Source organism: Aythya fuligula, chromosome 19 (genome assembly GCF_009819795.1).
Source record: "Aythya fuligula isolate bAytFul2 chromosome 19, bAytFul2.pri, whole genome shotgun sequence".
In the NCBI taxonomy this organism is placed as follows: domain Eukaryota; kingdom Metazoa; phylum Chordata; class Aves; order Anseriformes; family Anatidae; genus Aythya; species Aythya fuligula.
The window spans coordinates 6,836,407-6,980,585 of NC_045577.1; the positions used below are offsets into that span (position 1 = coordinate 6,836,407).

At 40.7% G+C, this 144,179-nt stretch overlaps 1 protein-coding gene and 1 long non-coding RNA gene across 2 annotated transcripts; one reads left to right on the plus strand and one right to left on the minus strand.

Moving 5' to 3' along the window:
• Positions 1-4,182: 4,182 nt before the first annotated feature.
• CDK5RAP2 (CDK5 regulatory subunit associated protein 2) lies at positions 4,183-82,682 on the plus strand. Its single transcript, XM_032200525.1, has 39 exons — positions 4,183-4,341; positions 4,506-4,567; positions 6,255-6,322; positions 10,760-10,870; positions 11,590-11,666; positions 12,744-12,867; positions 15,287-15,438; positions 17,336-17,498; positions 18,652-18,705; positions 19,139-19,258; positions 19,871-19,963; positions 21,619-21,837; positions 27,184-27,351; positions 28,205-28,375; positions 34,878-34,975; positions 37,622-37,752; positions 39,335-39,450; positions 40,949-41,077; positions 46,179-46,274; positions 46,989-47,036; positions 47,656-47,846; positions 49,908-50,373; positions 53,516-53,783; positions 55,193-55,309; positions 57,532-58,132; positions 60,079-60,311; positions 61,860-61,908; positions 62,725-62,912; positions 64,058-64,183; positions 68,493-68,609; positions 70,027-70,216; positions 70,432-70,553; positions 71,941-72,189; positions 73,451-73,534; positions 73,671-73,912; positions 76,118-76,264; positions 78,190-78,328; positions 81,626-81,672; positions 82,584-82,682. Exons 1-39 carry the CDS (start codon positions 4,289-4,291, stop codon positions 82,641-82,643), a joined length of 5,889 nt encoding a protein of 1,962 aa, XP_032056416.1. The 5' UTR covers positions 4,183-4,288; the 3' UTR covers positions 82,644-82,682.
• A 575-nt stretch (positions 82,683-83,257) lies between these two features.
• On the minus strand, positions 83,258-85,925 carry LOC116496785. Its single transcript, XR_004254044.1, has 3 exons — positions 85,849-85,925; positions 84,763-84,910; positions 83,258-83,542 (listed from the first exon to the last, which is right to left on the minus strand). It is a non-coding gene; the product is annotated as an uncharacterized LOC116496785 (long non-coding RNA).
• Positions 85,926-144,179: the final 58,254 nt, after the last annotated feature.

The following is a 144,179-nucleotide window of genomic DNA, read 5'->3' on the forward strand; positions in this document are numbered from 1 at the left end:
AAGCTGTAGGCTGCTTTAGGATGTGGCACTGGGACACTGCTCGTCAGATGGCAGGATGAGTGAGCAGGAAAAAAGCTGCCGTCTCCAGCCAGCCAGACCTCCAGCTTAGGGGAACGACATTTGTAAGGGGAGATCGATGCCTCAGCAGGGAAGAACAAACAGCTTCGTGTCGACTTTGATCTGAGATCAGATCCTTGCTGCCTCGCAGTCGTGCAGCCAGCCCCTGGGCACGGCAGGGGCTGAGACATCTGGTGAATGGTGCTGGGGTGAAGCCGAGCTGGTTACATCTCCCGGCAGCTTGGGTTGGACTTCTAGGGCTGGCGTGGCGATACAGACACCCTGAGCTTTCATCTTTTACCTGGCTGTGGTGCTGTCTGGCTGCAGTGGCGTGGTGTTGTGGAAAAAGGCCCTTGAAGGGATGGTACAGGAGCTGTAGAGTGTAGAGAAGGTACGATGAGGTGGGTATGGGTGGGAAGCCAGCTCTCCACACATGATCCTCGGGGCTGTGTGGTCCCTGTGGACCTGGTCTGGATGGGGTGAGTTCAGCTCCACAGTCAAATAACTAAAGGCAAGAGGATATAATGGAGTGGTTAAAGGGCAAAAAGCAATGATGTGTCAAAGGCATGAGGCAGCCTGGCTGGCTCACAACTTAGGAGAGCATTTGGTAAGCACAGAGTGCAACAGACATCTGAAAGTATGATTGGGTTAACGCGAGCAGATGATCTTAAATCTTCCAAACCACTGTAGCTAGAAATAACTGCATGGAGCACTAGCCCTGGGGAGCTGTCAGGAGCTGTCATCCCTTGGAATGATAATTCCCTTGGACCAGGCTGAGCAAACTTAGCCCGTTGGAAGCCATTTGTGAAAGTGGAGGGGATGTATTCAGCATCCTCCAGATATCCTGGGCCAGTTAACCGCTGCTGTTCAGCGCCTCTTTCTGAAATGTTACACTCTATGTAAATGTGGCAGAAAGTTCGCACAGTCTCCTTTAAATAAAAGATAAAAGATTGGATCCTAAAAATATGTTTCTCTTTAAAGTGAAGTTTGAAAATGAGCTCCCCCAGGATTCTGCTCTTTGTGTGTCAGAGGGATGGAATAAAATAAGAAAAATATGGGCCTTAAAGTTGTACTTGCTCCCAACTGAAACCCATCAGTCTTACTATACATCCAAATAAGGCGTCTCCTAAGCATATGCTATGCTTACAAATGCATTTCTAAAATGAAAAAAGTGTATGATTTGAATATATGTCAGAATTTATACAGAAGAATGTTATTTAAAATGAATAAAAATAAATGTATATAATTTGTATCTATGCCACTTGGATTTCTGCATTTGTTTTTTGTTCATTAGAGTTCAGCAGGAGTCCTTCCATGGATAGCAGTCAGAGCTGGATTGAAACCTACGGGATTGAATCTGATCTCATCCCAGTAATGACATTCGTTCCGAGAGAATTATTCCTTCATTATACCTCTGTATGTGAGATGAGAACCGTGGCCTAAAAATGTTTTTTAACATCAGATATTCATTAGTACAGCTAACGCTGTGTCAGATAATCCCTCTAAAAAATGAACCCTATGATCTCTTGTGTCTGTTTGTTAACAATTCCAGCTTTCAGCTTTCATTAAAATGTTTGGTAGCCGGGCAGTCAACACGTATTTCCCCATTATTGTGTGTAATATTCACATAGACATATTTTGTCAGAGATCTATGCAGTCATTAAAAATGAAACTGATAGAGCAAAGCTAGAAGTTGGAAGAGGATATTATATCATATATTTCTTCATGACCACAATGGATCTTCCAAAGACAATTGATGTTCTTCAGATGCTCTGAAATCCACAGCCGTGGATTTAGTTTTGAACATGGTTTTGGTAATGTCTGCAAAAGGAGCTATGAAAAACTTGCATTTCTTCCTCACTTTTCAATGTTAAGAAATTTTCTTATTAGATGCAGATATGAATGCTAAAGGCTAGCTTTGCCTGCTGAATGTTATATCTAACTCTGACTCCTATTAGGCAAAGAACTTGGAGGTAAGTGAGTGTTAATTAAGTGAGCACTTAAGAACTATGCATTCATTCGAATGCTTAACCGAGCCAGAGCTATAAAAGCAAGGGCCACACTGGTGAAATTTCACGGAGTTTATTGAAACCTGAATTGCATTAGCAGAACATTTTGATTCTGCGTGACTTAGCTGAGGAGGAATTTTGTTCTGAACTGTAACAGGACTGAATATAACTGAATGCTGAGCTAAGTTCCCGGTGTTGGGACTTGAGAACAGGCCCCAGGCTCAGCTGATGGTGACATCTGTCCTCCTAGCGCCACTGTCAGGCTTCAGCCACAGTGCTCGGAGCAGCTGGCTGTCATAGTGCCCCCTTGGACTTTGTTGTCGACAAGATCCATACCCATACCATTGCACACTCCCTAAGTATTTTTTTCCTAGACTCCCTTTAGCACTTTGTTTCTGAAGCATTAAGGATCTCAGGCTGCTTTGTAAACTAAGAAAGCGCCATTCCAGCATGATTTGTTGATACAAGGATTTTCCATAATCTCTCCAAATGTATTGCTAACTATGATAGGGTTAAATAACATTAAGCAGATTACCAGGAGGCAAGTTGTTAACTGCTTCTAAACAATACATTTACCCTGCACGCCCCTTACAGCACCTTAATGTTGCTGATTTTTAAACATTGGGCGGTGACCCAGGGAAGCTGGATATCTGTATGACTTTGTCCAACAGACAACCATTGCAGGAGGTGGTAACAAGGAGGTAGTAAAAGGAATCTGATTTCCTTTCAAAAGGTATGCTGGGACACGCACCACGGCTCTGCAGGCACAGAGGTGCTGCACCAGCACACAAGCACGGAATGGTTATTACTGTATTTGTGGCTGATGGATGCTGATCTCATTGCATGCATCAAATATGTGATACCTTACAGTAACCAACAGCATACCGGTATTCTCCCAGTGATCAGCCTTCACTCGTTTTATGGAGGTCTGCTTTGTAAGCACGAGGCGCCACACTGCGGATGGGCTGCCTGGATCCCGCTGCCATATGGCAGAGCTGATTTTGCAAACGACTTCAGCTGGGCAGGAGGTGAGGGCGCTGCAAAGGGGAGCCAGTCACCTAAGGTGACAAATGACAAATGTCTCTCGTGCTGTGGGGGCGTTGAAGGGACCGAGCATCTCTTAGGGCCCTCAGAGCCCAAAATGCGAAGCATCAGGCACGTCCAACTGGAAAGGAGACGAGATTAAGAGCTTAGTGTGCTAAGCAGAGCCTGGCACCTCCTTGCTGTCTGGGGCACCGACAGCTGCTCCACCACACACTTGTACACATCAGATTGAGACAGGAGCAGGGCCGGGAAGGCCACCGTGACCACACGCATCCAAGGGGTGAAACCCACAGCGCCATGCCGGCTCCCACAGCCCCAGGGCATTTTCCAGGCTTACAACTTCTCTTTGTACTGAGGAGCCGTGGGCAGGTACACCAAGAAAATGAAGGTAACGGGGCACCGCGACAATTTGCAATTAACAAATCTGTAAAATGGCCATGGCCCATGGCCACGTGTCTGCCTGTTTCATGGCCAGTGTAATAAATGAGTCCCAAATAGAATCGCAATCAAAGTTTTACAATTTATTAAACGAATAGAGGCAAGCAAACAGCGCTGGGTGCGCCAGGAGCCTCCGCTCCACCAAGACGCACACATGTTACATCAGGCGGCTGATTTTTATGCTTCTAGGCTAATACATATTAATTGCTACTTCTAGAAAAGGCAGGGTTATTATAATTGTTCCCGCGATCCAAAGGGTTCGGAGGGAGCTGCGTGAGGCACAGCCCCGTGAGGGGAGCCCGGGCTGCCCTCAGCAAAGATGGCGGCGGCTGCAGCCTCCATTCCCCTAGGAACGCTCCGCTGTGCCCTGAGTAAAGATGGCAGCCGAGCAGCTCTCGGCCTTGCTTTAAAAAAGATGGCGGCTCGCTGTCCCGGCTGCTTCCCTCACTCAAGATGGCGCTTGGCCTCTGCGGCCCGGCTGGCAGCCTCCACAGCCCCCGCCCCGCTCTGCCCTCACCCAACATGGCGCCCTGCCCGCCCACCTCCAGCCGGCGCCCTCACCAAACATGGCGGCTCCCCTTTAGTTTCTACCGTGCCCTCCCTTGGCTCTCCTCCGCGGCGCCTTCAGCGGCTTCACCCCCTGCCGACGCAAAGATGGCGGAAGCGGTTGCGGCCGTTTGAATTCCAGCGAAGCCGCCAAAGCGGCGCACAAAGGAGCCGCGGCTGCGGCCGGCGGCGCCATGGACTCGCTGCCGGGGACAGACCCGACGCTGCCGGTGGCGTTTGAGGACAGGTAGGCGGCTGGGACCCCCGGCGGGCTCCGGGCTGAGGCGCCGGGCCTGCTGCCCCCCCCCCCCCCCCCATTGCCCCCCACTCTCCCCCTTCTCCTCCCTATGGCGGGGGTCTGGGGGTCCCCCTTTTCTCGCCTCCCCTCAGCGATGTCCTCTCCCCTCGCAGCGCCTCCCAGCTGCCCGATATCTCCCGCGGGGACCCGCAGCTCGGCCCGGCCGGCAGCCGAGGTAAGGACGGGGGAAAAGCCCGGGGGGCGGCTTGGGACCGAGGAGGGGTCCCGGGGCACGGCGGGCACCGAGCCCCTGAGGCAGCCCCGGGGGGTTGGGGGGGGGGTCCCCGCGGTGCCTCCCGCAGCCCCCGGTGTCGCCGTCGGGGGTTTAAGGAGAAAATCGGTGCCTGAGGAGCGGCTTTGGGTGCTGTCTGCCGGGTGTCCTGCATCTTAACGAGAGCCCCGGGGTCAGCACCGCGCAGCTCGAGTCTGCGCCGCCCCTAATAAACCCCTTCCTGAGGGTAAAAAGGCAGAAAAGGGGTTTAAGTTGTGTGGCTTCTTGTTGGGGGGTCTCTTTAGTGTAAAAAGCCGCTGGCTGCTGCTGCCCAGCGAACTGTCTGTGGCCAGGTTACGGCCGTGAGCCTTGTGGGATGCTCGGCATCCCGTATTGAGAAGGCTTGGGCTGCCTCGCAAAGCTTTAATATTCCCATTTCATATCCTCAGGGAAACTGCCTGCTGTCTGTCATTAAGTTTTCCAGTTTTACTTCAACTCTGTTTCATTAATTTGCTGTCCGAATGCCTGGGATAGATTCAACCCTTATGTTTTATCTCTTGTGTTAAAGAGCCCTTCCTATCCAGGTGGCTTCTGCTGAACAGAAGCTGTAATTCAATATATTTTTCTATTTGATGAGTATGTAATTATGTTCATTGTCCTTCAGGCTGGCAGACAATAGCTTGAAGCGCTTACTTTGAAGTAAAATGGCTGAATGGTATTATTTTGAAACCTACTCTTTGTCAAGTTAGCCGTTCTTTGTTCTCTTCTGTAAATTTGAAGCATATGGTTTTGATTTCTCTGTATTCGTGCATGCATCCAGTGATGTAACTTGGCTGACTTCATCGTATAGAACAAGTAGTTAATAGAAACTGAGACAAACTTACCAGGAAGACCCACTCGCTAACAAAAGCAAGCAAATATCAGGGGCATAGTAGTGACGCAAGACAACATGACTGTGTTCTGCATGTGCTCTGGGAATGCTGTTTTGTGATATTAGTTGCAATGTCAAGATTTAAAAACAATTTCCTGATATTCTTTGGGATTTTCTAAAGACAGATCTACATGGTTGCATAAGAATTTTGGAGGTGCTTTAATGAAATATTTTAATTCTTATGAGAGTCAGTCTGGGGCATCAACTTCTTGATATTTGAGGTGCTGTAAGTGCTATGTGTTGTATATAATCTCGTTCACAGGGGCCTTAAATGGAAACAGTTATATAGCACTGTTAAATGCAGTTGTTGCAGAACACGTGTGCAGCAGAAGTTCAAGTACATATGCATTCAGAAGGCTTTACGTTTTAGAAATGGAGATGCTGCACACATCTCCTGTCCATTGTTTCCCTGAGTCTAAGGTGGAGGTCTCTTCTGTGACCTGCAAGATACTGTGAGATTTGAATTGTTTTCTGGTAGCTTAACAGGACTTCATTTCTAATATCAGTCCCTTGCAGTTGCTCCCAGGACTTGTCTTTAAAAGTCCCTTTTGGATGCTTAACTTCAGTGTAGTTCATGATTTAACTGGGGGATGTTGGGACTTCCTTCAGAAAGAAGCGTAGATATTAACAATGTGGTAATACTAACACTTTGCCGTTTCCAAATTGAAACCTAGCTTAGATTCCTCTGCCTGAGCTTATTCTGTTTTCTCAAACGTCTAGGGTTACCGGATGTGGCAGAAGATACGATCTCACCAACTAGAGCTCGGACCATGAAGGACTATGAAAACGTAAGCAGACTTTTAATATAAGGCTCAGTGCCGGAGTTACGGATCGAGTTCTTTGTTCATGTCGTTCAAGGCAGATCTGTTACAGGTCTGATCATAACTACCTGTGCTTTGAAATTTCCTCTCTCTGCTTTTAAAAACAGGGGCAAAATTTTGTCATTGAGACTAGCCAGCTGCTGCTCTTAGGTTGTGAAACAAAAGCTGGCAACATCTGCTCAAAACTACGCGTAATCACCGGAAACATAAGAATGTGGTTTGCGAACCTGCGGTTGATTTCTTGTATTTCAAGAAAGCATCGACCTTGTCTTTGTTTATACCAGTATAGGACTTAGTATTTTAATTCACTGACAGCTGTGCAATACCTTTTACTTTTTGTGCTTATGTATAAGTGTGTTTGAAATGCTTTTGTTGTGAAGATCTGGTGTCACGGTGACAATTCTGTAGGCAGAACTGACTTTGGTGCTTACTGGAATACAAAGCATGATGTTAGATATTTTTTTAAAGTATTAACTGCATTGGTTGTTTCCACTGAATAAGCCATTTGAGTAATAAGTGAATTGTTTACAACTGCTGAATGATGGCTGGTTATAGCAGTGTTGCAGGACAATGCTTCTGTTAAAAGAAAAAAAATTGTTTAACTCAAGTTCTTATGATTGGTTTATGATTTGCGGCTTGCTATCTTCAGGAAGTGTTTGAGTGCAGTTTTCAATGTGGTTCTATAACTTCTGTTACCTTATATAGCATTGCTAAGTTTTAAATGAGCTTTTCTTCTAAACTCTTTCTATTTTTGTTGCCTTCTTCTATCCCTTTGAAAGAAGAGCAATGTTCTTTGTTTAGAACTTAAAGCTTGTTTTGGGAAGCCTCAGTGAGGGATGTTTCTTACTGTCTCTATTTCACTTTCCCTTTTATTTTCATTTGTTGTTTGGGGTAGAAATGCTGCTTTGGCATAGGTATGTGCTTAAAATCTTTTGTGAAAGACCTCAGTTTAGAATGCATTCTGCAAGCTGTTTACTCTCTGCAATGTCCATTTTCACAGGGAGAAAAAGTTGTAGAAGTGAGGAAAACCTGTTGTTGGTTCTGTGTGATGGAGTTCTGTTTTCCTTTAGGAACTGGCAGAAAACCTTTGATCTCTGGTCCATGTTCTATGTTGTTGAGGTATGCTAGAGATGAGCTATTTCAGTCTGAGCTTCTATGCTGATGTGGAAAAGAAGGGGTCTCTCCACAGATCTGACTTCCTGGTACATACGGACCCCAGCTGTAGAACTCAGAGGCTTTGTGGTTGCCAACAGTACAATGAAGCTCAAAAATCCATTAAAGTAATAGCAGAAGAATCCATTAAAGGCAATTAAACACAACCGGAATTTCTGGAACTTCTGTTTTTGAGGTTGCTGGTAGCTGGAAGGCTAAGCTTGAGAAAGGCATTGCTTACTTCTGTGGTCCTCTTAATTTTTACCAAGCATCTAGAAGCTGTTAGATGTGCTTTTGGACTGACATTATAATCCTGTTCTTATCCTGCTTTAAAAGAAATCTTAATTGGCGCTTTAAAGGTGCACACACACATGAAGTTACTGGTATCCGGTGCTATGTTATCTGCACAGGAAACAGAAAAGAAATAATGAAAAGATTGGGCTCCTTGCCTTGCAACTCAGAGAGTCTGGGATGGATGTCATGGCCCTTGAATGGGTTAAGGATGGATCCATGTAGGAGAGGTTCCTTTTACATTTAGACCTGGATAACATACTGAGGTAGATTATCCTAAAGGTGTAGGTTTATTGGTATTTGTAACGTGTTCTGCTTTCTTGCAATATGGAAAAGGAGGAAACACTTGAAATTGGAAATATGATTATATGGGCAAAATGAAAGATATTAATTGAGGACCTTGTTATTAGGTGTTCATGAGTAGAAAGGATGATTGGTATCACGTTAGGGAACTTAGCAGTATGTGGTTGCTTTTTTTTGTCTTGTCCAAGCCACTTCGAGTTTGCTGTCTTGCAAAATGGTTTCTGTTGGCTGTGTGCTGTGAAACCACAGCTTCTGCTGACAGATGCTGCTCTGCATACAAGTGGTTCTGTGTAGATTTGGAAAGGATCTAAACTGAGCTAGGGAAGTGGTATTTGCTGCCATGGTGTCTGTGGCGTGTAATTTTCTGTGTAGACTGTATTGCGTTGTCCTATGTTTTCACGAAGTCTCTCCTGCTTCTCTTTTATTCTTTAAACACAGAAATCAAAATGCATAAAAGAATTAAGCCCGGGTCCTTAAATGCAGAAGTTGAGAGCATTGCCATTAAAATTCCTTTGGTGTGTAAAATATGAGCAAGCTGTCTTTTATTAAGCTATAACTTTTTAATTGTAGTCTGCCTGAATTAACTTTGCTCTAAGAAACTGAATGTCAGAGATAACATTTATTTATTGCTCTTACTGGCTTATGTTTGCATCGTGTTCTGCTTGCCTTTTGGAAACTGTGCACTTAAGCTCTTTGGTTTATTTCTGTTGCCTCTGAAATAGATGGAATTAAAATTAAGGAAGGCCAAGTTCTGAAATTATTTTTCTTTTAAACTCAGAACCCTATTGAATGTGTGAAGACTAGCAGAAGTTCAAGTGATACAGTTTCAAAGCCTTTGGGCTTTTCTGAATGAACAGACACAGACCAACTGTTAGGACTGATCCCCTGAGGGCTGAAAAAAAAAAAAGGGTGTGAGGTCTGCTCTCACTTGTTGCACACAATGCTGAGCCTGTTGGGGCAAAGCTCAGACACACACAACTCTTGCTGCACTTAATAAATCGTTAAATTCCTTTGTTCAAAATAAAGATTTTGATTTTGAGCAGCACTGAGAGCATCGTGCTCTGTGACTTGAAGCAAAGCACAAAGTTCTGTTGTCGCAGTGCTTACATCCATCTGAAGGCTCCAGAACAGTTGCTGCAGTTACTCGAGGAGCCTCGTGATCCTCATGAGGTGTGCCGTGCTGGAAGCGGTTACAGCTTGTGCACTTCGAGTTCATGCTCGCTGCTGTCTGTGGTCATCCAGTTGGAACTGCAATGAGTTAAATATGAGCACTGCGTTCAGCTCTGGGCCCCCAGCACACAAAGGATGTGGGAGTATTAGAGTGAGCCCAGAGGAGGGCATGGAGGTGATCAGAGGCTGGAGCACCTCTCCTGAGCTGAGAGAGCTGGGGTTGTTCAGCCTGGAGAAGAGAGGGCTCTGGAGAAACCTTACAGCAGCCTTCTGGTGCCTAAAGGGGGTTGCAGGACAGCTGGGGGGACTCCTCAGGGGTGCGGTGGTAGGATGGGAGGGCAATGGCTTTAAACTAAAAGGTCCCTTCCAACCCAAATCATTCTAGGCTATCTTTGAACGCTGCTGTTGCTTTTGAAGACAGCCTTCTTCAGGATGTGCGCATGGGCCCCAATAGTTTGTGTGCTCCTCTGTATGTTAGTTGTTTGGGTGATATTTACTTGTGTGAATAATGAAGAGGCATCTTGCTGGGCAGAGATTATTAAGCTGAGGAATTGTTTGTGAGCGTGAGTTCAGAGTGCAGCTACAGAAAATAATCTTTCTAGGCTTTCACGAGCCAAGTATTTTAAAAATTGTATTGCTAGTAATTTTTACAAGTGGTACTCCACTCTTCTGGAAAAGCTTACATAAATATTTTATTAGTAGCTCTGTAGCATATTAGATTTCCTTTTGCTGAGAGCATCTGACGGGGGCACAAGTCTTATTTGACTTAATGTTTTATGCTTGGTCTCTTAAAAACTTTCAGAGGGAGACTCTTTTTAATGAAACCATCAGCTATGTTACTGCTTCTGCTGGTTCAAAAATCCTAAGTCCTGGAGGACTTATGTATGAAGCAGTTTTTTTTCCAAAGAATTGTGCTATGAAATATGCGATTGGATAAAGATTTTATCGGTGGTTGATTTGGCTCTCCTGCCTTGTGTGCCTGTGGCTTTTCCTCCCATGAATAACACTGCCATCCTAAGCTTTAGCTGAGGAAATACTCCTGTTTCAACGTATCTTCTATAAAATAGAACTTGAAGAAAAAATAATTATTTTTTTTTTTATTTTAAGACGATTAAAAAAAATCTCTTGGTTTCTTTTTGTGTGAAGATGGAGATGTTTTATTACTTAGAGAAGGAATATTCTAAAAAGCACTGTGCAGCAGCATGCTGACATGGTATTACGTGTGTGTTTTAAACAATGCTGGTTTATAGTTGTTGTTTCAGTGCTAGTCTCAGACTGTTGCAGGGCTAAAAATAAGCATATGTATGCACACATGCACATCTAACTGTCCAGTCGGTCAAATTCTGATCTGTGGCATTGTCTAGCACATCAGAGAGTAAAAAAACAAAACAAAACAAAAAAACAACAAACAAATGGTAGTAGCTTTCACTGTTTGCTTTCCTTGGTTTGAAATGCATGATATAATTTGCCAATTTTCCTATTTCACAGCAAATCACTGATCTGAAAAAAGAGAACTTCAACCTGAAACTTCGTATCTACTTCCTGGAAATGCGAATGCAGCAGAAGTTTGATGGTCCCACTGAAGAAATATACAAAATTGTATGTGTTTGAAGTATAGAATTACATGTCTTTTTGAAGAGATTGTTTAATGGGAAAGTTACCTGCTTTATGTGAGCTTCTAGAAAAAAGTCCTTTTTTTTTTTTTTTTTTTTTTTTTTTTTTTTTTTAAGTTTGAAGAAGAATTTGAGTCTAGTGTTACATCTGGCATCATTATTTCAGGTTTACAAGTGCAAAGCACTTTACTTCCAGTCTACAAGGGAAAAGAAGTAATTTTGGTAATGCAATAGCATTAGGTTTCTTTCCTGTAATAGGATGGAGACTGAAGTCTCTCTTGATGGTTGTCATAGTAGTTAAATGCATAGGTGTTTATCTAGGTCGTGGTTTCAACTGAATACTGCTAGTTGGTCTTCTGTCCTGCTCTTCTACACCAGTGTCCTTCTTGTAAATACTCATGTATTGAAAAGTATGTCGGCTTGTGAGCCAGGTAGTTATTTATACAATGTTTTCCTGGGCTGAAATTAAATAATTTTAAGATTATTAAAAACCTCAAAAATTGGAAAAGAAAATCACAAGGGAAATATAGCTCACAGATAAGGGGAGAAAAACAAAACAAAGCAGGCTTGTAAGTCTTAGAAACTCCCAGGTTGGTCTGCACCACTCCCCATTATAACAAAGATACCTATACAGTGCCACTAATTTTTGTGTATGGTGACCTCTGAACTGTCTGCAGATACTTTACTTTCATTCTTATGTTCTAGAACATTGAGCTGAAAGTTGAGATAGAAAGTCTGAAGCGAGATCTGCAGGAGAGAGAAAAACTGCTCATCAAGGCCTCGTAAGTACCAGTGTATTTCCTAGTGCCTGTTAATTAAGACTTCCAAGATCTGGTTCCTATTTGCATGCTTTTTGCTGATACTTTAAGAATAAGATGATCCCAAAGGAGCGCTTTAGGGGAATTTATGTGGAAATTGCTTCACACATTATTGGAGCTATACATGTGAATTCTTATACATACAATGATGTTGCTGTAGTTATCCCTAAAGATATAGATTAAATACAGTTGAACAAAGCATCTTATTATTCAGATAAATAAATGCAACTCCCTAGTTGAGAATGGGTTAGCATTCCTATTGTAGAAGTTAAGCTAAGGCTGACGATTGCCAGTAAAACTATTTCCTTCTAGATACCTGGTTCAAAACTAATCCAAGTGGGCAGTGAAATACAGCTGTTGACTGCCTTGGTTTCAATGGAATTTTTTTTTGTGCTCTACCTCACATGGCATTGAATTGTTCCTAACTAGCCTTTTTCAGTGGTTCAGAGAAGCCTAGTTTCAGGTTGATCCAGAGGACAGGTTTAATTTGTGCTTGGTCTCTCCAGTAGTTGTCAAAGGGTTTTGCTGGGCTTTAAATGGAACCTTGCAAAAATTCATAATAGGAAGCAAGATTTAGAGGGAAGTCATAAACAAGTGGTCATTCTTCCTTTAATAAGGAAACACTAGCTGTTCTTCTCTAACAAGGGATTAACAATTACTAAAAATGCAATTGGAGAGGTCTCAGCAGCTAAGTATCTTCAGTTTATTCCAGTGCTGCTTTTTGTAGCAAACACAGCTCCATTGAAGGCTTGATACTGTATTTGGAAGCTTTAAATATGGAGGAAATAGTAACACTTTCATTGCATGCTTATTCATTGTGACAAGGCTTGTGTGGAACTCTCATTGCTTTACATCAAGCAGAGACTATACCACCAGAATTGCTATATAGCATGTAGACGTTTGTATTTAATCTTAAAGTGACAAGCAGGTACAGATAAAGTGGAAGGAACTTGCTTCTGCATAATCCATCAGCTGCTTGCACTTTAAATGTTTTCTACTGTGATAGGCAGTGGGATTTCAATCTATATTATGGTCTTTCAGTAAGGCAGTTGAAAGCCTGGCCCAGGGTGGTGATGCTGAAATACAACATGTGAAAGAGGAGGCACAAAAGAAGTTACAAGAAATGGAGGAAATCCTGACTGGCAGAATAAACCTTCTGGAAGAGGTGAGTGCCTGAAACTGAATGCATAGTTAAAAATCTGTACTTTCTTTGTACTGTTGTCTGAAGTTTGACAGTGTGATCTGCCTGTATTTTCAAAGTTGTTTCAGCTTTCCTGGAAAAGCAGCCAGTACTAATCTAGGGGAACGGGGAGGAAAAAATATGAAGGGGGAGAGCAACGAAAGGGAAGGTGGTGTTAGCTGCTCTTGAAACACTAAATAGGAGAAAAGCAGTTCTTCAGGAAATTCCTACCTGTTGGTGCTGTTCAGATATGTTCAACACACCTTTAAATCTTGAATTCCAGTGGGGCAGCTTCATTTTCAGAACTGCACTCTTCTTTAGAAGAAGATGGGCTGCATTTTGAACGCATCTTCTGATAAGGTGTCAGCTTCATAAATAGCTGCAACTACTCTTTAAGGGCTCCTGTCATTGTCATATCATCTTTCATATGGGAACTTAGTTTACCACTATAAATTCGAGATTCTGTTGCTTTTCTTTATCTCCACTCATGTGTTCATTATAGACTGAGAGATGCTACCTACTTATGGCAGTTCCTGTGTAAATGGGCTAGTGAAAACTTCCTCGCCTTGTTCCTGCTTGTCTTGTGATCCTTTGTTGGTGATCAGCCGAAAGTTACTGGCTTTTGCTGTCACCAGATCACCGTTTTGCATAACCTTTTCTTGTGGCAGAGGATATTTTTTTTTTTTAACAATGCATTTTGGAATTCCTTGCTGTCTGTGGTTGCTTATTCCTGTATTTATTGCTGAGCTATCTTAACAGGGGAATTGTTTTCACATTTTCCTGTTTTTTGTAGTGTACAGGCACCATAAAAGGGAAAAAAAAGTCCTGTATAGATAACGTGCTTCCTGAAAACAAGGGGAGCACTGTGTTTTTTTGTTTGTAAAAGAACAAATTTGGTATTGAATGGCCTGTACTGGAAATATTTCTGTAAGTTATATAGATACAAAATCCCTTACCAAGTGCATACAGTGAATGATGCAAAACAATTGTGGGTATGTACCCATGCTTGTGAGGAACAGAAGTTTGGTCCTCTTTTGTAAGTAAATAGAAATAGCAGAAAGATGGGGTTTATATTCCAATTTTTGCATTCCAGTCCCTAAAGAATGAATTGGTCCTGGAAGCTACTGGTAGCATGTCATGATGGCATTTTCTATCAGGGTGACTTCACAGTGTATATAAAACAAGCAGCTCCTTCAGAGCTGATGCAGGGAGAATCTCCATGGCCTGTTCTTTAGTGGAATTGGGGTTTCTCAAAGCATTCTTTGTCCTATTGGATAGGTAGAAAAGACCCCAGATTACGTATTCAGTAGCAAAACCAGCCTGTCAGACTGGTGTTTCCCACATCTGACAGGTAGAGTGGCAAATACTCTTATCTCATGATGCTGTAGTACTTTCTGCAGTCTGAAGGTACTGTTGACCTCTGATGTTAATTTTATTTTGTTGGTAAATGTAAGCACTGCAGAGCAGGATTAGTCACTTGCTTATGTAGTGCTGTATGATTACACAGATCCAGGTAACACTAACAAAGATGAATTTCCTTTGGAGTTTTTAATTGAAAGATGAATACTGGCAGAACAGCTCTTCAGGAGAGGGAGGGAGCAGTGAATTCTAGCAGTGAAGGGCTTGTTCTTCATCCCCTTTCGCCAAGAGAAATGCTTTTTAGTATAGGCTTGAGGGGGAATTACTCATTAGACTATATGGAGGCTTTTAGATTATAGAAAGCAAAATTCAGTGAGCACAGCAGGGAAGCTTGCAACAGAAAAATGAAGATCTGAAACACATTTTATGAAGTTTATGTCAGCTTGGCTTTGTTTTTTTTGTTTGTTCCCCATCTCAATGGGTCACTAGAGGAAGTTGGGTGGAATATCTAGGTGTTACCTCTGTTTCCGTTGCTGTTCAAGAGAAGAAAATCTGGCTCATACGTACCAGTTCTTGTAAGATATTATAAATTATCTTTAAAAGTTCCAATTAGCTACAGTGAGCCTATGAATATTAATTTCATATCTGAAAGGAAAAAAACCCACAACTTTCTTAACCTCTTAAATTTAAGTCTAACTATTAGTTCTGATAGCAGGAGGGAAGTGGGATAAAGCCAAATTATATTAAAGCAAATTCTAAGAGCTAAATCTGAAGTCATAATGCAGAGGTACTTTTGTTCCCTGTTCTGCTGTTGGCTAGGAAATTTGATTTACTACTTCCCTTTATGCACCGCAGAAAATGGATTATTATTGGAAATGCAATCATGAAAAGTTCAGAAATGTTTGCAAAGTACTTGAAATAATTAGTAAAAATTGTTAATTTAAACATTCCAACATGTTTGGTAGAAGAAACTTCAATATATGAAAAATGTTGTGAGCATTTTTTTCTTGTAGACAACAGGATTGTTTTTTTGTTTTAATTACAGAATCTTAAAGCTGCCCAAGAAGAGGCAGAAAAAGCCATTATGATGACAGAGAAGGAGAAAGCTCTAAGAATGGCTGCTGAGCAGAAACTTTCTTCAATTCCAAATGTCCATGCAAAGGATCTTCATATGATTGCAGAAGCTGACAAAGACAGGTCAGAATTCTTGCTGGTGGTATTTCTAACCAGCGGAAATTTTTTACTGTTGAAATGTGAAGAGTCAACATGGATAAAGATTTTAATGATTTGTTTCTGCCCTCAGATGTATGATTGAGTGTTACGGGATATCTAATCAGCTAGTAAATGAACACAGTGACCAGTTCACATGCTTCATGATATCAAAATCATCTTTAAAAGCTGTCTGAAAGTGTAAAAGAATTGGCATGCATGTGACATGCTCATGCTTTAAAGCTTCTTTGCAACTTTGCTGACTTACCTTCTGCTTCTTGCCTGAGCCATTGCTGAATAGAGATTGACGCTTCCTGCTTTCATGGCGTTTACATGCTCTTCAGTCCCAGTGGTGTGTTTGTTGAGGTTGGGAAATCAAATGGGAAAAGAGAAATCATGTATGAGCTTCTTGGTTTTGATTGTGCTTTGCAAAACGCTGGTTTTGCGTTGTTTGGCAGGTAGCTGAAAGGGTGCTTGAGTTGTTCAATAACCTTAGTTGGGGAGAATGTGTACAGTTAGATCTCAATGCTTTGGAGAATTGACTTTTTTTCTAATATTCAAATACATGTAGGGTGAAATACACATCTGGTTAACCTTCTAGTAAACATTGGTTAACTTGGGTGCGCGAGTCTGGGGTGGAGAAGAGAAGATTGTTATGACTCATAATACTTCAGAGTATCCTCTTCTATCCTTGTGTGACTGAACCCTGCAGTTAACTGCGCTGAGTCACTGCGTAATGGGACTATCCTGGTAATGGAAAGTTATGTTGGCCTGAGGCTTTCATTTCATCGGTTTTATATTACAGTAGGACCAAAGCAAGGTTTGCTGTATTTTCCAGACAGCTTTTGTAAAAGCATACAGATTGAAAACTGCACATCTGAACTCTATAGTATCATAAAATTATGAAGTTGTTCTAATAGGTTCTGCTACTGCACCCTGAGTGACACCACAGTAATTATAACCTGGCTGCCAGGCCATCTCCCTCCCTTCCCCTTTATCTTTCCTGTCTTCCTCTTTCAATCTGTTAGACCTCTGCGTGAACGCGGTTGCTCCCCTGAGTGACTTGAGTTGGGAAGGAGTGCATTATGAAAGCAGTCCCTTTCAGATGTACCTTAGTTGTCAGCTCTGGAGCTTGTGAGAAAACAGCGCTTGAAGTGTGGAAAGAAATTTTCAGTCCTGAATCACTAAAGTGAAGACTGTGGAGTAAGGAACATTTTTTTCGGTGATTCAGTGTTGGCAGGATCTTCTATAATGACATGCCAATAGATCAGTGTAAGTATTCGCAGGACCAGATAAACAGTGCTGATGGAGGAAGATATTTGACTCCTTGAAGTGAACCACACGTTAATGTGCAGCTCTTTAAACTTGTCTGGCAGTAGCATATCCGTAATGCCTGTTGTATTAAAAGATGCTTTTGCCATCTAGATTACAAAATACTACGAGAATCACAGCTGTGAAACTAGAAGCAGCTTTAGCCACAAATACACTTGAAAGTAGGTACTTGAGGGATGCTTCATGATAGCATGTAAGGATACAGAGCTCTGTGCACTAGGAAGTGGAATGTATTGGTAAGCTTTTTGTGTATCATAAAGGACAATGGAACTAAAATACTGAAGCTTAAGTGTTTACATTTAAAATGGTACTGGAGGAAAATAAAATAGAGTGCTTTGCAGATAGCTCAATCCTGTTTGTTGCTTGCTTTAAAGTGATTTAATCCTTTTCTGGCTTCTCTGGAGGATGAAGAGGTTCTGAAAGTGCTCCCTTAAATTTTACAAGTGTTGTCTGGAGTCTTCACCTAGGAAAGCTGTCTGTGAGATTTACTGCATTGACTGGAGAGTTGATGGTAGATGATGCAAGATTAATATTAAAAATTTTATAATTTTAGACTTATAGAGCAACTGAATCTGTCTTTGAAAAGTAAAGAAGCTATAATTCAACACCTCGAAGAGGAAAAGTCTCAGAGTGGATCTTGTGATGGGAACTTATCAGCAGAAAAAATCAGAGAACTTACCATTGCTTTGAGGCATGAAAAAGATAGTGAGATAGAGGTGAGGAAACTGATGGAACAGTTATACCTTGTAAATCTCATGTGGTCTAGGATTTTAAAGGTCTAAAAGGTCTTGTGCATGATGGTGTATGAGTAACAAGTCATTAAAAAAAATCCTTCTCCACAGTTATTCCACCCTGCTCTTCTCCATCCCCTAAACATTCACTGTTTATATTGTGGTTTGGCAGTCAATATTCATCCTTATTATCCATGCTTACTGTTCTTTCAATGAGAGATCATTTCTTGCAGACTTTATACCTGTGTTTTATTACAAATACTGTGCAATTGCTTTATAGAAATAAGTGTATACATGTATGGGGTGGGTGTATGTAAAAGCTATCTGTCGATACATGACATAGTACATATAGCTGTATTATAACTTAAAATTATAGAAGTTAAGAATGTGACTAGAGAATTTGTTTTTAGAGTTTTTCCACTGTTTTTTGAGTCTTGAGAATGATCCATTCTCAAGTACCAAAACACCTTTTTGTTGTTTCTGTCAAGAACAGACAAAAGGACAAATAGTTCAGTCATGAACTGATTGTCCTTGTCTGATTAGTTGAATTAAAAGTTTGAGGTTTGGGTCTTACTACATCTAAATCAACTTGTCAGGAAAACCTACCCTAGTTTCACAAAAATACTTTTGTCAAGGTGAAAAAAGGGTCATCTTTAATCATTTCAGAGGTGGACAGACTATATCATCCTTTTGGGGTACTGTACTGAAGAGAGAAATTAGAATACATCTGCACAACTCCATTTCTATATATGATTACTCCTTAGAAAAAAACCACAACCAAACCAAACAAAAAAACTTCCCCAAAGAAAAGTCCTAACAAACATATCCCGTAATAAAAGCGTCCTGCTGATATAAGTCTTATATAAATAATGCATAAAAATGTGTTTTTGTTAACTTGTACAGCTGAGTTATCCTGTCCCATTGAAGGGTGCTTCATACTGTGCCCCAGCAGACTTTCAGGAAGCACCTCATACAATATATTCATGCCAAAATGTTGAATGTTGTACAATTCTGAGGTGTATATGAAGTTTGTTCCTTAAAGCTTTGAAGCTTGTTTTATTTCGTTTTAATGCTTAATGGGTTGCATTTGTGTTTAGCGTCAATTTACTTGACCATAGCAACTGTTTTGTTCTTATAGGCTATTAGAATGGAGCTTAAAAATGAGAGAAATTCCTTTGAAAAAAAGATCCAGGTAAGTCCTAGTCTTGTTTCTGTATTTTTGACCACTTAAAATGCATGTTGGGATTTCTTCTGTTATGTCTTCATAGATACAGAGAGGCCTTGACTTGAAAAGAAGCAAAGCAGGTACTTTGGTAACTTTATTTTTTAAAGGGAGGTTCCAGGAAGGATCCCCTGTTTTTTGAAGCAATTTTCAGTAAGTTAATAGGCATGTTCATCAAATACTGAAGCTGTATGGTTGGTACTTGTGGCCAGCACATGAGATTTAGCTTCTTTTACTGTATTCCAGGCATATCTTTAAGACGATGACTTGCATTTGGGACTATATTTAATACAAGTAATTTGAGTAATAAGATATAAGAACTCCGAGAGAATGTACTTCTTAATGTGCAGTTACAATATGTCTTAGTAGAAAGTTAATCCAACTTTGACATAATCTAATTTAGTCTCTTCAAGAAGAGCTGCAAGAGAGAGAAAACGAGCTTGCTGTTGAAAAGAAGAATGGTTTGAAAAGGGATAAAACCATTCAAGGGCTAACTGTTGCCTTAAAAGCAAAGGAAAAAGAGGTATGACGTCTGCGATCTTGCTGGTTTTGTAGAACTATCACTGGCACGGGGTGTGCATGTTGTGTGTGTCACAGGGATTGTTTGATCTCACTTGTAACTGTTTAGGAAGCTTCTAGTAGGTCCTAAATTGCTGCTGTCACGTCTGTAAGTACTTCTGTTTGTTACCTAGAGTTTTGTGTCTTTGACTGGAGGGAGTGGGGAAAATACTTAACTGATTCTTTGTCCCTTAAGAATTTAGAGGAAAAATGTTTTCAGTTGCACACTGCTTTTTATCAGCTCTGAGCACCACTTAAAAGGTATGAGAAGTATTTTTTTTGTTGTTGAGTAAGTGGAGCTGTCAAAGAAAGGTAAAATAGTGGGTCAATGTCAGATGAAATTTGGATTTTATGGAAGAGTGGGAAATGTTTAACTTGAGTGATAGGTAGTGTAGTGAGTGTTGTATAAGCCAAGTTGCTTTATGTGAGATTTATTATGATATATTTGATGTTTTTGTTCTTAAAAGTATTTGTTTTGTGTAGTTGGATGGATGGGTAATGAGATGGTGGGATAGCTATTACTGAATCACCATCCCTTGGAAATAACTTTCTAGTGTTCATTTTACTTTACTTAAAGAATGAGGAACTTGGTTCTGAAATTGAAGATCTAAATGCTTCACTGACTAAGGCAAGAGAGGCAACTCACAAAGCACACATGCAAAAATTCAAGGTAAGAAGCAAGCAGTTAATGTTTTTTTCTTCCCTGCAGCTCCCTTTTCCATAATACCATATAGCGGGTACAGCTTTGTACATTTGAAGGTAAAGGAACGGAAAGTAATTTAAAGTACTTTTTTGAATGCTTAACTTTCTTATGAAACAAATTTCCCCAAAACATTTCTGCTTAAATGATCGAGTCTTAAAATGTCCGATTTCTTATCTTGTTTTTTCTTCTGTAACAACTGAGAAGGGAGGGAGAAAAGTGTAAAAGCAAATGAGGGGAAAAAATGAAGACACTTGTGGAATTGAGATAATACTGAGTTCTTTATTGACTTAAGAGTGTTTTGGTGGTTCTTCAAAAGTATGCTAACAGCACACTCTTCCACATAAGCAGAATTGAACCTAGGTACGAGAGACTTGTATTTCTTCACATAACAAATACAAAACCACTATCTATAAAATAGTGGAGTGTTGTGAAAATGTGATTTAGTAATGCTTTTGTGTGTGCAGAGGAGAGAACTTTATCATAATCTATGCATTATAAAGGTCTTAATATGTCAGATGAGAGAAAGAAGTTTGATTTTAAAATAGACTGCAGAATATTTACCAACTCACTTCAAAATGAAGTCTATTAAAAGGTGGACTTGGAACTTTCAGTAATCATTACTGATTAATGGCAATAATGACTTTCATTATGATGATTGTTCATCCACTTGGTCTCTTACCTCAGCAGGAATGGAAGAGGTTCCATATGCGTGCTTCCAGGCTACACTCTGCTGCAGTTTTGTGACTGTATAGTTTTTTTGATTTGGAATAGTGTTTAGTATCCAGAGCACCTCCATTTCTTCAAAAGCTACATAATTTGACTTAAGCCCAAATTTGTGAACTCTACGGAAAAAAGTACATCCCGTGTCATCTTAAAGTCATTTTGGCCTGTCTGTGAACCTGTAGCTTATGTTTGCTACTTAACACCACAGAAGCCCAGTGTTTTTGAATTACCCTTTTATTTTTGAGCTTGATTATTTTTGAGAAGTTCTAGGTTTAAAAAGTATGCAAGTAATTCTTCCTGTCTACAGGATCCATATTGCTCTTTCACAAACTATGCAAGCCTTTCTCCTCATGACTCTGCTAGTTAGCTACAAACTCGAGTTGAAGGTAGCTTTCAGTGAGTAGATTGTGCTGCATAGACTTCTACCCCTGTCACCTGTGTTGTGAACTTCAAGGAGACCAGTTATAACAATATTTGATAGGGAAGAACAGAAATCACGCTTGCTATTTCATATACTAAATATGCTTATGACTTGGTAACTACTTGACCTAGTCTGGATTCACATTGACCCCAAAGTAGTCATCTTCATCTAATGAGAGCTTTGGGAATCGGTAACAATATGGTCTCATTTGCCTTATGGCCTCCTTTGCAGATGAACCTTTATCTAACTCTCAGTTATCTCTAAGACTGTCTTATGTTGGGTTGTCACTTCTGACATCAGATACTCAAGAAAATTTTCAATGTAATGTTTGCCTTGTTCAGGTAACTGTAATTTCACTTTGTTACCTTAAGTTTGGTGTGCTAGAAGGATCATGTGTGTGGTGGAAGCAACAGAAGTAGAGACTCCTAGGTTCTACAGATTACCCTTATAGGCTTTGAATGCTGCTTTTATGTTTCAGGGTGCTGAGGATTATCAAGCTCTCTTGATAGAAAAAGAGACCCTCTTAGCAGAGCTGCGTTCAGAAAACCTTACAAAGGATGCTGAGAACCGTAAACTACAGAGGAGGATTAAAAGGACCGATCAAGAGCTAAATGATTTGAATGTAGAAAGAGAGAAAATGGAGAAAGAGCTGGATGAAGCACAACTACAGAAGAGCAGAAGTGACAAAACTATTAATGTTATTATCACTTTTCCTTTATTTCATAAAGTTTTAAAATATTGTTTTTATATGTTACTAGCATGTCCTTTTCTAGCAAATTTATATTTTTAACTTGAAAGCTTTCTTGAAAAGCAAATGCATTTGTCTGAAGTCAGCGTTCAAAAGAATGTGGCCAAGCAGATTGAGGAAAATTCTGGCGCTTAGTCTGCAGAGAAAAATATCTTTTTATAACAAATTTCATTTTGGTAGCCTTAGCCAAGTCCTAGATAAAATAATCAACTTTTGTAAGTGGTAAATGTTAACTATTGGTTTCTAATTCTTGATGGTAGTCAGAACTTGCACGACAATGTCTTATTTCTGCTGTATTTGCTTTGTTATGTCGGTATATTGTCTTAGAAGAGTTAAAGTAGTGCACTTTAAGTTCTAAGACAGTGCAGGAGTAAGTCACTTGTTGTGATCTTAAGCCAAACTTCAGCTTGCTTTTTGCTAACATAGCTTGGTCACTGTAAAGGCTGTATACTAATATCAGTTTTTGCTTGTAAAATCCCCAAAGCACAGGATTAGTCAATCACAGTTTGCTGTAAAAAAAAAAGAAAAAAAAAAAAGTGCTATTTATGTTTGTTAATTTTCCTTCATATTCTTTTTATTTTTTTTTAACCTTAGTGTAAATGTCTGCTTGAGCTCTTCTGCTTCTAACATGCACAGCTCGTTCAACAAAGTGAAGGATCAGGTTTCTTGTTCTCATCCTTTCTTCAAAGGATGCACTTGCTGCTGAGTGCTTGACATAATGTACTTCTCACCTGTATGTCATGTCATGTGGATTTTTCTGAAGTCTTACAGTTGCTTTTCTTAGGGCAGCATCTGCATAATGAGTGGACTCCTGCCCAGGTTGCACAGGCTGGTACACTTCACTTAAGGACTAGCCTCTTGCTGTATTTAGTAACATAAAAGATGAAATGAGGTTGCATTTCTTCACTTAATATTTTGCTCTATTTATTAAATAAGCACCTCACGAAATAAAGCATGTAGACGTGGAAATTGCTGCACTGCAATATTACATAAAACCAGTAGAGGGATCTCTTTACCTACAAACAAATAAGGTCCCTTCCTCCCCTACCTTCCCCCTGCAGTTATTTAACTTACCGTTTTCGTTGATTGTCAACTGCGGTTAGGCTGCCGTCACACAGTCTCTATCTTTGCTGTGCTTTGAAATTTCTTCTGGGTGTTGAGGTTAAGGGGAGAAAGAACAGATAGCTCCTGTCAGTAAAACAGCCACAAAGAACATATTTTATTGATTTAAAGTATTTTATCTTTAACTGTCTTCTCCATTCAGAGCCTTTTTTCATCTTTCAGGGGAGCTAGAATATAAATCTTTATAGGAAAGGCAGGAAAAATAGGACTGAGTAGGGATTTGCCAGGGGATTCGAAGTTGCTTGTATTACAGAAGCCTATTTGACTCCATTATGTCCAAGTTTTTCATGTAAATGACTAGTTCCTTGGGGGAAAGCATTCCTGCCAAAAGATGAGCAGTCTTTTAAAAATTATATCCCTAACCTGTTTCCTATTCCTTGCAGAACGGCTGTTTCAATTTCAGAGTTGCTAGTACATTTAGATATAGCAGACCTGCCTGTGAAATGTTGCCCATTAAGTAGTAGATATGTGGGAGTAAAAAAATATGCTGTGATATTTTGCTCTTTGACAAATAGAAAACCACTTCAGTCATCTGATGCAAAATTCTTATGAGACAGCCCTAAAAATCCTATTCTATTTATTCTCTGAGAAACCTACATATCAGTGTTTCTGCTCTGTTAGGATGAAGCTAGCACAGGTGTGTCTAAACTGTAGAAATTGCCATTGACATCTGTAATAAACTGCTGTCTTAACTCTTCCCTCACTCCCAGGGAAGGTTTTAGACTTTTCCTATTGTGTTGTTGGGGTAATCTCAATTTTTTTGCATATATCTGTCTGGGCAAACGAGCACATGCAGAACCTTAGAGAGCCAGAAGAGGTACTTCTGCCTTGTTGAAAGCCAGTTTGTCTGGAGGTGATTAGTCATTACTGTCCTTGGATGGAAGAAGGTTAAACTAAGTTAATTAAAATTGCTAAATGTGACCTGATCATCCACATCAGACCAAACTACTGCTCAGTAGCAGGAGGCTTTTGCAGCAACACATGTTCTTGAGTGCTCTCCATGCCTAAGGGGGGGTAAGTGCCCTGCCTTTTTACTGAGTCAACTTCAAAAGCAAAAACTTTCAGGTCAGTGCTTTCCAGAAGCTGCTGTTAGGCAGTAGTTCAGTGTCATTTTAAGCTCTCTGAAATAACCTTTGGGCATATGTTCTCACAACTGATGAGCAATAACCATCAACACACCCTTAATGCTGCATCCCTTGGCCACATTGCTGTGTCTGTAACAGCTCAGTATTTCTTCGTCAAAGAGTTTGTTCAAGCTCAGATCATTTAAACATGAAACCGTTCTTTCTCCAGATCTAAATGCAGACAATTAGAGCATGTTTACTTGTTTTTCATAGTTGATCACTTGATTAGGGGAAATGCAGAGTAACTCATTAGGTAGACTTTATTACCTAGTCTTCCTACTTGCCGTTCAGCCTTAGAGGGAGGTTTTGGAGCCTCATGACTTAATTATTCACCAACCTGTTTCCCATCTGACAAGGAGGGGGAGGCATCTGCTCCAGTCTTTGACATTACACTGCTTCGTGTTCATTTTTCTTAGCTCAACTCTCATTAATCATAGAAAAGTCTCTTGGGGAAAAAGGTTGGCAGAAGGAATAGCGAGGTTTATGCTCTGAGAACCATAGGTACTCTATTATCCTTGCAGCTCAATGTATAGAAACCAATAGATTTTCTCCCAGACAATTTGAGTGGTCAATGAGTTCAAGCAACCTGCTATGGTGATGGATAGTTTTGTGCATTACAGAATTCTGCGTTATGCAAAGAAACTAACTCTCAGTCTCAACTCTGACTTGTTTGGGAAGGATTTAAGGGAACTTTGTGGGCAGAATTAGTGGAGATGAACTCAAACTACAAGTCTCTCGCAGGCTTTTCTTTTTTCTGTTTTCTGCAATAACACGTGTTGTCAGTCCAGCTCTTTCCCTAATTCTTGCCATAATGTTTGTGCTGTTTTAAAGGCAGAAGCTTGGTCTCTGTACCTGACAAGTGTTGCACACTGAAAAGTCTGAGACTAGGTCATCAACGGTGTAGTACTGTTATTGCAACAGCATGCTTACTATCTGGGCATGCCTGCGTCTTCTCTTAAATCTGTTTAGGGTTTTCATAAAGAGAAATCATGGAGTATTGGTCATTGAAGTTACAGTACAGATCATGAGTGTTTCTTCGAAGTTGGGTTACACAACAGCACAGCGGTACAACAGCACAAAAAATGATGCAAAAATAAAAAAGAGTGACCTTTGCAGTGCATCATGAAACTCATAATGCTGCAGTTAGTCCTTTACTTTCACTTCAAGTGTTGTATGTGATGTGACCCACTTGAAGAGTTGCATAGCTTGAAGCCAAAAGGCTCAGTGGTTATGAGATGTTACACAACTTCCAAAATAACTGCTCTGTGCTGCAGTCTATGGTTTTAGTTAGTAGTTAATAGAAATAGAAGCATATTTGAGACTTTGAACATATACACAAAATTTGGACTTGGTTTTGCAGTTCTTCATTTTTCTTTGGCAAACAAGCAGTCCTTTTGGTCATGAAAAAAATACCTTCATTGATTTGCAGAACCGAGGGTATAAGCATACAATAACATTTGATGAGTTTTTGGGGGGAGCTATTAGCGATGTCTTAGCTGATTCCTGGTAATGAAGCTAAGATTAAGCAAGTAAACCAAAAGGCATCGCAAATGACAATTTGTGTTTAATGTGCAAAATAAACAGAAATAAAACACTGCAGTAGTAAAGCGATGTTAAAGATTTGATGTGAACCTGCATGAAGCAAGGTAATTAAGTCAAGAAAAGGACATAAAACAGTTTGTAAAGAGAATGCAATTAAAGTGTCACTAGTACTATTTCCCTGTACTTAGAATAAGAAACAACTATTGAATTTTAAATCCCAGCGGAGGCAAATGGAAAGTTTATAGGTGACTACCATATGTGCAAACTATTTAAAGGGCTTATGGTACCTCACAAATGGGCCCTTTTGTGAAATAAAAGGAGCACATTTATTTGAAGATGTAGGCTGTGCTACCCAATTCGTTGGGTCTGAGGAGTTTAGATAATACAAAGGCTTCTGTAAGTTTTAGTTGTTTAATTTTAAGCAACAGTGCCTTTGTAAAAGGCTTCTACTTCCCCTTTTCCACAGTCTTTGCAGTAAATGTCCTAGGTCATCTTGCAAAATAAAAACTTAGAAAATGAAGCTTTGTGTATATACAAGCTATGTATTTTTCAGTTTGAAACTTCTAACAGATCAGCAAAAAAGTTGCATTGACACAAAGGGTGGTAGTGGGAGAAAAGCTGAAATGGTAGAACATTATCGGAGCCTTATTTAGCTTTTCCAGTGCTCTGTGTGCCTGCACTTTTCCACTCTATAACTGGAAACTGGCTATTAATAACGTGCTAATAATTTCATCCATATTTTCATTGATTCAGTGGTTTTCCCAGTTAGTAGTAAAATGTAAAGAATAAGAACTATTTGATGTTATTGAAGGGAACCAAAGGTTTTACCTGGTGGGTAGATTTTCAGATGGCAATTTTTTGATTGAAATAGGACAGTGTCAGTAGGAACATAGATGAGAAAACTGTAATTATGGTCACCGTCAAGTGTGTGACTTGTGAATTAGGAGATATTGCTTTTTACATCACAGTAGGCTGTGTTGATCCCAACAGATACCAGGGTCCTTTGGATTTGCTACTGAATCAGGTTATTGAAAGAGATTTCTCTCTTTTCAAAGTAAAATGGACAATAAGTGGGTGTTTACTGATAGTTGTGTTGTTTCCTTGTCTTAGTTACCTAATCTTGAAGCTGCAGGAAAGGAAGAAGAGCAAATGACAAACCATTTTTTTCCTGTTTCTAGTAATGGATGAAACTGACTCAGAAGTTAGTGTTTGTTTTGACAGTGGCAGCATGATATTTCTCAGCGTTGGAGTCCAGTCATTCTTCATGAAAAGCATGTGAACAATAACAGTTTAGATTTTTAGAAAGCAATACTGACACCTTATCTACAAGTTTTCTTTTATTATAATCACTGATACTAAGAGAAAGATACTGGCTTAAATACATTCTCCAGACTATTTGGTGATATGCATAATCTAAAGTAATGGAAAGTTAAGCTATTAATGTGGCTTGTCAATCTTAAACATTTTTAAAGTTGATTTGCTAATTATTCAGTTTCATTTTTTGTAGGACCTTAGAAATCAACTAGAGAAATTACACGGTGAAATGACTGAGAAAGAAAAAGCAGTTGAACGTTACAATATTCTTTTGAGTGAAAGCAATCAGAAGTTGCAGAGCCAAGAACTAGTTATCAAGCGGCTAACAGACAGTGTCAATCAAAAGGATCTATTGCTTCAGGTAGGTAGACTTGAGTTGAAATTAAAAAAAATGAAAAATTATAATTTGATTTTGCATGTGGAATGATTACAAAATCCCATTTGTATTTGGAATTACTGCTGATTTTGATGGTAATCCTTCTCTTATAATACTGTATTTGCAGAACAGACCTAATTTTAGAGATCTGTGGTGTTAAAAAGATTTTTTGTTAAGGTTTTATTAAGCACTTGTACAAAGGGGAGAAAAAAGCTTTACTAATACTTATGTAGATTTTTCACTGATGTGTTAGGGTACTTTAAAAGCTCTGAAGTGCCTATGATTTACAGTTTGTTGTGCAGAAACTAGAAGTTGAGGAATAGACATAGACAGTGAAATATTTTCTCCTTTTTTTTTTTTTTTTTTTTTTTTTTTTTTTTTAATGAAAATGAGCACTTTCAAAACAAGGCATGTGAGAAGGGAGCTGTCTGAATCTTGAAAGAACCTCTGCTTCAAACATTTTGCAGCTGGAGGAATAATCCTGAAAAGTACTGGTGGTATTCAACCAGCAAAGCAAAGACAAATAGTTGACGTTATTCTGTACATGGAGACCAAAGTATATTCCTTGACTTAATGCATAAACACTGCTAAGTTTTCAGATGTAATCAGATTTTTATTTTATTTTATTTTATTTTTATTATTTAAATGATTGGATAGCTGCCCAAAGCTTTTGTTTGTTTGTTTGTTTGTTTGTTTTTCTGTTTTGGTATGCTGAGCTCCTCTTTTGTAAGATTTGTATAGAACGTTTGTATGTTTCCCGAATTTTGTTTGTGTACTATTTTGCAGTATAACAGCAGGGTAAATTTTGCAAAACCTTATTATTGTTTTCTTTTGTTAGAACTTTGATGAAACAATTAAAGAAAAGGATGGAGAATTGCAGGAGCTGCTGAATAAGAACAAGAGCCTTCTAAGAGCCAATGAAGAACTTGAACTGAAAAATGAGGGTTTAGTAAAGGAAAAATGTGCTGTACAGTCACAGTCAATCATCAGGATAGTCAGAGAGGTAGAGGTGAGTTTCACAGAACTGTGATCATTTTCAGATAAATACTTTGACGTTAAATTAATAAGAATTTTCCCTTTGACTTCAAACTTTGACTTCAATATGCTTTGTAAATCATCCATGTAGCAAGGGGCAGTTTTCCTTAAGATCAGTACCATCTTAAAATGTTCTGTAATATTAAAACTATAACAATGACTTTATTAATAATAGAGTTACATTTTTAGGTCACTTGAAATGTTTTAAAAGCATATGATTGTGGTGGTGTTGATCTGGCATCAAAAGTGTATGTAGTATTGTACGCTGATGAATTTATATGGCATCACTAAAAACTTTACTTCCTGAAAGTGCATCAAATACTTTGCCTGCCTACCATAAAGATGTAGAGTTTTGTGGCTATTAGGGCAGATGTACTTCCCTGAATGAGAGGGTATCTGCACCTGAAAAGCATTGTAGGGGAAGGTTTGTGAGCTTCTAATAGATAAGGGGAAAGGCTGAACTGAGCTAGTGACCACAAGAGATACGGGTAGGAGCAAAGATATGTTTAGAACAAGAAAAAAAATAGCTTAAAGCAAGAGGAGAAAGGAAATAGTGTAGAAATATATATATGTATATTTATATTAAAAAGATGAATAATATGTGCCCATTATTTTATTTGGTGCCATAAATTGAGAAGAATTTTAGATGCCTGAAATCTGAGGTCAGAATTCGAAGACTCAAAATGTAGAGTTATTTTTTTTTCTCTTCTACTTTTGTACTAGCCAAAAAAAAGAAAAAAAAAAAAAGAGATCAGGAGCCGGTGGGAAGGTTTGATCACTTGCTGATCCATCAGTGCATTTATTATTACTGTGTACAGATTACTGGACAAATAAGCTGCTTTTAGAGATATGCTACATTTTTTGTCTTTTTTTTTTTCTGTTGTTTGCAGTACGGTCTGTTAAGATTTCTAAAAGCATCAGGCAAAATAACAAGAATTAGACTAGTACCTCCTAGTGGAGGAGAAAGCTATTTAGTTTCTTTAATTATGTATCAGTCATTAAAGAGGTTTTCTCAAGGATATTTCAAATAAAGAAAGCCAATGACAAAGGAAACACAAGTACTGTATCTACTGTCACAATCTGAACACACTGGTGATGAGATGTTTAATATGTTATGAACACTATTATTAAACAAGGTAGGTGTAAGCACAGTTTGAGACACAGGTGTTACTTGGCAAACTAAGAGCAAAGGAGCCTCATCACTGCTTGCCAGGGTACCAGTGCAGAGCACGTTGAAGTACAGATGGATATACAGACTGAGAAAATGAAGTCTGGGAAAGGCTAGGTAGAAATTTTACCTCTGTAAAACAAACCGCAGTGCATGCACATAACTTCTGTCATGAAGGGACCCAAGGCTGATGGAAAATCATACAGAATTAATGAAAATCCAACACTAACTTTCCTCTGTACACCGCACTTCTGAAACAGGTGCATAACCAGGAGAGAGAACAGTGGCAAGTGAAGCCATGCATGGTAATGACCCAGTACCCACCTTCTAATCACAATCTATTCTCTGTTGCTGGTTCACTTAGTGATTGTGAACAATACCTAATCACAACCCATTGTCCTCTCAGCTCAACCTCTATGTAAGATATCACCTCTGTGAACCCATTTCAGCATATTAATCATAAGTTTTTGGACACAGATTATCCAGAGCTATGCTCTTATTGGCTGCCTTGGACTCTTTGATGACTTTGCAGTGCTGCACCAACTCTCAACAAACGCACAGCTGGATCCTGCCCACCAGAGAGAACAGAAACCAAGCTCTTCTGGCCTCACTGATCTCTAAAGTTGAAGAAACTGAATTGAGAGATGCAGAACTTTCTCTCTTTCATCATACCTTTTAACTCTATTTTAATGTAATGATAAATTTTAAAGCAACCAACATCCAAAGCTCTGCTGGGTGCCTCGACCAGGCCAGGGAAGATAAATGACAGTTTCTAATTAAAGTTTGGATTCTTGAGCCACTGTCATGGGCTAGAGAGAAAGAAAGGGAGTGTGCAAAAGCACTGATGATTAGGTTAGTCATGCAACTGCTGACTCTGGTATCTGTGAAGCCTTGGAATTAAATATTTTTTTTCCAGCCAAGGAATTTAGAAGCGCAGTGGACTCGATATAATTTTGAAGACTTTATCTGGTTTTGTGCTTAATGCTCTTCTTTCACCACCAACACTCCTTTACTTACAAAGCTCTTCTTGTTGGAACATTTGTTAGGCAAATATATTTCTAGCAGTGGTTTAGACCTTCGCAGTTCATTTTAATACTGAGAAAAGCAGATAAATTGAGAAAGGTGCCTCTTGCTCAGTCCTTTAGCTATGCTTCTGGGTTCTGTTATGTTGCACATATAACCTTGCATACAGCAGTAAGGGGCCACAGTGATGTGAGTTTTAATTCTAAATTGACTTCTCTAAGTGCACAAAAAGTCCTTGGATTTGCTGTAATATCTTTCCTTAACGTCTGTTTCTGAGAAGGGGAGCTTATATACCACTTGAGGGTGGAGTAGGAAATGAGGTTGGCTGCTGCATTGCAAGGCAAATCTGATGTTTGTGCAAACACACCGCACTTGGTAATTCCTGCACGATCAGCATGTTGCTTGGCTCTAGTTTTAATTACTCCAGTATTTGGGGAGTTAATACTGTGCAGTCAGGGAATTGAAAAATACTGTGTGCATACAGTTGCGATGTCTTGTTTGCTGCAGTTGGAGAAATTTAGCCAAAGCATGGAAGTCATCGATGTAGCCAGAGCATTGCAGATGTTGGGTGTCCTGACAGCTGGAATTGGTGCAATTGTTGGGATACTGCAGCCGTGTCTTAGCTGCTGGAACCGATGCAATGTGCATATTGTTGCCGAATCACTGTGATTTTGGAAAGTGAGGTAGTTGATTTTTTTTTATATATACAAGTGTCCTGACTATTAATTGGCCATCCGTGCACTGTAGTTGTTGCTTGCAGTCTCTTTAAATTGATGTTGTGAACAGGGAGGTAGTTCAGCTTCTGATCTGATGAGATTAGCTTATGAAAACAGAGAACATTTTTGTCAATATCCATGTCTTCACACCCCTCAACCATGTCGCTTCTTACCCGTTACGCTGAAAGTGGCCTGGTGAGGGGAATGGATGGGGTTGGTGTATCTCACCATTTCCTTACCAGCAGAAATTTCATCTTACAAGAATTACCCTGATGAAGTGACATTTGAAGATCTGTTTATAGTCCAGCAGGTTTGCCTTACAGAGCGGCGAGAAGGGCCGTACGTTCCTCAGAGCCATCAGCTTTTTGACATTTTCCGTGTTGAGATGACAACGTCCAAAAGTCACCAACAGTCTTTAGCTGCAGCCATTTCCCTCTTTAGATATCTGACTCACTGGCCTGTAGCAATTTTGATCTTATTAGCGATCGTTTCATTTATGGTGGACCATCCACACAGTTCACTGCAAGGTTAGAAGAAATTACCAAAGTGTGACACTAATGGATGGAGGGATGAATCAGCGGCGGGGTGTAGGTTACAACCTTCTCGCAGCCATCCATCCCCTAACCTTCAGAGGTTTTGAAATGATCCCAATGCCTGTTGCAAGGAAAGGAGGGTTCAGTGAGGCAACCAGATATTTTTGTGACTTTGCCAGGAAGTTACTTATTGTGGAGACATAAACCTTCTACTTTCATTGCTTACAATTTGAGAAACCTTTTAATGAAAATAAGTTATGTTTTCTACCACTACTGCTTAGCAATAGTATTTCAGATTTAAATATAGACTTTAATGTATTAGATTGCCTGCTTTCACGGGAATATAAATCTTTCACTGCAATATGGTCCTGGATGTCTTGCAGCTATCTCTTCTAACACATTTTCCCTCACACCATGTGTCAAGAGGTTTAATGTTTCATTAACTCCCACAGCATTATGGTCTATGTAAGTTACAGAGCTGCCTTATGTTTTGTGTACCTTTGGGGAGTTGATTGGAATAATTCACTCCTACGCTTTATTTAGAAGTGACAGTAATAACGTACCAAAAAACCTTCATGCTGTATCTTTTCATCCTTATTATTCATGAAAAATTTTGAAAAATCACGAACAATGCTTCATGGTTTTGCTCACCTCTACCTTGCTAGTTGAATTTAGGGTTTGTGAGAATTTACCTATAGCCTCTGACATTTGGAATTGGGAAACATCTCACGTCTCCCATAACAGAGAAAAATAGAGTTGGGAGGGTTTCGTGAGGTTACGCGGAGTTTGGTGTAAATGTAGAACTAAATTAACATGTGAATTTTGAAGGAAATGTAAGAGAAGGAGCACGGTGCTGCGTAACACCACTTTGCTAATACAGCACTCGTAGCCCCTGAACAATTGGTGACAACCGTTATCTAATTTGTGTACCGTAAACTCTTCAGAGTGACATTACTTTGCCAGTGCTTCAGAAGGAGCTTTTAATTAGGATACAGTTCTGTAGTGTCTTCAGTAATAATTGCAAGGCTTATATCAGACATATGGAAGGGTTCACCAGAACTTTTAACAGACTGTTAACCAACTAAATTAAGTCAAAAGAGTTATTTCTTTCTGTTGCTTTCTGTGTCATTGATCAGTGTTGTTGTCAGTGATCAAACTTTTTCCAAATTAAATTGCAATCTGTGTATTTTATGTCTAGTGACTGTTCTTAAACGGCTGAGATTCCAACATGGTGATGAGTCTTTAGCTCAGGCTGTAAGATTTGCTTTTTGATATATTTTTTGATATATTTTTTTCTTAAGAGATTTTTTTATTAATGGACTCTGGATCGCCTATCTCAGACAGTTTGCCCTTGTGTTGCAGTCAACAGAAATCATTGCTTCGTGCTTTGTCTCTGCTCATCTTGATAACCGACTTGATATTATTCACATATAAAATAGTATTTAATGTATAAACTGCACCAGAACCTGGAAGCATTTGTTAGAGTACAGCTACCACTGGGGATAATGGCAGCAGAACATGATGAGCACATGCAGAGGCAAGGTCTCTTCTTCAAGGAATCTGCAGGGTTAAGTGGTAGGAGCTGCTCTGTCGGCAGTAAGATCTGGTATGCAGATTATCTCAACGGAAGTAATTTGATCAAAACTTGATTACATTTGCAAAATATTATTTAACATGTTTGCTAGCACACTGAAGTACGAGCGTAAATAATTAAAAGTAAACAACAGTTGTCCTTGCTTTTGTGCTGTTTACTTTGCAGAATACTGAATTTTTCAAATTAACAGTGTTTGCATCGTTAGTGTGAATTAACGAGATTCTACTATAGCTGATTTTTTGTTGCAATTCCTGGCTTAGCAACTGCAATTGGAGTAATAACAGCTGCTTAAAACTCCTGGGTGTAGATTTCTTCCCTGTTAATGATCTGTTCACTAATGATTTAGTATCTCTTGAGAGTTTAGTTTCCAGTCTTGAGGTTGTAATATGGAGAAGACAGAATTACCTCTCATTCTTGTTCTCTGGAGTTATCGTGTCATACTAGAGCCATACACATCCCCACTAGCTGGGGTGCTTCTTTGTTCATTCTTTCAGTTTTCAGTCCAATAGGAAAACAGAGAAGCAACGAGGCCCATTCTTCTTAGAGACAGAAGATACTGTGCCTGACATGAATACATCTAAATTAGATATAAATATCCCAGATATTTTCTCTTCTGAGCCAGCTGATATCTTAGATGTTTTTATGCAATAAGTGCAAGCTCCTTTAAATAGCTGCATTTTTTGCCTCCTGCTGAAAAAGTGGCTGAGTGGTTGTTTTGGATTGAAAAAATCTTGGGAACTTATAGCGGGTATTTCCTGAGCACGGAGCAGAAGAGCCTGGATTTGTTCTAATAGTGATATACCTTCTGTGAGTAAGGCTGCAGGTAAACAATTTTCTTTGCACAAGCAGAGAAAGCAGCTTGTAGTGACCCAGGTGAGTGCTCAGAAAGCGGACTCAGTGAGCACGTATCTGACATGTCCATCCTTGGGCAGCTCAGTGCAATCCTTTTTGTTCAGAAATGGAACAGAATTAGCAGATCCCCACCCAATAAATAAATAAATTATCCAGAATATGGAGAGGTTGTTAGGCTGATGCTTTAAAATGTGTGCTTGCAGCTTGGGCTTCTCCACTTGCCTTTCCCTTCCCCAATGGTAGCCAGCAGCCAGCATGTTCCTGGCTTGCTGAGCTGTAAATTTAGGAAGTGAGGATGCTGGGGGGAGAAAGGATTTTAGGCTGTCAGAAAAATGATGCACCGGTATTTCAATATGTAACTCACTTATGGTAGGTAAATAGCAAAATGCTATTAGCTTCCTGCAATAACAGCTGATTTAAGTATCCTGAATAGTTTCCAGATTCATGTGAGGCTATTGAGGTGGGCAGTCCTCTTTAGTGACTTTTGAATTTCTCCTTCCAGCTTTTCTCCTTTGCGTGTCTGCACATAATTGTACACAGGCAATCTTAAAATTACGTTGCATGTTTACTATTTTCTTTTTTCCATTTAGGAAAAGAAAGAATCTGAATATGAAAAGCTGATACTTGCTTTGAAAAAGGAACAAAATATTTATTCTACACTAGTGAAGACCTTTAAAGAATCTGATAGGTAAGTGCTATTTCTGTTTTGGTGGAAAATCTAAACTCAAAGGACCAAAGTTAGATGTTGTGAAAAAAGGTGAGTGGTCATTATATTGTACAGGCCAATCGTTAATGAAGCGTAAACTAGCTGTTAAAAACTAGATATATTTTTTCCCTTTCTCCTTAAAATAGAGCTATTTTTTGTAATTAAGGTTGAGTTATCTCAATTACCTAAATGCTTCTGAAAATATTTCTATTTGGATTGGATTCTCAGCTCAGCCAGATGTCCATTTATGTACCAAAGAAAACAGCCAGATTTTTAGAGAAGGTACTTGTCCTGTCTTGGACTAGAGGGGAAAAATCAAAGCACAGGGAAATGTTCAGCATGGGACTGATTTACCACAGTTTACTACTTCTAAAATACAGATAATGATTATTTTCAAAGTGGCACCTTGAAGATTGTGATATAAACATAATCAAGAATATAATCAAGTAAGCTTTTGGAGAAGTTTAAACAAAACAGAATAATTGAAATTTTCATAGGATATTTTCAATGCAAAGCATTCAAAAGCATATTAAATTTTCAGCCTTTAAAAATTAAACCCCAACATTGTAGAAAGAAACCTCAGGCCTACTTTGTGTCCTACTATTGCGTGGCAGTCAAGGAGATGTATGAAATAAAGAAAATTCTTAGCCTTTGGGTAACAATCTTATTGGTTTTAGTAAAATGTGGTTTTACTGTTATAATTACAAATATCTTAATTAGGTATTTGGAGAATTTGGGAGACGGCTCCTAGCTCTTCTTGCCTGAAGGCTCATACCTGCCAGCTTTGTGGGAACACGTTGGTATTTGCAGTCAGGGTGTAGACCCCTATAGTTTGAATGCCAGCAAGTGAATACTGCTAAAGTAGATGAGATCTTGTATTTGAATTAAGCGCATTAATAGTAATGCCATCCTGTGCTTGGCCACAGCTCAGCAGCTGATAATAGAATCTTTTTCATTAGAAATAGTGATAGAAGTCAGATTAGGGAGATTATTTCTTATCTCGAGGAAAAGAGCGCTGTCTTTTGTGACTGGTTTCTGTTGAACAATCGCCAATGAAGGAAGAAGCCAGTTTGTCTGAGTATTTCATACAGAGGGTGCCCTGCCATTGAAACACAGTCTGTGGGTAAGGGGATTGTGGCTACACTGTGTAGTAATGACAACACCAAGTAACAGCTCTGCTACCAGCTTTTCTTAGGATATCCTTGAAATGTGGAAAATTATAACTAGTTGACTGCAACTTAAATGGGTATTTTTCAAAATAAGCTACCTGATGTCAGCACCAAGACATTTTTTTGTCTCTCCAAGCAGAGAATTGATGCTTTTTCTCATAAAACCTTTAACGCAGGAAAAGGAGAAAAAGCTTACTTAGCTTTTAGTAATGTGGAGGTTTGTTTTTCTTCTTAATTTTTGCTGAGTGTTTAAGAGAGCTCTCTCTTCAAAGATATTCCTTAGCCAGGGAGAACTGGTTAAAGCAATGGTTTCTTGTACAAAAAAGCCCGACAACAGCACACTTGTCAGAAGACAGACTGAGAGTCTTTTCATATATGCTGCCTTTTAATTAATGCATTTCTTCAATATGCTCTTCTTCTCATGCAAGTATGATATACTGTCTGCTTCTGTGTAGTCTCCTGTAAGACAGATTTGAATTTTGTTTGAAAGATTCCTGGATTGTCAGACATTTCCCTGTAGTGGATTGGAAATTCTATAGCAGCTTAATTTAAAGTACTGAGCTTTGGAGTGAATTAAATGTCAAAATAAATAATACAATGAGTTCAGTAACACCTTGTTATTTTTTATTAAATCCAGTTTATTTCATACTATTACAGTTTCAGTTTTTAGTGTACTTAAGTCTTTTTATGGACTGATCATAACTGTGTTGTCGATGCTGTTGAAGGGTAATGGGGAAGATCTAGCAGGGGACAGCTGGATGTGCTGACGCTGTGAGAACTAGGAGGCAGTGACTGGTGGTAAAGTAAGCACTTCGGTGGCTACGTTGAAAAAAAAGCTGCTTAAAGAATTAATTCATATTGACAAATTGTCATTTTTAAGTTTTGGAATTTATACTCAATTGTGATAATTGACACAATTTCAACTTGAAAGGTCGTTTTACAGATTGTTGGCTACCTGAAGAATTAAAATAGTTGGATCGTGCCTGGGTCATATTTTCAATGAAACATGATTTTTTTATTTTTATTTTTTTTTAGTGGAGCATTATATTGTACAGCATAGTTCTGTAGCAAGGGAACAAAGTTTCCATGGTCACCATATAATGGAATACACAGAAGTTATTCATTTTAGTTTTCCTTAAAAAAAAAAAAAGTACAAAGAAATTGGCCCTTAGAATATATCTGTCATGTTTAAGCTGAAACAATCAGCACAGTTTAAAGCAGAAAGAAAAGGGAGTGGATGTAAAGGTTTAGTCTCGTCTTTCTGTGCAGGGATTTGTTTGTTCCTATGCATCAAAATGATGTAACTGTGATGAAATTAGTGTTGGCTACTGTGAAATGGTATCTTTGTGGAAGCCTGCGCATATAAAAGAAACTGCAATGCCCAACAAAATTTATTCAATTGAAATCTTAAAGTTTTTTTTTTTATATATATATTTCTGGTTTTCTCCTTTTTCCATAGTTTAAATAGCTTGCAAACGGAGCTAAACAACATCTTCATGTTACGAAAACAACTAGAAGATGACATTCTGGCTAATCGGAATCTACAGAAGATCTTAGAAGATCAGATTAAGAACGTCAAAAACCGACAAGGTCTGTATACATGTGCAGACCATCCCTTTTCTTGGTCTTTTTGTACAAAAGAAAACTGGTTTTATTATAGTCAGTTTGCTGTGATGGAGAAGAAATGTTTGAAAGTAGATAAAGGTGTGAAAAGGCGTCTTCTCGGCCTTCTGTACTGAAAATTATTTGAGGGATTTGTAACAGAATGTCTTTGAGCAATCAGGGCATATACAGAGGCACAGTTTTTTGCTTTCCCTGCAGCAAATGTTAGTAATTCTATGGCAATTCTACTGCAGGGATCGTTTCAAGCTGCCTACAATTTTGTACCGGTAGAATTTACTGTTTTTCTGCAGAAATCAAATTTCTGACTTTGAATAAATCTCTGGCCATGGGATCACTTTCTGTCCGTGGAATTTAATTATTTCACAATGCTTCGATAAAGAACTTTTGTCTCAGGAAATTGCTAGACTCCTCGTAACACAAGAAGTATTTACAGAGAAGAAAAAAGTAGTTGGTAGTTTTGTTATTTTGTAGTTTATTCAGAAATAGTAGAACTTTTTTGTTCGTTATACTTCTTTGAAGGTGTTTTTAATATATACTTAAGTAGAGCAATGAATGATGTAAGTGGACATTGTTAAAGATAGTTCACTGCACATGTACAGACACATCTGTTTTATTCTGTAGGGGATATATGAAAAACAATAAAGCCTGTCCACTTACCTTTCACTTAAAGTTTCAGTTTTGGCATCATTCCCTTCACAGCTTTGATAAGTGACAAAAGGTAAGCTTCTGCCATTTCAGAGTTTCCGACCTCAAAAGTAAAGATGAACAACGAGGGGAAGTCAAAGGGACCCGTGGGCTCTCCTGGGTCCAGTTGTCAAAAGCAGTTGAGCTGTAGTTGAGGCTGTTAGGGAGGAAGGCTCTGAAAATTAGTAATTATTTGTGAAGCTTTGAGTCCTTGCAGCTGCCATGGGATCGGTGTCAGAGTGGGGAGTAGAATTTGGATGTCTCTGTTGTAATTTAGATATGCTTTCTCACTATTTAATGAAAGAATACATATATATAGGATAATACAGAATTGTCTATGTCGAAAATGAACAGGTGTTTATTGAAATGTAACAAACCATTCATATGGCTATAGAGGAAATGAATAAGTATTTTCAATTCCATTAATTCTCAATTATTTTGAGCCAAAAGCAAAATAAATTCCATAACTTTGTCTAACCTGGCTTTTTGCATTGAGGCTTTGAGTTTGTTTTCATAAAAATATGGTTAGAATAACTATTGTTGCCTCACTTATCCTTCCTAAAAATTATTTCTAATTGCAATGCTAAATATGCAAATTATAATGCAGAATTACATTCACGACTCATGCTGATAACTACAGAAAATACAGCATGTCCAAGCGTCAGAAGCACAAACAAATGTAAGGATAGAATTTGTTCAGTTGAACAAAAAGCTAATTTTGGGGAATGAAACATTTTAACTGGCCTCCCTGAGATTTACTTGTAGGCAGTTATTTGGGAAGTTCTCTCTTTTCATTTTATGTTTTGTTTTCCTACAAACAAATAAGATTTTCTGAAATAATTTCTGTCATTGGTTATTTTGACAGATGAAACACTATCCTTCTGTGGAGATCAAACATCCTATATGAGTATTTGCTTAGGAGAGCAAGATCATTTAAACCTACAGATAGACCAGCTGTCTCTTGAAGAACTTAAGAAAAAGGTATTGATCTGTTTTATTATTTACTGGTTTTAATGGCTTAATTCTGCCTCATTTATAGTTTGTGCATCTCTCATGGAAAGAAGCATTGTCTTTATTTAGGTATGGCTTGGTAGTTCTGAAAGGATGTGATATTCTTATCTGTGTGGTTTGTGATCCACCTTTTATGAACTGTTTGTTCTTGTTATACAACATGAGCTTCAGAGTTAGATGAAACGTAGGTGGGTTGCTGCAAAGCTTTTATCCTAGTTAGCTGCATTCAAGTTTCAGGCTCAATACCATATTTTAGTCATCATGAAGTATACCAACTCCAAATAAAAGTTTTTGTATTAAGTATTCAACAACATGTACCTCATCTGCCTTTATTAATCATGAAGATGGTAGTGGTGTCTGTAATTTATTCTTCTGTATAGCACACTCCATCCCAGGCTTTACAAATCTTTTGATAAATAGGGCATGTTATAAAATAACCCTGAGGTAGGTTAATATTATCTCCATTCTACATAAGGAGAACTGAAATTCACAGAAATTAAACGTGCAGGCTATTGTCAAACAATAAGTCTGTATTGGAGTACAAAAACCGGTTCTCTTGACGCTCCCTGTGCACTGATTTCCGATCAGTGCACCAATTTATGATAAGGACCTGTGCTGAATGTGATTGTTTGGGTGTGAACGTAAGTGAAGTTTTACCTTTCTCATGGCCAGCTGAACTGTAGGCAGGTGTTCAAAGTCTGGAGGTGGGTAATCTGACGGAAAGAAGTTTGCCTTACACTGAGCAGGTGTCAATAAAAAAAAAACAGTCCCATCCTGGGGTTATACCACTTTTATCACTGAAAGTATTCCCTTTGGCATGTTCTGTGACACCCATCAGTAAAAGAAGTTTACAAACCATTTCTTACCTGAAAAAGGGTTTGTATGCCTGAATGCTGATCTGCCTTTTCCAAATATATTAATTGGTCTCATAAAAAGATTTCACTTTTTTCTGCAAACATTGCTTTCTTGATATACTGCAAGTCCGTGACACTAATATCTGTTTGAGAGTCTTGAACTTGATTGTCCTCTCTGGTATAGATTATATATTTGTGAAACTATTCAGAGTGGTAGTGTTTTACAAAGGGTGTCTGAGATACAAGAACAGGTTGTTTCTGAATGTTACTATCGCCCTGTAATGGTGATTTCTGCTGCACCAAAGTGTTTCTTCTCAAATCAGCCTGTTGTGAGATGCCCTTAGGTTTCTTTTTGCTACTGAACTATGAAAAATGGTATTTTAACTTAATAACATGGCTGGGAACTAGTCTCCCAAGCTTAGATTTTTTGAACACTAACTTACAAATACGTGATCATGTTTTCATACATAGGGAGGTTGCCTCATGAGCAGATACAGAAGCCCAGGCTTTCCAGATCTGCTGTGTAGATTTGCCTGGAGATTTGTATATCATAATTTGTTTTTGTACTAGTACGGATGTTACCAGTTTTGCTTGTTCTTCCTTGGGCTGTTCAGGTTACTGATCTTCTCTTGATGGTTAAGGATCTGCAGTCAATTAATCAAGAACTTAAGAAAAAACAGCTCGGACTCAGTACAACAGATACTCAAGGGAAGGAAGCACTAAAAATATTAAACCAGAGTAAGGTAGGTTTTCTGTGTTAAAATAGTGGATCTGACTCTCACATCTAATATACCTTGTGGAATCATTTACATTAGTGCAAAATGACTGTAAAACCCTAGGAGCTTAGATTGCTAATTCCTTATAATAACTTTTTAAATTAATGATGTAAACGACTTTAAGAGGTTAGCACAACAGAGAATCAGCTTAATTCAGCAAGTGTTCAGTGATGTGTTTAGTTGATTTTAAGGAAACAACATACACGTTAAAATATTTATGGCATCTGTGGTCTGTTGGTTTTGTCTATTGAAAGGGGAAGAGTTAATTTTGCTTTACAAAGAAAGCAATACCTTATATAACGTTTTAGCTATTACTGAATGCCTGCTTGTCTACTGTTTAAGAGTTATCCTCATGCTGTGCCTAATTCTGTGATGGCTTAGTTCATGTCTCCTCTGCATGGGCAAAGGGTTCACAATGGCTAAAAAAGTAGGACTAGCACTTTGGGCTGCTTAAAAACATGTTTGTTCATTCATGTAGAATGGAGAAGTGGACCGCTTTGTGGCAGAGTGCTAAGAGATGCAAGGAAGTACCCGTTGCTGGGTGTTTGATGCTATTGCCAAAAGTTACAACCACTTTAGCTCTGGGGAAGAGGAGTTCTGGGTAAAATAGCTCCAAGGATTTTGGGTGCTGGATCTCCATGTATCTTATTATACGTGAATATTGAAGGATGTTCAGCAGGCTCTGGTAGACTCTAATGAACCCCCTAGCTTGTTATAATGAATTACTGGAAATGTGGCTGGTATTACTTTTTTTATATTCGGTTGTGGTTTTTGTGTTCAGTTACATTGTTCTTGTATGCTACATATTGAATAGGAAGACAAAAATATAAAAGGAATACTCATGGTAGTATTTTCTGTCTTGAATTTCTAAATCTGAATTAAAAGAACAAGAGAAAAATAGGAATAGCTTGATGCAGGTGTGTGTAGGGATTGTGTAATTCGTAAACTCTCATGGCTGATGATTTTTCTGCAGGACTCAGGAAAAAGGGCCATGTCTGTTACCATATGTGCTGCAGATGCACAATAGAAGTCACAAAAATATTCTTGCTTTTTCATCTTTAAGATGTAGTCACGTTACCTTTAATTGAAATATGTCTTAAATTACAGATCAGCCTTTAGGGGTGCTGTGTATTTTATTAAAATAATGAATTTGCATGTTACTTAAATAGGTTTGCTCTGTAAAGCTTGTGGGTGATCTGTTTCAAAGTGCTTGCACTTAACATCCTTTAATATTTCTAGTAATTTGCTCTGCCATCCTGCAGAGGGTGCTGCACCCCTACTGATGCAGAAGTTAATACCAAAGGAATTTTTGTTCTGTACTAAGATTATCATGACAAGCTCTCATGCATTTGTATGAGCATGAAAAGAACATGTAGGGCTACTTACTTAAGAAACTGCCTATGTGAAATGAGACACAGAATGACAGAGAGTGAAGCTTGTAAGATATAAATAAAGCCTCAAAATTCTGGTGAAGAAAGTAGAAAAGTAAAATATGGTATTTTAACCTGTGCCGGAATGATGACGGTACTGTAATGCTTAAAAGTTAAAGGAGCTGTGATTAAATGTTTTTAGTTTAAAAGGTACCAGTTCGTCAGTCTTGTCAGTAAACAGCTACCTGGCTTTCAGGCTATGGATGTGACAACCTTATATCTCGTGTATTAATAACCATTGTCAGAAAGAACAAGTTCTATTTTTTGTGTGTATTTTAGGCTAGAATTTGTTGGCAGGCAGTGCTGAGATGATGCTAACATGTGCTATAAGAGGAATTTGGACAGACACTGGAAGATGTACCCTTCATAGGTTCTTAAAATGAACCCATCTTTCTCTTCCTTCACAAAGCTGGAGCACAAATCAGATGAATCTGCATGGTGGGGTCTCTGCAGAGCACCCCCAAACGTCTGACAGCCTCTGGTACTCTATTTCTTGGCTTCATGTTTGGGCAGGAGGGAGGAGGAGTATAGAAAAAGGTTGGTTTTGTACTGTCCTCTGAACATCTGCTTTCTCTGAGAGAAGCAGTCTCAGTGATTTCAGCCTCCAGGGCTCCAGGGATCTTTGCAAACCAAGCATATCAGTGGTTCATTTAGGAAAAACATTCTCAAGGTTTTCGGTCTCCAAGGAAATACTTTAAACAGGCAGCTTATTCTCAGTAGACTTTTTTTCTGGCCTTAAGCCACATATTTTCTTTTAATATTTTGTTGAACATTAGATTATATTCCGTGGAGAACAGAAAGTTTCTTTTCAGCCTTTTAGACATAGGACCATAGGACCAGGCTCAAGCTGCAGCCATGTCTTATATTAGTGTGCGATAATCTGTCGGTCTGATGTAATAGTTTCATTTCTGAGAAGCATCACTTATGAAGCCCTATATTGGCCTGGGAAACTCATGCACTAGAAAATGCCGAGTCAGAAAAAGTGGTTGCATTGGGTAGATAAGTTACATGTGCAAACAAATTTAATACACAAATGTATTTAATGCACAAATGAGTTTGACCTGAATCTGCACAAGGAAAATGAAACCTTAGCAATTTTTTTATAATAGCTAATATTATTGGCTATGATGTCCCGTGGTTACAATGAAAAAATATTTTTTAATGCATGTTTTTGCTATGTACCACAGACCTATCTGTGTCTACCTCTAGTTTTCAGACTGTCTTTAATTAGTGTTGTCCAAGAGAGCCAATTTCTAAGTGAAAATGCCAAAATAATTAAAACATGACTCAGAAATTAGTTTTGCACATAGGTTTCTAATAGTAAAAGGAAAATACATTAATATGCTGCACCATTTTACCATCCCCTTTCTACCTTTTTTAATTCTTACTTAAACCTTTAGAGTTGTTTATAGTGCTAAGAGTTGGAAGTTAAAAAGGCTTTTCTCATTTATTTCATATATACATTTATGTGCCCACTTTGCACATGCTTGATTAAAAAAGAACAACAAACCCCACACATGCATTCAATTCCCAGTGTTCTTAGGAAGCAAAAATAACACTCCTGGAGCATCGTGTTTGTCTGCAATTGGGCTGACGTGCTGTGAGCCCAGACTTTACAGCATGTGATGCTGGGGAAGCAGGTTTTTCTTTTCATGTCATAAGTTTCAGCAGCGTACTTTATATCCATCGAAGCTATAAATATCACATCCACGACCTCTAGACACCAGTTTCGTTCCTGCCAGTGTGTCATCTGAGGCTCTGTACCTATAATCTCAATTTACTGCTTTTTCTGTAACTATGCTCAAGATTCTGCTTTTCTTGTCTTAGGGTAATTTTTCTTTAGCCTCAGTCACACCAAAATATGACTGTTATACACAACAGTGCTATATTATTGCCTCTAGTGCTTTAAGACTAAAATTTTTATCTAATGCAAGGTTGAATCCACAGCTCCAGTGCTATATCCTACCTGTGGTTTAGGCACGCTAGGTGTTGCATCATTGATATTCGCAATCACTCTTGCATGTTTCTAATATTTAATGAGGTTCCAGCAGCAAACATCTTAAATAACTATCTTTTTCTATTAGGTTGGGAAAAGTTGCTATAAAACAAGTTGATATAAGTGTCCAATCTGGTTGAGATTCTATTTTAGAGTTCCCTAAATGTAGCTGTTTGGATGCCATCTGCAGTGATACAGAGGCTTGCCTGTGCTATGTTTTCATGTGCCTTTACCCATACCCCCTCTGTCTCTTGTTCTGCTGCTCATTCCTCCCAGCTCGATGAGTTGTAACTGCTTGCATGGTTGGACCTGCTCTCTGCCTCAGGTCTGCCACACTTTGGGAACCTTTGTTGAAGTTTAGTAGCAACGTGTGCCAAAACCACTACATACTGCACAAATCATACCACCGTGCATTCAAGAACTCCCCCAGAAAGCACAAGTTTTGCTCCGTAAAGTACCAGAATGTAGCGAGGAACCTGAATAGATTGTTCACGTTTTTCCTCATTACTGTCTACATAGTGGTAGATGTGAAAACAAGAATAGCAAAGCTTGGTTATGGAACGCAGCTGCGAGTGTTGCATCACAGGTGAGCGGTGGAACATGGTGACTGCAGGTCCTCTGGGGTGCATCCCACCGCTGGTTGAAAGTTATTGTACTCAAGTCGTTGTCTGAAAGGCTTTGCCAGAATATGACTACTGAATATAATAATTCTTTTTAAATAGAGGTTTCCTTATGCCTAGTATTAAACCAACTTCAGTAAGGTTAGATTCTGTACTCTCTTGCCAAAACAAACAGGATTAGGAGGTAAATTATAAAAGAGGTGAAAATATTCTCTTCTCCATGAGCTGGGTGTAAATGAAGCTCACTTGGGAGTGGTCTGTACTGCTGTTGAGTGATGAGCAACCTGTGGCTCTTCCTTGCTCAGCATTGTTCCTCAGGTGTAACACCAAGCAAACCAAAAGCCATCATGGTCCTGCCATCTGCTGCGCTGTAGTCATGGACTCGAGTTCTGCTGCTGTTCTAAAATAAAGTTGGGGCTTCCTCCTCTTTGCTCAGGAAATATTAGTGCTGGCATATGGACTGGGTTCTGTGAAAAATAGGGAAAACGATGATTTGGCACCATTTGCTATACAAATTGACAAGTTTAGGCAAGACAAAGCAGATGTAACCTTTGTTACAGTAAGTCTTTTTTTAGGAAGCTACATGTGTTTTCTTTTAGAAGTGTCTATGTCTTGGATGCTGGAGAAGAGCCTTAATTGTGTAGCGAGTGAAAAGGAATTCTGGAAGTGGGAAAATAAAATAGGCACAGTGAGAACACGACTGAGGATAGGGGTCCTTTGTCAGAGGAGGTTAAATGATGTTCATTTGTTTTGTAAAAACTGAGGGGAGGGGGGAAAGTGTTAAATAAAAATGAAGTAATGTGAAAGATAAGGTTGCATTGTAATATGAATCTTTCCTGTTTTTTTTTTTTATGTATTAATTTTCTTTGATCTTGTGGAAGAAATCTAATTCAGTGTTTGTTACTTTGTATTACAGGCTTTTTTTGTTTTCTTTTAAGACATGTCACTGACTTATTTATGCATGTTTCATATCACAGTATTTTTTTGTGCTACATTTTCACGTCATTCCATACTTTGTGTAGTTTCTTGAAACAACAGAAGAGCCTGTGATGCAGACTGAAGATGGTGACAATGACAGGAAGATGCAGAACAGCCAGTTTTATGAGAGGGTCAGTCAGGTAGGACTCTGCTCTGGGTACATAATGTTACACTACTCTTTTCTCTGCATAACCTTTAAAATTCTTGCATTCTTAGAACACAATGTCTTTTGCAAAAAAAAACATACTTTTCTCTGTATCTGATTTTGCTTTCAACTGATTGCTATACTAAAGAGTTTCTGAAAGCTTCTGCCTATGTTTTTCTGCTGCTAGCGTCTTCCAGTCATGATAATTTAAAATCTGGTCCTTATTGTTTCTTGTTTGAGTACTCATAATCTTCCTTAACGGGGATGATAGCAAGTCCCATTTCCTTATACACACACTCAGTTTCTTTCTCACTAATCTTCAGCCTCCCTTACAGTCAGGCCTCTAGTACAAATTGTGTGAGATTCTTCTGTTGATGAGAAAATATTGGACATCCTTCTTCAGGGTTGAAATACTTGATGTCGTGGTAACTTGCTGAAGACATTTTCATACTTACATAAATTTCTGGAATCAGCTTTCCTCTGGTCATTCAAAATAAATGTAGGAGAAAGTATCACAGGATAAGAAAATCACAGTGGAATGAACCTCAGAAGATCACAGATTGCAATTAAAGTTGAATGTTTCTAGTTGTTTGAAATTGTTAACATGTTAAAATCTGACACAAGTTGGCACATTTTGACTGGTTATGTTGGCGAATAATGATGTTCTGTTCTTTGAAAGTTGTAATTTCTGTGTTTCTCTGTTTACTAGGTATGCCTTCAGCTATCTATGGATTGTCCTTCCGAGGTGGATAAACAGGTAAATGATGTATTGTAAAGATTCTCTTAACCTCATAAACATCTTAATCTCTCGCTGCTGATGTATACTGATGGAACTGTATCCAAATGGATTCAATCTGAACTCTCATGTAGTTGATAAAAAGATTCCCGTTGATTTAAATGGGGGTAGAATTACTGGAGAAACCCCATGTAGAAGTTGTCTCCAGTGTAACATAAATGAAGTTGGCAGTTTGTAAATACTATAAGCTGCATTCTGTCCTTGCCATCAGGGTTTGCAGCTGGAGATCCCAGGACAGAATTTGGTACTTTTAATATAGATGTTTCAAAGGTAAACTAAAAAAAAAGTTAGCTAAAATCTGCAGGCAACATTCCAGAAGTTTTGTACGTATTCAAAGATAAATACCCTCAGGGAAATCTACTTAGTACTAAACAACTGATCACTATGAATTAATCATATGAAATAGATGTTCATTAGTTTTTCTATTAATAAATAGTAAGTGAAATGTCTGTGGATGCTTCTTAATGTAGATAAAGGTCATCAGAAATTACAAAACCTGATTACAAAAAGATTACAGCCATAAATTTAATAGAACATTGCATACCTGTCTAATAAGAAAATGTTTGCAATTTTTTAACAGATAACTCCATCAGGCTATTCAGAGAGTTTCTGCAAAGATAGACATTATAGGAATCCAAATAAGCCTCAGTTTGAACATGATACAACTGGCAAACACTTTGGCAGAATAGGGATGAGTGAACATGAAACAGAAGAGATGAACTTGCTCACATCTCTTTTAAGAGAAAATAGAGCATCTGTACTTGAATCTACGTAAGTATGTGAGAGATGCACTGCTTTTGACAGTATTTCTATTTGAGAAGAGAATAAAGTAATTTTGCTAAAGTGAATTTAGATAATGGCACTGTCTAATTTACCTGAGAGATTGGCAAGGCGCCTTCAGAGCCATTTTAGTCTATCATGCAATTAAGTAATTAGGAAACATACTATCAGTCGAAATCCTTATGAAAAAACCATTACAAGAAAAAAACTCTCTGAAGTTATTGATATATGGAGCTTTACTGTACAGAGGAGTTGTTTTCAGGATGGGGGCTAGCAGTGCTAAAGGGCACAGATGATAATATGTAGTACTGAATTTTTTTCTTTTTTTTTAATATTTTAATATCTGAAAGCACAGGCCAGAGAATGGTGGTGTGGTGGAAGGGATGAATCTGTATTGCTGTAGAAGTGATACGTGTGAGAAACTGAGGATGGAGGAAAAGGAGTCTGTGCCCATGTGCTGCAGTTGACTAATTGGTTATTCCAGAGTAAATCACTTGTAGGGCTGCTGAGATGAACCATATTATAAGTACTTAGGTCAGTTTTGCATCTAGTTTAACAGATGTTTTGTATGTGTATGCACAGGCACTACACTATCATGTAATCCATTCCCAGGCAAAATGCTCATTTCTGTAGGACCTGGACAATACCAAGAAAGAAGTTGTAGAGAAAAAACGCACCATCGTTACTTTTTACCCCCAATTTTATGCGCTTAAGCCACTTAATCTCCTGGTTGAAAACTGAATTACAACTTTGCTGGAGATCACTCTCATTTTTCTTTTTGTTCTTTCCATGTTCTAAGCCTATATACAGTATGAGGGGACTTTTTTTTCCAGTGCCAGTCAGTGTCATTCCTTCAGTAAGCCACAGCATAGTGCTTTCAGAAGAGCAATGGGAATGACCTTCCCCATACAGAGTGCTCAGCAGTGCTGGTAGCAGCATGTCCTGTGGAGTTACACAAGTCAAATCCTGTTGTGGGTTCAGGATGCACTGCAGTTCACTTTACTCAAGCAATTCTGTGTTTTCACATTACTATCTAAAACTCTCCAAGAGGCATAAATGGACTTAGTTGCCAAAGCACTAGTTAGTGACAAATGAGGGGATATTGCTCTTAGAAGATGAACAGATAACATTGTTTTATTTGTTAACATTACTTAAAAGTCTGCTAATGAGTGATTCCAGCACCATCATCTTTAGTATTTCAGTGAGTAATCTTTTCTATATCCAAGTATAAATGTCCTGACTGACTGGTGATGAGCCTGTGCTTTGGGTAACAATTCTCACTAATGACATTAAATGCCAGACAAAGACATAAAAAGCCTAGTTAGTTTCTACAACTTCAAATGCTAACTGTATAAATACAGTTGTTTTAATGCTGGTTTATATGTTTAGTGGCACAAACTGCTCTTTATTGGACACATGAAATCATCTGTAGAATTTGAGGACTTGCTTATGCCTTAAGTGCCTCTTATTTGGCTTCAGTTTCACTTAAAACATTGCTTTCTAAACAGCTGTTGATGGACCCCTGGTTATCTGTGAGGCAGTTTGTTGGTCTGTAATGAGTTGTTTCTGCAGGCTTTTGGCTGCTTTCTCAGTTTCCAACTTCTATGTTACACTAGAAATACATGAAGGGACACATTTCAGCAACACTCAACATCTAGAGTCTCCCGTGTTTTGGTGGGAATTTTGCTTTTAAGGTATTTCAATCAGAGAGTAAACTCATTTGAAAACCCATTCCTGTTTCCTATATTACTGTTATGTAAGCAATTGATTTAGCTACCAGAGGTTTACTGTTTGTGGATGAGGAAAGGAGTGATAGAGCATATATGGTTATGAATTCGAGAAAAACATTGATGAGATAATGTGTTATAACTCATGCTGTGAAAATGTTTCAAAACCTCTGTTCATTAGTGAGTAATTCATTAGTGAATAAAAGAGTCTCCTGGGAATCTCAAGTATGTCAAGACACTGCAAAAGTGTTTCTTAGAAGGTGTTCTTGTTTGCTTACATAAAAATAAAAATTCATGCCTTTTCTTTCCTCCTTCCTGAGTATAGCAGACAAGAACAAATGAAAATTGTAAATGAACTGTTAGATCATCTGAACACAACTGAGCAAGAATGTTCAAGTGAAGATATAGAGAAAAAGGATGAAAAAGATCTTAGGCAAATGATTATTCAACTAAGAGCTGAACTCAAACATTTCAAGCAGGTCAATAAATTCTTAAAGCAGCAAGTAGAATTGAAATCAACTTTTGATGGGAAAGAGAAGCTTTATCCAGATGCAACGCCACAGATTAATAAGGATATTGAGCTGTTGAAAGTGGAATTGAAAGATGCAGCTACACAAACAATGACTTTAGAGGGTAATGTCATGAGATTGAAACATGAAGGCAAAAAAGGAGCCTCAGAAGAAAAAACAAAATATTCAAGATTAAATGCAGAAAGAGAACATCAGCAGGAAAATGTGTTTAAGAAGGGCGAGCAGCATGAAAGAATTTTTTTTTCAAGGAGAACAAATGAAGTAAGTTTATTTAAGATTCTCTTTTTACTACTGAGGGGATAGATGTACAAAAGAGAAAAGTATGTTTCATTTCTAATATTAAATCTTGCTTTTGTGTAATTTTTAAAATTAGGAGAGGAGATATATGCCAAATATATTTAAGATAATTGTTCTTAATATTTGAATCTTTTCATCATGCACTTCAGTGTGCCTTAGACCATTAATTAATTGAGTTTCATTCCTCACTGGGACTAGATACTAGTGAATATTATTAGCTATTTGGAAACAGAGAAAGTTTATAGCATAGTGGCCTGATTCTGTACAGCCTTATATCTCTGCTCAGATGCTCATAAAGTGCACAACTAAGAGACAAATGAGGTCTAGAAAATTGAAGATGTCCATAATGTCTCAGAGCATGCTGGTGAAGACTTACTGGTAGATTTCAACAATCTCAAATCTTAATTCTGTGCTTTTATTAGCATCTAGCTTTGTGTCTTGCTCTTACAGAAGTATGACCAGTAGCACTCTAAAACTGTGGGGGCAGTTCTTCATATTTGGTTTGGAAAGTAGGTGCACAGAGTCTGCTTTGTGAATACAGACTTAATTTGCTTATGCCAGTTCAGTTTTCAAGCCTTTTGTAGGCAGGCAGCCTCTGATCCTAAACAAAGAGGTGGAACAATAGTGTCTACTAAAGAGTTCATGTGTATTGTTTCAGTAGCAGTTAGAAGCTAAGTTGAAAACTCTTTGAAGATCTTAGATCTAGCAGGGGATACAAAGGAGAATCTTGCTTTTTGACTTCATGCACTTCTAACAGAGAATGTTGTAGCACCTACTGCAGGAATGGCTTCCATGACTTTAGTGATCAAGAGATTTCTGAGAGCTAGTGATTTGTGTTCCAGCTTGTTCTTATTCTCTCCATTTTATTAAAGGAAGCTGCTTGTAAACCACGAGATGTTGTCTGTACTGGAATAAGCATCTCCATATGGGATTTTAAGGAGAGGATTTTGGCATGCATGGTTGGTCCCTGGAGAACACCCTAGGGAATTCTTGCCAATCTTAGGAATAGATTGTGATACACCTGAAAAATCAAAATCCAAGAAACTCAGAAAAGCAACGTCTTGCTTCACCAATCAGCTTACATGTAATCAAACGCTATCAGAGCATCTTCACTTGCTAGCAGAGATCCAGTTACCTTCTTCTAAGCTTTCCCTATTGGTGGTAAATTTTCTATCTTTAATAAAAAAGAAAGGGAAAGAGAGACAATAATAATGGAAATGTTCTTAGGCTATTGTTAGCATTCTTAGGGTATTGGGTATTTGGTCAGTCGTTTTTGGCAGGCAGGCTACTGTGATAGCTGTGCCCATGTCTTTAGGATGCCTTGGCTAATCAGACCAGGCCCTTCTGATGCAGAAAGGAGTGGATCTGTTTGCTCTGTGCTATCCAGGGCAGCTGGCTTCAGGAGCACATGAAGAGATGAGGGCAGGTGGAAATGAGGAAGAATAAAGATGGATAGTAGGGGGTGGGTTTTGAGATCCTAGCTGACCTGTCAATGAAGATCTGTTTGTGATGACTTGCTTAAAAGCATGAGTGATGTCTTTGATTTGCTGGTCTCACCTCTCAGGAACGAAGGACAATCTCTCTGAAGGCAAGCAGAGGCCTGTCTGCCCTCCACGGGGAATACCAAGAGTTCTTTCTGCAATTCTGGTCACTGAAATCTCTTTTTTTCAATTTTGTGTTTTCATTAAGTTTCAGTATAGTGTTTTGGTTCATCATGTTCCAGAGACCTCTCTACTTTTATGAGTTGCAATATCCATGCAGTTTAAAAGTCTTCTTGTTTGGTCTAATCCAGTGTATCTGGTATTTCTGAATGGCTTTTATAAGTAATGTCATATAGCCTGCTGAACTGGACCATAAGTAATCTGAGCAATCTGTACGTATATACAACAGCCCCAAGACAGATGGAAATTGTTCAACATTATTAGTGCATTTTAGTAAAACTAGCAGGAAGTTCATCCCAACTGGATTTATTTTTCAGTTTCCAAATGATATTGTATTCACGTATGTACAAAACGAATTGAGTATGTCATTAGGAAAATGGAACTTGCTTTTTATTATTTTAAATTGTATAAAGACTATAATTCCAAAGAAATGAATGTGAAAAGGTATTTCAGAATACATTGGGTGGTAAAAGAAATTACAGGACTTTCAAACTGGTGGAGCAAATGAACAGCGAACGAAATAAACTAGATCTATTTGAACATGCCATTATTGATTTTTATTATTATTACACAGCATTTTATAACTCTCATCAGCATATTGCATGTTTTTATCTTTTTGGAGATAGCATTACTTTATGCTCTGTGGTTTAAACAAGGACACATTTATTTTGTGTGGAGTCTTCAAGAGGTGAGGGGTTAACACGTAAGGATTTCCAATAAGAAATTTAGCTTCTTCCAACTCCAATGATGTAATGTCGGTTTCAGTAGGAGATGGGAATCCTGCAGGAGCAATGCATAAGAGTGTATTGGTAATGAACTATTTTTGTTCATAAAGAATTTCTCTGTGGTAGAGCAAATTTCCTCTGCAGCTGGTGGAAAGCTATGTTCATTTGCTCAAAGGTATCAAAGGGCTGGTTTGGTTTAGTGCCTATTGGATGGAGAGAGAGGAAGAAAGGAAATATGTTCAGAAATTCAGGAAGAATTAGAAAGGTCCTCAATTTTTTATATTAAAAAAAAAAAGAATTTAAGGGAAACACAGGGCTGTCTGATGTGATACAACTCATCAGAGTGGGAAGTAGTTAGAAATGTCAGTTTAGGTAATAAACTATTTTCCTAGTGCCTATAAAAATTCAAGGTTAACTAATACAGCTACTGATTAAAACCCTTTGCTTAGTTGATGGTGATTTCGCTGCCTTGCTTCATGGACTGGAAGCCACTCAGCGTGTGGTTGTGGATGCATAAACAGCACTCACCCAGAAAATTGAACCGGTGGGGTCGGCTCACTGAATATATGTTTTCCACGTTGCAAGGGTATTGCAATCTTACTATTTTATGTGACAGTTGATTGAATCTTTATTTTTCCTGGAATACTAGCTTATACTTTCTTTACGTGACTGCTACCTTCCCACCTGCCAACCTCTCATTTTATTCAATACCTTTTTCAGACTGATTCTGCTTTCCTGCCCAAGAAGTCCCGTCTGCCCATTCTCCTAAGATCATCCAGACCACTAGGAAATGTGCCTTTGAAACTTCGTGAGCAGAAATCAGATTCACAACTACAGCATCATACCAGGCTACCTTATGAAGATCTGAAAGCATGTGAAGTAGAAAACAAACAATTCCAAGCACAAACAAATGGAGAGTTACTATTGAGCGAGTTGGTAACTGAAAACCTTGAAGAAGAGCCTGCAGAGGAAAGCACATTAGTGAGAGGTAGATAAACAATTGCATTTAAAAAGCAGACATAATAACTTGTAATGCTGCTTGAAATAGTGTATTCTTTTCTTGTAGAAAGTAAAAACAGATCACTTTTACATAAGTACAATGCGGCTTATTCTTAATATTTATCGGGTAGGCAAATTATATATAGATGACTATATAGAAAACACAGTCGTTTTTTATTTTTAGTTAAATTTATCTTTGCTGCTAGAATGTTTAACAGCTTTGTATGGAATAGAAAGTCCCTTGTATGCATAGCATAATGTATATAAGAAATGACAGTTTGGGAAGGTGCCCACACATGCACACACATACGTCAATGTTCAGGTAAATGAAAAATTTCCTTCATAGGATTCCAAGCCTAATGAAAACAGTAACGGAGACAGGAGAGTATAAAAATACCCTATTTGATTATGCTGCATAAACAAGATTTTCCAATATTCCACTGATCAGTCAAGTCATCTGTGTCTGTTTCCAGTGCAGCTGGGTTAATTTAAATTTACTTGTTGACAAAGTATCTGGATCAGCAATGTATGACAAATTTGTAAGGCAGAGAACAATGGGTATCATATAAAGATTTGGAGTGGTTAAAAAAATACATGTAGCAGTAAGATTAAAAACCTGGTAGAGATGTAAAAGACAGATGAGGGACAGAGAAGGTGTAAATATAAAAGTAAGATTAAATCAAGCACCAAGTGAGCCACTGTCAAAAGCAGAAGTTGCAGAGGCTTTGCTGCTAACGATAACATTATCATGGTGTGAGAAAGATACGGCATGACTCAATGGTACATACTGAAGTTGATTGGACTGTAGCAGTTAGTTTTGGTAGGTGCAAAATCCATGGAGAATTCTGAGAGGGAATGTACTTTTGAAATTGTATCCTGAAATTACCCGAATCTGTTAGCACTAAAGTCCTGAGATTTCATTTTCATACTGGTTTCTTTACTCTGCAGTAGATAACACTTATACTACAGACAGTAATTCTGAGACTTAATGCAATGGAAGTTTGCAGAAGTTTATAATCAGTTATAATTGGATGAACTGTTTAACCTTTTCTCTAAGTTTAACATGAAACATTTAAAAATACAGTAAAAATGATTAGCTGTTATATTGCAAGGGAGACTTGCAAATGTTTGTCTTCATTTGTTGGTAGGATGCTATTCACATCCTTATAGTTCAAGTATTTTTAAAAACGTGAAAACACCATTTCATACCACCAGTAATGTTTGTATTACATTCTCAATAGTTGCTCCTTAAATGATTTTTCCTGTTTTAAATTGTCAGAGAATCAGGTTTGTGTGTGGGTTGTGATTTTTTTTAATTTGTTTTTAACTATCTCCACTTGATTTTTTTTTTCCTCCATTCACATACTGCCTTCTGTTGTCCCCCCTGCTATTCTTCAGTCACCTCATTGATCAAACTGGACAACAGTGGGGACCAGGTAGACTTGCAAGATGTTGAACTGGATACAGGGGTCAAGAACGAATATCTAGTGGACAAAAATCAGCAAAACTGTCAAGGTAGAGCATTTAAATTGTGTGTGTATATATATAAATATATATAAAGAAAATTTAAAACTCTAGTGTCTTCTAAGTTGTGTAAAATTGTAATTTACTGCAGGCAATTGTCTCCTTTGCTGTTATATGTCAGTTTTAAATCTTGCTTATTTAGCTGGTATGGATTAACTGCTCTAAGAATCCCAGTTAGTCTTTTAAGGGTTATACTTTCAGAAGGGTCATGGGGATTTATGAGTATGGTTACCAGTAAAAATAATGAGTTGTGTGCCTAACCCTGATCTCTACTGCTAATGTCCTCACTTCTGAACACTTCTCTGTATTAAATATGTTTATTACTTTATGCTTCTGCATCTAGTTAAGATCTATTGCAATGAATCAGCTGAATGACAGAATTTTGCTTATCTGAGTTATTTGAAAGCATTCAACTAGGTTGAAACCTAATGGAATCATTTAATGAAAATGTAAATAGTCTTAGTGCTGTATATTAGGTGTTTCTACATAACCCTTTAGTCAGTTATGGGAAGGCTTGAATAACCTAGTTAACCTGTTGTTTACAAAATACAGAGGATTTGGCTAATTTTGGTTGCATCATTACTTTTACTGTAAAAGTGGTGTCATTCAGGCCAGTTAGTTGGTTTGCAGGATCGTGCCCTGCGTGTGCCCTTTGTGTATATGGACACACATCTGCACAGAGAGCTTATTAGTTCTTCTTTAATTAAAGGACAGTGTCTCATTAAAATCTGTAACCCATATTCTAATCATAAACATTTCTTCCCTAATACCTATTTTTATTTCCTGCTTCTGTTGTCTGGAACATTTGCATGAAACCAGGATTACAGAGTTTAAGAGTTCCTCTAGTATCTGAGTCTTTTTCCTTCTCAGTCCACAACCTTCCTTGACATCAGTGTTACTGCAGCAACCAGCTACAAAATCAAGGGATTATGCCTTTCAGGTAGAGAAGGAGGAAGAGAAGCTAATGAACTTAATGTCATACTCTCTTATTCCCTGTGTCTTCTTGCGTTCATACATAAGTGTTTTCTGAGAAACATTTCTGTTCTGTGATTCTGTCACCCTTGGAATGACATAAATAATGGTGTGCAGCAATCTGTGTATCGCAGAGAACATCACCCAGCTTTATTTTCGAATATGATGATATTCCAGTATTGCAGCTTCATTTTTTTTCCTGCTTTTAGGCTATATTTGTTTTGATTTGTCTTGTCCTTGTGCTTGTCTTGAAACTTCATATACAGCTGTCCCCTCAGACATACTGCTCTGAGTCAGATTTTGGACTGATTTAGAGCTTGAACCTGGGCATTCAAATTCTTCATAGAAACCAAGGGGATTTGAAAGTATTAAGACGTCTGCAAGATCAATGCATGACTCCCAAAAGGGAGTTTCTAAGTAGCTGTGATCTTTTGCAGAACTAATAGAAGGCGAGAATTTAATTTACTGGTAACCAGAAAATACCATTTTCTTAGATGCTTACAGCCCTCTACATACATAGAGCTACTAACATAGAGTATATGTAGGAATATGTAGCTTTTATTGGTCTGAATCTGGGTTGATTGCATTACTTAGGAGTGGCAAAGTCAACTAAGAGATGTGCTGTGCATGCCAAATGAATGCAAGTAAAACCTTTAACACTGAACATTTGTATAGATTTTTAGAACGCATTTTAAAAATAAGTTATTAAAGACCCTTTTTCAAATTTTACTATTTTGTTGATAATCTTTTTAAAATTCCAATGACTTTATGCTCCAATTGGTTTTGTATAGATTTTGAAGTGAGAAGAAAAAGAATATTTAATTAGAAGTTTTAGGAAGAGCCATATAAGGTCACAGAGTCTACTTTTAAATCTCGGTGCCTTACATTCAAGGTTATCATTTTTTGTGGCTGGAAAGGACGGGGCTTCGTCAGTGTCTCTGATTCAGAACTGAATATAGCAAAAGTAATTTTCAATCTTTTTGGAAAAGAAAGCAGATTTATTTTGAATCTTGCTTGTTTGAAAGCTTATAAAGGGTTTGAAGTGTTTGATGTTCAAGTTGAGTTAATGGGCAAATCACAGAAAGAGGTGAAAGGTCCAAAACAAGTATAGTACAGTTCATAATTATTCTGCATTTTTATTCTGTTATTACAGAAGTAAATGAATTCATTCTAGTGCTGTTAAGAACAGAATGTCAGATAAATAAATATTAATATTCACACGCAAGCCTCCTGTTTTTCAGAAATGGAAAATCATCATAACATTAGCAATGTGAATATCCAGCATTCATTAAAAGAGATAAATGAAGACTTTTATTCAATGGAACATGAGGACATTGACTCAGCCACTGCAAATTCAGGTTCCAAGTGCCTGCGTTCTCTTAAATTGAGTGTAACAAGTACAGATGCACTTGATGACTGTGAAGTCCTAGATGATAAAGAAGAACTGAAACAAAGAATTAAGAATATGAAGTCTGAGCTTGAAAAGTACAAAATGTTCGTGTTTCATTTACAGACCTCTGACCAGCTTGTATCGAGTGGTATTTCCAACATATTTTTGAGTGACACAGCCTTGCCTGTGGAAGGGCATGTTATGCAAGGGCAAGATACAGCTATGCAAGAAATCAAACCATTTTCTAGTTTACATCAACCTATGGGTTACGAGATCCACACAGAAAATAGGAATTCACAGTCTTCAAAAGTACCTGATGCGTGGACAGCACAAAACATTAGGGAACTACTCTCAGCAAATGAGGAAGGCCTTGGAAAAGAGCAAGTTGCAGATATTCATCTTGATGAAGTGTATTATCTTCAAAACAAACTGAGAGAAGCATTGCCATCTAAGTGAGTAAAGTTGTTATTGCTTCATGTTCTTTTTTGTAAACAGCACTAGCAAATAATATAGGAAGGTAATATGAAGGTAATTTTATTCATGGACGAATGTGTAACGGTAAAGGATAAATTTCACTAACATTAACATAAAGCAGCTGAAACATTTACTTAAGAGAAGCCTTGAAGTACAAAATATTATTTCTCTTAGTACAGAACTATTCCCTATAAGCTCGTAACATCCTCTGTGCTATGTCACACTCCTGTGTCTCTCCCCACACCTCAGGCCCACAACAACTCTTTGCTGCAAGATGTCCTCTCTAAGCAAAGTCAAATACCCTTAGGTCACTCCATGGGTTGGGATGACCATGCTAATCAAATATTTACAGTTTTGCAGCTTTTCCTTTTTTTTCATGTGACAAATAGAAAAAAATGGAACATCCCATTTAAGCTATAAACATTTCTGTGGGGAGTTGGCTGACAGATTTATGGTAGCCCTTCTGTTTGTGTGACCACACTTTATGTGTAAAATAAGAATTTGAGACTATTTATAATTTATTTTACAGTTGTGTGCTGTAGTGCCTCCTTTGAAGGATGTGAAAGTAGATATATATTGAAATTAATAAATGAAAGTTTATGGCATAAACATCTAAGCTAGAAAATCATTTATAGGAGGCTGGAAAGTATCAGTCCTGTTTTTCATATGGAAAGACTGGGGGCAGCATTTCTGATAGCGTATGTACAAATCACAGACATAAAATGTGGTCTCATAAGACAAAACTTTTTTTTTTTTCCCTGGCTTTAGTATCGTTCTTTGCCTGAGGGCCGTTAGAATGGCAGGAAGGTATAACAAAGAAAGGGATTCATCCTGTTGGTTTTCTTCGGAATGCTTGGATAGAGATGTTTGGACACGTTGAGCAACCAGCAGCACAGACAATTGTATATCTCTTAGTATTACTGTCATAAAATATGGTCCTGCTACCTAGTGCATATAAATTTACATACCTTGAAAATACAACTCTGTCATATTACAAAGGGAGATCTAACTGTAAATTAAGCAATGTGGTGGCGTGGATCGCTGTGAGGTTTTTATGGCCACTGTCTAGGACAACAACATGAGTCACAAGTGAGAGACCCAAAAATGAGTTACATATCTTTTCCTATATAAACGACAACAAAAATTGCATAACAACTCACACCACCATACATTTTGTTTACGTACTCTTTTGTTTGACTTTGTGCACTTTTTCAGATCCTCTCCCCCTTTTCACTCCCTCCACTAATGGATGAATCTGTAAAAAGATGTGCGATACAGACAGTTGCATTATAAAGGGGATGTCTATAATCACAAGTGCAGAATAAATTCAATTGATCTGAATTGAAATTTATACCTTAGCTTGTGGAGAAGAGTTTGGACACTACAGTAGTTGTCATGGGCACATCTCTGGCAATAAGCCCTCTGAGATATGTAGGATTTGTCAGACTAGATGAAACCATGAGCTCAAAAAGTCCAATATTGTGCTCCTGGCAGCCACTGTATACAATTTCAGAAGGGACAGCTCCATTCGATCTTCTATACTGAATTAAAAAAACAGGAAAAAAATAAGTGTAATTTTAAAAATTCTCTTCATGTATTCAGTCTTATTTGCTTTGCTTTGGCACCTTTGCATGCCATCCAGGTTACTTCCAGGCAGACAAACAAGTTCATCATTTTAGTTTCTGCACATCTTACAAATGAAGCAGTTAAGTGAAGGATAATAACCCCCAAGTTATGCCCATAAATACAAAACTCAACAGTTAGAGACAATATATTTGTCATTGTGGCTGTAAAAGCATTTTAAAAGAAAATTGAGTCACATAAAATTATAGCTTAGAAATATAAGTTTAATTCACTTTTTATTTATATTTAAATGTTATTTATGGTCAGAAAATTGCTTTCAAAGATAATTTCATTTTCTCAGATATGATTCATTAGTTCATTCGCAAGCTCAAGAGCTTTCCTTTCAACACCAACAAATTAAAGAGATCCGCGGTGGTTGTGTCACTTACCATCAACATCTGACGAGCCTTATTAAAGCTTTTGAGGAACTGCTTCAAGCCAGTGATGTAGATTATTATGTTGCTGAAGGCTTCCGTGAGCAGCTGAATCAAAGCGTTCTATTGTTTGAGAAGCTGCAAAGGAAATTCCTGTATGGTAAGTAGCAGTGTTTTGTGCTTGTTGTTTGAGGCGTGGTAGTGTTCTCAAAATGTGTAGATTTTTTGTTTGTGTGTAAATAAAACCTTTACTTCCTCTTTCCATTGCTTTAAATGTTTTATATGGAGGACTGCCTTGGAATATAAAATTGTAATCCTCCAAAAAGACTGGATTTTAATTTGGTAGTTGCCCTCCATATTGGCACCTTCCATTTTGAATTGTTTATACACATGCTTACTTGAACTGTTCAAAACATCGTGGTTATGGTTTAATAAAAGTTTTATTTTAGCCCTAACGTCACAAGTGTGGCTGTTTCTCTCCCAACAGCTGGCAGTGCTTCCACAGATGTCAGCTGCAAAACTGGCATCTTTAGCCAAACACTTGAAGTGGCCTAAAATAGGGACCCTGACCCCTACATCTTCTTGAAATTGGTTCTAGAAGATCATTTTGCTCTGAAACATTCAGGTCCTAGCCATAGAATGATCTGTATTCTGCCTTTCTTTAAAGATAGTGGCAGCATTTTGCTGGTTTTGATTGTTCATAGAAGGAAGCTGTATATGAGAAAAAGGTATTACGGCTAGTGTGTCATAGCAGTGTAATAAAAGATTGAGTGTCTTCAATGATTTCAGTGGCTACAGAGATTCTTTGCATTACAAATAAGAAGACTGTGTTGTGAATAAAGATTAAATGTCTTTAAAAAAAAAAGCATCAAGCCAACAGATGGTATCCTATATACTATGAAAAGTCACTGACAACTGAGACAATTCAATATATCTAACACAATGGTGTTGCATTGAATCACACATTAAAATAAAATGATGTTTGTAGGGCGATAACATTCAGCTTACTAAGAATTGACTGTAAAGAAGAAGCATAAACAACCGTCTGTCTCTGCATTTCCATCCTGACCTTCAGTTCATTCCCCAGAAATTTCAGCTGTGCAACTCTTGCCTGCCACTTTTGCTTAATTGCACAAAAATTTTGCAGTGTGGGGAGCCAAGGTGACACCACACAACTCTTATTTCCTAATTCAAATTAGTGTCTGAGTTCAGGTCCCTAGCACCGAGTTGTGCTTATGCTGACTCTGTGCCACTGAGAATATTGCAGGAAGAGTCCTGTGCATGCCTGTTTGCTAAGGACAACTGGTTAGCCTGGCTCCAGATGGAAAAAATCCAAGTGAGATGAAATTGTTCTTTTGCAATTTTTAATGCAGTAGCAGCGATGTGTACCCCAATCCTTTTGCAGTATAGCACAACTTTTCAACTCTGTGTGATAACTAAAACACTAAGGCTGTAAAACCTGGCACATATGTTGCATAGTCCTTCCTTAGACATTTTTTGAACCCCAATGAAAGTTTTGCTTTCTTGCTGTGCCATAAATAGTTTTGCTCACGTACAGTATTTGACATTAATGCACAATGTGTTGAGTGTCTGTTGGCTTCTGTAAATTCTCATTAATTTACCATTCTATATATAAATAGTTTAAGATGGAGGGGAAAGAAGTGTTATTCTCAATATCTGTTTTTAATCAGATGTTTTTGCTTTGCAGAAGAGTCAGTAGGTGCAGAAGTTACTATACTTTATGAATTAGCTCAAAGGTAAGAGTTAACTCATGTTACCTAAATACCATGTTATTTGATAAATTGGTAAGGATGCTCTATATTTTGTAGTCCAACTTCAACTGTCTTACTTCTTGGTGAGTGCTTTGTTTACGGTGCCTGTTTCATTAATATCCATTCTGTTAACAGAATATTCATAGAAAACAAACCTGGGCTTTTTTTGCTGCTTCTCAACAAAGGGCTGAGATACTGAGATGAGACTTCATGCTACCAAGCTTTTTCCTTTCATGAACAAACATAAAATGTTCATTCTTGTGCTGAATACACCAAGGTGTGTATTTAGATATAATCCTAATTGCAGCTGCCAGGAAGGGTAGTTCTTCTGTTTGTGTGACCTTGGGGCTGGCTCAGGATCACCAGAGTACAGTGGTGTTGAACTTCATTTTCAAAACACCCTCATGCTGAAGAGAGAAGCATAAGGGTGAAGGTGAAGAGAGCCTGTGTTGTTGTTATGCTGCTCATGTTGGTTTTATGCCAGCCTGGGATTCTTTTGTGCTACAGAAATCCTCAGCTGCCTGTTTAAGGCAATTTCAGGTCCCCTTAATGCAAAGCAGACTCAGCTAGCACTGGAATGTGAACACTAGGCTTGAAGTTTATTGATTATTCCTGCTGATGTAGTGAGGTTTAATTTTCAGACCTGATACCTTCCTCCAATGCGTAGTTCTTTGCCATATTTGGTCACATAAAGTCACTTGCCTAACCTGAGTCCTGTAAACATGACACCGTGTTCTCAGTTCATGCTTCTGAAACAATAAAATAATTTTTGTAATTTAAAACATTTGCTTTGTTCAAAAGGGAGAATGAGAAGAACACTACAATGTACCAGCAACTTAAGGATGAATCACCTGTACCATCTGCTCTTCATAGCTTGTCTGACTTTGATTTGTCAGAAAAGTCATCTCTTGGATCACCAGAGCACAGACACGACCTAGGAGAAGGACAGCATGGCACACTGGCGCTTCTGTCAAATAAGTTTCCCCCAGGTAATTTTTTTTCCCAATGAAGATTCACTAGATATTGGGAAAATGTGATAAATAAGACACGAGGGAACTAATTAAGAAATAATGAAGAATGTTTGTCTGCTTCAGCTTTCTAGTATCTTGCATAATCATTGCAATTTCAGTAATAAGGCATACAGAGATGACAGCGATTTGAACTACCTCCTGTTTGAAACAAAATTAACTATGATATTTTGTCTTTGTTGTTTTATACTATCATCTTTTACAGTACTCTAGACGGTCTTTAAATAGACAAGTTATGAGGGAAAATAGACAATTGTCAAGAGATTATTGCATTGAAAAAGAGAGGTTTTCTAATTTTATAAAAGCCAGTGTTGTGTTTCCTTGAGAATTGTAAGTGCTGCATAATTAATAAGAGGTGTCATGTTTGACCTGGATAGTTTCACTAAGCACAAGCAATACTTGCAGTAGTTTGTTATAGGCAACGATGAAAATTTAATAGCTGAGATAGCATGTACTGTTCAGGAGAAAAATATTGCAGAGTAAACCAGGAGTGTATGACATGGATAAACTGACAAATAAGATAGTGACAGTTTGAACAGATAAGTTCCTGAGTAAAGCTGAAACTTACAGCCAATGGAAGAAAAATTGTAGAATGGCAAAGCGAGAAGGAACAGGTACAGTAATGAAACTTGATAGAACAGATTTATTTATTAAGGTATGCATTGTGTAAGCCAAAGTCAAATTTATATCTGAGTTCCTCTGGTAAGCTTCCTATTGTTATAAGGAAAAATGTGTACTATTGCTGTGCTGAGTCTGAACTGAAGCTGTATTGCAGAACTTAGGATATATTCCCAAGTCTAGGCAATGTTTTAACTACACAAAATTGTGATCTGCTACAGTTTTGTAGGAAGTTGATGTTTAAAAAGCCTTAAAACTGGACTATTGTTTAATTTACATTTTGGAGTAGTTTTCAGTGAATGTGTGTTTTGTGCCCTATATGGCAAAAAAAAAAAACTTGTTATGGAGCCAGATATTTAGTGTCTAACATTTTGAACAGTTCAGTGTCATTTTTTAGTACTAACACACATGAGGTTTGACAAGAGTACACAGCAGAAAGGAATACAATCATTTGCTCTAAATAAGAAGTGGTCTCTTGGTTTATTCAGAGTTATTAATGGAACATCTTCAAGAAATTCGAATCCTGAGACAACGTTTAGAGTACTCCATAAAAAACAACGAGAGACTGAGGAAACAGCTTGAGAGACAAGTAACAGACAAAGAACTAGATCAAGGTAAGATATTTTTTCCTGATAAATAAATCCACCTTTCCTGCGTAAAGCCTGAGGGAGTAAATGCTGTAGGAAACGTTTTCTGTCCTTTTTTGCGTAAAACCCATCCCATTACAGCTGGAAAATTGTATGCCTTTCTCTGAATACGGCTGTGTCTTGAGCTGACATCAGCAGGCACAGCTTTTCCATGCTTCCAAATGCACCCTGTGCCTCTTCCTTGACTCCACTGCTTGCAATGTGTCCAGTAGAGATGCACAAATCTTCTGTGGGATACAGGTCCACCTCAAAGCTGCAAACCTACAATTGCACATATTGCTAAGAGAACAGGACTACAGGTCTGCAGTGCTACTAGGTAGTTTTATGCCATTTGATGATACTGTGGTTGAATTTCATCCAGAAAATTGAAAGGCCTTCTAGTTCGGTTATCAGCAACTAGCCTGTTTTCTTTTGCCTTTAGGATATCATTATTGTTATAATGGACTTGGATGTTAGGATGTCACCCTCTTTTAATTCTCTGCTACGTCCAGCCAGGGGCAGATGCAGGCGAGAGCCAATTTTATCAACATAATTTCAGTTGGGACTGGGCCCAGAATGAATAGAGGAGGTGGCTTGCTCCAAATTGCATTGTTGCTATTGGTACAAAGTAGGAATGCTGTGGAATAACTGTCCTACCTCTAGTCTCTGTACACTCAGGGTGGACAGTACACCGCCCCTGTGAACAGGACTGGTGGAGATGACTTCTCAGGAGTTCTCTGACTGCTTTAAAGGCAGATTTTGTTAAATACAAAGTTGAAATAGCTGCAGTAGAGCACAGAGCCTAGTCCATGGTGTTCTGTCATTTGAATTGCTTGGTGTGATAAATATGTTCTACACAAAATGACATCGAGCGTTTTTAATGAGAATTATCTGACAAACTGATGCAAATGTCAACATAGAGTTAGTTGGTTTTCATTCCAAGCTCTAATATAAAGCAGTGGATGAAAATACTAAAAATAGGCATGCAAATTCAGAGTCACTGCTCACTGTTGTTAGTGTTCAGCATCTCTGAAAGCTGAGCTCTGTGGTGCATTTGGAACTTCCCATGAAAAGATAGCCAGGCTCTCAGTAAGGATGGTTTTATAGCACCTTTTTGTGCCCACAGCACCAGGCATACTTTCCCACACTTTGCTCTCTCTGTTCGTGTTCTCCTTCCCACATTTCCCCCTATAGGAGAGTTGATTAATATGCAATATTACTCAGAGTGGAAGCAGGCAATAAATACATATATGCTTTCCTCTTACTCAGTTTCACTAATATTGACATTAGATTCATTATGTTTTACATCATACCCGTGATCCATTTCTGTTGTTGTTTAAATGGATACTACCTACAAATAGCAGTTTGCTTTCAGGAATAATTTACACTGATGGAAAGGTGTATAAAAAAGCATCCATTTCATTCATGAAGTATTTACGCTGCTGGAAAGGCATACTGTTCTCTAGAAATAACCACACTGAAACACTTCCAGCTCTTTTACAGCTTCATAAAGATTCTGGCAAGGGCATCCATTAATGCAGGGAAAGTATATTTTCTTTATAAACTGTCTTATGTCTTCCATCTGTCTTCTTGTTGCCTTAGTGCATCTACCAATGCATGGAGGAAAAAATTCCAAAAGGAAGGCAAAAACAAGTATGTGTTACAACAGTTCCTGTCTGTTACTGTGTTCTTTCAGCACTTTCTCTCAGTTTTGAAGATTTCTTTCATGGGATCAGATATGTGCATTCTCTCCTCTACTAGTGATGCTATTTATTTTTGTATTATATGTATATGCATATATATTTTTATATATTAATTGACTTTCAGTGTAAAAAGAAGTTCCTAAGTGAAGTTCAAGGAGATTTTAGCTTTGGGGCAGGCATAATCATTCAAAACAGCTTTTTTTTTTTTTTTAAACTTTTAACTTATTACCTTTAATCTGTTTTCCTTTAAAGAGGCCAAATAAGGTGTAATGTACTTAATTGTTGATGGGAGCCTGTTAAATTCAGTTGATATTGAGATGTTGGTTCAAAGAAAGTCAATATATTGAATTACTCTTGTCTATCTGATAAATATTGTATGTATATACACACACCTAGCCACTATTTTTGCCATGCTATTTTTATTAAGCAGGTTTTCTAAGTATTTAAATGCCTCTGGGCTTCTAGTATTCTATAAATGACACAAGAGCTAGTAATGGCTACATCATTACTATAGAGCTGAGATTTGCAGTGCAAGTAGATCTGAAATAATTGCTTCAATCATTTCAAATGTGAGGCATCAAAATAAAATCAAAGGTTTAATTTTGAATTTCCTATGTTTCAAATGTTATTAACAGCAGTTAGCATTAAAAGGGAGGGGGTTGTTTGCTTTTTTTAACCCCCAAGTAACTAATGTATATCCTCAGACTTATCTTCTGCTGTAGTTTGCCTTTGTTTTGCTTTGTTTGGGAGTGAGTATTTACTTCCTTCCTCCGTGCTGTGATTTTCTGTAGTGCCTGCCCTTCAGTCAGTGCTTCCTTTGAAACCTTCGAGGTAGGCTTCCTTAGCACTCACTTTTTCAGCACGTAACATAATGAAAACTCAAGTGTTTCACAATTGTAGGCCCTGATGCTTCACTGTACTCTGCTTGGATGGACCTTTGCATCTATGGAGAGCGTAATTGATGTCAGCAGGGCTCTGCACAGAAGTAGTAGTCTCAGTAGTGGGTCAAATTGCAGGATTGTGGCCTTATTACCACTGGCTCTACATTATCCCTTATTATGTAAGATAACTAATAGTTATATTCTAAAGCCTTTCAGTAGGATTGTGATAGCATAACTTTTCAAATAGAATAAAGCTGGGTGATGGGCAATAAATTAAATTAGAATCAAGATGAGACCATCAAGCCTTGCCACTTCAAGTTGAATTGCTTTGTTAAAATCTGAAAGGAAAAAGCCTTTTGAGTTCACATAGCTACCTCAACTCTTTAACATATAGATAGTAAAATGCCATTAGTGCCAGACTTCTAGAGCCTTTGAGTCTTTCAGTAACGACAAGAGGTGCATATCATGGCACACTACATCCCAGTTAGGTAGTTGGTAAAAGCTTCAATTGGGATTACAATAAAATGAGATTATTCAGAGGAAGTGCAGCACATCAAATTGAATTGAACTGCCAGAGCTGAAAGGCATCCTCCTCACACATTCAGCTAATTTTTTTGCCAGCTGGTTATTTCTCTATTAACCAAATAGTTGACACTCATGCAGTTATCTCAAGCACTAAAGCATTGTAGATACTGGGATAACCAATCAGCTGAAAAACACTTTTAATGGTAATGTTAATTCCAGTGGGTCCTGAAGTGTTTTACTGACTATAAATAGGTTAGAAAGGGCAATAGCAATTACTTGACTTGCATTTCAGAGGCAGTTGCCTTGCGAGTGGAATATGGTAGCTCTCAGGATGCACTGTACACACCGCTGGGGGATAAACAGTGTAAACACTGGACGTAATGAGGATTACCTAGGCTGGAATTTGACTGATTGGATTCCAAGCATTCCTCTTGGAGGCACTGGAGAGAAGTACATCCCTTTGGAGCACAGCTCAGCCTCGGAGATGTGGAGAGGGTAGGGCGGGTGGATCACGCTCTGGAGGTGCCTGTTTCTCCCTGGGGTTATTGATGGAAGCCCTAGGTCGATCAACACTGGCCCAGTTGTATAAATCTAAATTAGCTGAAATTAAGGTACCAGTCCTCATCCCTGCTATTATAAATGGGTTCTCAGGTTGTAATCAGAAGCAGAGATGGTGACTCCAGCCCTATGCTCCCAACTGGCATGGTACCATGTGGATAAATAGGCTTGTTACTTCCAGCATTACCCACTGTTAATTAGTTTGTAAAATCTAGCAGTCCTTTGCAGTGGTTTCAGTGAATACAACAGAGTATGAACCAAGCAATACAGAAATATGGGTGAACCTTGGTACAGTGTGCATTATTTTAAAAGAATAGCAATGTCACAACGTGCTCCTGTGTTTTGCCCTGTTGCATTCTTGTCTGATAGTTAAAGACTTTCAGGGATAATTTTGCAATTTTGGTAATTATTGTCCAGCAGTGGGAGGTACTTGTGATGCAGGGCTTTGGGTTACTTGGCATTAACCTGAACTGCCTTTCAGTCTGTAAGGATAACCTTCAAAATACAGAGGGGATAAATACTTTCCTAACATGTTTTTCTGTGATTTTTTAAATTGTTCTTGTCTGGAAAGTTTAATCGTTAACGACCTAGAGATGACTCATAAATCATCTTTTATGTATATATTTATAGGTTCTGCAAACATTTTCAGCCGTGGCTCAGTGCAGGATAATTCTTTGACTTCTGAAGTACGTTTCCTGAGGAAGCAAAATCAAGTTCTGAATGCAATGCTAGCAAAAGGATCCAGAGGTAAAATGCAAAACTGTGCTTTACAGGAGTAGACTACAACTCATTCCAAATCAGAAAACAATAAAGTATTTACAGTCCATTAAATTGGCTTCTCCATTCTTCCCACTCCTGAAATTCTGTGCTCAGCCGTAAGCATTTGTACTGAAGTTAACATGATAAAGGAGTGGCAGTAATGTTCCTTCTCTCTGTTTATTTGTAGCGTTTTCCATTTGATGTGTGATTTCATTTCTCCATTCTTTTTACATTCCTTTCTTTTTACATGTTCTTTTTCTTCCCTTTGCCTTTCATTACCATTTTCTTAATTCTTTTTTCTCCGTGCCTCTGTTCCAAAGTCCTCTCTTTTAGTGCCTCTTGTAGCTTATTGTTTTGTTTACAATCTGCTTTTTGTTAATGTATTACTGCTTTTGTTTGTTTCCACATCTGACAATATGATCTGATAATATCGGAGTTTCTTATTTATTTATTTATTTATTTATTTTATAAGAACCATAGTGAATAACACATTGTCAACCTTGAGATTTAAAATAACGTCGGTGTCTCTGGAGTTTGAGTTCTTTTCCTTTTATTCCTGGAGGCACTAGAGAAGAAAAGCCTCATGGATACTTCCTGCTTGTTTTCTTCTCAGGTGCTTTCTGTCTTGTCTTAGCTTAGCCTTTTAGAAGTGAAAGGCTGAGGATGCACCTTTTCAACAGCACCCGGGGATTACAGTTTTCATAGCCTTTCATAGAAGATGAGAAAATGATTTTCTAACAGCTGGGAGCTGGAATGACTCCACTCTGCTGTTTCTTTGCCAAGGGTGCCTCTTCCTTTTCTAATACTGAATGTAGGGTCACAACAAAATTAGGGTCCTTATAAACCTCTCTGGTTACAGCTGTTCCGATTTGCTCAGTTGCCCCTACCAACAATTCTTTGTCACAGGGAACTGCTTGTGCCAAGGAAAGGACTGCTGGCATACAGTTGGCTGGGAAGGAGAGGACAGAGGGACAAAGAGAACTGTGGATTCTGCTCCCTGGAGCAGTCCGACTGACTTCTTTTCTTCCAAAAGAGAAGTCAAATTTATTATTCTGTGAGGATTAGCAAAGTTCACAGCCTTCTTTGGGAAACTGCTGCCGCTGGTTTTTGAATGCCATCCTTCTGACCAGTTCCAGGTAGCAGGGGCATTTGGCGTATGAAGCCATACACAGTTGTTTATTGAGCTCTTTTATGGAACCCTTTGTGAATCTTGGGAGTTAAATGTTGCACTGTTACAGAAAATGTATCTAGCAAAAATCAATAGAAAATTGAAATACTGAAATCCTAAAACTCAGAAGAGCAGCTGTTATTTTCTGACAGTCTCTAAAAAAGCTGATTTTGTTAAAGAGCATCGCTTTAGTGGGTTGTGGGCATTACAAATAACTTGTGTTTCTTCTTGTTTCAGATAAACAAAAGGAAAATGAAAAGTTAAGAGAATCTCTTTCTAAAAAGAATGCAATCATTGAGCATCTTCATGAGGATTATGAATGCATCAAGAAAGAAAATGAAAGGTTGCAAAAACAAATTGGCAAAAAGGAGGATGAAACCAAATATCTGACATGTGAAATTTACAGCAGTCGTAATGAATTAAACAGGTATTGATTCTGTCCACATTTAGACATTCTTTTAGGGAAGAAAATTGTCAGTGTGACATGCATGTGTTTAGCCATAGCCATTAACACTAATGAGGTGCATAGATGTATTCAAAAGGCAAGGGAAGAATTGTGGGGGAAGGGGGAGTGGATTCTAGATTTTGAAATAAAGGATAAAAATTCAACTGTTAACTTAGCATTTTATTGGAACTTAACAGGTTGCAAACAGAAATGAACATAAAGCAACGTCAGCTCTCTGAGAATGAGAAGTTACTGCAGTCGCTGCGAACTGAGATCAAGGTTTATGAAAAGCTGGAAGAAGCGAAAAGGAAGAGCACAGGTATAAATGCACAAGGGATGTCTTGACCCATGCATCCCTTCCCTCTGAGTAAGATCTTGTCAAAGGACAGTACGGCTGGATTGCTATTTCTTTGTTTCTGCTTGGGTCTGCTGTGCAAAGCAGAAGCAACAACTGGATGATAAAATGCTGCTTTTTACTTGGAAATGTAACTGTGAGGTTGAGATACTTGATTATGTTCTGATTAGGCACACCCAAATTCCCTTTACCTTTTTAGTTAAGCTAAGCCCAAATATTAAAAGTACAGTTGCTCAGGCTGAATAAACTTGGTGGGGGTTGTTGAGTATTTAGTTTTCATCTGAAAACATGCTGCTGCTTCCCCATGGGTAGGGCTTACTCAGGTAGCTTGTGCTTACCCTTGCCTGAATATGAGGGTAGTGTCTTCTCCCTGGGGCTTGAGAGAAGCACTGGAACTGCTTTCTGAATAAGACATTTAATAATTTCCTGCCCACTTGTCTGTCATGGAAGGTGAGGGGAAGGAATGAGACTTACATGTGTTCTTTCCAGTGCTTTTAAGGAAGTTAGAGCACCAAGCAGCTGGTAGCATGGGTAGTTAAAAAAAAGTGGAGTACTGCTCAGTACTGCACACAGGATCCATCTAGTTTTCCCTGTAAAGTTCTTATAAAAGTTGATTATTTTCTTCTTTCTACCTTCAGTAATATGCCCTGCCAAAGCTGTATTTCATGCCTAGCTGTAGCAGAGCAGCCCTGTTGGCGTAGGGCTTTAAGCCAAGGCTGGCTCAGGGATAGAAGCAACCTTCCTGCAGAACTAGTAACGTAATTAGAGAGCAGCAGCACCCACCTCATGCTCTTGAATCCTTTCCACTATGTGGAGAACAGTTTGATTTCGGCATGGGGGAATACATGGAATTGTTTGTGTGCTGACCGCCTTCTATGAAAAGACAAATGCAGCCCTTGCTTTTTTGAGGTTCAAATTTGTTGCTGTGGTTGCCAGGTGATTACTATTTTCTTTTTTTTTTTTCTGCAGTGTATAAAATTAAACTCACAATTGTATTCTATCCCTCCTCCACACTCCAAGATCACCCATTTATTTTTTCCCCAGACTGTGCAGTAATATAAAAATTTTGTAAATCCTCTTCCTTCTCTTGCTATTATATTTTTGCTTTTGGCATGAGACTTATTAGCTTTTATGGACAAAGTAAAAAATAATTTTCAGCTCTTTAAATCTTTTGAGGGTTGAAGCAATTAAGACGTGCTTTTTTGTCAAACCATTATCTTAATGCTGTTTGTAGTTAATTCTTAATATTGAGGATAAAGCTGGCTATAATTTACTTGCTCAGCATTCTGATAATGGCTAATATTATTTTAATTGTTGAAGATGTTAAGTGTTTCTTTTGAAATTGTCTCAGATCCCAAATGTGATGCATCAGAAGAATTTCGAAAAGATCAGAATAATCCAGTTGACTTACATGAACTATTGACTGAAATACAGAGTCTGCGAGTACAGCTTGAAAGAAGCATCGAGACAAACAAGACTTTGCATGAAAAATTAGAGGAACAGCTTTCAAAAGAAAAGAAGGAGGAAGTGGGATCAGTGTCAGCTGTGAATATCAACTATCTTTTCAAACAAGAATCTCAGCATTATGCAGGAATGAATGGTACTGTGCCACACATGCTTTTGTTATGCTGTAGAAACTGTACCTTGTTCTTTAAAGATGCTCTTAGTTCTTTATTCAACATCAACTGTACAATTTGGGAGCTGCCCATCAGCCTTTCAAATCCTTTTCCTGTTAGAGCTATTAGCGCATGGGGAAGTAAAATGCATACTGTACTGTCTTAAAGCCTCCAACTGTCACTTCTTTTTCATTCAGGAAAAGCATTCGCAGAAAGTATCTGGGATGGAAGGATGCCTATGTTAAATTGCAATAATTTTTGCTTATCTGGAGGTTCTTTTTTTTTTTTTTTTTTAATGCACAGCTCTATAGCATTTGCTATGGTGACTCAAGAAGGATCAATAAGTGCACTAAATGGTCTTTGTATAAATCAGTTGTCCCCTTTATGGCCTTGAGGAATATTTTAGCTTTATTTCAATCACTGTTAAGTGATACTGTTTTAGCAAATCAGGGAAAATGTACTCCTTATGCTAAGGCTTAGGTTATGGTCCCAAGATAGATGTACAGGGAATACAGGGGACACAGGAATGCTCTTCCTTGCTGCTAAAGCAGTCTGCATAGTAACAGCTTTCCATATGCACATCATTAAGTCTCCCTTCCTACTGCTTGTACAGGTATACAGCACCTTGTGGGAAGGAATAATAATGGGGCTTTTTAACTCCATGCACTTCAGCTGCACGTGCCTACCTAAATGACTTCATGCAGCACACAAAACAAGCAGCACTGGAATGGATGGGAGAGTGTGTGAGACACAAGAGTTGTTTTTTTTTCTTACTGTCTCACTTCCAATAAGAATCACACTTCAGTTGAAATATGTAGTGAACGTAATTACCATGTGCAAGTCAGAAAGATGCTGAACATAGCTGATAACCTTTATGGACAGCTGCCATTCTCTGTGGGCTTTCTGCTTGGGCACTCTCATGTGTTCTGTATGGGGATGGCTTCTTAGGGTCATCACAATAGGGAGTGTCATACTTGTGGAGTTGATTAAAATATTTCCAGTATATTTTGCGTTTTCTGATGGTGACTTGATTTTGGGAGCTGTCTTGAACATTGGACAGATGCTAAAAAAAATGAATGTAGGTGAAGGCTGGAAGATATATGGCATGGTAGTAGAAAACTAGCTGTGTTTCTCTGCTTCCTGAGTCTAAGTGCAGCATCAGCAAAAAGAGGAACAGAAGTAGAGCTAAAAAGATTTTTTAATGTATGTTAACTTATACTGCTCTTCTCCCATTTTGATGTGCAGAAAATCTTTGCAAATGCCCGGCTGCCAGCAGAAACATTTGTGAGCTGCAGAAGCACGGACACTGCATTTCACTAGCAAAAACAGGTATATCCAAAAGTATCTTACACACGTATGCTATCAGTGTTCCAGCTTGTTTGTTTGAAAGAAGTCCTGTGTTCTACATATATGTGTTCTACATATAAGGATAAAAAAAGAAGTATATACTGTTTTTCTGTCCCAGGTACGCAGTCAGCCTCTAAAGATGATTTAGACAGCAGCTCATCTTCCAGTACAGCATGTACCCCTCGTCTTGTTCCTGGACATCGTATGTGGGCAGACAAAAATGGGCGTCACGTTCTTGGCTTGATTGAGGATTATAACGCTCTGCGGAAACAGATTTCGGAAGGCCAACAGGTTTTGGGAGAAATGGAGATTTCTTTGAGAGAGGTCACTGGTACGAAAGTGCAGGAGCCTGGCATAAAGGTAAGCAGTTGAAGCTGTTAGAAGACGGTGAATTTTACCTAGAGATGCAAAATGTATGGATTACAAAAACAAAGAAGCAGGTAAATGGTGGAGCAGGCACTATTAACTGAATAACTCTGTTGGGACACCTCAACCTTGGCAGTCAAAGTCTCATCTAGATGCAGACTCCTATTTGTGATTCTGGGTTAATGAGGCTATGGATAAATTAGTTAATTCTGGTCCTTTAATAAGCTATCTCACTTTTACTTTAAATGAGGTGAAACTACTTGCTTTTACTACAGAAGCTGGTAGTTGTTAAATGGAAATGATATAAAACAAACAAAAAAACCCTCAAGAAACAGATACATCTCTAAAATGCTTTAGAAAGGGCTCATAGTGAGGGTATATATCAGTAACCCAAGCATAAAAATACTTAAGGAAATTCTCTTGTAATGGAGGATTGGGATAAACCAAGGAAATGAGACAGTAAAAAAAGAAATCTAATATACAATTGAAGATAGCAGATAAAGTTCTCCACTTACCTGTATTCTGCCCTCTAGTAACACCTGGTGATAACTGTGCATTAATGATTGATGTATGCCAATGAGAGTTGTTTTACATTAGGGAAGCTTTTAGATATTTTTCCACTTCCTGGGAGCAGTTGACTACTTTAGAAATACCAGTAGCTAGTCTAGGAACCTGGATATCTCATTACTGTTCAAATCTTATCTTCTGAGACATAGTGTATCAGCCTTTCTGCACCATGCGTGACATAGTGATGTCAAGCCATGGTGCTCTTTCTTACTGTAGTATTAAGCATAATGGTTCTTAAAGCAACGAAATGTTTGCCTTGTATTGAATAACATACCAAAGGAAAAAAAAAATCAGATATTTCATCCTTTTCCTCTAGAAGCAGGAGAACAATGAGTGTTTGCTTATGCTGTCTTTTTCTTATTTAGTAGCGTTAGTATCTGGATACAGTAAACAGCCTGATAGTGTATTTGGGGTGGATGGAGTAAGACAAATCTACCTACAAGTTTCAACAAAAGGGAAGGAACATTCCTTATACATCCATGGCAGCTAATAATGAACTAGAAAGGAGGTCTTCTCCAACCTAAATGCTTCTGTGATTCTATAAGAAACTGCAGCAGGAAGGGATTGGATCAGAAGGTTCAAACAACATGCCAGTGGTGTAAAACCAATGAAATACTGGAATGGAGACTACTCATTGACACTGTTGAATCACTATAACTGGAGATATTTTTAAAAATGCTTGTATTTCCTAGTTATAAATAGTAAGGCTATTGAAAATGCAGCCACAACAATTCTGAAATACTTTGTATCACATGCGTACACTAGAACAATGTCAGAATGACACTTAAGATTCTGTGAAGTATTATATGTTTTCAAATGACCTAGTTAAGATACTAATAAAGACTGAAAAAGTATTCCCTCAAAGTTTTTAACATCTTTTGGTGGTGTAGAGATAAAAGCAGTAAACTTCACAATTTGCAGTTCCCTATCAAGCTTTACATCACTGAAGTTTCAGACTGCGTAGCAAACAGGACACTTTATGTGACAGGAGGATCCTGGTTAGATAACAATGCTAAATAAATATTCAGATGATATGCTGGATGTGGGCAGAAACTGTAAATGTTTTTCCTTTACTACCCTTCCCCCTTTGGTATCATCATTGCTTCGGTAATTCATTTGCTCCCCTTGCATTCTTTCTCTCCTTTATTTCACATTCGTGCAATTCCTTCAATTTTGTTTTCTCATCTGTCAGCAGAGGAATACATTTTATGTGTGTCATGATAGTTATTTTGGCATTAGATGGAACAGTTTAAAGGGTCTGTTAAGGAAGAAACATCTCTATTGCTTAAATTGATGTCTGTAATCATTTGACTTTCAAATAACACGGCACAAAATGCATATGGAGAAGGGAGAGAGTTACCAACTATTACCACGCGGCATAGCAGATCTAGTAAATGTAATCTATTATTAATCAAGGTTATTGATTAGGATATATCCCCTCCCTCCCCCAAATTCTCAGATAATGTGTAATTCAACAGTCTTTGTAAACTAACAAATTACCTTCTGTGGCACACAAGAGCTGTGTACATCATCTAAAATGTGCAATACCAACTGGATTTAAGCCATTAATGAAGATTACATTTTAATACTTTTTAAAAAGTTAAGTATAATGTGTCTGATCCTTTGATACAGGTACCAGACCAGGCGTCCTTGCATAGCTTTTCTGCGAATACGAACACAGTACAGCAGATTTTAGAAGAGGCTGCACGTTTATTGAAACTTCTCTGGAGAGTTTCCCTTCCGATGAAAGCTGTACACAGTACTATTCATGGCACTCAGGTACTATTATGTTTCATTTTGTTTGATTTTTGCCTTTTTGGACTGTTGTAATGGTTCAAGGAACATACACCAGTTAGGAACATGCCATTTGGGACAATCTTTTGAAAATCACAAACCCAGGATGCCCAGTCTTTAGGAGCTCTCATCACCAAAGGCTAAGGCTGAATGTATACTGGCTTTCTGTCCTGATCATATTGTACGTTTCTTTACAAAATACTGTTTATTTACAAAATGCTTTATATTAAGGATATAATCTCAACCTTGTTACGTGATATTCAGGAAACCTAGGCAAGTGGCAAATGTTTCATTTCAATGAGAAAAGGTTTGGACTCCCTATTGTAGAATCAAATTCAATTTGATTATGTATATACCAGTAACAACAGAAACTTCAGCAACTTTGATGTGATCTGAGCTACATTTTTCTTTTACGGTTTGGATGCCTAAGCTGTAAAATAGGATGCTTTTTTAAAAGTGTGACAAAACCCCAAGACAAGTTTTATAACGTTTTAACTAAAAAGGATTGCAGTATGCAAATGAATGAAAATAAACTGAACGAGGAATGAATTATCTGTACTGTCATGATAGCAACACAACAATGAAACTGTTTCAAACTCTGGCTCTAAAGTAAATTTGATTTTTTTTTTCCCCTGATTTTTTGTATGCTTTTCTTAAGGAAAGTGGGATATTGCTGAAGAAAATAAAGCTCTAGGAAAGCAAACACTTTATATATCATTTTAATAACATTTTTGTTGTTATTTTCTAGCATTCTTAAATGTGTAAAATCAGAAAAGCAGTATAATTCTCTCATGTTTCAGCTCCATATTTGGGCTGTCTTGAGAAGTGTGAATACTTCCATTTTTATCCTCGTGTATAATCTGTATAGAAAGCTATATGTAGGGCTGGGCTGCAGTATCAGAACATATCACAGATACAGACAAAAGTGCCTTAGTGTACCTGTGATGCATCTGATGCTTTATTGTCATACCAATCTAAATCTTCTTCATCTGGATCAGTCTGAAAACCTGACCTCATGTGGGAGATTTGAGCTTCCAGTACAGCACCTAATTGGAGTCTGATAGAGTCTTTTTTAGATTTTCTTACCAAACATACTGAGGACATCTTAAGGACAGTAGAGTGCTTCTGATGTCTTCAATGCAGCATACGAAAGAATGTCTCCTAAAAGATATTGAGCATTCGCTGCCTTCTGGTTAGCCCACAGGAATTGTGAATAATTAGTTCTTCTACAGAGCTAAATGCTAGTGGAGAATTCTAGAAGATGCTATTATTTAACAGGTAGCACAAGAAGAAGAAAAAGGTACAAGCTTAGGTTTGCATGAAGAATCCAGATCAGTGGTACTAACAGAATCAGGGCTACTTGTAGTCCTGTTTTACAGGATACTGACCATAACTTGGTTGGAATTGGTGGTAGAAATTGAACCTTGAATAATGATACTGTCAAACAATTTTGCAATAAAACTGTCACAGTCACTTGTTCAATGCCTTTCAGCCTTTCAATTAAGGCAGCCTCAACTACTAGCAGAGCACTGAAGAAGGAAGCTGGATGTTCTCAACCTGGCAGACAGGATACTTGCTGATCCTGTCCCATCGGCCTTCATTATGTTTTCCAGTTGAGAGCAAAAAATGAAAAAGAGGAATGAAAATTCAAAAAGAAAAACGAGTGCTGGTGTTAAGACTTTTCTCAGAGAGTAGCAGAAAAACTAGTTGCACTAAAAGTCAGCTAAGAACTGAAGTCTCTTGTCATTGGGGAAGTGAAGGTGGAAGGACAAAGGAGTTTTTCATTCTGTAAGGAAGCTCAAGGAAGCCCTTGTACAAAAGTATTTAGCCATTAACATTGTTTAAACATTAACAGTATTTAAAATAATTTATTTGATGCTTTAATATAGTATTTTCATCTCTGAATTTAGGATGAAGGAATGAAAGCAGAAATACTTAGATTACGTAAGAAACTGTCTGAGCAGGAGAAGAAGTTACACAGCACAGTGAAACGCTTGCACTCCACAAACCAGCTGAAGGAAAACATGGAGAAAGTCATCATCGACCAGTGTAAGTTCGTGCTTTCTTATGGTTCTTATTTTTGTAATTCATGGCTTCTGCTAAAATGAGGGAAACAACAAAATGAACATAGGTGCCCTTTCTTTTGCACTCGCTGCAAGTGCCATTTCTCTGTGTGCTCTCAGGTGGTGGGAACAACCTCTGCATGAAGTTCAGACAGTACAGAACTGCTGGAGCCTCATGCAGATAGGAAGATTTTGTGCAACTGCAAAAGGCTGCATAGAATGTCATGAAAAGCAGTTCACAGTTTCACACACCAACTGATAACGTGTCAATCCGTGCAGCTGCCACTCATCAGTTGAGTTGTTCCATTTCAGTTACTGCCATTGCACATTAGTTTCCTGTCCTACAACAGTTCCTGACTGAGGCAAAGTTACTGTTGCTGTAGACCACTCCAGCCAAACTTTTTGACGCTGTCCTTCTCAAAACTGTGATTTTGCCTCAGTCTTGATAAATATGCAAGTATGCTTTTAGTTAGCATTAGATGGCTGAATACTGGGAAAAGCCAAAGCAGCAGCAGCAAAGATCTGTCAACACTGTGCACCAGAGTGCGAAGAGTGAGAGAACAGAAGGCTCAGAACAAGGGAAACAGAAGTTTACTCTAAGTCTTTTAAGGAAAAATTAGGACATGCTGTGAAATGGTATTTTACCCTTAACAGCCATATCTAGAAAATAATCTGGAAACATAACGATTAGGACAGGGACTATATTCTAGCTGTGCTAGACCAGCTGAGTGTTCTGAGATCCATTTCTTCTGCTTTAGAATTTAATCTGTTAATCAGAAGAGATTTGATTGGAGCTACACCTCTCTTCTGCTTACATGCTATGGCAATATGTGTACTTCAGGAAGAGGATTTCACTGCAGTCTTAAAAAAAAAATAATCTATCTTTACCTTCTCTTAAGAGACAAGACTTAAAAGACTTGTTAGTGTGTGCTGGAATGGCATGTGTGTTATCAGTAATTAATCTAGAATGCAAAATGTTACATATCATACAGAGTTAGGAAAATGGCTGTAATACTATGCTAGTCATTAAATGCAATGCAGAAGAATTAAAGTTATTTTGCTCCATAGCCTATAATTTTTATATCTAGATTACATGTATCTTCTGCCTGCAGATTGTTTTTTTTAGTATTTATGGGTAGGGCTTTGGTTGCTTATTTCAGAATTGTTATATCAAATGATGTGCAAGCTACTTACAGTAAATCCAAAATTAGGTTTTCTGTAGGTTTTAAAGTTAAGTAACTTGGTTTGGTATTGTCATATAAAAATCAGAGGTATCTATTATACCCATCCCAATAATATCTCAGGGATACATTTACTGATTCAGTTTGGTCAGTTCCTAGCTCTGGTGACATCTCAGCCAGACACAAAGGGTAATTTCAGGAAGGCTGTGCAGAGTGTAACCCAGCAGAGATTTTAGCCTTAGGACCAAAATCTTATCCCCACAGCCACTACCCATCCACACTTTCAAAAAGAAAACAGTCCATCTCCCTCTTATTTTGTTCACTCCTTTTCAACACATCCAAACTCTTCTGAATTAGGTCCCAATAAAATGAAACCTGAATTTTCTGAAATTGTCTTAATGCGAAGTACTGCCTAGCTAGCAGCAGCTTCACTATTAGTGTCACACACTCTAAATTCTCTTCATGTACTGAATTTAATATTTTTGATTTAGAAAAATCTAGTTTGCCGGGTGAAATGAATTTAGCAGTAGAGTTCTTTATGAGCAGAGAGCACTCTGCTACACAGAAAGACCTAGATACAATTTTCTCTAAGTTTCATTGATTACGGGAATTAAGGATGTCAAGTTACCTTTGCCTTAAAGACCAATTCCAGAAATGTTTCTAAATTGCATCTGTATACAAATTCCTGACCAAGCATACAACAAAACTGGTGAATCATAGGAAGCTGCTGGATTCTATTATGATGCTTCTACTTGTTTTTATTTCAGCCTTTCTCCTTTTGATAGCCAGCAACCACAGGCATCCCAGTAGGTGACCTTGCCTTCCTTCATTCTCCAAGCATCCTGTTAGCTGGGCACACCACTGAGGATTTTCAGGTTCCCACTGTTATTTAGTTGAGCATTCCTAAATATATTTAGAGGCAGAGACTGGAACGTTCTTGTGGATCGGAGTCTTCTGTCTGCTTTCTCTGGGCGAGAGAACGGAATGCTTATAAACCTCATCTGAACCTCTGAACATGTAACAATGCAGTGCCAAATTGCAGTAATCCGCCAAGGGTATAATTATCTCATGACAGCTATACCCTTGGAGTTGTTGGGTTCTTATTATTGTAATGAAAAATCTTTATTATGGCTAAATTGTTTATTTTTGAGACTGGAATATTAAATTGGTACTTGTGAATGGTATTTTTCAGCAGTTAGGAAGCTGACACAGATTAGAGAATCACATATTTAACCTGACATTTCTAAATATCAGTTTTGTTTAGAAGCATCCCCTCCACCATTCACAGGTCTTGCTCTCTCCCTGCAGAGGCAAACTAGCTGAATGAAGAGAGACAAACTTGGACCCCTTCAGAAGAAGCCACTGACAAGATTTCCCCTAAGCACATATAGGTTGCTTTGTCCTTGAACTGCCGGAGGAGCAGGCTAACTTCTTTCACCATCTGTTGTCTTCCCAGCCCATCATCCCATGTAACCTCTCTGCTGCACCATTTTCCTCCCTCTCCCCCAACCTCCATTAGATCACGCACCATCTCCCCTTAAAATTAACAAAAAGTGTTCCTTTGCCTTGGATTGAGGGAATTGGGTCAGCTGGCTCAGGGGCCTGGTTGTAGCGGTGATGTTAAATGTAGTGGTGAGCTATTTGTGTTTTCACATATATCGTTCTTGTTACAGCAGAAATACTTTAAAAACACTTCCCTGGAGTTTAGATTTGAAAAACACATTATGTGGCAGCTGCAAAGCAGGGGCAGGAAATGGCATTCTGGTGCTGGTGCTGCTTCTGACCTGCCTGTGGTGCTGAGCAAGGCCTTTTGCTCTTCCCTGACTGAGTTTGCTTGTACAGCATCGCCCCTTTATCTCGGGTTTTGCAGCTGGAGGTTTGTACAGCAGCCTGAACTTCTAAACAGGGCTTGGGCTAGAGTAACAGATCTGGATTTTTAAGTAAGAAAGTTGAAGTGGTGTGGAGGGGCTGCCTATAATTGCCTGGTTGCTGCTCATGTTGTAGATGTGAATTTATACTTACTTAATATTTGGTCATAAAAGCCCTGGATATGGAGAATATAGGAAAGCTCATGCAGTATGTAATCATCTTTTTGTTTCCAGTGGTTTTAACTCACGATGTCTTGAAGAAGGCCAGAGGAAACCTGGAAGTAAGTAAAATTTCTGCTTGAATTTAATTCCTTGGTACATTAGAAATACACATTGCAATACCAGTAGTATTTGTAGAATTAGTCCAATTTGCTTTGGATTTGCAACTGGAACAATGTTAAGATCAAGTCTGGGTGGCAACAGTTCAGTGTGATAAGTATTCTGCAGTATTTGATGTTTAATTTAGAGTTTTATGACTGGCCAAGCAACCAGCTAAATCCTCTCTTTTCTGATACTTCCCCTAAACTAATATCCATATGTCCTTCATCCAATCGTTTATTTCCACCAGATCAAAGTCCAGTAAGCTGGCTACTGTCTAAGTTCACAAAAAGCATCCATATTTAAAGCTTGCGTATGTGTTAATAACCAGTGCTTCTGCTTTTTTAAACACAGACCCAATAGGCAACGCTTCTACAAACAGCTATTTGCTAATGCAGTGCATTAAATTACTTTGAGTGTTTAAGTATCCACAGTTCAGCTTTGATTTCTCCCAGAAGGTTCAGGCTTTACTCCCAGAAGGCTGTAATATACTTCCTGACTCCTAAATCCCCTCCTCCTCCTCACACCATTCCTCTCTGAATGGCTGTACATTTCCCAGCCTGCCTTTAAATTTTCCTCCTTTTCTATGAATCTCTCCTCCATTACCCTCGTCAGCAGTGCCTTCCTGAGCACTTCCTTCTGCTCTGTAGCTGTTCTGCTAAGTGGCTCTGCTACTGTCTCAGTCCTACCTGAGTTAGAGATTGGTGACATAAAAAAGTCTTTATGCTTACAGGGGTTTTATCACTTTAATTTGAAGATCTGCTGAACACAGGCGCTCATATTTGCAGATCCTTCTGCAGGATTATAGCCCAGGGATAAATTGTGTGCATGTGAAGTACTGTAAAATAGTAATAATTAATGCTTTTCTAACCAGGTCCCATCACCTGACAATCAAAAACCAGCTTCCTATACCAGCAAAAAAAGGATTCTCTGAAGGAGGAAGTTCCCATAATAAAGACAGACGTTCCTGGGATTGTTGTTTGCTTCTTTATGCCTTACTATTTATTGATGTAAAAAGGTTCATTCAGCTCCTTTAACGGAATCAGCCTTTGGAGAAAAGAAAGAAAAAATGACTAAAAAAAAAAAAAAAAAAAAAGTATTTTGGTAAATAACTTATTTAACATTTTCTGTAATGTAAAAGATGATGGTTTTTAATATTTATTACAGAAACAAGGTACTGGAGGTATTGAAGAAAAATCCTGATTTTTTTTTAAGTTGGCTTGTTTGAAATTTTATATTTGTATGTTATGCAGCTGTTTGTTGTTGTAGTCAAACAGGTCCTGAAAGAATCGAGAGCACAACCCACCTTCCAACCTGTTTCTCCACTGCTGAAATTACAGAATGTAGGTTAAAGAAAAATAGTTCTGCCAGCTGCCATCATTTTATAATAATATGTAAAACGTTCAATATTTTAAATCATTTTAATCTTACCTGGAAGATTCTTCTGGAAGCTGTTTGATTCTGAGCTTTCTCACTGCCCTGTTAAAACCTTAGACTGATGCTAGGTCTGAAAATACTACTCAAAATCAGACCATTAAATTTTAAAATACTCACCAAGCTGTTTGTGTTGTTTTGTTTGAAACGCCAGAACTTTGAGCACTTATTGAACAAAGCCATCAAGGGATTGAAATCTTCATAATGGCTGGCATGGATCACTCCTTTCCTGCCCATGACTGCGATTAATCGAGCCCTTACCAGGTGTAGTTATTGGGTGCTGCAGAAGCACTTGTCAGGGCTGAGTTCAGAGGGTGGAAACTTGCTTTCAAGGAGTCACAATCAAAAGGCAGTTTGCTGGTGACAGAAACACTGCCTTCCTCTCTTTGCTCCCCAAGTCTGTACCAAGAGAACAGAAGGTCACAGCAGGGACAAAGCCAAACAGTTTTGAAATCCATTTTTCTGCTAAAAGCGCTGAAAAATGTTTCTTAAATTTAAATTAATTTTTTTACTTTTTTTTTTTTTCTGTCCCATGTTGATATATCAAATAGCGATGCTTTGGCCAGGCCAGAAACCACCGGAATAGAACATGCCTACTTGTGCTGCTCCTGTGCTCCCCTTGTCCTGCCCGGTGCCTTTCCAATTCCACTCTCGATCCGAGCCCACCACGTGCAGCCTGCTCTCAGGGGCACACCAGGACCAGGGGAAAATCGGTTAGTTTAACCCTACCAAGCACATAACTGGAGGTGGTTGTTGGCTACAAAGGTAGACTTTATGTGCAATTGTGGCCCTGTTGAACTAAGTGAATTTCGCAAAGAGTGACTGATATTTTTTCAAGTTGATGATGTCCCCATTATAGAAGATGACTTGCCCTCGTCATCCAGAAAGGTGAGTGCCAAGGTCTGGGAAACCTCAGCACAGGGCTGTGGTTATAGTGGGTCCTTGATATCACACTCTGGAGAACAGCCAACTGCAATAGTCTTTCACTGAAAATGAATTTGTGCTCCTTGAAACATGGCTGTGGAAGTGGCTATTACAGCCACAGGGCTGGCTGAGGGCTGTGAGCCACTGCCGAGTCTGGTACTGCAGCAGTAGCTCCCCTCTTCCCACTAAAGCTTTTGTTTGCTCCAACTGGTTTCCTAACAGTTGTTGATAATCAGATGTAGTACTCTGAATAACACATAGACACCCTTTTATCGCTTTGCTCTGAATTTCAACTTGACACTAAAAGCCTGGAGCTGCTGCACCCTCCCTTTGGGCAGATCTGCAAGCCAAAGTGCCGAGCAAGCACCAGCCCAACAGCCAGCTCTTGCAGGGTCTGCAGGTAATCTGCTCCTCAGAACTGATGGGATGGCAGAGCCTGTCCTCCCACACAGCCGTTTCTCCCCACACCTACTCTGCACACGAGTTTTTATTAAAGAAAACCACCAGCACTGTGCACTTTCAGGCTACACGCATCTGTACTTCCTGGTGTGACCTGCCTTTGTGAAGTACACAAAAATGGGCTTTCTCTGAGGTATGAAAAATGATTTAATCTGGGGTCCCAGTGCCTTCCTGCAGGTCTCATGCTCTAATAAATGTTACGTGCCTTGGAGATCCCAGCCTCAGCTGGCCCCTACCTGTGCTGGCCCAAAGCTCCGTCCCAGGTTCTGGCTGCTGAGCACTTGCACCCTCCAGTCCATCACAGGAAAGGCTCAAAACCAAAACGCTGTCTTCAGCTGACAGCAGGGGGAAGCAAACTCATTTGTCTGTATTAGAGGAAAGATGCTGGAAAAAATTGAAAAAGTTAAAAATAAACTTTGCAAATTGAAAAGGGGGGGTGGTAAGGGAAGAGCATGCAGTCAAACTTGCTCTTCAGTCTCTTCACACATTATTGTCCTCACAGCTCACTAAAAACGTCAAGTTAATTTTACTAAGTAGCTAAATTATAGACACTCAGATGTAATCAGAATCTGCTATACATTTCAACTTTCAAAATTAATCAACCTACGTTTTTGAGTTATAACACCTGAAGGAAACAGCTGTACATCTATATATAGTGCACCCATGTCTCTTGGTCTTCTTGCAGCATTTTTCCCCCCCACACCATCTGTACTTAAAAAATAAAAAATTAAACGTTTCCTTTTCCTGAGATGATTTGCCACTTACTTCTTAATGGTCCCTGCTGTGCCCACTCAGAGCTCTCTTTTCCTGACCCCTTCTCCCTCCCTGCCAGCTCTGATTGCTGTCTCCAGCTTGCAATGCAGCACACGTCCCCGCCTGTGCAGGGCAGGTGGGGGATAGATTCATATTGAAATTGGGTTAGTTGGGGAAAAAATTGTGGTATATCATCATGTCTTTAAAAAGAGATGATCCTATGAGATCAAAGTATTTCATCTTAATGAGAAGTGCCTCTTAAACACACACAATTTACTGGGCCAGTTTAAAAATAATTAAAGGAAAAAAGCTAACCAGATGGAGGGCTGCAGAAGACAAAGCTTATGGAGTGTTAAACTTTGTTCCCATTAAACAAAATTAAATTTTCCTTTTAAAATAATTATGCGGGAGAAAAATAAGCAGCGTAAGCAAATGGAATTAAAGGAGGGGCTCATTTGCTTAGCGAGCTCCTGCCTGTAGTTTCACTGTACGTGCAAGGTGATTCGGAACATCGGTGAGAGCGGTTCAGGAGCAAGCATTTGGGAGCCCTGCGGGTCTGCCGTCCTCACCGGTGTCCTCGAGCCTTGCTGCTCTCTTCCCAACCCTGCAGGCAGGAAACAAGCATCCGTGGTGCTCCTCGCAGAGGTTGATGAAGGCCTGTTGGGATCAAAAAGAAAAGAAAATGCTTTTTCCTTCTCCCTCGCCCCTACGATGTGCAGCCACACGAGAGCAATGAATAAAGGAGCTGCTCAGTGGCACTGGGGACAGAGCAGCGTGTCGCAGATGCCCACTGCTCCCTGCCACCAATACATGGCACTGCCTGAGGCGTTGGGGCTGGGGGCTGCTGGAGAACCACGCTGCGATTGCATTCGCCAAAGAGAAAGAACAAAAGTAACAGTCAACTCGCAGGTGGTTGGTTGTATTAAAAATCAATCAATGCTAATGCAGTCGAGCGTTTAAAAACAAAAGCACCGTAAAGCTGTGAGCTATTTTAATCCAGGCAAACGTGGCTGGTCCGCTTCTGGGAGGGAGCTGGCAAGGTGTTGGGGTGGACACGACCAGGGCCATGGCACGAAGGTCCTGGGGAGGGCTGGGGCAGAGCCGAGCACCTCGCCTGGAAAAGGACCCACACCGTCCTTGTACCCTGTGCACATCTTAAATGCTCTGGATCAAGGCAGAAAGTGCCTCCTGGCCTTGCTTTCAAATCCAACAGAAACAGCAATATGGAAACGGAAAAAAAAACAGGGGAAAAAAAAAAAACCTTTTTTTTTTTTTTTTTTGGGGGGGGGGCATTCTGTTGCCACCCAAAGCCAAAAGGCCTTGCAGGCTGATAGCCAACATGAACCCTTATATAGCAGTGGTGGTGCTCTGCAGAACGAAGCACACTGGTCTCGTTCTTGTGTCTGTAATGTGAGAAAAGCTGCATGAATAGCACAGGTACCCAAACACGCAGCACCCTGGTCTCATCCCCACCTCTGCCATCCCCACACAGCCCAAGCTCCCTGTCCAAGCCCTCCCCCAGGACAGCCACCAGGAGGCAAGAGCCTGCTGTGCTGCTGCTCCCCAAAGACATCCCAAACCTAGACCTGGGGTCATTAGCGTGAACAACATCAAGAAGATGAGATTTAGAGCCAGGACTTATTGACCTTATTTCCTTATATTGACCGTATTTACTCAAATGGAGAAAAAAGAAAAAAGAAAAAAGGAAAAAAAATATAATAAAAAAAAAAAAGAAAAAAAAAGAAACCCAGCCTTAATGTGCCCTCCAGAGAGCATAATGAACCAGAAGCCACCGGTGTTACGGTTGAGGTGTCATTATCAGCGTGTTTTGTGCTTTCTGAAGTGTCTGTGCTGGCAGCATCACCTGCCCTCTGCTTGCTGTAATGCTCCAGGCACACGGAGCAGGCCCTGCTCGCTGGGCTTTGGCTTTGAGAGAAGTGCTCACGGGTGCCCTGTCCTTGGCACGCATGAGGAGGAAGTCAGGTTGCTTGCTTTGTACCTTTTTGCAGAGGAAAGTCTCCCGAGTAGTTGCAGCAAACAGCAGGGTTGGAGGCTTCCAGACGCATCCTCTGGCTTCCCCAGGCTGCAGAGCAGCGGCTGCTGGTGATGCCAGGGAGACAAACAAGGCCTCGGGCTGCTTTAGTGTCCTGCTCCCACCTTCCTTGCCCCCTCCTCGCCCTCCTCCCACACACAACACCTGCATTTTACACGGCTCGCTCCTGTCTCCAGAGAAGCAGCACAAAACTGACAGAGTTGCAATGCATCACCGCAAACCAGCAAATCGAAAGCGATAAATAAACCAACAAATAACCTCTTCTCCTGGCTAGCTATGTGGGAAGCCTCTCCTCTAATCCCAACAACACAAAATCAGGTCCTGAGACACCGCAGCTCAGGGCTCGCTCTGGCCACCCCGAGGCTGCAGGACCAGCTGCTCAGCGCCACATCTGGTTTTGAACGGTCCCCTCTCGAGGAAAGCTCTGCAGGCCTATTTTTTGTGTGTTTATCTTGTCGTTTCTTTAGGAAGATACTTGCTACAATATTTTTTTTTCCTCCCCTCCTTCCCCCCTAGCCCCATCAGAGGAATCTACTTGGGTAATTTGTTAAAGCGGGTTGCTGGGGCATGCATTATGCATGAGATGCAATCTTTATTTTTGCACTCCACTGTGTGCATTCAAAAACAGGATTGGAACCGCGTGCCCGCACGCAAAATGAACATTAGCAGCTCAAAAAAAAAAAAAAAAGGAAAGAAAATGCCCATTTATTTAAAGGAAGGAGGGAAAAAAAAAAAAACTCAGAGCAACTAAACAGCAAAAGCAGTCCCATTTATACTCTGCTGAACAAACCAGCTCGGAGCTGCTGTGCTCAGCACGACGCACGCAGCGCTGGTGGCGAAGCAAAGTTGCTCACCACGCAGTGTCACCAAACAGCCACGGAGCTCACAGCACCTCCTAGGAGAGGCACGAGCCCCCTGTCCCTCTCAGTATCTGTGCTTGCATAAATATGTAGATATATATACACACACATGTGCATGTATGCGTGTTTTTGAGCTCATTCTCTCTTGCTTCAGGAGATAAATCATGCCTCTCTTATCCATTCTTTGCATGCCCTGTGCTGCAACTGCTTTCAGAGCATCTCATGTTGCTGAACCCGGACGGTCACCGTCACCAAGCCTTTGAGCCTTTTTGCCTTCTTAATCCACCTTTTCCCCTACCACACCTTTACCTTCTGCTGCCTGAAGGCCGGGTGCCCCCTCATCCCCCTGTCTGGGGGCACTGGGTGCAGACAACTTGCCATGCAGTGGGAGCTGGTGACACCGAAATGTCACTGGACCGAGGATGTGAGCTGCTGAGCACAGTGTCAAAAGCCCGCGGGTTAAATTCACAAACCAGAACCACACAAAAAAAGGCGCAGAAAATTCATAGGCCAACAAAAGAGCCCTCTCCCTGCCAGATTTCATGCTTGGAGGTCCCCTGATATTATTTAAGAGCAGTGAAATGCATTCCTCGCCTTAAAGCCCTTTTAAAACGCCACTGCAGCGCTGACATCCTCCTGCCAGCCTCCACTGCCCTGCAGCCCTCCGTTGCCCATCACCTCCCCTGCACAGGGCCACAGTGGTGGGCAGGGGTTGGCTCCAGCCCCCACAAGAGCTCCCTCCTGCTCCACCATCCGCAGCAGCCTGAGACGGCTCCAGGGGAGAAAATGAAGGACAAGCAAGCCCGTCAGTGCCCAGGTGAGCACAAGGAATGGAAAAGTATCAGAAAGTGGCCACCAAGGAGGAATAAGGGTGAGAAACATGTTACAGGATGAATAAGAGAGAAAGGGGCCACGTGGAGAGGGAAAAGGAACAGTGGATAAAATGGGAACCAAGATATAAGGCCAATTATTTTTGATTCTTTGGCTTAAGGGCTAATTTATTATGGCAGTAAATCACACTTAAGACAGGTAATGCAGCGGCCAGAGCCCAGACGTTATTTAGACAGAGCAATCATGGTATTAATGCTCAGAAAAGTGGAAAATTTAACGGCCTGCAGGCCACCTCTCACTCTTTATGGCTTCCCCTCTGCTTGGCACGCTGCTGCCACCCCAGCGAGGGAAGGGGGCCCAAAGCTGCGGTCATACTGGGGTCAGACTGGAAGAGGCAGGAGAAATGGGGACGAAACAGCCAAAATCTGGGTGGATATCCACTTTCTTAGAAGATGTAAATGCTGCCCTGCATCTGTCCCATGGGCATGCAGGGGAAGGGGCGGTATGAGCGCTTCAGCCGTGATCTCTGGGGTGGACACCGGCTGCACAACGAGGAGGGGCTGAGCCTTTCATCCCACCACCACATCTCATATAGGGAAAACCAGCAGGCAGGGGCCCTGTGCTCAGCTCTGAGCCCTGCTGGCCCTCGAGGCAGCAAGACATGTTGGCAGCCTTGAAAAATGATGTCAAAGATGTGAAAAAACAACCTGCTTCGCCTCAAGTCAGAGCAAATTATGCATTCTCCAGCAGTCACGTAATGAGAAGTTAAATAACTCCGTCGTGGGCCGGTCCTGCTGTGAACAGGAGAGGCGAGTTCTCCGCTTCCCCCGAGCACGATTTGAGCCCCTTTGCTCATGATTCCCCCCCAGCATTACTTCTGCTGTGAAATCCACCTCGTGATCCCAAAGCACTGCTTGGCGAAAAGACACAACAGCCTGCTCTGACAGCCCGATATTAAACTTGCAGGTCCCACTGCCCTTCCTGTATCCTCCTGCCCTCAAAGCACAAACAAAATGGGAGAAAAAGGCCGTACCATCACACCCACCCGTACCAACACTGCCCACGGATACACACCGGGGCTCTGCAGTCTCCATCAGTGCTCCTTTTGCCTAATGTCCCTGGCAGGATATTTTTGTGTGGTTGGGAATAAATTGAAGCAATGTGTTTACTCATATCCCATAAAAGCACAATAAACTTATCTCCAGACACTGCATTAAAGAAAAGCTTTGATTTTTAAAAGTTACTTTGTTCTGAAACTCCTCCAGGCAGAAAAGATAATAAAAAATAGAAAGCCACTGGTGGTTAAGGGGGAAAAAAAAGATAATCATGTGGTTATAATTTCACTCAACAGCCTATCCCTAACAGAGAACCACACAAAGTACACATGTGGGATAATACATTAAAATATCTTGGAGAAAGCTGTTAATTTATAACGGTGGTAAATAAGGGTTGATGGGGACAGCAGAGGCATTTTAGAGTGCGGTGCGTGTTACCGAGTCCACCAGATGTCACATTGGCACTTAAAAGCCTTAGGTGGTTTGAAATGCAGTACAGATTGTCTCGCATTTGATCTTCTAAACCTGTCTCCATCCATCATCGTCAACAACTGTCAAGATAAGAGGGGACAAGTTTTGATTGGAGCCTGATTATTTTTTGTTGGTGCAGAGGCAGAGATGTATATGGTCCTGAGAGCTGACATTTCTACCTCTTCTACTGGAAAAATGTGACTTTAAGCAGAAACAGGGCTAGCTTCCACTCCAAAACCAATTTGTTTGATGGAATTCACCCTGCAGAACAGGAAGGAGATTTGCATTTATGTCCGCTTGAATGCAGGCTTGCATGCACATGCTCCTTGATTGTTTTTAGTTACACCTGATGCTAATGCAGAGAGAAAGATCGATATGCAGTCAGTTGGCCTGGTAACCTCCACAAACGGCGCAGAATTTACACCAAGCCTTGGCACGGGGAAACTCGGAAGCATCATGAAAGTTTCACGCAGCCGGAGCAGCCCTGTAACAACCCACTCTCTGCAGCCCCTCAAGGTCTCTGGCATTGAGGATTTCCCTCTGGGCTCACAGCTCGGGAGCAGTTTTGCAGCTCTGGCCTGCGTCTCCCAGCAGTGCCCTGCCTGCTGACGTGGCCTCCAGACACCTCCACGCTGTCCTATGTGGAGAAGTCACTCCTGGAGCTCTCTTGCCCAAGTACATGGGACATATCGACCCATATAACCCACCCCACTGCTCCTCCACCAGAGGCTGCAGCCTCCAGGTCTCCTTCCCCCCCAGGGCATCATCCACCTGCGTGACAGTGACAGGATCTGGCCCTATAAACCCTACAACCTGGTGCCAATTAAAGGTTTTATTAGCATGAGGTCACGCTGTGATTGCACCGAGTCCCAGCACCACTTACACCACACTATTAACCAGCCTACATATGCCACGTCACCCTTCTGTAAAATACTTCATAAAGTGTTTAAATTTTTCTGTCGCCTTTCTCCCCTTGGCTGTAAAAGCAGTCTGGGTCTAACAACCGAGGGCTCTAACAGGGCTGCTGGGAGAAGGAAAATACTGTCACTATTTCACTTTGGCCATGGCCTTAAAATCATCTTTAGCTGCAAAAGCATGAAATGGAGTAAAATTAAGCACTGGGATCACCTGTATAAAAATATTCATTCTGAAATGATCCTGTAGCTCCTCGTAAGCCCAACAGTGAATTCTGGATTCACTGCTTGTGGCTGGTGTTTGGATAAGCCTTCAATTTCACCAGTTTCATGGGGGATATTCCAGGTGAACCTGGGGTTTAAGTTTACTTTCATGGAAGACCCCAAAGGAGCAGCTCAAATGTGTGTATCTAGAAACAGGGGGACTCATCCCCAGTAGGAAGGGGAACTATCTGCAAAACACCAGGGAAGCAGACCAAAAAATAAAAATAATACAGCCCAATGCTGAGACACACACAACCCAGCTGACCCTTTCCCACAGTTCATCAGATGAGCACCTAAGTTTTTGAGAATCTAGGAACGAAGAACCCCGAACACAGCCTGTGGTCCGTCACTACAATCTATCTTCTTCCTGAGGGTTAATAAAGCAATTAGCTTTAAGACAAACCACGCTCACTTAGCAAAAACCTTAGCCAAGATGCTTGTGTGATGTCACAGGGAAAGACGAGCGTGCCATCGCTCCAAGTCTCTCTGAAAGTGGAAACATCAGGAGGCAGGCAATGGGACACAGCCCCCCCAGGAAACATCAGAGACCTGCATGGGCATGGCTCAGCCTGTGGCTGAGGTTCTGCTGAGGAAAACAGACAGACAGACAGACACGGTGTGCAGCCACCAGCTGGAACTGGGCACCGCCTGCACGTCCAGCCTGGGTGTCCTGCCTCGGGCTTCCCCCTTTCGCACCCTCCCTGCTCTGTCGCACCTGAAGCTGAGCTGTCCCTTTCCCAAATCACCAGTTTTAAAACATTTCCTTTTCCTAACCTTGGACTACCACTCCTAGCATGCTGCTGTAACCAGCTTTTCTCCACCCTGCTTCAGGAACTGACACACTTGAGAGAGCGGAGAAATTAAACTGTGCGTTGCCTCCTGCACCGACACTCAGGTTCTTATTCACACAGACTTAAAAAAAAGGGAAAAACAAAACAAACCAAACAAAAAACAAAACACAAAGAAGTCATCAGGATCTCTCTTTGCTCAGAAAACTGTATTGCATTAACTCTGGCATAAGGCACAACATGAACCAAAAGAAAGAGAAACTCACACCACTGGAAAACAGAGGCAGAGTAAATTAGCATAGCCAGCGTGCGAAGTGAGCAGAGGATCTTGGCTCACACGAAATGATCCTGATGGGAGGAACAGTCAATCCCTCCTCTGAGCCACAAATAAAAGCACGTGGCTGAGGGGCCACGTGAATTTGGTAGCAGAGATAAGAAGGAGCCAAACCGCAGCGAGCATCGCTGCCCGGCGATTGATGAGCTGCTCTACTTGGGGCTGGGGTACGTGCGTTGCACTCAGAAAATGCAAGTGGTTGAGAGCGCCCTGACAGCAAACCCCCATGAATGGGCAGCAAAAGGAAAGCTGGGAAATGAGGAGATTGTGATAATCCCAGTACACAACGGCAAAATGTTGGTTTCTGCTCTGCAGAGGGGAGATCAAGGAGGGGAACTGAGCAGGACCCGTCCAGAGCCACTGTGATGACAGCTCCAACAAGCTGGGACGGGGGAAGCTGAACCATGGAGGGAATTTCAGCATCTGCCGGGTGCCAAAACCCCCAGGTGTATGAACAAGCATGACCAAGTGGTAAACCAGGGCAACTGGTAAGGACCTGGCTGTGCCACACTCACAGCCCTGCCTTTCCTGATGGTACCAGCATGGAGGGGGACAGTGCTCACCCCAGCACAGGGCTGAGAGTTGTTCAGCACCGCAGGGGCATTGCTGAGGCCTCTGGACACAGCCAACAGCTGCCCGCTGGGCAGTGGGTGGGTGTTGAAGCCAGGACCCCAGGCAGGTCTCAGTCCCCCCACACCAGACCAGTGACTGGTGTGCACCAACTAACATCTGCCATGCAAAATGCTTCCTGTTTTCCTCAGTGGGATCCCCCAGGTTGAAGTCACCATCCCAGCAGCACTGACTCTGATGAAGGACCACCTCCCTGCACCAAGCTGCTAGATCTGATGGAAGTGTTGCAAGTGGCTGGGAAATGGCCCTTCCCATGTAGATATTCTGGGATCTGATGAATGGCTGGGTTTGTGGGGCTGTGCTCTCCCTCCAGCTGGGGCATGAATATTGTCTCTCTCTGCAGTGTGCCCCTTTCCACAAGCACTGATGGGATATAAAAAAATGCAATGTTTATAGGTACACAGTAAGTGAAGGATAGAGGCTGGGAGAGGGAGGTGTGAGGTGGCAAGATTCTCCTTGCCTGTGTGCAGGATCCTACTGTTGAATAACATCAGTACTAAGGCTAGGTGCCAGTTTGCAGAAATGCACTGGAATTCATTTGTGTGTATTAATGAAAGTTAATGAAAGCATCATATTTGGGACATTTCTGTCAAATTGGGTTGAAATCCAGAAAAGCAATTAAGACATGCACATATATGTGGAGACTGATCACAGCAACCTGTTTCTTACAGCCAGATGTCTTTAGAAGATGTTAAAAAAAAATAATACCCAAGGTGTATTGCAGAGCACAGCTTCCCTGTCAAGGACTTCTCTTCACATGCAGCACTCGGGGCTTGTAGCGCTGCAGTGAAATTCTGCACAAGGGGGAAATTTCAGCAGAAGGAGGAACGAAAGGCTGCAAATCCCTGAAAGACACTTGCAGCCTCAGCAGTCCTCGTGGGAGCCCTGTCAGAGGACAGCCAGGAAGCAGGACTGGCACACAAGGCAAATGGCACGGTTGCCAGTGGTCCACGTAGGCAGAGGTGATTAAGTGACACGAGGCACGGATCTCTCCAGCTGGAGGTATTTTAAACACATACAAAATAATGTCAGAATCATAGGACTGCAATCTTTAAATTATATTCAAAAAAGATGCTCAAAGCATATATCATTGAATTATGAACAGCTTTGGCAGCTTTATTGATGATGTTGAATCTGGTTGACAGATGCATTTACACTGCATAAGCATTTGAGATGCTAGAGTAATTGCTTATTAGTCTTGTTGTGAGGCAAAACACCAGATTGAAATAAATAGGAGCTCATGAACACAGAATTTTGCTGCCTCTTTGATTATTTTTTCAAGCTAACCATCTGCTAAGCATCTGGGATTCTTAGAATCCAAGATCCATACCACACACAGGTGGGAATTAAAAAATACAAATAGAAGGAGCTTAAGAACCCAAACAAACTATAACATAAAATTGTCCAAAGTGACTCAGGACTTTCTTCCCTGACTTGCATACCGATGTAGGAAGCCCAGATTTTACAGGACAGGGTCTGCCCTACATGGGGAGGGGAGGCACAGCCAAACAGCTCCATCAGCTTCATCGCACCAGTGCTCTGCAACACATGCCAGGGGCAAAAAGGATGAGCCAGGTACCCCAGGGTGGGGCATGGAAGGGCTGCAGGGAAGCAGCAGAGCAGGCACTTGGCAGCTGTGGTCTCCACAGGGGATATGTTAAAAAAAAAAATTCTGAGTCACCAGGAAAACTTCCAGGATCTCTAGGGCTGCTTTTGCACGAATTTTGGCAGGCACTGTGATATTTCAGGTTACATCTCTGTCTCTTGCTAATATGTTTTTAAACCTTTACCAAATTTCATTTGTGTTTGGCAGGAGAAAAAAAAATCAAAATGCCCATAGAGAGAGCTGCGTGTGCCTACACACCACCCACGATGCAGACCCAGCCCGTGGTACCAGCTGCCCTCCTGCCATCTCCAAATGTCACAGGCACACCCTGCCTTGTCCTTGCCAGGGATGGCCACCCAGCAGAGGATGAGATGGGCCAGGGGGCCAAGCACTTGCCCTTCACAGCCTTTTGTGCCTGGTCTGAAGACCCCAGGATAGAAGCACTTGGCACATAGGGAGCCCCAGTCTCAGCTGAGTTGGGGTAAGCACTACAATAAGAAAAAAAAAAAAATACCACTCAGGAGTCTAAAACTCATACAGGACAAATTCAGGAGTCAGGGTAAAGCTTGCCATGCAGTTTATTGCAGCCTATGGGATAGCAGCTTTGATAAGAACGTAAAATTGATATTTGAATTTCCCCCAGCTGCCAGTGCACTTGATGCTGAGAACATGAGTTAATAAAAACAGCCAGTTAACGGAACTGTCAAACTCTGGCAAATACCCATAAAAAAGAACATTTGCTTTAAAAAAGCAAATTAGACATGCATTTTTCTCCATGAAATAGTGCAATTAGAGAAGCTTTATAACTAATATTTGTTTTCGGTTCTAAAATATTAAGGATCTTTCCTAAACATAGCGCAGTGAAGGGTTTCAATTAATCCCCTTTGAACACACACGTTCAGGTGTTTAAAAGGAAAAAGAAGAAAGAATGATTTGTGCATCATGATCTGTCATCTCCAAAAAGCTGTAAACAGTATCTTAGAGAGCAGAGTTTGTGTGACAAATTTGAGATTAGGCGGATTCCGATCTAAAAATTAAATTGCTTATCAGAGAAATAATATTAGAGTAAAATAAATTAGAATCTCTACTGAAGACTCTAAAAGTAATTTTTAAAATTAATTAGAATCAAAAAGATGGATCTCAAAGGATAGGACAACTCTAATTTAGACAGACGGTAATTAATTCCTTATTTCAGAAATTCATTAACAGGCTGTAAGAGCAATTCATTCCTTTGCTGGAGTTCGACTCCAGAGAGAGATTCATCTGAAAGTGGGAAACGTGAGCTCCCCTGCGGGCAGCAGGGCAGTGGCCTCCTGATATGGGGCATATTTGGGGCAGCAGCTCACTAAGGTGGGGCCTGGTGGTGGCTCACTAAGGTGCCCCCCCCCCCCCCCCCCCCCCCCACAGTAGGTGACACATGCCCAGATGCCCCAGGTGCTCAGGGTTTTTACCCCCAGCTGTTCACACTCCCAGTTGGGTGGGGACTGCGAGCACAAAGGCTCAGCTGAACCCTGGCAAATTGGGAAAATAAATGAAGTACAGAATTCAATCTTCGGCTTTAGGAAAGCATTTCCTTGTGTGATGGAGCCTTTCCGAAGGAGGAAGCAGAAGCAGGACCCAGGCACCATCCTCACCTCCAGCCAGCACAAGAAAGCCTGCAGAGATTTCCCATTTCCCTTCCCCATGTGCATCTCATTAAGATGATTTGAGAAGAGTGCCAACACTGCTCTTGTTCCTGGAGAACAGCAATACAGGATGCTCACCTGTTGTGCCCTCAGCTGGGGTGGCAGATGTCCCCCCTGCACCAGCCTGCTGACAGGTGAGCACAGATCCCACTGCAGGATCAGGCCCTGGCACTGGGACCAAGAACCTAGAGATCTGGAGGGGATTTAGGGTCAAACTCTAGCACGCAGCAACACAGAACAAAGCTTAGAGTGGACAAGCTTGCAGCATCTCTGCTCCTCCCTAAAACCAACAGGCACATCTAAAAATAAACAACCCCCCGCAATTCACAGAGCAATATCCAGGAAGAAAACAGCTTGGGCACCTCGATAGACTTAGTGCAGGAGTTTCGGCCACTGATAAATAAGTGTGCTGTCAGCCTGGTCTGCTGCCAGCCCCAGGAGCAGCTCCACGACTGCCACTGCACTCCGTGATCCTTCAGAGAGGCCAAAGCACAGCGCTGGTCCCTGCCAGAAGCCGTGCTCCGCTCCTTGTCATCTGGATCCCTTTGATAACCAGTTGGGCTTGGAGCTTATCCTCCGAGCTGGAAGCCGTGTTGAGAGGAGGATAAGCAAGGCAGGAATCCGTTCCCTGTACCCAACTGGAGAGAAGCCCAAAGCTCAACCCTTATCTGAGAAGACCTGCACTCCTGAGCTGGATGCGAGTCTCACGTCCACAGCGGGGTGAGCGGGAGAGCCCCAAGCAGGGATTTAACCCCCAGCCCCAACCCCTCAGGGGAGGGTGGCCACAGGCTGCACTGCACCAGCAGGTACACGCAGCAGTCCCACGCTGTGCTGGCTCCTTGGCCCTACTGCAACAGGAAGGATTAACTGGACATGTCTCTGGGGAAGGCGCTCAATGACCCATGGTGCATGGACAGATGGCTTCACTCAGGCACAGGGGAACAGAGCTGGAAATACAATAGGATTAGCTTTGACTTACAGTCCCCTGTTCCTACCAGGAGGAACAGCTTTCAGAGAGGAGGATGTAGAATCACAGCATCATTTAGGTTGGAAAAGACCTCTGAGATCACCAAGCCCAACATCTCACGTGGCTGTGGGACTTCAGCATCTGGGACCAAAAAGGAGCTATGCAGCATGCCCTCTCTAGTAAAGCATGCTGAGTACAGGATCCCACAGTTTGTTCACACCTCTCTGCCACACACTTAAGGATGATTTTCCTCCAACCCCTATGTCTCTTTTAAGCCCTGTGGGGAAACAGGTTGTGGCAGGACAGCCAGCACCAGAGAAGTTCAAGACATTGCATTCAACACAGCATGGGTGATGATATAGAAGTCACCCCTCCGCTAGTCCAACTGCTGCAGAAAGCCATTTATATCTAAAACACGATGCCAGCAGTAGAACCAAACATATTTTAAGCAACACTTGCACTGCAGATTTAATATTAGCTACATTTGGCTATTACCTTGCCCACCCAGCCCTGCAGACACCCCAGCACCTGATGCAGTGAGCACTGTCAAGGTGCATGGTGGCACTCTTCTCCTCCTGCCACCTGCTTCACTCCATTTTCTTCAAGCCAAGCACTTGAACATGGTGCTGCGGGCAGCTGCCTTTACAGTTCAGTGAATCAAGTGCTCTGCACCCTGCTGCACTGTCTCTCTCGTTTACTCTGTGACAAATGCCTGGAAATTGTTTAGTTTTATGTCACCGTAAGCCAAGGATATTAAATTTACATCAAACCAACAAGAGCATAGCTAAGGAAATGAGATGTTACCTCCAGACTGAGGAAGGGGCAGACACCTCTCTAAATACATGGGGTGAGTCTGGATTCTGCTTTTCCTCATCACTATCTCCCAGACTGAGGGCAAACAGCTTGATTTTGCCTTTGAGAAGAGACCTTGTGGTCTGGACAGAGCCAGAGGGATGATGCTGCAGATGTCTCCATTTCAAATCTCTCTCAAACCCTGTGTGCCCCAAGTTCAGAGGTGCTGTTCCCTGGCCAGCGCTGCATCACATTCACTATCACCAAAGGCACAATTGTCAAAAAACTAAAACCATCAAAACCCACAGAACTGTCATCTCATTTGCTTTCTGTCAGCTGTGACTGTCTGAGGGTCTCCAGGAGGTCTCCCATCCATAGCCAGTAGGAAAACCCAGACCTGTCCAAGCACAGAGAGCTGCGGACATCCACACACTCTCCACCATGTACAGACAGAGCTGGTGCTGCATCTCAGTAGCCCCTCTACTCCTTCTGCAAGTCGTCAGGTAGCTGTTAAATTGTCTCCCCACCATCAGGAGGCCCCTGGATCTGTCTTGATACCAGAGAACACTTTCATTTCAGTATAAGCTTCTTATCTCACCGAAGAGCATGCTCAATGTCTCTTATCCTGTTACCAAATATGAAGAACTCCTATTCTTCCACCTAATTTTTTTTGTGTTTACAGCTTTGTTACCAAGCTATCTCCCTCCCACTCACCTTCCCCTGATTGTTGATAAACATGGAAATCCATTCCCCTCCTAGCATGGGGAGCAGGGGATCTTTTATCCTCCTCCTGATAAACAGCAATAAGCTTCTTATCCTCTTACCAATAACCAAGAGCATTGCAAATCCTGTATCAGACACACTAGGGTTAGGGTTTGTTTGCATTACGTGAAGAGATTTCGTAAAGAGGCAAATAAAAGGCATATCATTTTGTTCTTTTATCTGAAACTTCCTTCTAGGAGGGAGGGCAGAGTTGTTTAGAAGTAGATTTAATTGGGTATTATTCAGTATCAGGTTGAGGCAAGTTCTCCAGTCTCCCACAAAGAACTTCTGCACTAATTTGTTCTTATTCGTGGATGAAAGGTCATTGTGCTGACTAGGAAGTTAAGTAAACAAAATTAGCATCTGATTTAAGAGACTTCTTATTCCCTCTGGTGTAAATTAGTGTAAAAATTAGCAAGACACTCAGTTGCTGCTGTTTTCTGCATTTGAAATGCATCAGTTCCTTGAATTTAATGGTGTGAAAGCTTATTATTTCTTTATTTATGCAATTGCATACATATGGGTGGTGAGCTGGAAGGGACCAAGTGTGTCAGCTTCAAAAGCAAAAGTCATTCAAGGTTAATAAGAGCAGGACCGAAGAGCTCACAGCAGTACTGACACCTGGATGCTGAAAGAGCAACAATTTTGTGCTCATAGAGGGGAAAATACTTTAAAAATGCAACACGGACTGTAGCCATGAAACTCAGTGCCACACAATAACCCAGGGGCAAAGCAAATCCACCTTTACTGTAAAGGAGAACAGGCTGCCTTGTTCAAAAGGTTAGGCTATTTTTATTATAAAATTGAAATAAAGAAATGTTCTTAGATGTTCATATCACATTCAAGTCATTCCAAGTTCTTTCAAGAGATTAAAAAAGCAACTATTACCTTGGATTAAGGTAGAAGATTCCAGAAACATGATCCTGATAAGTTGCTCATTAAAAGCTTCAGACTTCTAAATCACCTATTAATGATTATTGCTGCCAATTCTAATAAGCTACCTGGCAACATTTCACTTCAATGTCATTGCAGCTTTCCATGAATGCAGTATGAAGTTACATTCTTCATTGAAAGAAAACAACAGGGACAAAGGGATGAAAAATGAGGCCACATTAGTAGGTGCAAGTAACTTCAGATAAGGAAGGTGATAGAGGGTTTTTTTTTTGGTAATAAATGCTGGGAAGAACATCCTTCTGAAGAGGATCTGGTTAGCAGGGAATGAGCACCTGAGCCTGGGTCTCTCCCAGCACAGGTTTTCTTCTTTGTTGGTTTGAAGGTTCTTCCCAGCACATCACATATTGTACTTCAGCAGTGGATAAGAGGCATGAAGGTACCTAATAAATTGGTATGTTGGAAAGAAGGTCTAGATTTTTATTTTTTGAATGCCTCTGGCACAAGCCTTCAGTGACTACTCTGTAGCAAAGCAAGGAGCAGTACTTTTTGCCCTCCCAAAGCCATTGGACTTGCACCATATTTACAGGACCTCTCAAGATACTCTTGCCAGATACAAGAAGCACCCCTCCTCCCACCCAGAAATCTACCTGAAGTGACCCAAAAAAAGCAGGACTGATTGCAGATATTGCAAAAACTTGTTGGGGGGTTGCCACTGCCATCCACCTGCACCCAATCCTCCTTGCACTGACCCCCCAGAAAAGCATCTCCCCTCAGAGTTGTGTGATGGTGCCTGGCAGCAGTACTGAACAGGGATGCTCTGGGTTGGTCAGAGCCATAAGCTTCCCCAGGGACAAGCCTTACACAAAGGGAGAAAAAGCAGCTGCCCCCAAAGGAACCTGACCTCAGACATTCTCCTTGAGGTGGGGCTACACTCACCTCCAATGAGGTCCTCCTACAGCAGTAATTTTAATCTTGCATGCTACTAATTTTGATGTTGATTTTCTACTACACAGTTCAAACATATTTCCACTTTAATTGGTAAAACTCAGTCCCCAGACCCCAAAGAGAGGTGCAACATTTTCAACCAAGCTCATCATTTCGAGTCTGCAACTGCTTGTTAAACCAAAAAGATGTGGAACTGAGAGCAATATGTTAAAGTTAATAACATGAATATTAATTCCCTGAAGAATTATGGAATATATCTGTTCTACCAACTAAGCAAAGGTAACATTCCTCCATCCCTGTAAGAGAAATACAGGCACCGAAGTAATGGTTTGCATTTCTTACAGACTCAAGTTTAAAACGTGAGCAGAAATACTGCTTTCCTGGCTATGAAGAGAGCAGCTACTGCAATGACCATGGCCTGGAGGGCCAGAGTTGCAGTGAACAGCTCCAGGTGGGCTTGCAAGTGGTCAGTGCTCAAAGGCTGAGGTACCAGCCAAGCAGGACAGGAGAGGTCTCTCAAATAAGCATAAACAAAAATTAATGGAATAAGATATGAAGAGCAGGGAACATAGCATGCATTCAAGGACAAGTATTTTAAGTTAACACCCTGCTGAAAGCTGACCGGCTTTACTCACCACACTGGGCTCAGCATCTTTGGTCTTCAGAAGTTTGGGATTGTATTTCACAGCAACCTTGGTTTGGGCACCTTTTCTCTCAGCTGCAATCCAGGTGACCAGAAGGCACACAAAAGGAACAATTTAGATTTCCAGTCCCAGCTCCTACTTTGCCCAAAAAGTCCACAGGTAAAAGACACAGTCGGGGAGCAGGAGTCCAACTGACAGACCAGCAGCAGTCTGAGAGTCTCCAACCAGGTCCTTTGTACAATAAACCTGGATTCCTTCCTCAACTTCAGATGCTGAATCTCCCTGCTGAGCCACACCATGAACTTTTATATGGAGGGAGGGAACTTTTATAGCGAGGGAGACCTCATTGCGGCCTGCAGCTCCCTCACGAGGGGAGTGGAGGGGCAGGCGCTGAGCTCTGCTCTATGGGGACAGCGACAGGACCTGAGGGAATGGCATGGAGCTGGGACAGGGGAGGGTCAGGTTGTGTGTTAAGGAAAGGTTCTTAACTGAGAGGGTGGTTGGGTGCTGGAACAGGCTTCCCAGAGCAGTGGTCACAACCCCAAGCCTACCGGAGTTCAGGAAATACTTGGACAATGCCCTCAGATTCAGGGTGGTCCTGTGTGGAGCCAGGAGTTGGACTCAGTGATCCTTGTGTTCCTTCCAGCTCAGGATATTCTATGATTCTAGAGTTCCCTGGAAACACCAAGGCTCCAAATGAAGGTATTTGAGCACTTTTATACATAAGTGAAGAGCATGTCTTCCTGTACAGCATCCCACAGCCAGAATCAAGCAACTCACTTCAAGTGCTAGAAGGTTCAGATTATGAACTAACTTAAATTTGTCTTCTCTCAGCAAAAGCAGTGAACTCAACTGTCTCTGTAGTAGCTGGAATATTTTCCTAGCTGCCCAGGTGATGCTTGGATCTAGCATCCCCTCTCATAAGGGTCTGCCCTTGATCCCACCAGCCCTCATCCAGGACTTCTTGTCACAGCCATGGTCCTCACTACCCTGTTTTTCTTTACAGTTCATCAGACAAAAGCAGTGCTAGAGGAGAGGACAACAGTTCAGAGCCTGTTGTTAAAGGGACATGTTACAAGAAGTTCAGTGAACCTTGCAGAGAAGATAGTTTGCAACTGCTGTGGCCACAGTATATTTGAAAAAGAGAGATTAAAACCACAGCAAAAAAAATAAAAAAAATTGAGCAGAGGAGCAATTAAGCATATGTTGGGTACAAGCTAGTAAACACATAAACAACAACAATTGCCAGTTAACCACAGGCGAGAACTTTCTACAAGCCACAGGTACTGGGCACAAATTGGCAATAATCAGGTTTAATGGGTTTGGTTTACAGTCTCACTGGTTTGCATGTTTTATTATTTTCTGCAGTATTAGACAGTAAAATAAAATCTCTCCAAACTTGCAAATCTGTCAGGGTGGAAGAGTCCCAGATGTTACAAGAGTCATATGCTATAGAGACCCCAAGGGACTGGGAATTTTTGTTCCATTACAACGCTGAGGCTTCAGGCAGAGTGTGAAGAGTGCAATAACAATGATGGAATTCAGATCCAAAACAGACATGGTAACTAATGAAAGTGATTAAGTCCAAGGGAAATAAACTCCAGCTTTTATTTCCTTTCACATACCTGAAAACCCTTTGCACTGGAGAAAAGCAAGAATTACCAAACAGAATGATATTTAAAACACAGTGACATTATTTTTGGTATAAAAGTTGAAGCTCCACTTTCCTTCAATAAGAAATAGAAGCAAATGAAAGTCATTTGGAAAGGAGCACAGCTCTTTTAGCTCAGACTCTGAAAGAGGCTGCAGAGCCCAAGACAAGCTCCAGCCAGGACCTCTGGGGCAGCTGCACGCATTTGCAGCTTTTCTCCAAGCTCACATGGAAACAAGACAGTGCTACACTTTCCATTCCCAAGGAGGAACAAAATCTCATTCCACTTTCCCAGCACGTAGCTGTGCTGCTTTCCAGAGAGGCAAGGTTACAGGTACCTCAATGCACCCCAATGCCTGCAGCACAAGGAGCTTAGCATTCTGTGTAATCAAAGCTTGGAAGACACACCGTAAGAATCAATACAACAGAAAGTTATTATTGTAAGACATTCCTATAGCACAACAAGTTTAGCTTGTACTCCACAATCAAGGATCAGAAACCTCTATCTGACCCAGAGAGACTTTAGTCAATATAGGGCAGAGCACACAATCAAGACAGAATACTGGTGGAGGAGCAGTGGGGAGAGGGACTGAAAAGAAAAGAGGAAGGACCAGGTATTCATCAGAAACTAGCTTAAGAACCCTCAAATGATTTAACTCTTTTCTCAGTATCCCTTGTAGAGCTTTGCTAATTAAGCACCTATGACTACTTCAACTTTCTGATGAGGAAACTGAGAATGATGCCATGACTTACCATTTCCATGAACTGAGGCCAGGTTTCAGATAGGTCCTTGCTCCAGGCCAACTGCAGCACTCACAAAATGGAGGAAAAATACCCAAAGCAACCCCACAGAGCCCCCTCTCTCACCACAGATCAACTCCCTTCCACCTCCCCTCCAAATGTTTTGCCCTTTGCCTCCTGATTGGTCCCCAGGCCCTCACACAGCAGTGAGTAGGGAATGAATTAATTACATCCTCCTTAAAGACTCCTGATTAACATTTCCATCACATGCTAACAAGACACTTCCTGGCTTCAATCTGCTTTTCTTCATTACAGCTTTCTGAAGACAAACTTTATACGTTTATGAGAAGCATTAAATGCACAATCATCTAACTGCGATTTATAGTTGTCCTCTCTCTGTGAAGTTTGTCTAAAGACTCGGTGTATTATGGCATGAAATCTGGAATGGGCTCCTTAGATTTAGATCTCCATCCACAGTTTTGTCTGAGGCCCCTTTGGAGGATTTCATCACAATAAAAATACAGCAGCCAAACCCAGAGACATCGATTTATTCAGCCGGCAGAAAATGGAGGGGAATGTCCACCTCAAAAAATAGCATCAAATAGCAAAAATATTGCACAGTGATGCCTCCAGGATTTCGAGCAGAAGCATGGGGCAATCTAACCCTAACTCCAACAGAGAGAGATTACTGGGGAAAAAAAGCTCAGATTGGCAATTGGGGCATTGTTAAAAAAAAAAAAAAAAGAGAGAGAAAAAAAAAAAAAAGAGAGAGAGAGAAGTAAACAAAGCATACCGAGTAATAGATGGAAAGATGCAAACAGAGGCAGGCACCTGGGATATTTCTTACATTTAATGTGAGAGAAAGGTTCCAAAGCTTGAATAAAATGACTTGACTCCTATCAAGGGTTTTGCAGTTATACTGACTGTAATGCTTATTAGCCTTTGTATTTAGCACATACATTCAGCATCTAGAGTCTCACTCCAATACATATTACAATAAATACACAAGAAGCTTACTGTAATAAATACAGCACCACTGCAAATGAAATAGTAATTAGGAACATAATTCAGACAGATTTTAGTTAATACCTATTTACTAGGAGGTGCTAATCTCTCAAATAAATGTCACAAGTATACAAAACATGCCTCCATGCTTCCAGCTTCCCTCTGTCAAAAACTGTTCACCGCCTAATTGGAATTTAAAAAATTGCCCCATTCTTTGGAGTACGTTGGCAACAGCTGTACCAGCTTTTGGAAGCTAAAATGCTGCTGAGGTGAAGAGTTTAGCAGCTCACTTCTGAAATCCAGTGTGGCCAGATCAATCTGTTCCCCAGTTCCCAGCACAAACCCTCTCCCAGCTAGCACATTAGTTCTCTGCAAGGCTGGACTTTGGGGACAGCATGACACCAGCCTGGCACATTGCTGCCTGTTGAGTGGCTGGGCTATGGGGCGAACAGGGGCTCCTTCCCTCACTTAAATGCACAGCCAGTCTGCGGCAGAGAGGGAAGCAGCTCTTCCAAGTTCCAGCACAGCATGTACACCCCCAAATTATTTAAGCCCTCAGTGATGCACTGCTGAGCCAACAAAATTGAATTTCAGCCTTTGCCCAGGGCTTGACCCTTGTTCTTCAGAGAAAATACTGACAAGTGTAACACAGGGTAGCTTTTATTTCTCCATTGCACGTTGCAGCAGTGCCTTTGAAGCCTTGCCCATCTGGGGATGAGAGCACAGGGTACTGATGTGACCGAGGAAGGCTGTGCTCAGCAGCTGCACGTTCCCACCTTTCTGGGTGTACTCTGACTGGGGATAATCCAAATCAGACCTATTTCCCAATCTCAGTACCTGGAAATGCCCCAAGGCACTCTCAAGCTGGAGGGAGAGCAGGCTGTGCTGCAAGGAAAGCCTTCAGGCTCCCAGACATGTCTGCACCAGCAATTGCCACGGCAGCTTGAGCTGGACTCAGAAGCTCCCGTCACCCCTCAGTGAAGTAAAAGCACAAATTGACGCCAACTGTGACAGCCCAGAGATTGATCTGCCCCAAAGGAGACAGCAAAGGGGAAGAGTGGAGAGTGTTCTCCTACAAGGACCATAACTCTGCAGACCCTGGCTGTGCATACATTGTTGTCTTTTCTCACTCCATCACGGAGGTCATGTGCAGTAAGGAATTTTATCCTGTGGAGCTGCCAGCCTTTTAATCCAAGCAGTTCATTTTCTCCTTGGAATTCATCTTCTGGACCAGGACGCACTAACTGCAAGCCTGCATTTGTGATAAAGACCATGAGGCATAAATATTTTACACTGGTAATGAGATATTTAGCATTGATATACAGCTCAAAGCCCAGTGCAATTCCAGCTTTGTTAATTATAATGAACTATTGTAGGACTCGACTTCATCTGCTCCTTGTAAATCTTGCAATGCTGGTGTGATGTGCTGGTGGCTTCCTTCCAGGGTGAGGCTGGAGCTCAGCGTGGTGAATGTTTAATCAAATGTCCAGGCCCACTGTAAGAGCAGCGTAATAGTGTGAACAGTGCATGAGTCGTGTTGTGCTACTGTCTGGAGGCGAAGATATGGGCCTGAGTATGGGGCATGAGTTCAACTATATTGTAAATCCACTGTTTTTCTCTTCATAAGTCACAAGCAGGGACTGAAGCTGTTAATCATGAGAACAGTTTTCTAACCCCTGAGCCGCCATGACTGGTAGGCCAGTAAGGCAGCTTTGCTCATTCAGCTTGACCTCTGGAAGAGGACACGCACCTTAGCCATCATTTTATGAAGTGTTTTGGGCATCTCTTCCCAGCTGCCTGCTCTTATTGTGGCAGTAATGTTAGAGAGTTGCCACCCCTCCCAAAGCCAGTGATGGTCCCCATCCCCTAGCCCTGCATCTGACACATCCCATCCCAACTTTAGAGAGCTTAAACCACACATTCAGGCATAAATTTATTGTGCAGACACACCATATGTTGGGATAAAAAAAATCAACACGACAAGCAAAGCTCACCCCAGACCTATGGGTTCAGGTTGAAACGAGACCATTGGGTTTCACTCTGAGCCAGGAGCATTCCCCTCCAACATTTCCCTTTTGTTGCCTGCTGAGGAGGAAAGATCTGATATGACACAGCTCCTCTGACACTGGATGGCTTCCCTGGAGGGGGGGAAGCTGTTGTATCCCCCTCTACCTCCTTCCCTCACTGCCTGGGAGATGCCACCAGTTCCTTTGCTCCTCCCTGTGTCTTTTGGGGCACTGGCTGTCTTGGTCTAGTCCAACACAACTGCTGTGGGATATTGCAGGGTGCTGGTCTACTCCTCAAGCCAAAAATACTTTGGGGCTTTTTATCTTTAGAAATGCTGAGCCTTTAGAGAATCATCCAGGATCAGGCCCTCTGCCCTGAAATGGGTGTAGGACATGGGAGGAGCAGAGGAAAACATACTTTTGAGTTGTTTTCGTCCTGAAAAGCCACATATCTCTGTCCAAAAGAGCTAGCCAGCATGGATCAGGCTCTGAATAAATCCTGTCTGTGCTGAAGCACCTGGAAATGGAAGATATCAATGGCAGGAACAGCATCAAGTTAAAAATGTGATGGAGTGTGAAGCTGGCATTGCGAGCTACCATGCAGGAATGGCACGGTTCTGCCTTTATTTAGAATTAGTGGATACTTGAAAAAGTAGCTTAACATTTTGTCAGATGCTAAGCATAAATCTGGATAATAATTCACGCTACACTAGACTCTTTATAACAGTAGTTTGCTAAAACAAATTGAATTCAAACCTATATTCATTTACTAACTTAATGCATGGCATATCTGTGAATAATTTTTCATACTCTAAAAAATTCCAGACACTGGCTTGGCTGGAAGAGGGCCAGCAAATCTGAAATTAATGTACATTAAAGCATAACTGGTATTCTAAGTGCATTTGTTATATGCAACAATAACTACTTTAAGCTTTTTTTTTTTTTTTTTTTTTTTTTTTTTTTTTTTTAAGAGATTATTGTGGAATAGCTGAAAGAAGTTTAGATCTGAAAATCCTGGGGTAGAATGAGAAATCAGAGCTTCTTCTATTTCAGACTGCTGTAGTGCAAATCTGGGAGGAGGGAAAGACCTAAACAATTTGGCACTTAGAAAACTCAGTAGTATTAATAGAACAACTTAAAGAAAAAAGTTTTTTTTTTTTTTTTTTTTTTTTCTTTTTCTTTTTTTAAGTGATAACTGGGGGTGGAAAGAATGAAACTTCTTTGCTTTTGAAGATGTGTTGAAACCTCCACTCTATCCCCATCTCTCCCTCACAAGGAAGCATCAAACTTCAAAAAGAAAAAAAAAAAGGAACTAAAAGGAACTAAAAGAAACTTTTACTTCTAGCATTCCAAAAATTGAAGCAAAGCCAATGTTTTGGAGGGGAAATAGGGAAAAAAGTGCTAAATTCTGTAAAACTCAGAGCCCACTTCTACACCACTTCTGCGTAGAAACAAGCATGGCAGCCCTGCAGAAACAAACACAGAGAAATTTTCACTGCCATCCATTTGCTTAGGAAGCGAAAGCCTGCCCCTCAATGTGACCTGCTACGCAGACAGGACCATTTGGACAAGAGCAGTGTAATTTGTCAGGGCCACCCAGAGCATGAAGGATGGAAGACACCCAGCAGTATCTCGTGTTTTATGTTACTACCTCCTACGAAGATTCATATTTCAAAGAGGAACATTCATTGCACACCATCCAAAGGCTGCCTTACATTTCACCTCTGTGGCATCCCCTCCAATGCACATGAATATTAATTTCTTCTTCCTCCCCCATCCCAACAATTATTTACTTTGCAAAGGATTTACTGTGTGACACTTCAGCTGAAGGCAATGTGCATAAGCCCCACTCCTGTATATGAATTAATTTTTAGAATTCTTAATTTATTACCAATTAATTTCTTCTAAATTATAGGAGAGACGACCTGCTGTAGATAACCGTTCCTTTCTAATGCCTTCCTAGAAAATCTCTCATTAATGAGACCATTAATTTAATGGTGGCTGGGGCAAATCATCCAGAGAGAACCCTTCAGTTGCAATCTGTATGTCCCACCTTATATTCTTGAGAACGTGGTAAGAAGAAGGCTGGGTTTGTCTGCAATAAATGCTGGTATAAAATATACTCGTATATGTATGTATGCAAATAGCCTGATCTAGCATCATTAAACCTCTTAAGGAAATATGAAGTTTTGAAGCCATTTCCCACTTTAGAGCTCAGGCAATGACTGGAGCATCTGCATTAAATGCTTAATGTTCAGCGGAAGTGCAAATCACCATTTAATTAACTTCTTCCATAAAATATGATAGTTTAGCAAAGTGAACACAGATGAATTATCATTATTCAAGAGGATGCTGAATGTGCTGGTGAATCTCAGACTTTGCAAAGCTGACAACAGTGGATCAGGGGGTTTGTGGTATCTAAAACAGAGTGTGTTTTTTTAAGGGACTATTTATTATTCATGTAACTTTGCAAACTTCCACTGTGGCCACTGCTATCAGACCCAAGCATGTGAATGCACAATTACAGACACAATAATTTTTGCCAACAAAAAAAGTGTGTTTTTTTTTTTTTTTTTTCTCCTGGCAAAAACCAATGTCTTTGAGCAGCCAGTGCCAGTGGCTGGTCATTCGTTACTTTCTGAGCTGAAGCCTTGTAAAGCTGCTACTATTGCTACAAAAATTCACTGTCATTCTCTCAGTCACTGTTCATGGAGATCATCTAATGCAATGCATATGTGTGACTGAGGTTTGACGTGGGACAAACTGTCCTTGCCTTCCCTCTGAAGGGTACTGCTGCAGTGCCTTCAGGAGAGACCAGGTGGAGAAGGAGTGCAACCCAAAGGGCTGGGAAAAATCCCCTCTCTGCCTAAAATACCCCCCTGTATTGCTGCATCAGCCAGAGCTCCATGGATGAGCTCCTGGGGTGGTGGTGAGCATGGATATACAAGCAGAAACCAGGAACCCTGCTGCTGGATGCTGTGGTGCTGCCTGTTTGAGCAGTCTTTTCTAAAAACTGGGTTGTCCCTGCCTGTGCTTGATCTTCCTGGAGGATCAGAGAAGCAATGACCATATCACAGTTCTTAACTAGAACATCCCTGTTCCTCCCTGGTTGTAAAGGTCCAGGGTATTCACTAGTCTCACTGATTTCTTGCTTGAACTCTAATTTTGTGGACTTCTCTTCAGCTTCAAAGTCAACTTGAAAGGATTAGCCATTCTGAATGGATTCATTTTTTGCCGTTTACCATCATGCCTCACATCTATGCTCCTCTATCATCCGTGAAGATGGGGACAAGTCATTGAGGGTTAGACATAACTCATGGGAAGTCCCTCCTTGAAATGCCTCTCCCTTTCTTTCTGTTAATGGCAGATGGATTCTTAAGTGCTCATTTTGTGCAGGACAGCTACCATTTTAATTTTTATTTTTATTTATTTTTATTTTTTAATTTTTATTTTTAACTAGTACTGCTATATCACACTGCCAAGAATCCACATCTGCAGGGCAATGTCTCATCACTGGGGAAAGAAGAGCCTTGAGTAGATTTTTCCACAGTATGTCACAAGAGTGTTTCCTGAATAGAGAATGCAGGGTGAAACACATGTACAGAGCAGAGGTACAGCTGCCACAGCTACAGGAAGGTTTTCAAGGCAGCACAAAGCTGAGCAAGTGTGGAGGGAGAGTGCCCCTATGGAATAATACTCAAAATGGGGGAGAAAAAAAACTGTGCCAAGATAACCCGAGGCACTTCTGATAGATTGAGGAATGAAGAATAATGAAGCCAAATGTTTCAGAGTTGGACTTCTGTTTTATTTTCATCTTCCACTAACAATGAACTTGTACTTCATCTCTCGGGTTCTGATCTAACAGTGCTTCTGCTTCCCAAGATCTTTCTTCCCCTTTTGATAGATGTTTCTTTGAAACAGCCCTTCTCAATATAAAAACACATTCCATTTGAGCAGTCACTAAAACTGTCTTAATGTCTCCACTCTTCACTTGAAAAAAAGCCCAGGTCCCAGTCGCAGGGATGTGATTCTCTGCTTACCTAGAGGTAAATACATCTGTGTCAAAACCAGCTTAATTTAATGTCACTTCAGCAGTCATTTAACTCTGGTTGGCTGTCAGAAACCATCTCCTTTGCCTTGAATACTTGCCATTAACTTCCCATCGATAACTCCCCAATCTGTAACAATCTTGTGCTTTTCCACCCCGCTCCTTTCATCTGCTCTCCCCAGTCCCTTCTTCTACTCTGCATGATCCCCACAGCTGCAGGGTCACAACCAGAGCGGCTACAGATCAAGGACCAGCACCGATCTTTCAAGATAATTTTTATCATGTGTGCTGCTGACATGCTCATGTGCTCGCACATGACCACCACTTCTTGCTGGAGGAGCTGATACTGAATTGCTCTTTGACATTTTGACATCTTTAGCAGTTGTTTTTTTTTTTTTTTTTTTTTTTTTTTCCCTCAAGAGATCATTCTTATAGCAAAGAGAAAAGAGATTGACATACACGGGGGTACAAAAAAGATTATTATTATTTATTCTTTTCCAGATTGGAAATGGGGACAGATGGAAACTGAGATCAACATCCAGAAAATAAATCAAATGTTGTAACAAATGTGCGTTACAGTTGTGCATTATATTGCCCAAGACAATCCTGGATTAAATTTCTGGAGGTCCACAAGGCACGGGGACAATTAGATATTTCTGGAAGGGATTTACAAGACCCAGCAGGCTAAACAGGCTTCCTACTGTTCAGCCTGGTTAATTGAGAATACCAGAATTCAAACAAGGGTAAGCAAGGAATATTATGACACAGCAAGCCCACCCTGTTCATCATTATGAGAAGGAAAGATGCAAATTTCCCACAAATGCAGAGGAGAACAGCAGGTTTTTCCGTACTTGCCAGCTTCAGAGAAGCTCTGAAGATGCCACAAACTCAATCATCTGAAAAGAGCATGAGAGCTTTTATGCAGGTGGCAGTTTATCAATCGATCATCACTTTCATCAACAGCTTTTCATTCCTTGTTCCCATCAATAGGGACATCTCTGAAGGTTCGTTCCGATCAGGACAGACTAATTGGTACTAGAAAGTTCAGTGTTTGAAGATTGTATGATTAGGGAAATGTACAAATTCAATTTCTTTCAACCAGATTCAATTCTAATCTAATCAGAGAGATAGAAAACTCCAGTGTAATAATGACAAAGAAAATGACTTTGTTTCAGGCCATTTAAATGTCCCTTACTGCAAACACTCCAACAGAAGAGGCTCTGTTTAGAGTCAGAGACAGGGTATTTGCTTTGAATTCAACAGCAAATGGGCCATTTTCTGTGTCTAAATTAACATTCTCTCTTTTTGAGAGAGAGAGAGAGACACCATCTAAGTCAAATGAGCATTTGTGACATTTAATAAAGCAATTATATCTAAAGGCTAGGGGCTTGAGATAGAATAGACTGGCTAATGTTGTCTCGAAATAGTCTTTCGATAAAGGAATGGTGCTCCTCTACAGGCTTCCAATGACCTTGAACAGATTAAAACTGGTAGCGGAGGGTGCCTTCCATCAGCACTGTTTAAGTCAAAACCAGATCTGAATAGAAGTGGGTTATTATGCGTTCCCAGGTACGTATTCCAAAAAAAGCCTAAGGGATTGAGGAGCCTTGCTGGCTCCCAGGCTCTGAAGAGCTTGGTGGCATGGCCAACTGACAGCCCCACGGCGGGTTACAAGAAAAGAAATTGCAATACAAAGTTGTAATACAAAGAAATTCCTACCAAGTGCCGTGTCAGCAGAGCAGCGTCTATGCTGAGAGCTGCTGGAGTGTCTCGCCAGGTACTTGTGCCTGACTCAACAACAATAAAAATCAAGGAGGGGCCAAATTACAAGACCATGTTTGAGACACTCAACATACAAGTGACTCAGAGTTGGCTGATGAATCTGTGGCACAGCTGGATATAAACTCCAGGAGTCTTGGCTGCACGACCACTCTTTCCTTGATGTGACACCAGTTATTGTTAGAGCTGTGAAATTCCTTTTGCTGGCCTCGGAAGCAGCAGCTCATTTACTCGCAGCACATTCAGCCCAAATGGTCCCGCATCACTTCAGAGCAGTCTCATCACAATACACCTCGGCATCAACTGGAAATAACAATATGCATTGTCTTGAGCTGGTGTGCAGCCAGGGTCAGCAGAGCATTTCTTTTCCTTTATACATTTTTTTTTTTTTTTTGTCTGTGAGAAGATCTGGATTGACAGGTCTGGAGACTGAAGTCCTTAATTTAGCAGCAAAATAGGGGCAGAATAGTTATAATATGAGCTTTAGTTCCATTCTAGCTTTTTGTTGGCCTCAAATTTGGGCTGAATGGAGCAATGCTAAGTATGGGGAGAATTTTCCTTTACTTCCTGGCCTATCCAAGTGCAAAAAGGTTGGCTAATAGGGAGCTTGCTGGTTTTACTGGTGACACCGAGGTTTGATTTCAACCCAGTTGTCTTCAGCTGAGCTATTAGTCACAAACTTCTATTCTTGTACTTTCTTTTTCCAACTAATAAAAACCCTGGCTGACAATAGCAACCCAGCTGTGAGCAGCTCAGTGCTTCTCCTATGCTCCTGCACAACAAAGTCTGCTTATTGCTCCTTGCGGTGTAGCCTTGCTTGCAGCAGCTTGCTCACCAAGCACCAAGACCTGGGAGCCTCAGCAGAGGAGGCTGTCTTGCTCTGGCAGCCACAAGGACAAAAAGACAAAGCCACCGTGCCAGTGTGATGGCAGTCAAGCCAAAACCTTTAGATCTGTCATGCGATGAGAACTTGGCCATTGCACAAAATCTCTCCTTCTGGCAAGTAGCAGCCAGGCTCAAAAATTGGCAAAACAGGAGAAGAATTTGTCTAAATGACAATAAGTGTCTCCGACTAAATGTCAGAGATTTCAGAGAAATGACCCCTGATTATCGCATTGCACTAGAGCACCCAGGCGGGTGTGTGATCATGAGCAGCAATAATAACATGCCGATACCTGGCAGGCGGTGCCCCTGTGTGTGGTGCTGTGCCAACGCGTGGAAGTGTTGCCCTGGCCATTAACAACCTCCATTTTAATGCAAAACCTTGGCAAAAAGGGCTTTCCCCAGGTAATTTGTCACTTGTTAGATGGTCTGTGGTTTATATATTACATATATTATATATATACTATATACCCTCCCCAGCCTGCCTTGCTCTGCACATCCTGCCAGCCTGTGTCTCTCCAGCAGAGAATTCTGCCTAAACTCAGCCCACAATGAGTCTCCAGCTGGAGTGAATGCTGCTTCTGTTGAATAGAACAGAGATTTTCTAAAAAATATCCTGATTCTGTGCTGAGAAAAATCACCTTCCAATCTTAGTGTACTTTAAATCAATAAATATTGCCATCATTTAATGACACTAAAAGTCATTTCAGAAGAGAAGGTGAACTAGAACATTCAAATTTAACGGCCTACGAATGAGTCCAGATAATCTGTGACTCTGATATGATCATCTAGATTTTATTCCTTACAATTGTTTGTTAATAAACACTGGCCCTACTATAGCAATTTAATGCTCCCAAATTATAGGTGAGGGTAGGGGCTACCTGGGCTTTGAATCCTTAAATTATTATTTTTTGGTTATAAGGATTTCAATGCCTCAATACCATATTCAGGAGCAGTTTTCATAAGCTTCATTTGCATGTTGATTTTTATAGTAATTATCAGTAAAAGGTCAAATATTTGCTTTATCTATATAATTCAATTTTAGAAATGCCTTTGGGATTCAAATTAACTCCCTTGTAATATCTTCATTGAAAAAGAAGATTAATTATGCTTACAAGAAACCTAATTTGGCTTATCAGACCTTTAATGTTACAGGGATCGTTAATGCATTTAAATTTAGGATTAGTAGAGTGATCTGGTTCCATTATTTTGGTGACTTTAATATTTGTCATTATTTTTATGCATACAGTTCCTTTTCCCTAAAGTGAAATTATAACGTCTATTATAAAGGAAATAAACATTATATATTGACCTTAGTAATTATGCTTCTGCTTTTTAAGAGTGCATAAAAAGATGTATTTGTGACTCACATATAAATTCAGCACTCGGGCATTAAGTGGACTCCTGGCAGTAACACTGCCAAGCTGATCAGAAGAGGAGGATGCGGGAGCGCCAGCAGGGCCAGGAAAGGTTTTTTTTTGGGGTAGCTGCAAGGGTTAACCCAGCTGGCAGCATGGGGAAGAACTGGGAGTGCTCCAAAGCTGCTACTGCAGTATAAACCTCTAACTGCATTAATAACCACATCTCGGTGCTTTTCTACCTGTCTCCTCTCTGCCTTAGTTATGCCATGCTTGTTGGTACGGGATGCGATTATTCATGCCATGCTGATTGCCGGGATTTGGGGTTATTTATGCCAGGCTAATTGCTGTGGTATTGCAGTGTTCATGCTAAGCTAATCACCATGGCATTGGATTATTTATACTGAGCGCACTGCTGTGGTATTGGGTTATTTATGTTGAGCTCATTGCTGGGGTATTGCGTTATTCATGCCGTGCTTGTAGCTGTGGTATCGGGTTATTTATCTTGTTCTTATCCCTGTGATATCTGATTATACTGATTAAACCAGTTGGTCCTTTTGGTAGGTTATTCCATTGTCTGATCCAGTATCAGAGAGGAAAAAATATCCCTTCTCTGCTCTTCAGATTAGCTTCACAGTAATGTTTTCTTTTGGTTTGCTCTCTGTGAAACTTTCTGGCAGTGCAGCTCCAACATCAAGCTCAGATTTAAGGTCTCTGTGAGGCTGAATTAGCAGTGAGGATGTGCTAGCACTGTTGAGACTGCCTGCTCCTGTACCAGCTCCATCTCAACTGGCATTTCTGTAGCCACATGATGGAGGTTAGGAGCAGGGTCTCACTGCTATCTGGACATATGGCTCTGCTCATGTTCTTGGGTACTGCTTTCTAGTACCCAAGCCACTCTAGTCCTTGAGTAATGACAGCATTAAAGGCCCACTTTGTAAGTGATGATTCTGTGAGTGACCAAATCATTGCACACTGGTGTGAGTAAGGGTATTTGACACAATATTTTTCTCCTCCAGCTCTGCAAACGCAGCAGGCAGAGGGAAGATGCTGTCATTTGCAGTTCTAGGAGCAGGGGATGCTCCCTTGGCAAAAGGGCTTTTATTTGCTCATGGGTCTTCAGCAAAGCAGCAGATATTTGATCTCGAAAGATGCCTTTAGATGCAGACACGCATAACACTGGGCCAGGAGAACTGAGGCTTAAATCCCTTCATCTACCCTCTTGCTGAAACTGTCCTGGGTGTCTATGCACAGTGGCAGGAACTGCTCTCTGCAGTGCTGTCCTCTCCTTGGCTTTGAGAAACCTCACTGATCACCCTCACCTGGATGCCTAACTCTGTGAAGAGATGAATTTAATCCCTAATTGATGTGCCCAAGGTCAGGCAGAAGGACTCTGTCCCTGCGTTGTTCAGTCTCTGCCAACCTACTCTGTTCCTATCCATTGTTCCAGCTTGAGCTGTGGCTGTTGGTCCTCTCTGGCGGTTACACGCAAATAAAAATGATCAGCTTAGTGGCGCTTGTGTTCTTTTAAATTGTTTCCAGGATTTTTGTGCATCAGTGGCTCAGTACTATTTATGTTTCAATACAGCAAACTTTAAAGGTGCTTAATACATTAAAAAAAAAAAAAAAAAAATCACTGCAAGAAATAAGCACTGATGTTAGCTTAGGAGAAAATCTTTTAAAGTGTTTTTGTTTTGCTAACAGAATGCTGCTATGTATTATTCATCACAGCTTCTGAGATTTAATTATTATTAGTGCTAGTGATGATTGCTAGAAAAATAAACTGTAGCAGAAGGTGTCCGTCATTGTGTGAAGGGCATATATATGTTGTATAACTCGGTATACCCATTTGCATTAAGCTCATTAGTTGCTCTCCATGCAACTCCTGAACTGTTCCTTGCTGGGGAGCGCAGTGGGCATAGAAGAAGGGAAGGGACACATCTGCCCTGCTGCTCCCCTGCAACACAGAGCTGAGGATGAGCTAACTCAGTCCATCCCCAGCTTGTTGCTCACCCTGCATCTGTACCTGGGGCTCCCCAGCTGCTTCAGCCCCCTGGGCAGCCTTTCCCATCCCGGAGCCTGCTGTGATGCTGAGGCTCTTGCAACAGATGAAGTTGTTCCAGCAGGAGCAGCCCCTGCTATCTGGCTGGTGGCTTGAGGCAAACACAGGAAACTGCTGGAGTGAGTTTAAGAGGAAATCTTGATTCAGCAACAAGCAATGCCTTTTAGCACGCTCTAAACAAGACACAAAACCGCACAGGTAGAGCATTCAAAGGCACTGCCGTTCCACGGTCTCTCCCAGCCTCAATCATTGTGATTCACAGATGATTGGTATTTTCCTCACTACACTTCAGTGTAATGCAATCCCGTGTAGCTCGGTTCAGCCCTGCACAGTGCATTATCCCTTATCACGCCAGCCACACAAATGACATCTTGCAGCATTTCTTGGGATTAAATAGCACAGGGCTGAAGATGCTTGTGTCAGGAGCTGTGGCAGGGAAGGAGGGGGCAGCATACCTTTAGTCCCTCTTTGCTTTGGTGCAGCTTTGTATCCACCCTTGTCATTCACCCCATGCCCTCCATGGAGCTTGGAGCCTCTCTGCCAACACCTAATTTACCTAGTGACTTGAAAGTCTCATTAATTGCCTGCTAGATCTTGCATGGCCTCCCTTTGAGATACTGGAACCTCCTGTGATCTCTGTGCAAAGGTTTTGGCAAAAATACTGAAGATACATTGCCTTTCCATTTAGGAGCTCTGACATCCTTGGCTCCATGTTTTTGCCTCTCATCAGAGTCCAGAGTGAACATGAGTTCTTCAGGCTTGAATTCAGTCTCTGCCCATTTAGTCTTATTTGACCTTGCTAAATCACGAGGTCACTAGATTTTCTGAAGATTCATTTTTGCCACCTGCTCCATCAGGAGAGAGGGAGCCAGTTATGTCAGGCTGGGTGTGCTGGAGTTCATGAGCTACTGGGACACAAGTGGGGACTGAAAAAGGACCGGGGCAGGGTGAGCACTGTCCTTTGAATACCTGCAGGCACACAGGGCAGCACTGCAACAGATAAGCTTGGTGTTAATCAATGGATAAGGCTTTGTGGGTTTAGTCTTTCCTACTACGTAGCACTTCTTGGTCAACCCTGTCCTAAAGACCCCTGTATGTCTTGAGGGATGATCTCTTAGATGGTCCTGTGCCACTGTGAGATCCATTGCCTCCCCTGTACACCCCATATCTTCTTCTTAAAGGCAGCCCCGTCAAGTGAACAAAATGAAGGCTGGAAAAACAGAGATAGGAGGGTACCACGGATCAGGAGGTAGCTTGAGGGACACCCCCTCCATACATAGATGTTAACAGGTCCAAGTGTGTGCAATCCCTATCTGCAGAGGCTGAACAATGTTCAGTGAGATACAGAGGCCTATAAGGCCCTGAAGAAGGGAAGAGTGCTCTCCTAACATGCTTTTCCACTCCATCTCCTACTGTGACATGAGTGCATTAGCTGCACAGAAGCACACCAGAAAAGAAAAAAAGCAAGAGGTGAATCTTGTAAGAAAGACAACAAAAGAAATTGTGGGACAGCTGGACTGACCCAAACTAGGTATCCATCAGGGAGCTGGGATACAGAAGAGATTTGATGCCCTTGATTTGCAGTAGAAAACTAGAACAGAAGAACATGTACTGAAATCCTAACTATTTCAGCATGCTCATGCAACACAGACACAGAGTCGGATGCTATTTACATTGTGTGATTACAAGGATGAGTTTTTAATAGTTAATATCCTGTCTGCTGTACACAGACATGGGGGACGCTGATAGTACTACTCCCATGTGGGCCCAAATATTTGGATCCAGTTTTCCCCTCTCTGTGCTTTATGTAGGTTTCTGGGCTGCTGTCTTTAGCCTCCCCAGTGGCAGCATAAAATCTTTACTGGATTTTACATTGCCCTTCTACACACAGAACAACTGCTGTCTTCAGCAAAGATTGAATGAAGATCTCAAGATTTAGCCCAGCAGTTTTCTAATCTGCTTCTGGGACCCTTTAGAGCGAAAGACGGTAGATAAATATGAGATGCTTGGCTGAGGGGAGCACGGGCGGCAGGCAGGGTATTGCTACAGGTCGTAACTCAGCGCTTCTCCGCTGCTGCAAGCAGCCCACTCCGTCCTTGGAGCCGTGATGCCAAACGTTTTTATTGGGACTTGCGTGTTTAAAGGCTGGAGCTAATCTCATAAAATGGACGTGTAAAGTGCTGGACATTTACACTTGGATTGTTGAAAGCATATGGTCATGGGGCTGTGGAGGGTGTTTCTCTGATTCCAACGCAAAAATATGCATTGCATCTAAATTGACACTGGAAACTGACCCGAGCCTGGTATTAGAGAAGATTAAATTAACCCCCAGCAATAGCTCCATATTACAAAAATGGTTAGATCTTAATAAATTGAAAATGATAACAGCGACAAAAGCTGTACATTTTCCCTCGTGTTCCTTTATTGCTGTAACACTTCTTTCCAGTTTGTTGCTTCCGTGGGTTTTATTAGCACATTTCAGTGGAGTAGATTTGCTCTGAAGTGATAAAAGCCGACTGTAATCAGAAAGCTTTATGTTATCTGCAGCAAACAATGGTAAATGCCACCTGAGAAGGGCTCCGTTCAATGCCTTCATTACTGTGATTAGTCTAAGACGCGGGAAGATAGCAACAAACTTCAAACTTGCAGATAACAGACTTTGTTAAGAGCACAATAACCATTGAACACCCTGTACTTCACCCAGCAGAGAGACATCTCCGCTCCCAACACACCTATGCCTAATCAATATGCCACAGAGCTGTATAACGAGGTCTCCACCTGTGCTCGTGGTGAAGCCACCTCCTTGCAGACAGCAGCAAGAAGCTGTTTGCCATGCAGAGAGCCCATGCTCCATGCAAGTCGCTTGGTGCAACTTATGCACTGCACAAAATTTGCTCGTGCAAGGGAGGAAGGGGGATTTGGTCAGTGCAGGGGCCACCTGCTGACTGCCTGCAAGGGAGGGAATATTGTTCCTGAGGGTTAGGAGGCTTGGAATGAAGCAAAATGTGCAGCTATATTGTGTTAATGAATTCTGCATCCCCTTTTGTAAAAAATTTTTTTTTTCTTTTCTTTGAGTGACTGTATCAATACAGAAAGTTTTAGTTTTGTTTTTGTTTTGGCTGGAAGGCCCTGTTGTTCCAGGTGAACATGTTGCTATGCTGGCTTATTGCGAGCATGGTTTGGCCTTGGGGGGGAAATGGCAATCCCCCAGACCAAAGCCTTTCCCTTGTGCTGGGGGTGGCAGGGCATCAGCACCAGCCAGAGCCAAGGCAATGCCGGGGAGCCCTGCTGCTGGAGGGGAAGGTAACACAAAGCAGCAGGGCTATGGCTCCTCTGGGCACTGCAGCATCCCGTTGGAATAAAAATACTCCAACTTCCAGTTGAAAAAAAATAATATTGTGTCTTATTTTTAAACACAAAACTAGTATTACCATAGAACAGATAAATGTAAGTGAAATATCCCTTAGAAAAACAGCAGTCAAAGCTTTTTGCTGAAAAAGCAGCTCCAGTGGAAATATATGCTGCTCAGGCTTAGCTTCAGGCTGTGCAGAAGTGTTTCCTCTTAGTCCAGGAAACTGTTTGGCTTTCCAGCCAGCGCTGCCTGTGCAGTGGTGTTTGCACACTTGCTGCAGGTAGTTGGAGGGTCTGTGCCTACGTGTTACGAATGGCACGTTGCCCTTATTGAAATACACTTGCTTCCTCGCTCTGTTGACAAATGCAAAAGGCAGAAATCTTAAATAGATCCGGGAAGAGCAATCCCGCTGCCAAAAGGTTAGTTTTGAAGTGTTTGACATTTTCTACCAGAGCTGAGCAAATCATTTATCTGATTAATTTAGTTTCCTCTCTGTTCACAAGTTGTCCAGGAGCTGCTGCTGAGATTTGCTCAAATTCATTTGTTATCTGTAGTTCCTGCCTAGGTCTGCAGCTTGTTTATGGGCAGTTTGTTATAAGCAGTCACAATATTTAGAGCAGCGTTGATTAATCTTGATTGGGCATACGAGGCAGGATATTGTTTTAGCTCTCTGTCGGGGTGATCTAATCCTTTGAATTAGATGTCTGACGTGACTGCATGTGAAAGTTGGTTTCTATAGGTCACTGCAGCTGTGAACACTTCTGCCAGTTCCCAGAACTGCTCTTAAGACTGCACAGGGCTGTCCTGATAATCCAGCCTGACTGCTCAACATGGATCATAGTTTGGATCTGAACGTACTAAAGCAAATGAAGAATTATTTAAGTCAAAATTTAAAAATTATTTAAATCAAAAATTGACAGGCCATTTGACAGGGAGAAAGTATTTTTCTAACTTTTTTTTTTGTCACATTTTCACAACCTACACATCCTGCTAATTGACATGGTAACTTTCAACCCCAAGTTTGCAGTTTTCCATAGAGAACTAAAAAGTAATGCTGTGTGATGTATGTGCTAGGAAGAATTACAGCTACATACTTGAACGCAGTGTGACATCAAAGTAGGGATAATGAATCCAGGGTTTGCATAATTGGGATGTTATATACTTGGGCTGGAGGGCTCATCTCATTGTTCAACACTCAGCAAATAATTTTATAAAATTACATCCATATTTTTCTGCTTTGTAAGAATAATTTGGGTAACTTTGTTTATCCTTTCAGTAGCTCTTGGCACGTCTTGCTGATCCACGCATTCCTGCAGACTCAGTTCTCAACCGTTTGGGTGTAGGGGGTGTAGGCTGAGGCACTTGGTAAAAGAGACAGAAAAGAACAGGAATTTCTGGTCTGTGGAAAGTTCTGACATTTTGAAATAAATAACTTTGCAAAGCATGATGAACAGTCATACTTCTGAAGTTTTCTGCCAACATTTTTGTCAGGAGTCTTGGTTCAATGCCATCAAGACATGTTTTTTCAGTAATGTCCAATCGCTTTAGCTTGGTAATACTAAAACAAAATGAGCAAAGTCCAAATGAAAGCTGCAGACCTTTTAATTAAGATATGATAGATTACATAAACCTGCTACCCTTACTGCATTGCAATTAGCCTGCAAGTAGCAGCTAGAAGAGAGGTGACGGATGAGAAACAGAAACATTTCCCTTTCTGAGGAGCGAGCAGAGGCTTCTTTGGGTCAAACTCCCTCCCAAGCCTTGTGCCCTGGCATGCCCAGACTGTGTGTTGTAGGTGGGATCAGCGGCGCTACCAGGGCATAGATATGATTTTAACTCTTGGGTCCCCTAAGACCCATGGTGGCTCTCAAAATGGAAAGGTCACCTCCATCTTATGCCACAGCTCCATGTGGAGCTGTTACCCCAAATCATGCTGTTTTTATGCATTTCTAGCCTCAGTTAGAAGTTGTAGATCCTTGGAACTTCAAAAAATCATCATTAGAAGGTAAATTGAGCCCCTTTAATTCCTTTTTTTTTTTTTTTTTTTATTAATCCTTTTTTTTTTTCTTCCCTAAGATCCCATTTTCTTGCCTCACTAAGTGACATTTTTCATGCATTCCCTAGGAAATAATACATCATATGCATTGAAACTTGGCAGCTTCCACAGACATTCACCAGCACCTCCCTTTTACAGCATTCAGTGGGATGTCACCCGACTATGGGGCCTTCCTCGTGCAGCTGATTTTATACCCATAGCGAAAGAGAAGGTGTTTCAGCCTGCTCTGCCCATACTGTGAGGATTTCTGTGAAAAGCCACAGCTGGGCTGACCCCATTGCAATAACAAAAACTGCCTGTTGAACAAAAAAGTCCCAGTAAGCATGCAGTATATTACATACACAGCCTCTCTCCATCTGCTACGCATTACTCTTTTGCTCTGTGATGTTATTAATATCAAGAAATCTCATATGAAATTTTTTATTGCTTTTGTAATACCAGTGGGAGAAAATCCCTTGAAGACTCCATTATAGGTGGATCAGCATTTCCAGCAGAACCAAAATCACTATGTATTTAAATAGTTTGGCATACATCTTAAATCATATTCACAATACATTATACAGAAGAGTGGCATTTGTAGTTATTAAAATTGCCTGACACCTCTCATTATAAAAACACTGTTGTCAGTTGATTATAATTTTGCCAAACTTTAACCATTTAGGCTGACATTTTCCTTGCTGTCAGTCTTCCTGAGACAGGTTTGTATTTGATTGCTTTGATTTAAAATATCAGAAATACAATTCCAAGGAGCAAAACAAGGACATATACTTCCTCTTCTGCTACCGCGCCAAACCAAACTCCTCAACTTCTCCAAATGCAATTTTCATTTAAGATGTGGCTGATTATTAAAGATGGTTGAAATGAAGGGCAGAGTAAAAAGTTAAACAAGGTTAAATAACCCAAAATGTCTTGTTTCACTTTAACTTGTATATTTTTATCTTGCTTAAAATAAAAAAATAAGCCAGAGCACTGCCTTTCTTTTTCTCCTGTTCTCCTTTCAGGTCCCCTTGTCTGTCTGACTCCCCCCTGCTTGCTTCTAGAGTGGCTTTATCAATCTCTGCCTCTTTTCTCTGAAGTCCTCATTGCCTCCTTGTTGAGCACACTTTGAACAATAGTTCTCTAATTGCTCTTCAGAGAAAACTCCTGAACAACCTGGAAGGGCCCTCTAGCTGTTTCAGGGGAAAGGGACCTTTTTCAGTAAAGGTTGTCTTTTAAAACTGAAGCTGAACTGATTTTCTAATATTCAGACCGGGAGCTATTTGTGTCAGTGAGAGCCTTTTTGTTCTGCATACGTACAGCTCCCAGCACAACCCACGTGGAGCCACTGCGCCCGAAGGTGGCCAGACAAAAGGTGCCAGGGTTTCCTTCAGCTGACCTTGGGACTGTTCAATTAGGGCTCTCCAGAGAATATCTCAGGCAGATGGAGCTCTTATTTTTCTTTGATCAGGGCATCAAAGGACATAATGTCACGTGGAGCAGCTCTAATACCTGATCGGGGTGATCAATCACTCGCATACAGACTGAGAAGTGACGCTCTGTAGTTTGGTCACCTCTGTCTGACCTTGAAAATCTTCTATTGAGGGTCGATAGGAAAAGTCACATAGTGACTGGTCTTGGAGTGCCTTGGTTAAGTGACTGAACTGAAATATAGTTTTTTTTTTGATGGGTAAACTGCAATTAATCATTAAAAAAAAAATTGCAATGGAAGAGTGGAGGAAAATTCCATACATTGTTTTGGATCAATTATAATCCCGATGAGCTGAATGATTTGGAGAAACTTTGTTTAATACCTGCATATTTAAATTTAAATTTGATGAGGATTTATATTAAGTTTAAATTTGACTGGATTTTTTTTTTCCCCAAATAGACCATCTTACAGAATTTTAATTTAATTATCTCAGTTATACAGGAATCTGCTATAATTTTTCTGATCCCCATAGGAATTTGATACCCCTGTAAAGCTCTAAAACAAAATAGGTATTGGCTTCAGAGGGCTGTGAAGAAGCCTATGTAATGGGAGTGTTTCCTCAAATTCCACTGGAGGTCAGTGCAGCATTGCAGTTCTGCCTGGAACAAGATGTCCTTTTTACTCTGATCTAGTGCTGCAGCTCAACACAAACCCCTGTAGAGCTGTTTTTAAACTAGATTTGTATAGTAATAAATATGGGCTTAAGAACTGTGTTTCATGGTTATATTTGGAACATCCTAGCAGGGATGCGAGAATCTAAACTCGTTTGGGTGTTATTCCTTTTTTTGTTGTTGTTGTTGTTGTGGCGGTTGTTTTTCAAGAGCTTAGGGTGTTTTCTCTTGCAAAGTAAAAATACTTGGAATACAAAAGGAGCACTTTTTTGTGACACGTTGTCATAGCTCCAGAGCAAAGCATGTCTTCCCACTAGAGGAGCAAATATAAGAGCAGTCTAGCACATGGCCTGTAGACTCGAGGGCTCTGGACCACACCGTTTTGTACAGCTATTTCAATGGGAACTCACTAAAGTCAATGCTTTGCTCCCTTTACTACGTCCCTCTCTCTCCCCTTTCTGGTCATAGGGCATGCACACACTGTACTTGCTTCTTTTGACTGCTGCATCGTTAGCTTTTGGGGGAAAGCACGGCCCTCCTGCTTCCTCCATGGCTGTAACACAACAGATCCCCCAGCCTACAGCCCTATTCTTCTGCTGGGAGATAAAGACAGAGCCTCAAATGTGCAAGAGCAGAGAGAAAAGCAAAGAAAGGAAATGCGGGGCCCAAACACTACAGCAAGTGCTACACTCAGGGTGAGATGTATTACAGGAGCTAAGATAGGAACGCCAAGTAGACAGGAGCAAAGAAAACTCCCAGCCAGAGACTTTGGAGTCCCACCAGTACAACCAGTACCAACCAGTAACTGACACGTCCTAGTCCAGCCAGTAAATGTGCCAGCCCTGCTTCAGAAAACCCAGGCACCACCAGCCAGGGCTTGCCTGAGCTCTGTGTGGCAGCAACAGGCCTGGCTTGTGCTGGGTTTGCTCAAGCACATCAGAGGGCTGCCCAGGGATTGTCTGCCTGCTGGCCAGGCACTGAGGAAGAGGAAGGCTGCAGGATTCAGCCCGTGCTCTGATCCAGCTGCTGTCTGGGAGCAGCCTAGGCTTAGCCCCTGGGCTTGCTGCAGAAGTACTACACAAGGAGCAGGGTGTTCTTGAGCTACCCTTGGGGTTATCAGGCAGGTCCCCAGTCCAAAGTTTTACGGTTTCTGCTCCAGGTTTAGCTGAATGCAGCCCAGAGCTGTGCACAGAGCCATGTAACAATCAGCAAGATTAATCTGAAGCCACAGATCCTGCACACCTTGCTCCCGCTCACTGTGTTTTTTTTTTTTTGTTTGTTTGTTTGTTTTCTTTTAATTTTTATTTTTTTTCAGCTACATTGACCAGAAAGCTCATTAGGAAAAGGGGCTGCAAACATTAGTTGTCCCCCCACACCTCCTTTAAGAGTAATACTTTAAATCTTTGGCTTTGCATCCTTTTTCTCCTCCCTGAAGGGGGACGAAGTTGGAAGTTGGCTCTGGCTGCCCAGGCCATAAAGGGCACTAAATCCAGGAATTTTAGGTTTCAGTTTAATTCAGGGTACATTTAGCTGAGTCAAAGCCATGCTGGCAAGCATGAACATTAGAGGGTGAGCATTAGACAAGCTCAACCTTAGTTATGGACTCAGATACAGATATTTTAAAACATGCTGTTTAGACCGTGGAGGATTTCTTGTGTTGGAGCAATCTCATAAAAGAAATGCTGACAACTGTATCCACCAGTTAATTTAAAACCCAGCTGGAACAAGGCCTGGCCAAAATATTATTGGGAAACTATTCTTATCCATCAGCAAAGCATCAAGTTGTACTGCAGGCTACCCCCCTGTGTCCTTGTACCCTGCATTAATTTCCTGCTTGGTTCCTGTAGGAGCATACTTCTGCTCCAGACCTGACACTGCTTGGCCTGTTTTTGCATTCACAGCCCCTTTTAGTGGCTCCAGCCTTCCTCCCGGAGGGCTGTGCAATGGCTCAGGGAGGTTCCCTTCCCTCTCTCCATCATCCCCAGCTCACCATGGCTTTGCCATACAGAAACCTCTGATGTGTGAAACAGATCATCTCTCCTACTCTTACAGGTCTCTGTAACAGCTGATTAACACAACAGCATTTTCTGTTCTAAATCCTATGATTCCCATGTCTTTCTCATCCCTTCATTCAACAAAAAGCTCCTTATATACCAGAATTAGGAAAGCTGGAAGCTTTGGCTTTGTTTTCAGAATTAGCAAGTCTCTTTCTCCCAAGTAATTTTGTACAATATATATTAGTTTTATATTTCTCTGCCCCTTTCCATGACTTATTTTATGCTAATAGTTCCCTAAGTATTATTAATTAGATTTCTTTAAGAGAAAGTTCTTGAAAGTTAATTAAAAGTTGCACACAGTAATTGTGCAAAAGTAGCTTTTCCGTTCTGAAAATTAAACCTTTATAATTAAAATCCGATATTCATTTAAAGATTCAAATGGGGTGTTTATTACTCATTTATTATTATTTATTTTTTGCCACTTTGGAAGCGTGATTGCTCCAGCAGAAGGAAATCAATCCAGCCCCAGTGCTGAGCCTCCTCCCTGCTGTCCCCTCTCTGGGAAATGGGACATTCCCATCACCCCGGTTATGTCGCCCTGCCTGGGATGTGCCTGAATCCTGAGCGGAGGGACAGGGACACGTGCTTGTGCGTATTTCCATCTCCTTCCCTAACAGCCTGTCACCTTGTTTCCCCGAGATGTAAAAAAATATTTTTGTTATCTCAAGGTTGGAATATAGATTTCAGGAGCTATCAGCATCTCCTAGTTGCCAGCAAGAGGCTACTTATTGTACATTCAAATAACACTGAGGCTGCAAATCAAAAATGATACAGAGTTGGCAGCGCCAGGGTGACAGACACATTAGGGAAGGGTTTGGATGCTGGTGTAAACCTTGAGTGGCTTCTTTTGGTGTAGCACATCTGTCCATGGCATGTCGGGGTGCACCAGGATCATGCCCATCCCCAGCACCATGGGCAGCTGGAGGGGAAGAAGCTGCCCTAAAAGCAACGACAACCAAGCTCTGAGGCTGGGCTCCCACCTTGTTTCCAGGGCTGAAGCACTCAAAGGAGATTTTCAGAGGTGACTCCTGTTTGGTCATCAAACCGTAGGCACTAGGGAAGGGAAAGTCATGTCTTTACCTACTTGGTATTTCTTGGATATCAAGCCTGGTCAAGCAAGCTCAGTTGGCTATGCATGCTTAGACCTATCTTTAGATTCCCTTGAAAGTCCAAGTGTAAAAGCACTTTGTGAAAATCTGCCTGGCCCAAGCCCAGCCAACCTCCAGTAATTAATGGAGACTAATTATCATCTTCCTCTTTCAGCTCTAGAGGTGGCCCAATCTCAGTGGCAAAGTCATCTTCTCATGTATTGTGCATGATATGAACAAACTTGCATAGGACTTTCTGGTATTTCAGAGGTCGATAAATAGATATACATGATTATCATAAAGTTATTAATCATTGTGCTGAGCTAATGTCACCCATTTCTCTTTGAATGGCTATTGCCTCTGTAAAATGCATGGCATGCCAATAAAACAAGAGAGAGCTGTAATAACCAGCATATAATTAATAACTATCAATAACGAATGCACAATCAACACAGAACTTCTTGTGATATGTTTAGGAAACAGCTGGGTCCCCCGTGCACCTCCTTTAGTACGAAAATTAGTACAACGTATATTTATCGAACAACTATTTTGAGGGCAGCAGAGGCATAAAAAGGAAGATACTTTGTTTGAAAGCCAAGAGAAGTGACTTGAAGAAGAATTACCTAAGTGTTTTAAAACTGGAAGCATTTAGGTCAAATGCAAAAGAAAGGCTTTAACAGCAGAGAGAGCGCTGTGAGCAAACAGAACGAACTCCAGTATTAGGAGTGTCACCAACAGAAATAATCAAGAATAAACAAAATCCTTGTTGAATTAGCACAGAGGGATATCTCATTTGTCCTTGGGCTGGAGGATACAAAGGAACTTTTCTAATGATATTATTATTACAGCGCACTAGAGCAGCACACTGAGTCCCTTATCAAGATAAGGGCTGTTGTGGCAGCTTTCTAGGACAGGATGCGTGAGCACTGCAACAGAGACCCAACTTAAGGAGCTTACAGTCAAAGCAGACAGGGCTTCAGCGGAGGGGCTGTCAGCTCAGCTCGCCTTGCCCAAGGTTACGGTGGCACCTGATACCTGATCTGGGAAAGCAAGGTGCACCAGCCGCACTGTCCTCCTCCTCCCAGGGTTGTGCTGCACCCCAGGGTGGCCCTCATGGTGTGGGTGTCACCGGTGTCACCAGTGTGTGCTCCATGCTTGGGGAAATGCTGCTTGCTACATGTGCCCTAGGTCAGTGCTCTCCTCCCACCTAGCCTCTGGCAGGTGGTGGCAGGGAATGGGCAGAGAAAGGTTAAAATAAGGCAAGTGCAAAGGTATTTTGCCTTTTTTAGCCCAAATCAGGTTTTCTGGTTTCAGCACCGCAGCACAAGCCCAGATATTTAGGCTGTCTAGCCTTCTGTAAGCAGCTGCCTTCAGAGGCACTGCCAGAGAGTGGCCTTTCACCCCAGAAAGTGGCTGTAGAAGTCCTCAAGGACTAGACGCAGATTTCTGAACATCACCTTTGGGTGTCGTGAATTCCACCATTAACATCCTTGCCTGTGTGACTCTGGAGAAGTCACTTACCAGTCCTGTACCTCAGTTTGTCTCACCAAGGAAGATATTTCTAACTTTTGAAAGCGAGAAGAATCATTCCTGAATATTAACTGCTGTGGAGCAAGGACTCTGATAAAGATGATTACAGAAATAAACCACCAGTTGATAACCAAATGCAAAAAAAAAAAAAAAAAAAAAAAAAGAGATTATTCCCCCAGCATTATCTGTATGCTCTGCACCAGTACATTTTAAGGCAATCTCAACTGAAAAGATAAAGACATAGCCATCCTTATAAACAAGGATATTTCATTCAATAGATAGAAAGCTCTAAAGGGTTCCAGCTTTGCTGAAGCACTGAAACACTGAGGATTGAAAGAGGTGGGGAGAATTAATTAGACTTGTGATATTATCCTGGTAAATAAAAGTAATAAGGGAAGCTCTGAAAAGGAAGACCTGATTCATATTCAAACATTTACAGAATAAACAGCTGCTGATTCTCCTATCTAGCCCAGTCCTTATCCTTTAAGGCTGCAATAAGTGACCTCTTAATCCCAGGCAAAAGACTGCATGAGCATCTGGAATTGAAAAAGAAAGCATATTTCCTTCACTATTCCAATTTCCACTCAATTTCAGTATAAAGTTGTTTGTGTCTTCTTTTTTTTTTTTTTTTTTTTTTTTTTTTTTCTGCTTCCTACAGCAATGTGCATTTGATGATGAGATTTTGTGGATCTGAACACTTTCGCAGCCTCTTTTTTATTTTTTATTTTTTTTTCTTTTCTCTAAATAAAGACGTGCCTGACCTCCCCTACATTGAGCAGGAGTACTGCAGTCCTTCAGCTTGGTTATATCTCCATTGTACTGGCCATGCTCTTAAAGCACTTATAGCAATAATTTCTTGGAGTGATGGACAGACTCAGCAATAACCTGATCCTGCAATGCACTAAATAAACACTTTAGCATTTAGTACATGGACACTAATGTGCTGGGAAGTAATTGCTTAGAGGTTCCCAGCTTCAATATAATAATGCAGGGATTGCATTTATACAGCATATGGCATAGGGAAAAAAATTGTTATTGGCCAAACTTCCCCTCTCCCATTTTGATTAGTGCAGTAGGAGGGAGATGAAGGTAAGCATGGGGTGATCCGAGGTTACAAGATCCTCTGAGCATGGGGGCTGTAGTCGGATACAGCTATGCTTTAGGTGTGGAGCAATTTGACTGACTTCAGCCCATTTACTCTGATTTTACACCAGTGTTGCTGAGAGAAGGGCTGACCGTTAATATCCTCCTTCACAATAGTAATGCTGAAACCAGTGAAAGATTAAAAAGCCTGTGCTAGCCTAGCAAAAAAAAAAAAAAAAAGTATCTTCTACAGTAAATACATAAACATGCAGGCAGCAATTCCCTGGGTGAGCTGAGCTTAAAAAAAGCTCAGTAGAGTTAGCAGAACTAGAATCAACTGTGTAGAAGCACCAAAGTTTTGCATTTCCACTTATGCGAATAATTACTCTAGCCCTCATCAACATTTCTCTGCTTAAATAGCGTTTATAAATTAGAGACGCCTAAACTTTAAATGGAAACTAATTTAGGTATTTCCTTTATTATTAAAAAGTTTTTCCCTGGACACTTTGGGCTCATAAATTATTATGAAACAGTTTTGCTACTTCCCCCCCCCCCCCCCCATCCTCACCCCCCCCTTTGCCTTTCCCCTTTCCTAAGCACTGCAAATGATTTCTTAATGGCTTGCAGAGTGTGGTTACCTCTAGGATGCAGAAAAGCTGTTTGAAAACATTTTCTTTTTTAAATATTTGATTTTAGAGGTACCAAAAAAAAAAGATAATCAGAGGACCAAAATAAAATAAAAAGAACAGCTTTCCCAATGTATTATTAATACCAATAAATGGGAGCTGGCGGATTTAAAAGCCAAGATGTAGTGCATTTTCCTGGAGCAGTGAGCCTTTAAACAAGTTCCAGTTATTGAGATTGTGTAGTAAAAGCTGGTAAAATGAAATATCTTCTCAGATAGGCTAATAAAGACAGGCTATATTAACATACCCTTCCCAGGAAACACAACCACAGAGGAAATGTTAGCTGCTATTCTTTATAGACTTGGTTGTGGGAAGGCTGGGAAGTGACCTGCAGAACTTCATTTTTAACTCCCTGCTGCAGTCTGGAAACACCCTGATGAAAACACACAGACGGGGAAAGCCATGGCTCTGTCGGTGCTGAAGCTGTCCCTGGGGAGGCATTTTCTCAAGCATGCACGCTGCCTCTGGGTGGAATATTTCCTCTCTGTCTGGAGTGTTGGCACAAAGCCTTGCATCATGCCGACGTTTTCCACCGACACCTTCAAGGGGTTTCAGCGTTTCCGAGTCAGTCACCCACTGTGCAGAGAGGGATGGGGTGAGCACCTTGTAGGAACAGAGGTAACAGGATGCAAGGGAATACCTGAGGATCCTCGCCTTATTCTCCCTGAGCAGGGACCATGCTCCTGTGCCCTGCTCCAAAGCAGAAGCCAGCATGGCACTGTGCCCTCCAGGGAAACTAAGGGAAGAGGATGAGATCCCCAGGACATACCAAAGACCAAGTTAAACTCTTTTTAAGCCTTTGCTAGACTGCAAAGCTCTCAGAAGGACTGATACAACCAACAAGAAGGACTGATACAATACAACAAGTGCCAGGGGCAGGTGTGCAGAGGCTGTGCAGGGGAACGACTGAAGGATGGAGGAGGCTGGTGTGGAGCAAGGGCAAGAAATGCCAGAGATGGGAAATCATTGGATGCCAGCAGTGCTCCTTGACTCAGCTGCCAGAGCAGCATGGCTTATTTCGCACCTAATCTCTCTGCCCTGTCCCACATTAAAATGCATGTTCTGTAGTTGTCAGGGTCTCCCTGATATCCTTGGCAATTTTCTGCTGTTAAATTTGTTAGTTCCAACAACAGGTATGACATATTATCTGTAAGAACATTTTTATTCTAATTCCTACAACCTCCCAATATCTTTACAGTCCCCTCTCCTTTAAAGACTGATGCAGAAGCATCTCTAAGCTACCCTGTGCTTTCTGTACTCTTCTTAATTGCTCCTCTCCCCATAGCCCTGGAAGATCAGTGCAGGTGGGTTGCTCCTGGTGCACTGAATGAGTCTCCTGTTATGTATGTTCATTTCCAGCATTTCTACTACATGTTTCCGGACAACCTGCTCTGTTTTCATCCCATTTTTCCTCCGGCAACCCACAATCCCACTGGCCTTACTAGGGAATCTATGCAGATCTGGTGTTGCAGGAGAGGATAATTAATTTCTTCTAGCTGAGATGTCCATCTCATAATGCCTTTGCTCTCCAGGTTAAGCTAGGTACCAACCTTAAGCAGCTAAGTTCAGCAAGGAGCACCCCACCTGGTATCACTGGGGAAGTTGGATGCCTGGATCCTGCTGAATTGCGACAACTTTAATCACTTGTGAAAAGCTCATCTGTGATTGCACAGGGAGCCTTCCTGCTGAGTCTGAGAAAATGAAATCCATATTTTTGACTTTAAAGACTTTTTAAAATATAAGTTCCTTGCCTTTTTTGTTATTGTTATTGTTTCTATTATTGGTATTTTTAAGCTTCTTTTAAAAAGCACTGTCCTGCTGCTTATTTCTGACCTAATTCTGTCTCCGTGGGAGGTGTCTGCAGTGCCATTGTGCTTGGTGGTGCTTAAGGCTGAGGGTCAGCAGCAGCTGCATCCCGGGTGCGGAGAGCGTCACAAGCAGACTCCCTCTGCTTTCTGAGTTGTTCAGCTGCATGCTAAGAGCACAATGGCAGTGATGCATCTGCAACTGCTGGGGGGAAAGAGCGTTTTAAAGGTAAAGAAAGAGATTTAAGGACAGGGAAAAAAATGAGCGGCGATAAGGCTGAGACAGTGTCAAAGAGATGGAATATACATTTCAGAGAAAATCTGAGCAGATCATTACCTAAAAAATACTAGCTGTAAGCAACAGTTTGCAGTGCAGAAGGAATATTTATCCATTGGTGTTTTGATAGTCTTTCTGTTTCTTACTGTGTTCTTCCACTGAGGGGTGATATTATTCAGAGGTTAGAAATGAAGGTTTGGAGGCAACTGTGATGGGAGGTTGGAGTCCAGCCCTAATTCTGTCCTTGCTTTATGATGCTAGCTGACTCATTAACCCTTCTGTGCATCAGGGACCAAGCATTGCCTGGGCTAGGAGCTGTATGCACTCAAAACAAAGAGAACACTTGAGCCAAAGGGTTTGTATACACACAGGAGTTAATTTGGATGACCACAGAACAACTATTTGGGGGTCAGACTCAAGATACCTTTGAGCATCGACTCTCTAGCAGTAGGTGCATTGAACAGGGTATTTACTGAGTGATTCTTCTCCTAGTTCAACCCTCCAGCCTCCACTGCTTTGCTGTTCAGGGGCCTCTCTGACCCAGAAACGTATTTTGAGTTAAAAAAAAAAAAAAAAAAAAAAAAAAAAAGCAACAACAACAACAAAAAAAAAAACACAACACAAGAGATAGGCTGTGAATTTAAATTTTGTGGCATCTTTTCTCTTGCAGGTGGCATGCCTTATTCATGTTTAGTTTAGATCACTTTCAAGCAGATTAAACTAAACTGGTACACAGCACTCTTATTATAGAATAAGTGCTCACAGAGAGAGCTATTCAGGAATAATTATTCTGATTTAAACATTTCTGAATAATTCTATGCAAAGGCAAGTTCTGAGCAGAGAGACAGCGGGTTGATGTGGCATACAGATGGGGGAGTGCAAGGAGCCGTAATACAGCGTATGAGTATTTGTGCTGGAGTCCCTGTTATAAATGTTAACACATCCAGTCGGGAACAGAAACACACCAGGTGATCAATATGTCCAATGAAAACTAACAGGATCGTGGTGAATTCTGACCATTAAATACGCCCAGCTAACTCTTCCTGAATGAGACACAGAGCAGAGCTTCCTCCCCCAGATAATTTAGCAAATAGGTTTGAATAATGAACGCAATCCAGAAAAATCACCATCTGCTTATGGACAATTTGCAAACAGAAAAAAAGTGGCAGCATTCTTCTAATAAGTGATCTGTTATGAATTATTCACCCAGCTCTAATTAACATTAAGATTCCTAATTTTTCCAGGCAGCCCTAGCATGATGATACAATCCTGTGTATTTTCCAACCAAGACCCTCTAAGCACTTTCCAGACATTTGGGAATGAAAACTCACAGCCCTCCTTTGAAGGTGGTGTTGTCTTCATCTGGCAGGGGATAAAATAGAGACACAACTAATAATGTGTTGTTCTGCAGCTTTCCCTCATCTGTGTCAATGTGTGTGCCATTTTCATTTGCCATCGTATTCGGTCTGTGTTTACACTGCTACAAAGGAACTCTGCAGGTGAGGGAAAGTGGTGATTTTGAATATGCTTGAGTGTCACAGGGATATAAGCTTTGTCCTTTATAGCTCATTTGGTAGGGGATTGGTTTGGCTTTAAGTGCAAATCTATCCATGTAATATCTAAGGTCCAAATTTTCAAAGGTGTTTTAGAACAAAAGCACAAAAAAATATGTGCCTAAATTGCCATGGCAATGTAAGTTGAAATAAATAATAAAGTTGGAAATAAATTCAGAATAAAATGGATTTTTTCCATTTTTAATGTATATGAAACAAGTCTATTTTACCTACATCCTTTTACAACCACTTTAAAAATGTAGAGGTCTCTATATGTGAGAAATAGTCTCTTTTCACAAACCTCTTACGAAAGCAATGATACCTTTTTAGCCATGGTATTCCCAACAATGGAAGCAGCACACTTGTGGTCTGGGATTACTCTGTATAATGAGTTATGAGTCAGCATTACCCATTTATTATAGCAAGGGGATGGCTCCTGTATTGCTATTAGAGCAGAGAGATTTACACCATAGAAAAAACCCTAACGTGTTGAGAACACTAAGGTTAAAGTCAGCCTTAATTCTAGCTTTATGAAAATTAAATGTTAGGGTTTTCTATTACAGACAAGTTGGGCTAAAAATGAACCTTCATTAACAGAATGCTGTGATCTACGGTTATATCTTCCTTGTTGGCCAGAACGTACTGTCTCTGAATTTAGCTTAGCAATTTCATATGGCATTTTCCTGCTCACTCCTCCTCCTTCACAGTTCAAGAATAGGAATAGCTCTTATGGCTGAAGGACAGAAGTTGTTTTTCATTAAAGTATCATAGTTTAGAAAAAACGACCCAATTCATCTACTCTTGACCTATGTTGTTAAACAGATTTGGCATATGGCATCTCAGATGCCTTGCAGGTGATGTCCTCAGCCACCTTCAGAATCAGGTTCACCGCTCCCCCGGTGTCTCAGACTCCCCAGCACTTCCACCTGGGCTTCTCATTTCTAAATCTAACACAAATCTAACACATCTTTATTAATCTCTGACTTCCCTGAGTAAATTGTGAAGTTTCTATGGGGAAATAAAATCAAAGCCTTGCCATACCTCACAAAATATTTGCAGCTGGTAAAAATGAAGGCACAATCTTGATTTTGTACCTCAAGGAGAAGGGGGCAGAAAAGTTTATAACCTGGGTGTGTACCAAGCCCCAGAGTATCCGAGGCAGTCCAGCATCTAACTAGGAGTGTTACAGCCTTACTGTAACTTACATGGCTGCTTGACAGGGAAGTTGGGATGATTTAGTTTGTAAGATAGGATGGAACCTCAGGGTTATGAATTGTACCTATCAAAGACCTATCCAAATAATACTTTATTTGGAAACTATTTTTACCTCTTGGCAAATCTGGGCCTCTATCCTTGCACCCTGTTGTGATGCGAGCTAAGTAACAAAAGCCCCACAAGAAGAGACAGCGTTTAAAAACCAAAACAGCTCAGGCATTAGCCTTCTCCCCAGGGCTATGACAGACAGCACCAGAAGACTGCTTTCCAGTCCTATCTGGAAATGGGAACTATACAGAGTACCTTTTGTTCCCTCCAGATTTACAGAAACTAAGAGGGCAGAGAGTGGCTGCAAATGATGGTAACTATTTCATATTGTTGCCATCCTCATGGAGGTTTGGTACTATGAGGGTGAGGGTCTGGCTGTGGCACTGCTTCAGCTTTTGCATGTTACCAAGATTTCGAGCAGATGAATGTGCAGAGCCTCCATTTCCTCCTGTCCAACTGGAGTAAAGCATGCGGTGATTGTCACAAAGGAGGCAGAGTGTGAATTCAACATCTGAACTGAATTTCAGTACCCATCACATTTCTAGCTGGTTGAATCTTTACAGTCTGGGCTGTAGGACTCGGCTCAATGCTTACACACAGTGTGATGTGGTGGCATGGTCCCAGTGTTTTGGCTCTGACTTTCAGGTGAAGAGGAAAAAATGTTCCCTTCGTTTTCTTCCCCAGCTTCTCTGGGGGCAACAAGAGTGTCCCAGTGGCATCTGAGCTGCCTGCCTGAGTCTCACCTCCTTGCTAAAATGCTGTGGTAAATCAGGATTAAATCAGGATTACAAGTGCTCTTTACCACCAGTAGAGAGGCAGTACCACACTTTGCCTCACCAGGAAAGGTTCCCTTTTACAAATGTTCACTAACCATAGCTGTCCCTGTCATCTCTCTTCCCTACCCTCACCCCCTGCATCAGCACAAGGTAGCTAGCACTACATTCCGAGGACAAGTGATGCTAGAAGGATTTTATTTTATTTTATTTTATTTTTTTTAAGAAAATAGACAACAGCCCATAAATCTGGTTCTCCTGCCTGATCATTGCTTCCCTCCATCTCCCTCTGGCATTGTCAGAAAGTGGCTCTTGGAACAACCTCTTAAAAATGTATCGGCAAGAAGAAGGGAAATTGTTCTCAGTGACAACAATACTGTACACATATTTGTATATTTATTCTGAAGATCAAATTGATAACAACAGGTCCCTTCATGCCTGCTGATTTATCTGTTGAACAGGTATCTATGCCGTATGCACGGCATGGCTATAACTGTCATGGCTGATATAGGGATAAGATGAATAACCTCTACAGATTTCAGGTACAAGTAGGAAAATGTAATCATAACTCACTTTAGAACCAAGTGATACATATTTATACTTTGCCTATCACAGGCTAGCAAGCCTTTCCCTTTTATTTTGCATTCATGGACCTGTGATGCACATCAATCTTATATTCAGTTTGTTAATATTGTTGTCACTCAACTGAAATTTATCGTCACATGACTTATGATTGGAAGACGGTTTCATCTGAGGAACATTCTCTTAATTTACCGCATTCAAATTTCCTCTCCTGGCTCAACTCTGCATCACAAAGACCTATACGTTGCTTGGTTCAAACCTCTTCTGCTTTTTTTTCCTCTCAAACTAAGAGCAGTAAATGTCAAAACTATTTATAAACTGAACAGGAACAGAAGTCAAAGTAGCAGAATAAAATGGATATAAACTCTTAATCAGCCCCAAAAAATGTAATAGATGGGCCTGAATGCACATGGATTGTTTCTCTTTGGAGGTGTGGTCTTGAAAGACCCTCTGTGGGTTGCGATTGCCTTCCCCATGGTGAAAAGGGTGGAAATGACCAAGTGCATCAGCCCCATGCCAGCCAGAAAAGTATTTCTGCCTCCTTTGGGCAGTTTCTTAGTGCTTCAGAGGCCTCACTGACTCTGGTTTAAAGCCATGAGTGAGCAAGACGGGGGGCTGCCATCCTGTGGGACCATACCTGGGGACACAACCATGTCACCACAGTTCACCTGGCTGGTCTGGGCTCATCTGGGACATGGGGGCTGCCCCCAAGGCAAGACCAGTTCTGCAAGACCTCTTGCAGCAAGACCTGCTGGGCAGGGTGAGGCCTTCTCCCCTAGCCCCTGTGCCAGTCCCAGTGGCCCACAGCAGACAAGGCCGGACTTGGACACTGCAGAAAATATTCTGCCGTCAAACTTCACGGAGGGGAGAATTTAACTTTTCTTTCTTTCGGGCTTTTTTTAGAGATCATAAATATTTATGAAGAGCCTGTCAGTCATTTTTAGGGTTTCTGACTGAGTGTGTCACAAGAGAAGGGCTTTTATGAGGATTTATAGTAAATTGCAGTAAATTGTATTCCTGTCAAGGAGCAGAGAGGAGTTACGCGGTGTCAGGGGAAAGCAAGCAATCTCCACAGTACAGCAAAGATGCTAAAGGGGGAGTCTGTCCCTGCCCCGGGGGTCATCACAAAGCCTATGCACTTCTCAAGTGCCACTTCAGTCCTCAAACGTCTGCAGGCATGGACAGGAGAAACTCCCTCTTCTTGGGCAGAAACCACGGCAAACCGTCCTAATGCTCCAAGTTGACCACATCACGCGATTTCTCCATGGTACCTCCACACACAACTGCAATGCATGCCAACACCAGATATCTTATCCAGCTCTAGCACGCCGTATACTACATCCCAGCAGAAACATAAGCCAAGACCTGAATTCTCACTCCAGTAGGGTTTTGGGGGCTTTAAGGGGTGTAACAATGGGCCTGAGATTTCAGTGCAACAGCAAGAATTAAATAAATGCTTTTCCAGTAATAAAGCAAATAAAGACAAAGTCAGCACAATCTACAGGAGTACATTATTATCTCTATCTGAGGTAAAAAGATGGCAGGAGACTGGCTGCTAAGAAGCCTCTACCTTGCCACACCACACTGTGGCATGCTCCTCACATACAAGTCATCCATCCTCACGAATCAAGGTTTTAACAATAATTCCTCAAAGCTATGTCCAATACAGCCCTTGCAGCAAATCTCTTCTCCCACTGTAATGTCACTTCCAGAACACAAAAGCAGGCTAGCAATGCATTTTGTCCCTGGTATCGTAACCAAGGACTGTCTGTCTCCCCCAGGCTTCATCCCAGTCGTACTACAGCACACCATAAACTCTGTTTTCTCCTTGTCTCTCAGTGCCTCAATCCTATCAACTTTAAAACAAATGAAAAAGTAAAGTGCAACATTTTTTAAACCTGCCACAATTTCATCTGATTTTGCTGCTCATCATTAGGACAACAAAAGATTAAGGGAAAAACTGATGGCACCCCAACACTGAAGTAAATCCTCCATGGATCACTCTGCACATTAACCTGAAAGTGCTTGATTGCATTATCCTATCAGCTCCGGAGCCATACTATTATTCTTTGTCTTATTCCATCACTTTATATTTTGCTCATTAAAGTTGGGGGGAGAGTGTCAAGAGCACATTTAGCCCAACAAGAAAGAAGTGTGGGGAAGGGAAGTGTGGTTGCATTAATTGAATCAAGGATGACAGTGTGAACAGCTTTGAGCCCCGTAAATCTAGACAGGCTCTTGTCAGATAAAGTATCAATGTGCTTTATCAAACTTTGTCCATAGATTTATAGAGTGCTCAGACCACAGATCTGTAGTTCTTCAATGTAATCACTTTGGCATTTTCTAGCTATGCTACCAACCTCCATGTGAAATAATGGAATTTATTGACAGAGAAGCAGGCACTGCAATTTTGCTGTTGTTTAGAAAAATTGCCCATCAATGAGGTGTCGGTGGAGAAAGACAAAAGATATTACAGTAAGATGACTATCTCCTGACTCCTGCTGAATTGGTAGATGAGTCATTAGCTTCCTTGGAGGGAAAAGGGTGGCCACTCTTCCAGAGAACTGCTCTAGTTTTTACTTACAAATTGTACTGCTCCAAGAAAAAAATAAATAAAGTCAAACCCCAACCCTTGGACTTGTTCCAGTCTGATGAATTACTACTGTCACAGGTTTGAAGTCAAAAGTCTGGATTTTGCCAGTGTTGTTTTGGTTAAACTATCACAATATTTAACCTCCTGATAATGTAGGTCTTCCTTTGCAGAATTCCTGTTCACACTTCACTGCCTATTAAAATGTGCAACTACCACAAATTGCATTAGGTAAATGTATATCGTTTTGTCTCCACATCAGGGGATACAAAGCATGTGAATTCATAAAAGACTGTTGAACTAAGGCTGAGTATAACTTTTTTTTTTTTTTTTAGTCCTCTGACTACATGGATTTCAGAAAGGAAACAGAAAAGTCTTGCCAGGAATTCTTAACAAAACAGGGTTTGCATTTACTGAGGAGAGTGGGAATGCATGTTCATGTGGGCATCAATTTATAATGTACTATGTGTCCTGAAGCATCCTTTCCAGGGGTGGCTACATGAGCTAGCGCATGGTCTAATGCTTTGTGAGTAAGACTTCTGGGTCTTGCTGTGATTAAAAGGGACAGCAGGATGGAACTGTGCTTTTTTTTTTTTTTTTTTTTTTTTTTTCCCTCCAATTGGCTTCTTGTCCCCTTGATTTCAACAATTAGTATGACCTTCCTGTGCTTTCACTGTCCTCTAGGAGTACTCAAGCTATCTTAAAATCTTTCCTTAAAAAAAAAATCTGTTTTCCACCAACCACTGCCTGAAAATACATTACAACTGAATGATGTGGCTAGAGCCTAAGGAGGATGATGAGCCCTCCCTGGAACACACCTATGCTTCTGTTGAAAGGTCCTGATCATGTCATCAGCAGATAATGATGCAATTTCTCTCCCACCGGGTTCCATTAATCCTGCTTTCCCCAGCACACTCTGATGCCTGTTACAGCACAAACTGTTATTGCAAGGTGCTCAAACAGATCCATGGACTACAGACTCTGCTACTGTATGAACACCTTGGGATTCCAGATGAGAATTCTGCTCCTTTATTTCCAAAAGGACAGAGCTGATGCACATGAGCTGAAAGGCATGCCTAGTAAGTAGACTCATCATGTCCCTTATTCTCCCTTGACATCGACTGCAAGACAACATTGCTTGCTCATTAAATGCCACTTCATTCTGGTACCAAAGCACTTGGTGGGAGACAGAGGCAGGAATGAGTTCATTCTTCTGTGCTACAGTAGCTGAGGCTCCAAATGAAATCAGTGCTCTGTTGCTCTAGGCAAGATATGCACCCTTAGAAAAACTGCCTGGCCTCAAGCATGCACCTTTCAAACAAATGAAGGAAGGGTGGAAGGGGAAGCAGAAATCCTGAAGAATGAAGTGACTTGCCTCAGGCTGCAGAGAAGGTCAGTGGCAGAGGCAGAGCCCAAGGAGCTTTCTAAATGCTATTCCTGCTAGCAGTGACCTTGACCTAAAAGATAATCAAGAATGAAGTATAAGCAATCTCTAGCCTATGTCTCTGGGCTAGGATGAATTCCATGCTTTGATGTGACATTTTAAATTGCGTAAAACTCTTGGCCTTCTCACCGTGCCTCAGTGACCCTTAGGGAACAAAGGGGGATGTGCAATAAAGGGCAGCCCAAGCAACAGAGGCAGGCTGAGAAATAAAATACCAGAACAAAACATCATGGCTTCCTAGTATCAGGAAAAAAAAAAAAAAAAAAAAAGGAAAAGGAAAAAAAAAAAAGATCAGCCAACCAACACACCCCAACAAACAACCTAAGAAACAAAGAAAAACCAAACCAAACAAAACCACAAATCCAGCTCAGACACATTCAAGAAGTGCATGGCAGTAAATATCTATGAGGGCCATTGCATAACACTGCCATGTTGTGGGACAAGTACATAACACAGAACAAACTAATTTCAGACAGAAAGTTCCTGTTGGAAGAGAATGACCAGCTTGTAACATGCTCCTGCTACACAAACATTTCCCAGTTGAGAGGCCATTTAGAAACACACCCTTCAAAATCTTGTCCTGGCATGGTAAATTGTCATGCTTAAAAAGACATCGTGCAGCCAGGGATGGGAGGGCTGCTCAACATCTCGCAAGGAAAGCCTGTTCTCACAAGATTTGCAGTCAGACTGAATAAACCTAAGGTTCAGAGAATTTACATGAAATGAAACTCCCTGTACATAGGGACAAGGCACATCCTTGCTTGAATTTGATTAAGAAGTAGAGTCCTCTTGTGACCCTGCTGTACTGGGCTGCCTTGCCTTAGTTCTACTGAAAGAAGCTGGACAAACCTTCACTAGCAACCAAATTAGAGTAATTTAAAACAGTTGTGGACCTTCTCAGGTGAGGTTATATCTGCACAAGAACTTTCTGCCTTTGTGTTCCTGCATGGCACTGATGAAAAATCCCTCAGACAGCCATTGCCCTTCCAGTGAAGAAGTGGCAATAACTTAAACACTCATCCAGTTCCTTTGTGCTAGCCTGGTTACACTATAATTTCTAGAGCGCTCCTTTAAAGCAGCATTTTTGGCTCTACTTACTATTAGTCAACTAATTCTCCTGCCTCGGTGACTGCCTGCACACCCAACCGTCCTTCCTGCCGGAGGAGGGAAGACACATTGCAGAGTCCCCACGAGCTCTCAGCACAGCCCTACAGGCAGTACAAGAGCCTGAGGCAGCCATCTCCTGAGTGACAGCATGTTCAACAGCTCAGAAGCAATTTGCCATGTTGAGAAACTACCTGTGCTTTCCCCACTCCCATTATTTTGGTTCCTTGTGCCTGACTGGGCAGCCAGGTGTGTCATGCTCTGGTTTCAAATTAAATTGTAACTCAGCTGCACTTGCAACAATTTGCTGCCAATGTACCTTGCTATTCCTGTTCAACCAACGTGTGCTTGAATATTGGGGAAGATACAGGTGAACCCCCAGCTGATAGTTCTTGCAAGAACATCCACCCACTCATTCAGATATTATTCTGGTCAAAATATATTTGCTTCATCTAGCCTCCACCTGCTTGTGGTGAACCAAAGACCCATCATCACGTCTGCATCTCCTATGAGCTTGCTGAGTGGGACTAAGTTTAGTGTAATTTTGCCTCTCTTTTTTCCACCTGGAAAGACAATGCTGGTGATGCTGTGATGTGCAAATTTATACTGTGCAGTCTACAAATGAAATGGTCATGAAAATGTTTAGCAAAGGAAACAAGGACAGATTATGTATTCTGGGGAGAAGCACAGCGAGAAACATCATGGAACAAGTTAACTAAGATCTGACGTGACCATGAGATGCAGAGAGGTCATTACCACTTAAATTTCAGTGTGGTTCCAGACAGCAGTAAGTTAATGCTGCTCTCTTTGTTTCTGAGGTCTGTAAACCTTGCCAAAAACCTTAGTCATAACTGCTTCTGCTGTGGACAGTCACAATAAAGAAGCCAAGTCCCAAGAATAGTGGACCATATCTTTCCCAAATATTACTGGCCAAGGTCAGCATGAAAACACAAAGGTGGGCAAGTATAATAGGAGAAACTGTGCTGCACATTCTTCCTTGATTAAAGTTCCTTCAAACAAGGAGCGGACAACTCATATCCTTTCATTAGCCCAAAATTCACTAAATGAATGAAATGAATGGAAACAGGTTATATGATAGGAGTTAATTTCTCAATTTAGCTACCGAGTATAACTGCTTCTCACACTTAATGGGTTTAAAATGCAATATCCAAAATACGTGTTGCAAAGAGATACAAGCAGTGCTTCCAGGCACACATGCAAATGCACTCACACATGCAATAGCTTCCTTCTGTTTTGTCATGACCCTGAATTAATTTTTACATCAACTATGCTCTTCATAACTAGTCTAAGCTCTTAAAAGGTTTGTGTCTAGCTGACTAGGGCTTATTATATGCTTCCTAACCCTTCTCCATGCCTGAAATTACCATCTGGGTCTGTCCATCACTGTGCCCATAGAATTGATAATATCCCAAAAGCCTCTTGCCTGGCTCTCTTTCAGCACAAATTGGAGTTAGACATGATCCAAACAAAACAAGAATGGTTCAGAGGTCACTGGTTGTGACAGTGTAGCAAGGCTTTCTTTGGATAAGA

Excerpts from the sequence above, each read along its gene's own strand:
- CDK5RAP2 (XM_032200525.1), top strand. The coding sequence starts at position 4,289 with ATGGACTCGCTGCCGGGGACAGACCCGACGCTGCCGGTGGCGTTTGAG. Across the intron at positions 18,706-19,138 it reads CCTTTGAAAAAAAGATCCAG|TCTCTTCAAGAAGAGCTGCA; the intron begins GTAAGTCCTAGT and ends AATCTAATTTAG. Across the intron at positions 37,753-39,334 it reads GAACGTCAAAAACCGACAAG|ATGAAACACTATCCTTCTGT; the intron begins GTCTGTATACAT and ends TTATTTTGACAG.